Source organism: Thermobia domestica, chromosome 10 (genome assembly GCF_964235325.1).
Source record: "Thermobia domestica chromosome 10, izTheDome1.hap1.1, whole genome shotgun sequence".
NCBI lineage: Eukaryota > Metazoa > Arthropoda > Insecta > Zygentoma > Lepismatidae > Thermobia > Thermobia domestica.
The window spans coordinates 6,012,153-6,156,331 of NC_137463.1; the positions used below are offsets into that span (position 1 = coordinate 6,012,153).

The window sequence follows — 144,179 nt, forward strand, 5'->3', positions numbered from 1 at the left end:
TATGAAATTATTGTATCAAAACGTAAATACCCATTCAATTGCCAACCCTGGCATTCCTTGCCATTCCAACATTATGTGAACAAGGACTGCCAAAAAGAAGGAAAATAAACAATAGAACTGTTTAATAAAATTTGCATTGTAATAACACATTTCTTATCTGACTAATGCAGCTGAATGTAATTAAATCTTTTAAAATACGTAGCGTTATTATGAAAATTGTAATTTATTATTTAGACATATTTAAATACACTCTATACCTCCGTATACGGGGGCTGATGGTGGGAGACGGAACACCAACATTCATCTGTACTTGAGCGTGGTGGGGGAAAACTTTTTTCTATCAGGTTATGTGAAACAGATACTAATTGGACTTATCTCCAGACGCTGACTCTACCATATGTGCAACACGTACACTTGCACACGGCCGCAAAATCGGTTAGTAATTATATTATTTGAAATAAATATTTCTTGTTGGAAACATACTTCATGATGATAGTAGTTAAATTTACTAAGCTGACCTATTTGAACAGTACATTCATAAATCATGTTTAGGTCGCATTAGCTTAAAGTCACATGGACAGTGTTAAAGCAAATGGTGTAAACAAATCCCAGCAAAAATTGCTTGATTGTTGTCAAATAAAGAACTCAGTTTTCGAACAGTAGCGAACACCTGTTCCATTTAGTTAGTTATCAGATTTTTGATATGAAAACTAGTGTTGCCTTTGTCACAAACAAGTTCCTTATCATTGAAGATGGAAACAAGTTTATTTAAAAAAAAAAAAGAAAAGAAAAAAGAAAAAGAAAAGAAAAAAGAAAATTAACATATGTGGAAGGCAAATCAAGAAATAAAGATAAAAGAGCTAGTTGCACTGGAATTGCAAACTAATATATTGAGATTGAAGCTTGATATTGAATTCTATAAAAAGGATTACCATCTTTCCTCTGCAGGCGAGTTTGCTTTATCTTTCACTAACATAATAGATTATTATTTAAAGAAACAAGAGATACAACGAGGTTGTATTTGTAGTGTTTTAACCTTTCTGAGTGGGAGAGCCCTTTCCCTCTCCTTCGTTGTTCATGATGGCATACTTAAAATTGTGCCCTTTAAGATTTGTTCTTTCAGGAGAAAGGGGGCGCCAAATGTCATTGCATGTGGCGGCAAATTACCTAGTCCGGCCCTACTTTTTGGGAAGGAAACATAATGCAAACTTCCAATTGTTGTCACTAGATGACTCTGGACGAAAAGTTAAAGCGCATTAGGGTGCTGAGTTATTATGTCCTAGAAGGTAAGATAATAGGTAGCAGAATAATGACACTAAAGTAGTGACACCTATAGTTTGAAATATAGAACGCTACTTACTGTGACCATATGGTAACGCTGGTACATAGCGGGTTAAGATTTCGATTTTAAGTGGCGATCGAAAGTCAAATCCACAAATCGTACTGCTTGAACAAATATTACTGCGATACAAGTCCGGATTAATAGAGCAAGTGCGTTGGCTGATGAAGTATACACACGCTGAGTTTTGTCCTAAAACCCGACCACAAAACAAGACGATTTAATGTAAGTTGAAGGTGTCGAGTAATATTGTAAAGGTATCTGGAACGGCAATAAATAACTTGATCATCAACATACAGAGACCACAAACAGAAGTCTGGATGTGAGATAGAACACTATTAACAGCGACAGCAAACGGAGTGACACAAAGGATGCTGCCTTGAAGAACATGGCTTTCCTGCAGAAATCACTCTAAGAGATTAGAACCCACACGCACCCTGATATATCGTTCGTAAAAAAAAAATTAGAACCCACAAGATTTTTAGTTTGGACCCGGGTTTAAACCCGTTCGTCTTACGTTAAAGCAGCTATGTGCAACAGTTGGCCCGCGGGCCACACCCGGCCCGCCTAACCCTGTCTTGTGGCCCGCTGGTAAGTTATTGAAAACGATAATTGTGGTTCTATATATTTTTTCTTTTTTACAAAATCTGTTAAAAGTAACCTAAAACTTTTCCATCGACCACGCCAGGGGCGGATCCAGGACTGACTTCTGGGGAAGACGGTGGGTTGTCATACTGCCACTTTTAAGGGCTCCAAACTTTGGGATGGGTTTTATATATATATATATATATATATATATATATATATATATATATATATATATATATATATATATATATATATATATATATATATATATATATATAAAATAAGAAAGTTTCTTCTTCTGAGGGGGCGATTGCCCCGATCGCCCCCCTGGATCACGCAGTAAAAAAACGTGGTAATGCCGTGAAGACGAGCATTTGATAATTGCGGGTAGTTGAACGAAAATTTCCCTCGTTATAAAGACTGCTAGATATAGCGACAAAGTTGTGGGTTGACAACACCGACCTCGAGTTCGGCTCACTAGAAAGATAGTGAGACAGTGCTAAATGACTGTAGGGACAATGTGAAATGACTGTAAATAAAGGAAGAAGTTCGGTAGTTGAAAGGAAAATTGATATCAGCTAATTACTTGTGTTTTTTCCATTGTATTTTATACCAGGGGAATCTTTGAATCAAAACGTTGAAATTTGCTCATGTTATGAATACAGTGGTTTTTTGTGTGACCTATAAGTCGAAAGGCCTCAATCACCACCAATTTAAAGCCTTTCTAGACGAACTAGAAACGGAGGATGAAGATCTGACCAACTATTATCTACTGATCAATCTGATCTAATACGTTGGTTGAACAAGGAAAAGATGCTGCAGCGTTTTTATAATCTGATTAAACAGGTGAGACTTTTCTTGAACATGAAAGGAAAACATATGTCCCCGTTAAACGATGAAAACTAGATGTCTGACCTTGCATTCTGTGTGGATATACCTGTCACTTAGCTCATGAACTGCACGGGAATGTCAAATACTTTAAAGGGAAGCTAAAACTGTGTTAAAATCAAATAAGGAATGCGGGTAAAATGGTGTCCCTGTTACAGCGTGTTAAATCATTCTGAACTTCCCTTCCTACGTAAACTCATTGGGAGATTTGTTTGAAGAATTTAATGTCCGATTTAGAGACTTCAGTAAGAAGGAAGTTAAATTCAGTATTTTCTCATCACCATTAAGCGTTAATAATACTCTTAACAATTTGTAGATGTAACTCACTGAATTTCGGGAGGATGTTTTGAAAAGGATATTTCAGGACACCTGCTTGCAAGATTTTTATGAGAAATACTTTCCATACCAAACTTAGCACTTTTCATCATGAGGACCATATCATTGTTTGGAAGCATATTATCTATGTGAGCAACTCTTCTCGCACATGAAGCAGGTCAAATCCAAGGCAAGGTCAAGGGTAACAGAAATCCACTTTGAAAACTGCCTCCAAGTCGGAACATCTAATGTATCCCGGAAGGTTGAGAGACTGTTTTAGGACATAAGGAGTCAAGTTTCCCACTAAAATTGTTGTAAGTAAACACACTATTCTGCTTCTCTTTAGTAAGTAAATATTTTGATTATAACAAGTTTTTTTTTTTCGTTATTTGTGATGCAAATTACGATGAACATGTTCCTTATTGAATACAATACTATTAAATTGTCGTTAAAATGATATACCAACAGTGTGGCCCGCGATGCCAATTAGTGCTCTGTGATTGGTCCCCAACTGTTCCAAGTTGCACACCCCTGCGTTAAAGTCAACCGTGATACCGACTCAGCTACGGTAGCCCCAACTTATCCTTATACTACCGGTATATTTTACTTTATCACAGCACAGTCTTTTATGACAGTATTCGTAAAAAATTTTAACTAAAAATAAATGAATCAAATATCGATACTTTCCTGAAAACATGTAGGCTAACACGTTTCACCACTGATATGCACCCACATAAATTTTGGAAAGTCGGCACCGTTGATAGTAACAATGTGATCATGATGGAGAGAGGCTTCTTGAATTTGGTTGAATATTAGAATATTGTCAGTAGCAGAACGAAAGAGAGAACGCCACACCAAAATTGCTGAAGACAGCGTTTGACTCCAAATACCACAGTAGTCGCTTGTTCACCGTACGTTCAAATAGGTTATAGACACAACTCGTGAGAACAAAACGTTGCTGCTTTGTCTCGTTTTAACATTGGATGAACCAGAGCCTTGTGTTATTGACATGCAAAGCCTGCTCTTTTTTCGTCAGATACAATTGAACAGATGTAATAATCGCGTGAGACATCGCGCAATATGATTTATCGTAAAATATACGATCAATCCCTGGAGCAGTGTTTGATCACTCACGTTAGGTAGAGTCGAATTCAAGAGCCGTGAAAGGTACGTACATTGTATTGGTGCTACGGTAATTTAAATAGTTCCTCTCGGTACAAGAACGGAACGAGCCACTTGGTGTAACAGTCCATCTTGAGGTCCTGAGCCGCTCCAATGCCATCTGTCAGCATCTGGCTGAACTACCCCTATGCCGTAAGCTCCAGTGGACCACCGATGGGCAACTATCGACTTGTCGCTAAAAAAATTGGCGGCCCCGTAGGGAAGATCCGCGGTGGCCCCAGTTCCGTTTTGATAATTATAGCACCGACGGCCCATGAGCGGCAGAGACGAGACGAAACGCCAATGAACCACAAAATTACTCCCACAAAATATATTAAATCGCCTATATGCGTGATTTTTTTTTTTTTTTTTTTTTACATTAAGCTGAGTCCTAAAAACCCTTTTAAAAAGTAAAGAAAAACTACCCCGGGCAGGCGCGAACTACCAACCTGATGATTACTAGGCGCGTGTTCTACCGATCTCGCCACAGAGGCGAGAAGGAGAAAGTCACTTGTAGAGGGATAAGTCATTGGGTCTTTTTAATTTGGCTAATGAGAGTGCTTCTTTAACGGTGTATATTTGACGATAACCGTTTGGGATCAGATAAAATGTGTTCGCCTTGTAATTTTATAATAAAATGACGTGTGTCTATTTACTTTATTTCATAGTTTTTCTATATTCACTTCCTAATGATCGGCGACAGTTGCCATCTAAATTCATACAATTATACGCACTCATCTCAAGATTTTTCACTTCATGATGTAGAGGTAAGGGTTACTCTTGACCTCTGGAGCTCACTTTAAGAAAAATTCGTCAGGAAAATAATATATAATAATAACCGCATGTACTCCCATGCGCAAAAAATATTGCGCGTATACTGTAACTCACAATTTTTCGCAATTATTCCATTTTCCATATGTTTATTGGTAAAATTCAGTTATTAGTACGTGGAGATAATAGAAAGCAATCCATCTAAGGAGATATTTCCAAAAAATATAATAAAATAATAAAAATATAAGCAAAAAACAAAATTATGTTCGGTTTTGTGTATACTGGCAATAATGTTTTCGAGGGAATTTTTGGAGTAGCACAGCACGATTGCAGAGGGAATAACAAGATTAGTAGGAGAACAGCTGAATCAAGGAACTAGAAATTGGAGCAAAATATTGCATTTATTGGCTTAAATCTAGGGTGTAAATTGTCTGCCAAATATAAATTAGCTTCTGTAAGCAAGATGTTATACGGAAAATATAAACAAAGAGAAAAACTGTTGTCTTAAGTTTGGAAGTGACATGCTCTATAGCCATGAGCATTTATTTCTTAAGAAAAAGATAGGCAACAAAAGAAAATCTGTGTGGGCCAGTGAGTAGAGTGACGGACTAGTAATTCTTATACTGTTTTGACACCAGATCGAATCCCATCCGGTCCGGTTCATTTTTTTTTCTTTACAAAACATTGTAGAAAGTGTATAATTTTTATGTTAATAAGAAACGAAATAATATAATAATGAAATAACTTTTTGTTTTTCTGATGACGTATTTATTCAGAATTAGCTTACTATTTATTACTAATAGCGATTGTTTTTAGTTTATGGTATGGTATGCTTAACCGTTCCCTCTCCGTTTTTACACAGCTTCAACTCACTGCGAGTGTCTGTGAGTCAGGAACAGGAAAAAACAAAACAAGAGCAACCTGCAGCTTTACACACAGCGTGAGGAACACAGTCACAGCGATAGCTCGTTGTGATGAAGAAAAAAACTGTTCTAGTGTTTCTGTGTGTGTGTTTCTTTTTAAAGTATTGACTCTCTCTCTCTCTCTCCTTTTGTTTCATATCCACAAGTGCAACAAATGCAAGTCTGGGTGAAAAAAAAATCAAGAGTGCTTTCTTTAAACAAAACTAAATTTTACAGCTCTCTTTGTGAGGAACGCGAATGCTTCCAAAAGATGCCATGAATATTAACTATAATCGTACCGAATTATACAGTAGCGTAAAAAACTGATAATAAAATGATGTAACATGCATAAGCTTTTTTTTTAGAGTAACCACACATTAAACATAACAAATTAAATTTTTGGGATTACAAATTATCACATTACGTGTCGGTATAGGCCTATTCGTTTTCACATTCGAGCGACGAAAAAAGAAAGTGTGGTGATAGTTATAAAAACCGAATACCAGATTTCAATAAATTCAAGTTACATGGCTCCTACATAGCGAAAAAAATGATTTTTCGATGTCTGTCCATCTATTTGTCTCTCGGTTCGTCACGCTTTTACACGCACTCAAATAGAGGCCATACTGTTCAACGTATCTGCACCGAATTCTAGACATAACGTTTTAGTAACATAATATCTTTCGAATATTATGTCCTTCGACACCTAAAAGCAAGGGTAATTTACTGAAGGATTAAAATTTAAAATAATTCAATTTTCTCAAATAAAAAAAAGCTGTGACGATTTTATTTACTTTTGATAAATATATATTTTATTAACAAATCTCCACCACATATGAATAATTTTTCTGAAAAAATATATATGGTGTAATTTACTGTATGGTATGCGTTCTTTTTGCACAATTTTCTCAACCACATTTCATAAATAAACGTATCATTAATTACCTAACAATATGTCAACTCGTTGGAAGGAGTAGCTTAATCTTAGGGTGAGCTTTCCCCCGATGGTTTTTCCATTAACGCCTCAGGCAATTTTGTTCATATTTCGTAAAAAAATATTTCATTAATAAACTAACATAGAGCATAAATTGTTTATTCCGATAACATACAGAAGAAGTGGTTTTCTCAAGGGTTGATTTTTTTTTGGACAATTGTCTCAGTTATTACTGAAATTTCTATTTTTACTGAAATTTGTTCTAATTTCAGTAAAAATATTTTCTGTAATAATCTTACAATATGGTATAACTCGCTTGTTCCGAAAAGAAAAATCCAAAAGAGATAGTTTACTTTGACAGTGAAATTTTTCCCGACGATTTGCTTAAAAATTACTCGATATACTGTCAAAATTACAGATAGAAGAGTTTACCTTTGGGGGTAAGCTTTTGCCGATGACCTTCCTAAAAACAACTCAGGAAATGTTTGTTGTTCATATTTTATAAATACGTATTACATAAATAACCTAGCTATATGGTATAATTCCCTCATCCGGAAAATCTAGAAATGGTATATTACTTTTGACAGTAAGTTTTACCCTGCGATTTTCTCAAGAACGACTCAGGCGATTGTGTTCGTATTTCATAAATAAATGTTTTATGAAAACACTAACAATATAGCATAGCTCGTTTATACTGAAAAGATCCACAAGGGATAATTTATTCTTGGAGGTGACTTTTTGCATAATTTTCTCAGAAATTACTCAGACGCTTTTGCTTATAGTTCACATACAATTATATCCTTTATAATTCTAATATATGGATCAAGTTATTTCTAACGGAAATATGACCAATGGGTACTTTACTTTTGGGCCTGAAGTTTCTTCTAGCAAAGTTTTCCAAAACATTATTTTATTCGCAATTTCCCAAATAAATGTATCAATAACAGTTGCAGCCTAACATAAGTCAGTGTAAAATATTCGAGCGAGAAAGTACAGTGCGTTTACTCCGTACCCTTTCTTAAATATATTTTTAAATGTTACACCTAATCACAATTTTCCGAACAAAATCGAAACTTCTTTTTAAATGTGCCTTGTTGTGGTCAAATGGTTCAAGTGCATTGGTTCTGGATTAGATTTCCAGTGAGAGCTAGTGTATCTTCATCCAAGAGATGTGACACGTCGGTGCAAACAAGAAAGTGTTTAAATAAGCCTAACCAAGCTAATCAACAAAAGAAATAATACAATGTTACGAAATTATCGTAGAAACGTTGTTAATATTAGGTAGGTTCGACTGGAATGTCCAAACAATTGTCAATTCCAAAGGTCTTTGTTTTCGTCCGGCGGGAGCTCATGTGGTTCGGATTTCACGTTAATCAGTAGGTCCACGTCTCATATAGCCTCGCTGCTGAAAGGGACGATAAACTCAAAATCACATCACACATCTTTGTTTTCGTCTTTGTTTTAGCTCATAAATGTCTCTGTTCATAAGCTCCTTAGTGGTTAGCGTACGCGCCTTTGGCGTGGAAGACCCGGCTTCGATTCCCGGCGAGAGCTCACGTGGTTCGGAGTCCACGTTAATCAGTAGGCCGACGTCTCATATAACTTCGTTGCTGAACGAGACGTTAAACTCAAACTCAATGTCTTTATTCATAAATGTCTTTGTGTATGGTTTTTCATATACGTGGCATGGACATTAAATTTTGATTTCTACGCCATATGTATCTAATTACATACACACCTATAGAACGAACACAACAAACTTGGAATATCTACATTGTTTGCGTATGGAAAATAATCACGCTCTACTGTACAGGACAGCCGTGTGTATGGAATTCCATACACATGGCAATCAACGTATTAAGAAATGTATAATAATAAGAATTATTATTATTATTACTATTATTATTATTATTATTATTATTATTATTATTATTAATAATAATAATAATAATAATAATAATAATAATAATAATAATAATAATAATAAACAGAAAACGATACGATCACTTACATAATTTACAAATATAAGTTAACATTTAATAAGCATATAACTGCAATGGAATTAAGTTGTTTCTCTCTCTCCCTGAACGCTACAGCCCTTATTGTTCTAAGGCGTAGAAGAGAACTTGTGGCACCCACGATTTGGGGCGGTGTGTGGTCACAACTTGGTATCCCTTTGTTGTTAGTCCTAGCTTTCTAGACGGATGCAGTTATTACCGGTAGAATATACAAGCAAATTGACTTTTGTATTACTATTAAAGTAAATAATTACACTCATTCCTTCAATGTGATACTTGTGGTTGCTTAACCGTATACAGACAGCTGATCCATGGAAAAATCGTTAATAATAATAATAATAATAATAATAATAATAATAATAATAATAATAATAAATAATAATAATAATAATAATAATAATAATAATAATAATAATAATAATAATAATAATAAATAACAGGAACTCGACAAATATTCTTGCAAATAATAGGAAAAAGTTTGCGTCACACTGTTCACTTTGCTGGACACACCAGTGTGGCGCGTTATACCGATTGTAGCACACTGGAATATAGGGTATGTTTTTTTTTAATTTTTTTTCAACTATTTCAACTGCTTCAATTGAAATGGATCTATAATAATAAGAGAATGAATTTAGTCTTCTTACCCTTCAATTTAGAAATAAGGGCCCTGGGCTCCATTGGCTCCGCCCTTAATCCGCTAATGCCTATAGATTATAAATTAAAGGGGACGGGCCGGGTCCGTTCTAAAAATTCCGGCCCGTGCAGACCTCTAGCTCCTGTGTATATGCTATCTGAAAACGCAGTAGAGTTTCGCTTATCCGACATAAAACAGGCAGGCAGAACGCCGGATAATATGGATGTGTTAAGGAAAGACCTATAAAAAGTCAAACTATGATATAATTTTACACATTACGCATCTAATTATCATCTTTGCAAGAAACAAATATAATGCATTGACTCAGTGACGTATCCAGCGTGAGGTCCTGGAAGCTGTCCCTTACCAAACCTCAAGCACTTTTTAATAAACCTACTTTTTCCCTTTTGAGTTTTTTTTTTATTTATGTCAGATTACTTTGAGTCAGTGTCCAAACTGTGGACAATGCGTTGTTGTTATAATTCTAACAAGTAACACTTCCCAAGTGTAACACTCCGATTTTGATAAAATTTGGCAAGTAGATACTATACATAAAATAAACAAATAAGTGGTTTTTTATTTTTTTTTTGCTGAAAAACGGTTTTAGGGGGCAAAAGCCCTCACCCAAAATTTGAAAGTTGACGCTCGAAAGGCAAAAACAAGTGGACCAAAGTGAACGAAATTGTGAACAGATATTGCGGACATAAAATTAGAGAATACGTGTTTTGTATTTTCCTGGAAAAAACGGTTAGGTGGGGCACAGATCCCTCCAAACCTTTGATCATGAAATATCAAAAGTGCTAATAACAGTATGTCAGAAGTGCCTAAATTTACATGAAGAATTGGAACAAAACTTTCTGTTAGGACAATAAGCAAAAAATAAACAAATTCGGCTTTTTTTATTTCCTGCGAAAAAACGGTTTTAGAGGACAAAAGGTCCCCCGCATGAATTTTGAAATTTGACGCAAGAAAGGCAAGAAAAAATGTACCGAACTGAATGAAATTGTTCACAAATGTTGTAGAGGTAAGATGAGGAAATACGTGCTTCGTATTTTCCTGAAAAGAGAAAAAAACCTTTTGAGTGGACCGAGGCGTTGAGTGTCGGAAGGATTGGACCGAAGGGAATGAAATTGTCTGTAGATATTGGATATGAAAAATAAAGCCTCTCGTGTTTCACAAGTGTCTCCATCAGATTTCTTCAAATTTGGCAGATCAACATCAAGCACAAACAGTATAGCGTATTTTGTAGTATTTCACGAGGCAACTTTAACCCTTACAATGTTTTTCCGCATAAACAAAAACACGTGCCGATTAATTTCCTGTTTGCTGTTGATGTGCCAAAATTGATAGGGACATCTTTAAAACACGAAAGTCCTTATTTTACATACAGTCTATACAATATCTACACACAATTTCATTTGCTTCGGTCCACTCCTTCCTGCACTTTTACGGTAATATTAACTTTTTTTTTGGGAGGGGCTCTAGGCCCCAACACTGTTTTTTCATACAAATTAAAATGCATTTCATTTATTGTTTTGCAAATTGTCCCTATACGAAGTTTCGTTGCAATTCTCCATACTCTTTAGGAACTTCTGACGTATACATACTTATTTGCACTTTTGATATTTCCTAATCAACAGCTTAGAAGGCCCGTGCCCCACTCAATCGCTTTTTTTCAGGAAAATACGAAACACAATTAGGGGAAGGGAGGGTAAGTTGACGATAGTAAGCTTCTATGCATGTTTAGTCAGCCTTGTGTTGATGAAATGTTTCGATTTTATGTTCACGGCAATTATTAGACTTTCGTTTTACTCTTTTAATTGTTTGGTGGTTTTAAATTCAAAAGTTACGATGATATTTCACTTTTATTGACCCCATATCATTTTCGTCATCTTACCCTCCTATGCGGGTAAGATGACTTCCATAGGTGGGTAAGATGACGAGACAAAAAGCGAGAACAGAACTGGACTGATTATTGTATTTCAAACGCAGTATTTTGCAGAATACACAAATAATAACATGAATAGAAGAATATGAACACAAGCGCAATGTGATTTCAAGGACAAAAGTCACAGATGTATGCTTTGAATTTTGCTTCTGCTACAGACAATTCAGTACAAGCAACATGGGCCCAATTCTGACACATATTACAAGTGAACCACGTTTCACTTTTACCATATTCATTACATAACACACACACTTCTTCCCCCAAAACATCGGAATCGTCGTCTTCGTCCATGTAAGTCACTGATATAGAAGAGTCAGAGGAGTCGACTGAATGCATGTCTTCTTTGTATACTACGGAGATTTGTCTTTTCGTTTCCGTGTTCCTTTTTTCTGGGTACGCGTATCTTCTTTTGTCTTCTTTTTCGCTTATTTCCCGGCTTTCCTTTCTTCCAGAGTTCTTTTGACAGGACTGCTGGTGATAAGCAACGAAGGCAGCTTCTTTCGCTGTTTCCCTCCTTTGTTAACTGCTTTAGGAAGAAGGGGTAGACCATTGTATGATTTCGCATTTGAGGGTCCAAGGTCTGCATGAGATGGCCCGGGTTCAAAAATGGAAGAATCGGGTTTTGCAAGTGTTGATGCAGGTTCAGAGTGTATTTGGTTAGATTGCGAAAAGGAAGGAAAAATTTTGGAATAGAAGGTTTAGGTACTGATACAGATGATGCAGATGCTGAATTAAACATTATAGTTGTTGAATGTTTCGTGGCATTTATATCAGTTGCTGCGCTCGCTGTAACTTCAGGAACATATTGGTTTTCGGTTGTCAATGATGGCTCGAAATCAGAATCACTGAAAATCTGAAAATTTAATGGCACTAACTCTGTAGCACGGAAACCCTTTACTGCGTGACTGATCGTGGCCACCCTACTATATGCCACGCCACATTGAATGGCAGCAACATTCTTTATGCTGATTCTCTCACCTGGAGGAGCCATCAAGTAGTCATCACAAGCACGGTTATATGCAGTTTTCAATGAACCATACAGAGCAACATCCAAAGGCTGCATCCGGTGGCTTGTGTGCGGAGGAAATCCTAAGAGGCTAATATGATTTTCTCTGCACACGTAAACTGCCAGTAAGGTAATATGGGATGGGACTCATTCCAGATACCAGCAGAGCCAGAAGGAGCATTGTTCAAAAAGTGTTCCTGCATACGCACCTTGGGGAAAATAAAGAATGGTGAGACGTAGTTGCCAACAGCACTAAAACGACAACCTACACTTACATTCACACCTCTTTCAGCAGAAGAAACTTTAATTACTCTTCGATTTCCTTTTGAACTTAATACGTTTGGGGTTTTCGTGGGTACAGTTGAACAGCCCGTTTCATCCATGTTAAAAATCTGATGAGATTCAAAGTGTTTCTCATTTAAAACATCTTTATAGACATTAAAGAATGATTCAACATTTGTTTTATTGAAAGCAGTTAGCCTCCCTGCAGATGTAGTTCCGCTTTTCGCAGAGAGTAATGAAATTTATTCATAAAGGTCTTGATGAAGTCCTTGCTGGCCTTCTTTTCTTGGTTGAATCGGTAAGGAATCTTCATAGTCTCAACATAGTCATAAATTATTCTTCCAAATTGCTCCCTTGTTAGGCTCACGCAGCTCGGGCAAGATGACGAATTCGCCATCTTGTCCGCCTATTTGATTCGTCATCTTACACGAAACAGCCATTTTTTATTGCAAAAGAGACAAATCTGTCATCAAGTTATTTCTGAGTTACATTGAGCTATTGATGTAATTAATATACTACATTGTTTCGAAAAAACAGAAATCATGTCCTGGGGACTTACCACAATAGCTTCAGACGTTATTTTCTGTCACCGGAATCTTAGAACGAACCGACGTGCAAACAGTCAAACCACTCCTGGTCAACTGGAACACGGCCGATTGGAATAGTTTCTATCTCCCAACACATGTGGCACTAGTGCCTTCCGAACCGCATGAAGGCTGTGTTGCCATATCACTTCAGGATTCTGAAATTGACAATTCGTCATCTTAAACACTTCGTCAACTTACCCTCCTTTCCCCTACCTCAATTATGTCTAGAATATCTGTGCACGATTTCAAAATTTTGGGTGGGGAATTCTGCCCCCTAAAACCAATTTTTCACAGAAAAAAAACCTTTTTTTTTGCGTATTGTCCCTACACAATGTGTCGTTCCAATTCTTCATGTCCTTTAAGCACTTCTGACATACTGTTATTAGCACTTTTGATATTTCACGATCAAAGTTTTGGAGGGGTCTGTGTCCCCCCGAAACGTTTTTTTTTTTTCAGGAAAATACGGAACCCATATTCCCTCATTTTTTGTCTACAATATCTGTGCACAATTTCATTCATTTCGGTTCACTTCTTCTTGCCTTTCGGGCGTCAACTTTCATCATTTTGGATGGGGGATTTTGTCCCCTAAAACAGGCATTCGTTTAGTTTTTGCGTATTGTCCATACACAAAGTGTCATCGGAATTCTTCGTCCTTTACACACATCAGACATATTGTTACTAGCACTTTTGATATTTCATAATCAAAGGTTTGGAGGGGTCTGCGTCCCACCTAACCGTTTTTTCCAGGAAAATACAAAACACGTACTCCTTCATTTTACGTCTGCCATATCTGTGCACAATTTCATACACTTTGGTCCACTTGTTTTTGTCTTTCGGGCGTCAACTTTCAAAATTTTGGGTGAGTGCTTTTGCCCCGTAAAACAGTTTTTCCGCAGAAAATAAAAAACATGTATTCGTTTATTTTATGTGTAGTATCTGCCTGTCAAATTTTATCAAAATCGGAGTGTTACACTTGGGAAGTGTTACTTGTAAGAATATACCGTAATGCCATTGATACCAGGTGGAATTAAAGAACACTTTTAAATGGGATTACAATTTCGTTTCCGGTCTGTTTATAATATTACTGTATTAGAACGATACACTCATTGCCATTTGCTATTTTTGTTATGTGATATACGTAGCAGACAGTTTTCCTTACATGTCTCTAGAAAATATTTTTTGATTTCGTGTGAGTTAGAATTAAGTTTGACCGGTTCATAAATGACAAGTAAGAAACGTTTAAGAGAAATACAGAACTGTTGCATTATTATTATTATTATTATTATTATTATTATTATTATTATTATTATTATTATTATTATTATTATTATTATTATTATTATTATTATTGATATTTTTGAAACATTAGAATTACGTGCTTACGAGGATTCGTGTTGGGTCCCCTCCGAAAAGAAAAGCTGGATATGTGCCTGCACTGAATGATAGACGTATGAGTCAAGGTATAGACGAGCGTGCTAGGCGATCGAGTCCGGAGCAGCAGAAACAGACTAAGAGCACAACTTGCAGTTCTTCTTGCCGATTGATGCTGCTTTTTACCTGCTATGATATGTCGGATAATAATGTGAAATAAACGAAGGTCAAGACCATGGCGTATTGGTGTTTCATGCACCTAAACCTGTAAAATATTTGTGCCTAAAACATCTTTCACTCACTAGCTAAATTTGAGGGTATGATCGCCCATCTTGCCTTATAAAGTATAGTCTTATAAAGAATATATATATATATATATATATATATATATATATATATATATATATATATATATATATATATATATATATATATATATATATATGGCCTATGGAACTCGGAGGTTCAGTGCCGCGTTCACAAAAGCTCTCCACTGACTTCTATCCTTAGCTAATTGCATAATTGCATCCAGTTTCTACTTTGTATTCCTATCTCTGCGAGATCCATCTTAATATTATCCTCCCATCTGCGCCTAGGTCTTCCTAATGGTCGTTTTCCTATGGGTCTACCAGTCAAGACTTTGAAAGCGTTTCTACTTTCTCCCATTCTAGTTACATGACCTGCCCACCTAAGCCTCCTAGACTTGACGACCCTAACAATGTTGGGTAAACCGTATAAACTATGTAGTTCCTCGTTATGGAGCTTCCGCCATTCCCCATTCTCGTTCCTCTTGGGTCCGAATATTCTTCTCAGGATCCTGTTCTCAAATACTTTCAGTCTATGTTCTTCCCTCAGAGTAAGCGACCATGTTTCGCAGCCATACAGAACAACAGGCATGATTATCGTTTTATATATTTTAAGCTTCAAATTCCTCGACAGAATTCGCGACGACAAGAGATTTTGAACCGAGTAGTAACACGAATTCCCTGTTTTTAGTCGACATTTAATTTCTTCGTGAATATGATTTTCGTCTGTTAACATTGATCCTAAATATTTGAAAGTATCCACTTTATCAAAAGCATTATTTAATATTTTAACGCCTCCACAATTTGCCGTATTACGGTCCCGACGCACTTCCATGTATTTAGTTTTCTCTGCATTTACTTCTAAACCCATGTCCCTGCAAGCGTTTAATAAGATCTCTGCATTTATTCCTACTGTTCTCCTATCCTCCCCTATTAAATTTACATCATCAATATATATAGCATAATAAAAACCTTAAGACCAAATTCAATGATTTTCTAAAGTTTTATTTTTTAATAACGGGAAACTTGTCATCATCCTTGCCTTGATAAATCATGTTTGATACTAAGATGTCTGTTTCTGACTATATATATTTTTCATACTTTATTGGACACACTTTATTTTTTCAAGAAAAGAGGATGATAAAGGAAGCTATACAACACCATAAACTGAAAGCAATCGGTATTACTAATAGTACACTCATTCTAAATAAATACGTCATCAGAGGAAACAAAAAGTTATTTCATTATTATATTATTTCGTTTCTTATTAACATAAAAATTATACACTTTCTACAATGTTTTGTAAAGAAAAAAAAATGAACCGGACCGGATGGGATTCGATCTGGTGTCAAAACAGTATAAGAATTACTAGTCCGTCACTCTACTCACTGGCCCACACAGATTTTCTTTTGTTGCCTATCTTTTTCTTAAGAAATAAATGCTCATGGCTATAGAGCATGTCACTTCCAAACTTAAGACAACAGTTTTTCTCTTTGTTTATATTTTCCGTATAACATCTTGCTTACAGAAGCTAATTTATATTTGGCAGACAATTTACACCCTAGATTTAAGCCAATAAATGCAATATTTTGCTCCAATTTCTAGTTCCTTGATTCAGCTGTTCTCCTACTAATCTTGTTATTCCCTCTGCAATCGTGCTGTGCTACTCCAAAAATTCCCTCGAAAACATTATTGCCAGTATACACAAAACCGAACATAATTTTGTTTTTTGCTTATATTTTTATTATTTTATTATATTTTTTGGAAATATCTCCTTAGATGGATTGCTTTCTATTATCTCCACGTACTAATAACTGAATTTTACCAATAAACATATGGAAAATGGAATAATTGCGAAAAATTGTGAGTTACAGTATACGCGCAGTATTTTTTGCGCATGGGAGTACATGACTGGCGATAGTTCGCGATTCTCCGCGACGAATCGAAGAAGCGCGTACCAAAATCAAGTCCTCGCTGCTACGCGGTGGTAACTTCAATACCCCTATTCTAGATATCTCTTTCGACTCGACGAAACCCTGCCACCAGTGACACACTAGCGGCAATCCTTCGATGAGTGGCTATGTCGACGATTGACATTTACCGGCAAGTGGGCCACTAGGTGTTAGCGACGTTTACGGTATGGGAACGTCCAGCCAGTGACGAGGATTTGATCTGCGCACTGCGTCGCCCCGTCACTAACCGGGGAGTGATGCCCGTCACATCTTTTATTCACGTGACTCCCCACTTTGCCTTACAACGCTGGATCCACGCCGAAAATTGGGAAGGACCGGACGGGAATCGAGCCCAGGACCACGTAGACATGAGTCCAACGCTCTAAGCGTAGTCTTGCCCCGTACGTGTAGTCGTCTCCAGAACAATTCGAGACGAGACATGCTTTGCACGACACGAGACGAGACAGACTGAAGTCTTGTCTCGTGGCAACACTAATATATATATGTATAAAGATAGATAGATAGATAGATAGATAGATAGATAGATAGATAGATAGATAGATAGATAGATAGATAGATAGATAGATAGATAGATAGATAGACAGGGTGACCCACCAGGAAAGGGCCATGTTTTGAGAAATGACTGTGGGTCATGACAAGTAATCGTTCGAGATATCGATAAAAATACCGATATTTCGTACACATTGCGTCGACGACACATATCTCCGGAACTGATGAAGATATCGGAATCATACAAAAACAAATAGGTAGCACACGTAATAGGCATTATATACGAATCACATTCATTACACTCACAGGTCCCAGTATTCCCGACAAAATTAAGGAAATCGTATTCAAATTTCTGTCTGCTCATTGAATTGAAACAATTCAAAGTTGCTTTTACAACAATGCAAACAAGCGAGAAAATAAAGAAGTGTTTTCAAAAATTTGTTTGGTTTCTTTCTTTCACTCTTGGCTAGGTCTTGCGCGCGCGTGTGTGTGTGTGTTTATGTCTGGGTATAACAAACGGTCCTGCGAACTCGAAATATTTTAACAACCGGTTTTCGCGAACCGGTGCGAACCGGCTGAATAGCACCACTGTCCATACCAGTGTGACCACCCAGCAAAAATATTTCGTACTAACCTATACAGAAAAAAAAGTAGGTACTACGTCTGGGGGAAAAGTATTCAAATTTTATCTGCTCCCGTTTTACCCTATTTATGACGTTTTATGTATTAATATCTTATTTAGAAGCTTTCCGGCAGTTCCTCCTCCCATCTGAGTCGGGAAGTGATCCCCCACATTCGTGAAAGAACCCACAAATTTAAATTTTTTTACAGTGTCAAAATTCGATACAAACCGTGCAAACCATTTACAACCTCCCAACATAGACTTTACATGCTACATGGTTCATTTTCTTCCCCCACCCTAACATTTGCCCCAAAAACATTTGCCGCGATTCTCAAAGAAGCACAGGTCCATTATCCCGTTTCCTGAGTCCTAAGAAATATCAAGCGAGGAACAACTACCCACTGTCAGAAATCCTTCTCGTTGGAGGAGGTGACCGGACGGCACCTGTGTCCCACTTCCGCCCTTGTAAATACCACTATTTGAAAAAAAAAAAACAGGCAGAAAAAGTTACCAGAAACAGTGAAATTTACGTACGTTACCAAATGTTCATGAGATTCCTTTTTCTCTTCCAAATGTATTTATGAGAAAAGAAGAGGAGGAGAAAAGTACGAGATTTGTTGGTGAACGTACTAGAACACTAAAATATTATAAAAGCTACTAGATCTAGTACGAAAGTACTAGCGGTGGTTACACTGGTCCATACCAGATTGAGGGAGTAAATTTACCGGGGGATTCTTGACTGAGTTTGATCCCAAACACAGAGGATTGCAGAAAAGAGTAAAACAAACTATCAAATCCAAATTGTTATGTAAGTTATTGTTAAACTTTAAAAATTCGAGGGGGAACACCACTACTTTATTCTTACCTAATTTCAGTTCCATGCACCGTGAATGATTGTGAAACCTTAAAGAAAATTTGCAGAATATTGCACGAAAACCGAGCAATTGTAATGGAAATGATAGAAAATGTATTGCTTAAAATTGGGGATGATGTAATCAATCCCACATGAGGTGGCCGAATTTGCCGCTCGTTCCTGGCTAATTTTAATCCCCTAACACTGGGTATTACGGCAAAAAGTCAAAGAAAATGCACTTTATATTGTATCAAGATCGACTGAATTTTAGAAAATTTATCGGAGAACTCTAAAAGAAATCTGTGTAAGAGTGTAGAGTAAATCCCCTACCTAATACTTGGAGTGTAAATCCCCTACCTTATACTTTACTGATTTTAACTCCCTACAGATAGGATGACTGGAAAGCCTTAAAGAATACGATATATTACGTCAAAATCAAATATTTATTTATTTATTTATTTTTACGAAATTTATCGTGACAAATAGTTTTGAAATTGAAGGGAGTGGGGTGAATTGACACTCATTCTTGGCAGAGTTTAACCAAAAAATATGGGAAAATTCCCATTGCTTTAATGAAAACACACGTTAACTTTTGTCGTAATCGAAAAAATAATTAACTTACGTAGTTTAAATCGGAAAGTTGTCTTGCTTGTATATGTGTAAACTTGCGAAATGGGGTGTATTTTACCCCTTTTGGTCCTCTTATACTTGATAGATTGCGACCCCACATAAAAGGTTTATTTCTGCAAGTGGAAGGAAGGTACATACCAAGTATCATTAAAATCGGATAAGTTTTACGAGAGTTACCGTAGAACGGACGGACGGACAGTCACACAGATGTCAATCGAGTCAAATAGTAGAAATTTCACTAATACTTATTCATAATTATTCACACTTCAATAATTATTCTTAATCTGTCTTTAGGATTGTGAGCGGGAGCTGGTAATTTAATTTCCAGAGTTGGCAACACTAACATGCGGACAAACGAACAGACAGACACACAAGTTCAAATCGAGTCCAATGGTAGAACCTTCGGTAACGCTTACTTCAATTATTGAAAACGAATGACATTCTTTTTGGCGCCATAAAACAATTTCTCATTTTTCTTGAAAGTACGCACAAGGATTTGGATGTAATTAAATTTACATTGAAGTTGCACCATCCGGTCGTGACGTAGTGTCACGTGGTAATTAGTCCATTTTACACACAAATTTTATTGATAAAAAAGTGATTTACTTATGTTACGAAACATAGCTGAGCGAGTGACAGCGAGCGAAGGGGGTTAGAACTCCCACAGGGCTCGTTTCATTCCACCTTTGCCCTTCTCTCATGAAATAACACGTGACATTACTTTAATGTAACTCTAACCTCACCCTAAGGGATTTACATTCACTCACAGTGATATATTCTGATACAATATCCCATGTTTATTTATACACGTATTTGGTTAATAAAAAAAGTAACAAACTTTTTCTTCTAATAAGAATTAGTAATAGTATCTGGCACCATTGTGCAACCAGTAAAAGCAAATGTTTCAATTCTATAGCTCTTAACAATAAATAAATGACAATCATAAAGGCTTATCTTTTAAAGGCTTCGTTTGATTGGTCACCCTGCGAATCAAATTACATTATGGGTTAGGTAATGCATGTCCGTCTCATTCTTTCGTATAATTATCACAGTTGTAGCTTCAGGACCAGAAGATAATAAGCCGAAGAAAATGGGGGCGGATCCAATGTCGTTTTTGAAAGATTTTATAGCTGGTGGAGTGGCCGCTGCCATCTCTAAAACAGCTGTAGCTCCTATTGAGCGTGTAAAATTATTGTTACAGGTTCAACACATATCTACACAAATTCCTGAAGATCAGCGTTATAAAGGTAAGCGTGATTTATTGTCTTTAAATATTAGCTTCAAATTTTCATTAAATATTGTGGAAAGGGTGTTGTTAAATGTGGCACGTGATGCAAACATTGTATTGGTGTAAGACAATTGTAATATATCATACATTATCTTATAGCCTATTCTATAATTTAAAAAAATATGAATTTTGTAAACAATAGATTTGCGTGTAAGTTTATTCAGTACTCGAAAGTAATATAGTTGTCTTATATACATGTATATTTATGTTAAAACTCACTATTAATATGGTTCACATCCATTGTAGCTGAGTTCATTAATTAGCATATTACCGGTATATCTCGATCATATTATCAACTAAGTTGAGTCAAATGTAACAATAATTGCACTTCCTTATATTCTCAAAACTATATTGCTTCGATTGTTTATGTTTAAGGAATTACGTAGGCCTAATTACTTTGCTATCTCAACTACTTATACACTTCAAGTTTTACGTCGAACAGATGTACGAGCAGTCTTGGGTTCGATTTCCAGTAGGGATATTCGGTGAGAAAAGTGTAAGTAAGCTTTCTTTCATTCACATAAGGCAAATGGCGGGATGGTACCTAACATAAAGATACCAGACTGCTTTCTCTCTTCCCCACTCACTTAATCGGGTAGTGTAATTGCAGAGGGACGTCATCCCTCATGTGTGACGGGTTAAAGTGTATATAGAGCCCGAAAGCCCAACTGTTCCTGGCGTCCAACAGATATGCCTACACCTGTAAATTAAAGGAGACAGATAATTAATGGATGTGAATGAACACGAAATTCTTGTGGAATAAGAATGGAAGGAAACGGAGGAATCTCGAATAAGCTACACACACGAAGTTGTCTACCACAAACTCATAACCTGGGATCGAACCACGGACCATTCTATTTCTAAACATATCTTAAAAGTATAAAACATAATTTGAACTTTATTGAAGAGACTGCAGCGTATTGCTAGGGAAGGATTGAACCTAATCTGAAAAGCACGGGGAGTCAGTGGTAGAGCGTTCCTCTGGGGAAAAGTTTCGACCCTATCAAGCAATATGAGTTTGTGGTGGTGGCATACTTCGTAGCAGTGGATTTTTCTGTTATAATCGTAAGATCTCATTATTGAACTGAATCTACCATTTCAATATGAGTGCACACGTGATAAAACTTTTTCCTAGTTTTATAGCGCTGTATGTAGCAAAGTTTATCTTTTATATATTGAATCTAATGATTAGAATCCTTCAGAAGGTAGCCCTTCCAGTCGGTCTACTGTGTAGCGCGTGTGGCTTTGGTGCACATAGTCTCGGGTTCAATCTTCGAGCGGTGGGAAAGTACAAAAATTTAATTTCACAATAATTCATTTTCATGAATCATCTGATTCAGTGGTTCTCAACCGATGTGTCGCAACACTGGTGTGTAACGCAGTCCTGTCGCGAAATTTTAGAATTTAAAAATCATGCAGAATTTAATAGTTAAAATCGAGACAGGCTGTACCGCACAACAACTCCAGCGGTAGCAATAATGCTCATTGTTACATAGAGTTATTATAAAAACTAATTGGTTTCACTATTATAATAGATATTATTATTATTATTATAATTAAAATATCAAACAAATGTGTTGGGATGTCCTGCACCTTCAGTAGTGTCGTCAGTCAGAAAAGGTTGAGAACCGCTGCTCTAGTCTAAGGGCATAAACATGGGACGTTAGGCTAAACTTTCATTACACGGGTGTATAAATGTGTGTTCACCATTTTTGTAAATGGTTAATTAGGTCTAATTCAAGTTGTAGTGAATATAATGCAAAAGTTAACGCATGTGGTACCCATCGCTCAAAAATTATTCAGAAAACACGATTCAGGAGCTATAAAACAACATACCATCTACGTTCAAGTCTATGTCTTTAATTAAAAAAAAAAAAAAAAAGATTAAGTGTAGAAGAGAGGAGCCAGAAAATAATGGATGGAAATTTACCTCTACCTTACCTTACTTTTTTATGTATCATACATTTGATCCCCCTTCTGCCCCATACTAGCCCCAAAAAATTGATAGTTAATATACTGTAAATAGATCCTCAATATTACTAGACGAAATCATTTAGGGGAAGTGGCTAAGTTACTGAAAATGGAAATAAGGCGGGTTTAGCAAACGTCCTGTGTGTATATATACAGGATTATTCTGTATTGTACAATCTTCTTTCTTGTTTTGTATGAAGGATGTACAGTCAGCGATAAACGTTCCTTCCGTTTCATGAAATTAGTTTTGTAAATAACTTCAGAATGGAATGCCAATTTGAGTACAGTTTTCAATAAATCAAAAAGAACCGAATGCAATTTCCTGTAAGTTCCAATCTTGAAACTTGGTGAAATGGTGTTACGTTCCACCGTTATTCCCGAAATAAATTTTACCAAACGCAAAGAACTTTTGTCACTGACTGTACAAAATGCACATTTGTCGTGTATTTGCTTTCTACTCGTAGTATGCCGAAGAGGGTAGTCTCACTAACGTAGATTATTGTTAAATATTAGTGTTAGAAAGGGCCTTATGAAGTTCATGATGTACCTATTTATTACTCAAAATATTCAAATAATTAAGTGTACTGTTAGAAAGAAACTGAAATGAAATCTTTCAGTGTTACGTCCCACGGTTATGCCGATTAGGCTAAAGGAGACGGTGATTATGAGAAATGAATGAAATGGTGGAATGAAGAAAGTGGGAGGAAACGGGAGAACCCCGAGAAAACCCACGAGCACTGTGTTTGTCCATCACAAAGTCCATACGGCGCGAGCTAGCATCGAACCAGGGACCCCAGCACCGGAGGTGAACGCTCAACCAGTGAGCCAACCACGTCCCCAGTGTTCTGTTGGAGGGTTAGGGTTTAGATTTGTGGGCTTTCGGCATCTAACGCCATTTAGCCCGTCATGATTTGAGGGATGACGTCTCTCGGCGAGCACACAATCCGGGGAAAGGGAAGGAAGAAAGGATTGAGGAAGGAAGGAAGCGGCCTGGGACCTATAAGTTAGGTACCACCCCGGCATTTGCCTGGTGTGAATGAGGAAAACCCAGGAAAACCTCATTCAGAGTGGCTAGCCTGAAAAGCGTGTTACATTTTTTCGACCGAGTGCCCCCACCGGGAATCGAACCCGGGACCAGTGTTCTATTAGAAAAGTGAAGTTAATATATATTTGTTTTAGTGACAAAACATTTTCGACTGCAAGTTTGTTTAGAAATCTGATTTCAATGTTTTATTTGTTTATTGAAAATGCGCGTTCTGTATTTACAATGGAGAAATATGATGACCATAAAATAAGGGAGGGTGGGTTGAAAAGCAATTTATTTTAATCGGCAGCGGATTTAGACACTTTGTTGCCTTAAACAATTTTTAGCCAAGACGCCAAACGCCCTTACGACAATAAATCCGTAACAGTCTTTCGGAGTCAAAACCAAGGGAGTTATCGACAACAATGCTTACTTGTTACCTAACAATTAAATCTGGCAAGATAAATAAAGAAAAAGAAAAAGATAACAATTGAGTTTCTCTCTTGGTAAGAATTTTGAAAGAAAAATAGTTGTTTGAGCACTCTAATGCTTTCTAAATAACATGCAATAGATACGTAATTAAGGAAAGGGCTTAAGTTTAGAGTTGCCCCTCCAGTCTGAAGGTGCCCTTGGACTTTGCAACATACAAAAAACAGTACTTAAAGTGTTAAAAATTGTTACATTTCACAACTTCAGTACTCCGTGGGCTTCACAAAAATTTAAAAGGTTTTCTTCATTATTTTTGCGCATTTGTTACACCTGTTCGCCATATTCGCCATATTTTACAACTACCATGCTGCTGAAACCTTCCGCGAATGCATCCGCATCCGGCAAATAGTACTAACTTCCACATATCTTTCCTCGTATTAAACATAACTCTCCTGCCGAACTTACATTCCTAAACGTCAAATAAAAACTTCAAATTATCATTTCTTACCTCATTTCTCCTGTAAATTTCCCTGATTTTTATAAAAAGCGGAGGGGTAACTCTAAACTTAACCCAAGGAAAGTAAATACTATACACTAAAACGGTTTCCACTGACCTGGAAAACCTGGACAGCCTGGAAAAGTCAGAGGATTCTGCTTACTCGTAAAAAGTCCTGGAAAATTCAGGAAATTTTATGAAATTCGCAAAAACCTGGAAAAATCAGATCTTTAAGTACGGATTTTTACTTTTCAGAATCCATTCATTCTTTTCCCTTACTCAGTTATTTGGTAAAGAATATTTTATAAAACAATTAGCTAGTTGGTTTTGCAAAGTTTCTCTAACCTACAGACACATAATATATTACACAAGGGTGTCTATCGGTCACGAAAGTCGCGAATGTCACGAAAAAGTCACGAAATCAGAAAACGGTCATGAAAGTCACGAAAATGTCACAAAATTTGGCTTTGGGGTCACGTTTTTTTTAAAACTACAAATGTAGGTACAGATTGGAAGATTTTGTTCTATAAAACGTCAAAATTCACCACCAAAAATGTACATGGTTGGGTTTAGACGCTACCAAATCGCAAGCAAAGTATGTTTCTGTCGCATGGATGAAAATTCGGCCTAATTCGCACCCAAATTTGCTCTTGAAAATGTTAGGAAATTTTATGATTTGGTAAAAAAAAAAAAAAAAAAAAGTCACGAAATTTCATTTTGGACCCTGTACACGTACAGTCAGCGACAAAAGTTCCTTCCGTTTGTTGAAATTAGTTTCGTAAATAACTTTAAAACGGAAGAACAATTTTAGTACAGTTTTCAGTGAATTAAAAAGAACGTAATTTTCTGTACGTTCCAGCCTTGAAATTCGGTGAAACTGTGTATGTTCTACCGTTATTACTAAAATAAATTTTACTAAATGGAAATAACTTTTGTCGCTCATTGTACATGCATAGTGGATAAGGAACTTTCTAGTCGGGAAAAATATAGTTGCTTGTATATATAGACCTGGAAATTTGTAAATCGTGATCTGGAAAACGTGGAAAAGCCAATGAATTCGTGCTTGCCACATAAATGGGAACCTTGTAAAAGAACATTCGATTTCAATAGACATTATTTAAAATTTAGTTTAGGAAAAATGTTCTGGTTGGTGTCTAGCTTCCCTTTCAGCAACAAGGCTATATGACACGCAGGGGCGGATTCAGGACGGACTTGTGGGGGGGGGCGGTAGGTAGAGCTACTTTTAAAAGCTCCAAACTCTGGGATGGGTTTTATTTATATATAAAATAAGAAAGTTTCCTCTTCTGAAGGGGCGATCGCCACCCCTGGTTCCGCCCCTGATGACACGTAGATCTATCGGTTTCCGGTATAACGTGGTTTCCGAACCACATGAGTTCCCACAAGGAATTGAACCCGATTCTCTTGCGTCAAAGCAGGGACGTCATTTAGGGGGCAGGAGTTGGCAATTGCCTCCCAAGAGTTTGAGGAATACATACAATATACTTTAATCGATTATCTGCTAATATACTAGTACAAAACATGGAAGTCTTATGTCTGTAGTGATCTTGCCCCCTCCCCCCTTCAAACAAAGTCAGAAATGACACCCCTGCGTCAAAGGCGTGTACGTTAACCATACATCCACGAAGGAGCTTTGTAAAAATGTTTTGTACAAGAACACGATTATGACACTGAAACATTGATGGGGTCAACCTCTTGAATGGCATGACAGTATTGGGAATCTTAAGGAGTCGGAGCTTTCAGGTTCCGGAGCCTAGGGCCCTATTTTTTCTATGCAGGCCCGTAGACGGAACATTACTGAAGACAATGGGACGATAGTTTTTTGCGGGAGACGAATTTGAATTCACCACACATTCTTGACTTTTTTTTTGAGCATATATTCATATGAACAAATAACCAAAAGTTTCAGGAGGGCTTAAGAGGGACGCGAAGTTGCTGAGCATTTGGCGTAACCAGGTTATTTTGCAAGCGGCGGCTATCACCTCCTACTTCTGGCCATTCCACAGTTTCAGTCTGTGGTCCAACTATATTCTACGAGGTGGAAGCCAACAGTCAGTAGGTACGGCCCCCTCAAGTTACGTCTAAGGTACTAAACCCAGTCTGGCCACCTGTAGCTATGAACCTGTTCCTAAGGCCCCTAGCGCTTAAAAAAAAAAAAAAAATCCTATTGAGATGTCTGCCTCAAAAGCAGTGCCACTTTTAATCTTACTCAATATTTCTGATTTTGTGCATTTGGTGCACGAGTTCCCCTGTTCGATTCCTGGTTGGAGAGCTCCGGATGAAGTACAGTGATTCATATTCCGCTGTAAACTGTAGCTCTCGTCCAATACAGAGCACCTGTGCAAATTAATCTACTAATTTAATATTCCCCCTTCCGGGGCTGCTCTTAATTAAAGCAACGTCTATAGGCCTACATGTTTCAAGCAACTTTTTCGTGACCACCATGAAATCCGTCGTGGGACTCCTTGTGTCAGTATGGTATGGCCATAAGCAGGGCCAGCCTTAGGTGGTGCGGGACCCGATTGGGAACATTTTGCGGGGCCCCGGTTTACAGAACTTGCACCAAGGTCTGTAGAACCAATATATATTGATCTCTCCCTGCGGGTCTAGTGGTTATACCCATTTCCCTTTATAACGTTTTTTCATCTGCAAAACGTTCTAGTGAAAACTCTCACTCTGTTCATTGCTTATAGCAGCTAATTTTCCAGAGAAATAACTCAAATGGAAATCCAGACAATGAATGAATTTTAAAATATATATTTTACCCTTGTGCCTCGCATTTTTTTAAAACAAGATTCTGTACTAGTATTTCATAGTTTTCTTCTCTTATTTCGACATAGACTACCTATCGAAGTCAAAATCTAGTTTCTTAACCAAATTTGGTAGAGAACTGTGGAATATCAATAAACGAACGTAAGCAAAATTTAAAAAGCTTCCGTCCATAAAGACGGCCGCAGTGGCCAAAAGTCTGATTAATCTGAATAAGCGATAACAATGTATTTCAAAATTGAAAATTTCATTTTATTTGTAAAACAGGTAAAGGGATTTTAAAAAAACTACATTTACCTACCTACATTTCCTACCTACATCGGGAGGAAGTACACATCTAGTTGAGGTATGCTTGGCATGGTCATCGCCTTGAAGTCGGCCATCTTGTATCTTGCTCGATATTTTTTTTAATAGGAAGGGGGTCATGTAATATATCAAATTGGGTTAGAATTTTACGAGAGATACAATGGTGAATTCTATATTTCCATAAGTTTGGATTTGTAAGACATAATGAAATGCACATTGATATGAATTCCTTGGCTCAAAGATTTCTTAATAGCTGTATCTTTTAGAAAATAATTCAAGTCAGGAAAAACTAAAGTACGCTAGTGAGAACATCGTAGGTAGCTACTTATGAAAGGTATAATCAGTTTTAAATGGTTATCGACTGGAGACAAACCTTCCATTGGATGACACATTTTCCATTGGATTATTTGAGTTAGAAGACAAACCTTCATAAGCAACCACCTATTCAGTACGCACTAGCATACATTCCGTTTTCCTGACTTTATTTAAAAAGAAAAATAATATCTAAGGGATATTTTGCAGGGAAGGACAAAGTTTGTCGTTAAATATAGCTATAATAAGTGAAAGAATATGCAAGAACTCGCACTGAGGCTGTTTTATTTGAAATTATCTCGGTATTCACGGTAGTTTCACATGACATAATCAGTAAGAACGCCAGGAACTTTTACTTATTCAAAATAAAAGGGGGTGTGCACCCAGACATTTTTACACAAAGTCAAAGGAAATAATATTTTTACGCGCAGGAATGTGTTCAGAACACTCCCTGGACAAAATATCTATTTTTCCAACAGAAGTTATAAACATAAATAAATAAACAAAGAAAGAAAAAAAAACTACTGCAGCATTAAATTCAGGAAATATTTACTTACGCCCGGAAACTTACAATAGAAATTATTCATTGTTAGGAAGAGGCCATACGCTCGCTTGTGGAATCCATGGACCTGCATTGCAATATGTTGTTTGTATTTGACAACTGAGAGTAGCAGAACCACCTTCACGGTACCATAGCCACTTGGTTGGGGGGCCCTCAAGCATTGGGGGCCTCGCGAATAGAATTGCATGTATTAATTACATGTATTAGGAGCAAAATTTAGTCATAGGGACCACAAGACACTTGTTTGCTCTGGGGCCTAATATGCTCTTAAAACGGCACTGGAGAGTAGATTAGACTGGAGACTGGACAATAGAGTAGACAGCACTAGCGCGCGACCCCTTTAGATGCGGGGCCCGATTGGGAGCAATCGTTCCAATCGGCTTAAGGTCGGCCCTGGCCACAAGAAAGGGAAAGGATTCAGAAGTCAGATCCGAATGTCGCACCCAAAAATAAAATCCAAAGTAGATTTGTCTAGAAAAATACAAAAGTACCTATTAAAAAGACTTAATAAATACTTAAAATAACACTTTTGTTGAGTCAATTTAGCGCGTTTTCTTTTCTTTTAAAATAAATTGTTTTGTTTACTTTCCTGGATCCTTGTACGGATTTGAAATTGGCCCTGCAAATGGATTTTTTTTTTTAATTTAACGTCGTATCTATAAGCTGAAAGAGACTTATGCTTAACTCTTTAAATTAATGGGTATCTGGCGAAAATAGGGTATTTTTGCTTAGACAAGTCCCATCACACGATATCTACAAGCCCACCACACGATATCACGAACAAAATTTATAAATGTGAATCTAAAACACAAGTGGATCCAACTTCCTACTTTGAAAATAATCACTATAATTGGTATTTTTGGTAACAATTGTATACCTGGCAACACTGTACACAACAATGATGTCGAATTACACATACATACACACACACAAAAAAAAAACGTGTTGCTACAAACCTTCTGGATGAAAATAAACTAATAAAATGTGTGTACAACAATCAGAACAGGCAGAATAAATTGTAAGGTCTATGACAATTGTTGTCAAATTAATTTTAAGGGTTAATGAATGAATGATTATTAAAGAATTAGTAGAATGAGAAAGTAGGAAGAAAGAAAAAAAACACGAATACAATGTTGTTTACTATAAATTCAAATGGACTGTAATCGAAGGAGGGACTCCTCGCAATAGAAGTGAGGATTCTATCACTCAGCCACCATATCTCCCATTACTTTTTACGACTTAATGTAGAATGCTTAAAAGGATTTTCTGTATTTTTTTCATTTTTAAACTTGCTTGTTGTCCTAAATTCTTGTGATGAAATGTTGAATATAAACCCGTTGTAAATAACTTAAAACAACGAGCTTTTGCATAGCCGATCTTGCAACCAATTAAGTGCATTATAGTGTTGAAATGAAATGAAATGTCTAGTTTTACGTCCCACGAATATGTCCATTTGTAGTGTTGTCAGATGTTCTCTTGTAGTCATACATGTTCTTTTTCTCGGAATCTAAAAATGGTCCGGGCAAGCATTTAGGAAAATGGGGAAATGTGCCGCTCCTGCTTCAACGCGTTGCCGCATAGAGGCAAGAAAGTACTTTAAAGTTCCAGGAGTACTCCGGATTGTCTGGAAAATGCATCCATATGAATACGGAAAGTTCTCACTGTATCCACACCAGATTCGTAGACTCAAGTTTTTAAATACCCCCACAGATAGTGGTTTAGAGAATTTAGATCTGATGAGCGCGGAGGCCAAGCAACCAGTCCTCTACGCCCAATTCATTGAGCAGGAATCACTGCGTTTAGATACTCGAGCGCTGTAACACTGAAATGAGGGGGCGCCCCGTCATGCATGAAATGTAACTTTGGAGGCACTGCCAAGCGCAAGTTGCCCATTGCATCTGGAATGTGGGTATCTCGATAGTTGTTTTCCGTAAGTCTCTGCGAGAGTATATACGGGCCTAGTGTACAGGAACAACATGAAGTTGGAGCTGAAGATCGTTACTTAAGTAGTCCTGAAAGTCTTTTTTTGGCGATGAGCACGAACTGTGAATATTAATGTCCGCTGTGATGAGAATATTTCCAAAGTTAGTAGCTATGTATAAGAAGTTTTCTAATGGTATAGGTTGATGTGGTTTGATATATATTGTACTGAAATTGATTATGATCGATGGAAAGCACATGGTGACTAATAGGTATTCTGGGAGGTTACCGAAAGCTTGCGGGGAATTGGGTATTTTAGAAAATAGCCTATTGAAACTCCGCTTTGTGCCTATTGAAACTCCGCCTATTTTGATCTTGAAAGTCGCAGCGTTGTAGTTGATACCCAGGAATACGAGCGAAATGTTCGGTTTTAAGACTGTTTCATTCAGATCAAAAACACTTATATGTTCCTCTAATAATAAAGTGTCAAGTAACAGTTTACGTTGCGAAAAGGATCGAATATTGACAAATAGAAAATTAATTCCCATTGTGAAGAAAACGGTGTAGATGGTTTTAAACTGCAGTTTTCAACGATCCAATGGGAAAATGAACATAGTTATTAGAATAAGTTGCATGAAGATTAATGTGAAAACTTCCTTTGGCGACAGAAATGACATGTTGAATAATATGAGCTCGCTGGAAAGGAAATATTTGTAATACCAGATTAACATAGCGTAGCGGTATGAGATCTTCGACTGTTAGCGAGGATAATATTGATTGAGTCGGTGCAGTAGTTTTGTCTGTTGTTTTTAATGGGACAGTTAATTTTGGGTGCTCAGACGTGGGTGCTAGTTTAGCCTTACAGCGATAGCTATTTGAATTGTGAAACTACTGGCACATGTGTTGCATGTAGCTGGGTTTTGTTAGCTCGGCCACGTTTTGATGTCATGAAGCTCGTGAGCAGTAACCACATTTACGTTTATTACGACAGTTTGTCATAGTGTGCTCATAGTATAACCGACACTTTTCGCAATGAATTAGTAGAAGGTCCTGAGTTGTTGATGGTTTGACGCGATGGATTTTCTTAAAGATGGGTGCACAAATCTGAGAAGATAGTCAATAGTGTCTTACCTCTGCGATAGAATTTGGACCATATGTATAAGACCACTATTATTGTGAATGTCAATGCATTTATCCACTGAAATTTCTTCTTGTGTTAATACTTCTTGAATTTCCGCATCGATTATATCGGAGGACATACCTCTAATGACAGCCAATACAAACGGTGATTGTCTAGGAGCTGGCTGTTGTCTCACAATCAGTCTCTTGCCGTGACTTTTGTAAATTAGCGTTCTTGCCAAGAATTTCATAAGAAACTTTATTACGGACTGTTACCAAAATTTGGATAGTTAGATTTCAGGATATAGCCATTTTATCTTTAAACGATTTGAAGTAGCGTGCCCCACACCCGAGGTACATACTTATCAATTTGTAGAAAAATCATTTTAGTATTTGCGTACTTAGCGTCAAAATCAGTAAGAATGAAATGAAAAAGAGGAGCTTGAGGCACGTGAGGTGAGGAAATGGAGGCACCGCATAAGATTCACCTGTGTTTTGTCGTTGATCGACCTCGATATCCACTGATACTATTGGTGACCGATGCCGGATTAGTTTCGCGGATTACGTAGATTTGTTTGATGAGTATATATTGATTGATTCGTGTTCCCAAGAAAAGTGCCGAGTGCGAGTGAATTTCCGACGAGTGCAGGTTGTGCTACTCAAGCGCTGGGAATTGAAGGATCCACAACTGGTAAGCCAGGATGTCTGCCAAGATTCATTTGCCCATTTCTATTGCCAGAGTTTGCCATAGCAATGATATAGCCTAGAGCCGAAGTCCAAACGAAGATGAAAGTGAAAGAAAAGCCAGGTTCAAATCGCAAGTTACCCTTTTGAAAGAGAAAACTTCGGTCAACCCTCGTTAGTGCGAAAAACTCGTGCCCCCACATATAGGATATATTATAGTTGTGGTGACAAAATAAAACCTTGAGGAACTCCGGCCTGTGGGATGAAAACCTGGGATTGTGCCTGATTTATTTGTATGAAAGATGATCGATTATGAAGATATTCACTATAAGTCGAATTAGCTAAAAGTCGAACGTACGATAATGGTAGAGTGTGGAGTGATTTGAGAAGTACTTTGTGCCATACTATGTCAAATGTGCGCTCAATATCGAAGGAAATAAGGACAGGTGACAGCCGTTTATTGAAATGGTTAACAAGATATTTTAACAGTTGGTCCGTAGTTATAAATGATGATCTAAAGCCTGCTTGTGTTGAAGGTAAAGTAGAGTTAGAAAGGAGTCTCTTTGCTCCGATGTTTTGCAGAATACATCGATAAGACTAATGACCGATAGGATCTTTATGAAATTTTAAGAACACTACGATTTTGGCCAACTTCAGAAAGTAGGAATAAAGCCAGTAGTGAGTATAGTCGTCTCGTATATAACTTAGCGAGGATAACATGAAAAGTTGTAGGTGCCTGGCGAAGTTGGTTATAACTAATAGTATCGGCCCCAGGAACTGCATTCCAGCAATTACAGTGAGCGTCGACGATATCAGTACAGATAATTGGAGTAGTCATTGGTTGGGTCGGATCAAGATGATGATCTATAGATACTGTGAATAATAGTTGTTCAATATTGCCAAATGTGTCGATGTTAATGTGTCTCTGTTAATGTGTCGATAAGATAAATGTGTAAATAGTAGAGTAGAATGGGAGGTGAGGATATCCTCATAATGATTAGCAAAAACTGTTTTCTTTCTCTATATCGGGGTAGGTACGCTGCCTTCAACATGACTTGGATAGTGTGAACCGCGCTTCCGATGAGTAAGGCACTTGAATAAATTCCAGAATTTTGTAGAGTTTGTCTGATTGTGTAACTGTCTGCAAGAAATTCCCCAATCCAACTGTTTCCGTGTGATGATGTAATGCTTGTTCATGCGCTGAAATTGATGATGAAGCAGTAAAAAGTGCTGATCGTGCGTCCTCCTGTATTCTAGATATTTGTGAGAGCGGTGAAGTGTGATAGCGTGGTGAGGTAAACTAGGACGGGTAGAGTGCAAGTTTCCTTAGATTCGGTAGCATCGATGACTATGTTACTTAAAGATGTAGAGACACTGTTTATGTCATCGAAGGATGTGATAGTAGTGTTACTAGATTGAAGCTGCTCGAAGATGTAGAGACTATGTTGTTCCAGTCGACTTTAGCGAAATTATATTTCATGCTAGAAACTTGTAGTTCTGTTGTATGAGTACCAGACGGAATGATTGTAAGAAGGATAGGCAAGTGATCACTGCCCACAGAGCCGAGTACCTCTACGTTAGTTTTAATTAGTAGATTATTACTGATTATAACATGAAATGTGGTATTACTCTCAGCTCGAGTGTGATTTGGGAGAGGTATGCAAGAGCTTGGAGTGGTTTGTAGAAAGTCCTGGAAACGCTGTTGCTGTGCCGGTGTTCGAGAGCAGTAGTTTATGTCGGCTAGGATAATGCAAGCTTTAACTTGAGATCGAGGTACGTGAGAAAATTATAAAGTAAAAAGGTTGAGTGAAGCGAATATAAATTATTGCCAAAGTCAGAGTAAGTGGTGGAAAATAAACTGTTGCGATGATGTGTTAAGAGTATTGATCAAAATACAGTGGTATGATGTGACGACGAGGTAATGAGTGTTTGATATAAATAGCGGCTCCACCACGAGCAATATTTTGAGGAAGATAACGAAACAAATCTTAATATGGAAACAAAAAACGTTCTGATCTTTTTAAGAAATCGACGTTGTGCAATGATGCCATCCATGGTTTCGAGCAGAACTCTATTAGTTTGAAACGAACGAATATTAGCAAAGAGCAGTTTGATTGCTTTTCCATTCATGTTCCTGTAAATTCTATTCATGATTGTAGTAAGTCCTGGAAACGCTGTTACTGTGCCGCTGTTCGAGAGTGATAGTTTATGTCGGCGCAATAACGGTGCCTCCCATATGAAGATGAAAAATGTTGAATGCAGTTTTTGAGGTGTGCGCAAGAAAGCATCACACTGAAATGGAAGCACATCTTGTAACACTAGTGTGATAAGTTGTAAGGTATTTTCCACAGTTGGAGGATGTAAAAGCGAGATTTGAGTTCCTGTTGAGACATTGGTAGATGTGGATGACGTGTGAAGACGCAGTGGAACAACGGTCTCGGGTTCGTCAGGTAAAATTTAGGCTTGCTTTGACATTGATAGGAATAAGTAGGATAATTGCCATTACAAGTATTACAGATAGAAGGCTGATTTAGTAATGTGCAGTTTTTAACGTTTTAGATCCTTTTCAATGAGAACAAACTGATAGAAAAGTGCATTTGTTGTTAGATGAGAGTTATATTACAAGCTGTTTTCGCAGCGTAAAGAGAGAGATAGTGGCATACGAGAAGCCTTAACTCTGTGATGACAGCGAGAAATGAAATCCTCATTTTGAAGCAGAACATCGATGAGATCTTTAAGTCGGTGAGTAAACGAACCATGTATGTTGGATCTGAGGCATTTTTAATACAAATTCCACGAGTAGGATGAATTTCATTGGCCTTGAGTTCCTCTAAAATTTCTTGTTCTGTGATCGCGGGATCAACACTAAGGATCACTACAGAAAGCAGTGGAGTACGCTGAGATGCCGGTGGTGTTTTGTGACTCGAAGTGTATAATAACTGGATCTTTGCGTTGGTGCCAAACATGGCTAGACCCACCTTATAAATTAGGTGTTGGTAGAGATTCGAATTAGTCGTTTTAAGGATGATGCCGTTCTGAGTTTTGATTAAGTTGATATAAATGCAGGCGAGTGCAATATCGTACCAGACTAAAATAGAAAGATTTGACCTAATTTAAATTAGGCTCTAGTTGAGTAAAGAGGATGGAGATCATAGAAAGGTTGAAGAAATTCCTTCCATATGAGTAACAACAGGTGTGCCGACTGCGAAAGTAGACGCTCATAAGCCGGGTGTAATCTTTGGGAGACTCCATAAAACCTCGGTATAGGTAAGACAAGCAGGTAATCGGAAGCGTTCTCGATTTCTAGGAGGTGAAACGTGAGAGTTTTGAGAAGAACCTGATGTTTTTGTGTTTCGAGAATGATTTTTTTCCCACCGAGGTTCTCGTGGTGTTCGTATAACCGTTGGTAGGAGACGTTGGTGTTTCCCTTTACTGGATGATGAGAAGTCCGGTGTGCGAGGCATGGGTCATCATTAATGACTTTAGAAAGGCGAAGCTTTTTGCCTGTCGATCCAAAATATATAAAGTGGCAAAAACCCATAAAATGCGTAAAATATCTTTTTGCCAATCCTCTGGAGAGTGCATTTACATTGTTCTCGGAAGTACGTATGCTATACTTCGTCACCCTTAATACAATAACAACTCTGAGAGAGACTAGGCTCTACTCAGAAAAAGATGCTCGTCTTCTTCTACTATGCAGATGTGATTACAATAGTTTTGCGTCCTTAATAGCTTCTTAGTAGTGATATCTCATCTACAAATTTCACATGCCGTTTGTCAGATGCTATGTTTAAATTGTATTTAATTTAAGCACAGGGCGCTGTGACTCGTACTCTTGTGGCAATCACGTTGCTTCCCATAACTTTCAGAACATCTTGCGTTCAATATTTCTCTATTTCCTTCACTGGTTGTATTTCCTGCACGATGTTTCTAAAATTATTTCCGGTTATGCTTGATAATATCATTGTGTTCGTGAGTGACCTAGCTGGTTGTGGTATAAGTAGTGTATTTGCCTGCTAAGCTGTTTGGTAGGTTGAGCGTGGGCATAAACCCTGCTCCATCCTGACTGAGTTTTCCATTCGTTTTCCTCAGTCGCAGCAGACGAATGCCGCAATGGTACCTTATGTAAGGCCAGGTCCGTTGTCTTTCCACATCCTTGTCCGTTTCCTATCCCAGACTGAATCTTAGTCTTTAAGACCATAAATAAGTGCAAATTGAAATTTTGGGGGCCGCGGTGGCTCAGTGTTAGAGCGTTCACCTCTGGTGCTTGGGGTCCCGGGTTCGATCCCAGCACCCGCCAAGTGAACTTTGTGGTGGACAATCACCGTGTGCGTGGGTTTTCCCGGGGTTCCTCCCACTTTCTTCATTCCATCATTTCATTCATTACTCATCATCACCGTCTCCTGTAGCCAAATCTGCATATGCGTGGGACGTAAAACTCAAAGATTTCATTTCATTTTTTTTTCAAATTGAAATTTATGAATGCGATTTTGTCACTGTACGATTGATAGCAGTGTTGACACTTTACACTAAGAAAATAATCGTACACATTTTTATCATGATTTTTTAAGTTTCTGTGGCCCATGTTCTTAAACAGATTTGTCACTCATAGCCCCCTGCTCGTTATCGGGAAAATAGTGGTGACTGTTACACTCGTCAATTCCCTGCCCAATGTCATTGTTGTAACTTCGTAACCATACATTTCCGGATAATGGTGATATGAACGTTTTTTTACTTGTTCCCCCATACAGATTTCCACCCTGTATAATGTTCGGTTGTGCGTATTTGTTACACCCTGTATAATGTATTGATCTCTACAATAAAATATTTACTAAATTAACAATATACACTCTCTTCCAGGCATGATAGATTGCTTCATACGAATCCCAAAAGAGCAAGGCTTTGCAAGTTTCTGGCGTGGTAATCTTGCCAATATTATAAGATATTTTCCAACTCAAGCCCTGAATTTTGCTTTCAAAGATAAATACAAGCAAATTTTTCTGGGCGGGATCAACAAGAAGGAGCAATTTTGGCGTTGGTTCGTTGGAAATTTAGCATCCGGTGGAGCAGCTGGAGCAACTTCCCTGTGTTTCGTTTATCCTTTGGATTATGCAAGAACAAGGTGGGTGCTTAGAGATCTATCTGAATAGAGAATAACTAAAAACATACTCAAAATCGTACTTATAGAACTTAGTATTAAACATGAAATTAGTACAGTGTCTTGATCATAGATAAACTCTTTTTCCCTCTTTGAAACTTACGCATTACCACACACATATGCTATAAATTATACCCAAATAGTCCAGTCCCTGGGCATAAGATCCATAGGAATTTCGAGGTAGACTTTTATTTATCCAAGTAAGGCATGTCTAAGCGATGGGAAAAATCTTGGGTAGACATCTGGGAAGTCGGGAATAACTTGGCAAGTTTGAAATTCAATATGGTATCCATGCAAAATACCTTATTTTTCTGAAACGGGAATATTTCATCAGGTAATGGAACCAGAAACTTTGTGTGTGTGTGCTAAATTAAAGAGCATGAATAAAGTAAGTAGGAAAAGTTGGTGAGGTTCTTACATGGTGCCGCCATTTTTAAATATGGCGGCCATTTTTTGACATTTCAGTTTTCGAAGTACTTTTTTTTTTTTGTAATTTCATAGAAAATAGCTGTGATTCTATCATTGATATCGAAAACAAACGCAAAATAAAAGTTATAAAAGATAATCAGAGCTTTCCAGAGCTACTGACATCTTTTATTTAAATTTGACGAAGCTAGTGACATTTTAGTAGTTCATGGTTTCGTTTCGGATTAGATTAAGGAAAATGAAATCAACCTGCCCATGATTTTCACCACATGTCTTACTCAGAGATACTAATCGTGAGATCTATATGTCACAGTGAAAATGGAGCTTATGGATAAATGAATAATAATAATAAAAATAATAATAATAATACGAGGAGCAGTCAAAGAGTTCTCGGGATGTTCTTATAGTCTCAGTGTTTATGGTGCAATCACAATGAATCTTACACAGTACATTTCTTAGATTGCCTAATTATGAAATTGACAAGTATAAACACGTTATAACAGGCAGTGTACGAGTAATGTAGCTGAACTGAAGAGTGTGTGGTAATCAGTTGGCCCAATTTCACACAACTCGAGCAACGCGCGAACATCAACTTCATGCGCAAATTGCGGAAAATCTGCTTCAGAGACTTTGATAGCCGTAAAAAAAAAAAAAAAAAAAAAAAAAAAAAAGTTTTGTATCATCGGATGTTTGGCTCTTTTCATAGCTAAAAATGGGCCTTTTCCATTTCGCCAAAGCAGAAGAGATCAAGGCGACGCATCAACTTCGTCAGATACCAAAAGAAGACTTTTGTCCAAGGATCTTATAAAATAGAGGATCTGCCCTTACAACAAAATCTTGAAGCCATACGTCACAGTTTCGCCACCCCTACTCTGCCCACTCCGCCCAATAGGATCGCAATGTTTTGAGCCAACAATCATGGCGGAAACGAAAGTAGCCAATCAGACGATGGCAGAAACGAGAGTAGCCAATCAGACGTGCCGATGCTCGGTTGTTTTTTGGCTTCATCGATTTAATAGGATGAAGATACGTATGGGCAGATCCTCTATTTATAACATCCTTGCTTTTGTCGGTGTTTCCAGCAATCACAGGATCGCTGAAACAAGTATGTGTTTGTTCCAGAGGTGCCTACTTTGAAAGCAATTAAGTAAATGTGTACTTATATTGTATCAATTAAGAGTTTCCGACAAAATTCCGGAAACTTTTTGACTGACACTCGTAAGTTAATACTAATAATTTGTAAAATATCATAACAAAAATATAAATATTGAATATGTTGTTATTGAAAGTAGTAAACTAGTAAAAATAATAACAGCAGCACGTTGATAATAATGAGAGAAATTATGAAAACAATCTTCTATAGCATATACATCATAATTTGCGCATAATTACATACTTGTTTAATGTTATCAAAATCTACAGTCTCTGTAAAGCATTATCAAAAATTACTTCCTTTTTTGGATGTCTTATAATCCTGTAAGCTGAAATATTTTTTCGAGCTTGGTGAGACACTAATTAAAGGGTGTGATAAAGTTCGGTTACATATTTTTCTTATGCATGGATTGATGAAAATGAGTGAAATGAAGTTTTAGTATTCAGGGTTCCCGCTCGTCCTGGAAATCCTGGAAAAAATGAAAATGTCCTTGAATTGATTTTGCCCTGGAAACATGCTGGAAATGTCCTTGAAAATGCATTTCTATCCTTAAAATTTACAGAAATATTGAATGTTAGATTTTTCATAATTGTAATGAAGATCTTAATTGATTGCTATTTTTGTTTGCTATTCCTGTTTTTGTGCTGAATTATAATTTGTCATGATCCTGCATCTGTGGATGGTTGGCTGGGAGAACTTCCCTCTTCTTTCATCCACTAGTCTTTCAACCCATTCTTGGATGCTGTCTTCACTAGCACTATCCTCCAGAAACTGTGCTTTGTACCAGTATCAATCCTGTATTAATACTATATTTGCATTAATATTCATTGCGTAAGCTACTGTATTTCTCATTTCACTGATGTGAGTTTTGAACTTACAGTTGCAACCCTGTTATACTTTCCCGTGTTTAACTCCTGGAAAATTGATGCTTTGTCCTGGAAACGTCCTGGAAATGACCTGGACATTTTTTTCTGAAAGAGAGCGGGAACCCTGAGTGTTGTATTTATTACGTTCCGTGTACTATGTATAAATCACACCTTGGTATAGAACATGTTAGAAAACATTAATACATATAGTTAATTGATTACAACATACGAAAGTACTATTTACATGAATGACATGAAGTAAAACAATGATAATTACTATAGTTACTCTCGAATTTTTGTTCATGTCCATCATTTAGAAACTCATTGATGAGATAAAATGCATCATTGAATATTTTTTTCTTACTGCTGTCTTAAACTTATTAACATAGCCTATATAACCGATTTAACAGTTTCAAGTAATGATTGAACAATTTAATGGTGTCCAGAAGAAACATTTTCTACACGTTTCCAATGCACATGCAGGAACATGTATATTTTCTTCACCTCTTTTATTATTACTATTATATTACATTTTTGCATACTTCCTAATTTTGTTCTATGTGCAGTCTGTCAGGAAAGTAAATGTACACCTGTTTTTTGAGTCTGGCATTCCTGCGATCCAGCCATGGAGAATATGAGAATTAAATCAATCAAATGTTTACTGAGGGGCAAGATGAAAAGTCTAATCTGAATAAGACTGCAGAGGGGAACAAGCTGGGAATACAACTAGTGCATAGTGTAAATAAAGAACGACACCGAAAGAGAAAGCCGGAAACAGCTGCTAAGCGAAGAAAAAAGAGTAAAAATCGTCGAAGTGGGAAAATAAAATACAAATACAAGCAAATACGCCGACAACTAAACGTTTAACAAACTATGATCTTGGTGTAGTGGTTAAGGTGCTGGCTTACAAATACAAAGGACGTCAGTTCGAATCCCTTGCAAGGATATTTTTAAAATTTTTTGTTAATAATGGATACAGCTCATGAGAGATGGTAAAAGAGGTCGTATTTAGTCTTTCGTAGCAATTATTATTGGTAATGTTTAGTACTGATAATATTTTTGTCTTTGCGTATTGTTTTTATTTTCGTCTTCATTTCGAAAGAGGAGAATATCCGAACAAATGCCACCAAAATTTCTCTTATTTTGAATGTAAACGCCATTTGCAATTAGTGAAGAATAAAAATTGAACGTTCCGACGTAGTTGCAAAAAGTAAAAGATGGAAGTGGAAGGGTTCGAACCCATACTCATGGTCATTAAAAATATAATCACTATGCCTTAAACCTCTCGGCTACAATTTCTACGTTGAGTACTGGGAGAATTATGATTAGGTTAGGCTGGTCAATACGTTTTGCAAAGAGGCCCGGTTTATCTCTGACGCAGCACGGGTGCGAGAAGAAAGAAGGGTGCGAGGCACTTTCGAAGACCATCACCCTCAGACATAAACCACTTTAAGTTCGAAAGTTCCTCTGTGTGTGTTTCTCTGTCTATCTATCTGTCTGTATATATATAACGCTTTTTGTTAATGTCATAACCACCGTAATTTTCAGCGGATTGAGACCAAACTTGGCACAAACATTAATTGTTGAAATATCTTGAATGAGTTCGTTAGCCACAATAATCACATGAAAATGTTCAAAATGGCGGCCCTTCAAACTCTAATACTGTTTGTACACCGTCAAAGAAAGCTTGAAGAAGACCATTCAATACCTCAAATTTACACGTTTAAATGAATATTGTTCAAGACACTTGAACAAGAGTCTCGAATGAACTTGAAACGACGTTTACACGATCATAGAGGTATACCTATTGATAAGTGTCAGTCCAAAACAATTGACTGAAACTATGAAAACAAATGAACGAAACTGCGCACTGATCTACTTTAGACCTGTACATGAATAACTATATTAGCATTTCTTTCCTAACTTTCTCCAGGCATTCGGAATTTAATAGATATATTAAATCGTTTAGAAAACAGATCAGAATAGATACTGATAACATAATTCAGAATAGATACTGTATTGTTTACTTCACTAAACGAAGAAAGGGGTATAGAAAGCAAAGATGTCGCATCAACGAGATCGATCAGAGGTGGCAGACGCGAAAGCAGATGTGTAGTAATACAACAACTTTGGTTAAATTGATAATTCGTTCTGTATCCTGTAATAGATCGTATCACAACTTTACGCGACTGCAGAGGAAGACGGAAGAGATCGTATCACAACTTTACGGAAGAGATCATGTAGAAAGCTTTCCTAACCCTATCATTTAAAAAGCTTTACTAACCCGATCATATAGACACAAATGGATGTAACTGTGAGTACTACAACTTGGATTTAACGAAAGCCGTTTAGACATTCAATGGTTTGCAGGGTTGTATATTCACTAAAAGGTAAGACACAATACAATTCTTCATACCTCAGGTTCCAGTAGCTAGATACATGCAATTTCTGGTTAGATAATGAAACTGCTGTCGGATTTTAATACATGACGTATTGCAGGATACAAAATGCTTTGCATTACTTGTTTGTATGTAGACAGCTATTAGTTTAGTGTTCTGAAAGGTTGTGTGTAAACTAGGGATGGCTAATTCCTTAATTTTTACTTTCCGGACTCCCGAAAGTAAAACCTGACAAATTCCGAAATTCGGAAAAAATCCGGAATTTAGAAATTTCTGATTTCGTAAACATTCCGTAATTTTTCCAAATTCCGGATTTTTAAATTCCGGATTCTTTTCGAATTCCAAAATTTTTCGGAATTTTACCGAATTCCATAATTTTAAAAATCCGAAAAGTGAAATTTGAGCTTCCGAAAAATAAATTTCTCTCGGTTAATATGTATTGTGGCGGACGTAAGTTTTTGTCCAGGCGACTGCTTTGAAAGAAATGCAGAGTATGATAATTAAATCTGTCATATCTGTAGTTTCGTGTGGAGAAGAAACAAACTTGTGAACCAAAGGTTTAAGAACAACTCAAGTTATTAATATAAACTTTGCCGAAGATTATTCACTTGTATCATAAAGGAAATACGAAAGATGTTTTGAATCGACGAAATATAGCATACAACTTTGCAAGTGAAGGCAGAGAAACCTAACGTAACCAGACTAAAGACGAATCGTTTACCGCGCAGTGATCGCGGTTCAGTAATCAAGGCGTTTGACCAGTAATCCGGAGATTCTTGATTCGAATCCACGTCCGGAAGCTTTTCTTTTACTTTAGGGTTTTTGATGGCGATTGATCGGCGATGACATACGTTTTATTATATTCAGATTTTTGAATAGTTTCAATATTTGAACTATCAAATCTACAGGAATAATAATAGTAATAATAATAATTACTATTATCTCGTAAAAGGTTAAAAGTAAAGAGCTAATTATCGCTCGGGCCATACCATGACAAGCAGAAACGTGATATATGGAAATTGTTTAATGTTGCCCACGAGAAGAAGAATTTCTCATCTCGTTTCTAAAACAAGCAAAATAACATGAGAATTAACATTTTACATTCGAGACGAGACGAAAAGTATCGTAAACATTTCTCATCTTGTCTCGATTCTCGAAATAGTGTATGTGCATTTTTTTAAGTAACAATTGCTCTGTAGATTAAATCTTATAAGCTATTTTGTTACTTTGTATTTTAGAGCTCATTGAATTATGGTCTGTGTAGGTATTTTTGTATTTATAATTATTTATATATATTTATAATTATTTCTGTATATCCTAAAAATTAGTTTATTATATGCCTTACTGTTGCGTGATATTCAGTTATTTTTATTACAGTTATTTTCCTTAAAACATATAGTAGAATACTTTCTACATGAAACTTTAGTGGAACGCTTTAGTTTTAAATTTGGGTAGTTGCATAGGTGTGTCTTGAAGGTACGGAACCCCTTCCCCGAAATCTTTACTTTTAAGTAAGTTTTGTCAAATTTTAGAACAACTTTAAAATTTAAAATACCATTATTATTATTATTATTGTTATTATTATTATTATTATTATTATTATTATTATTATTATTATTATTATTATTATTATTATTATTATTATTATTATTATTATTATTACTGAAATGTTGTGAATTGAATGGTTCCACCCAGTTCCTGCCTAGTAGCCATTGTGCTGGACAAACACCGTGTGTGTAGGTTTTCTCCGGATTTCGCTTCTTCCCAGTTTCTTTATTACAAAATTTCTTTCATTCTCATCATCGACGTCTTCTGTAGCTTAGCCGGAATAATTATTACTTAAAAACAAATTCTCTTAGGGCTCTGAGTTCAATAGCGCTACTTTCTACATGAAATTTGCCTGGAAACATTCCGTTTAACAATTAGGTAGTTGTAGGGACGTATACAGAGGGTACGTCCTAATGATCAAGACACTTCTCTCCAATCTCGAAAATTTTGTAACCTTTCCATAACGCTAGGGGTGATTTTATAGATATTAATCAAATCTGTCCTCATACGGAATTTATCTTCTATATTATTATATTATTATTATTATTATTATTATTATTATTATTATTATTATTATTATTATTATTATTATTATTATTATTATTATTATTATTAGTGAATATTTGATACCTTACAAGTAAACATTACGTTTGGGTGAATCGAGTTGCTGACTGAGACACATATGAGAAAGTAGTACTAAATGTGGTCAGTATTTCAGTGAAGTTGTAGGTACGAAGCTCCAGGGGTTTAGGAGATACAGCTACCAGAACATCACATGGAAATACAGAATAGTCTTCATACAGTTGGAGGTAAAAGCCCTGTAAGAGCTCTTGTAATGACAAAAGGTGAATAACAAATATATGGGTACATATTAGGACTAGGGGGAAGTCATATAGTAAGGGTATATCTGACGGCGGCCATCTTGAAATCCGCCATTTTCAATTACGGTTAAGTTTTTAAAATAGGAATAGGGTCATGTGATACATGATTTAAGGCGCAAATTTAATCAGAAGAACAATGGTGACGTTAATTTTGATTTACGCGCAATTGGTAAAAAGTTACAGGGAAATTAAATATTGTTGCAGCATATGTATTAGTCCTTTATATAGCTATTAATAAGGTGTCACTGTTATGTGTTTTATTTAAAACTTTTGTCTGATCCAAAATGGCGGATTTGAACATGGCCGTCATCAAGGCAACTCTTACCATAGACCTAATATTTATCCACGTGCTTTTTATTTAATTATTATCATTAACACAAAATTTACAAGGTGGGGTAAAGGACTAATACATATGCTGCAACAATATTTAATTTCCCTGTAACTTTTTACCAATTGCGCGTAAGTCAAAATTAACGTCACCATTGTTTTTCTGATTAAATTTGCGCCTTAAATCATGTATCATATGACCCTATTCCTATTTTAAAAGCTTAACCTTAATTCAAAATGGCGGATTTCAAGATGGCCGCCGTCAGGTATACCCTTACTATATGACTTCCCCCTAGTCCATATATCTGTTATTCACCTTTTGTCGTTACAAGAGGTCTTACGGAGCTTTTACCCCCAACTGTATGAAGACTATTCTGTACTTTCATGTGGTGTTCTGGTAGCTGTATCTCCTAAACCCCTGGAGCTTCGCACCTACAACTTCACTGAAATACTGACCACATTTAGTACTACTTTCTCATATGTGTCTCAGTCAGCAACTCGATTCACCCAAACGTAAGGTTTACTTGTCAGTATTACGTCCTATTAAAGTGCAAATAAGCATACTGAAGTTAAGAAAAATGAAAAGAAATTTTTGGACCCTCAATTAGGGTGAATTGCCTTATAAGAAAGACTTTGGAAGGAAAAGAAAGGGAGAAAGGTGTCAGCTCCTGGACAATATGACAATCGAACCTTCGGATGCCTTAACAGAAACTAAGTAGACTTTGTCTTCATCACGATACATAGTATTGCCCTTTCTTTGGGTAAAAGACTTTGGATTATGTATGCATCATATTGATATTTTAACAAAATATGCATACAAATATAAAAAAGAATAGTTCCTATTTACAAATTTTGGTTGAACAGACATACGGAACGTGTTGGAAATTGCAAACGAAAATATTATTATTATTTCTAGCAAGAGTGGAAGAACTTAAAAACAATTCCACAATGAAACAATAATGTTTCAGACACACTTATGACTCATACTTTAGGTATTCATGAATTGTTAGCTAAACACGCTAAGTTTTCAGAGTACGAATCGAGATTGTAGACTGTGACGTCATGTTGTCAGTATTTCCCCTGTGAAGGAAGTCGTTTCAACTCTAACTTGTAAGATCGAGAGAAATTGACTATTTTTCATGTCAATATACGTCAGAAATATCAACATTGTAAATTATATTTTTTTCTTAATTTCCTCACAGGGAATCAATCCGCGGACCCCTATGTTATGAAACGAATGCTCAAGCCACTACCCTAAGACTGCTGTGTTAAGTAAGAGTCAAGAAACACTCGTCTATGTAGCAAATTGCACACGTTTAGGATTCCAATATTTTATTAACGATGAAACACTGATTTCGGTCATGATAAAATACTATAGTCCAGAGAATTCAAATTTAAATTAAAAAAAAAAGACTTATAAACACGCAAGAACATGAAGGAGAAAATGGTCTTAAGAGTTATTCGAATCCTTAACCTGGAGCCTCAGACCAGTCTTTTTTATTTATTTATTTATTCACCGAAAGTACAGGGGATGAACAAATAATTCTAAAACGTTTGCAAGAGTGTGAAAATCATACGTAGTATGGTGTAGGGCCTCCTGCTGCGTTCAAAACAGCTTGGATCCGACGTGGAATGGACATATATACCTCCTGAATCGTGGTGTGTAGAATGTTGTACCATTGTTCCTTCAAAACATGCTCCATTTCCTTAAGGGGCAATGGCTCAATTATGTTCAGGTCTGGTGATTGTGGGACCCAGGGGAGGTGCGATAGCTCCTTGTCATGCTCCTCAAACCATGATTTCACCGTTTTTGCACCGTGACAGAGTGCTAAATCATCTTTGTAGATCACTCACTATCAGGGAACAATATTTGGGCCATGGGTACAACCTGGTCGCCCAAAATGGCATCATAAGCCTTAGAATTCATCATTCCATGCAGGGCTATGATGGGAGCTGCAGAAAACCACTGTCCATACTGCAACAGAACCATCCCAATGCTTTACAGTTGGAAGCAGACAGTTTGTATCATAGGCCTGCGACGGTGTTCTCCATTCTTAAATACGACCGGTTGTTGGAAACAAGGTGATGGTCGATTCATCGGACCACATTACGTGTTTCCACTGCTCATGAGTCCACGCCTTGTGATCCTTGCACCACTGGATACGCCTATTCACATTTACTGCTGTGACCAGAGGTTTGGCGATAGCGGCCCTGTCATCAATTTTCATTTTATGAAGTTCCAGTCGCACTGTTTCGATGAGTTCATTCGCCGGAATTGAGTTCAGACGTAACTTTCATTGCAGTGGTCTTCTTTTTAGCTGCTACAATCCGCGTTAATGCCCTCCGGTCCCTATCTGGCAAAATTGTCTTTCGACCACTGTTGTCCTTTGCAGACGTCGTTTGCCCATGAATTGTGTATGCCCTTGTGACATTGGACACAGTGCATTTCGATAACCCCACAATGTTCGCCACTTTGCCACTGAAGCTCCAACCAGACGGGCACCAACAATCACGCCACTTTGGCAGTCTGTCAGGTCGCCCATTTTGCCGTACTACTTTCACACCACGACACTTACAGGTGAACTTGTTACTGCTAACGGAAGAGGAAGGTCCACATGACACATTGAAAACAAAAAATCGATCGGCAACCACAACACGTGCTGTACAGAGGAGGGCCAAACTTACGTGTCTTGTATGAAGGGTTTTTAGATTTTTTGTTTACTCCGTGTATCTTCGTAACTTACCTCTATTCGGTTATTCTCGTTTTACAGTTATTTCCAGTAACGAAAGGGACACGAACAGATACATCGAGGACATTTAATATTTCAAAGGTCCTCCCACCGGGAATCGAAACTGAGACCCCACCTACTAAACTATCTAATGGGTGGGGTACCTGGTTCGTTTCCAAGGCAAGTAAGCTTGAGACGGAAAACGTGCTCGTGGGTTTTCTCGGGACACTCTTACTTTCTCATTCCACCAATTCGTACATCAGAATTCACTTGGTTTAATCACAGTCTTCCTTAACCTAACAGACATAATCGTGGGACATTAACCGTAAAGATTACTTTTTCAAGCTGTTAACCCAAACCAATCCGAACCGAAAAACAGTTGTATTTTCTATTGCTCATTAACGTGTTTTCACAAAAAATATATAGAGAAAAACATGGGGAATCGTAATTCCATTCAAAAGTGAAACAGCAGACTCATAATACCTTAACCTAAAACGAAACCATTACATATCGTTTGGAACTTTTCCAAAATATGTACGCATATTCTGAAAAGTGGCAATATAGTATCGTTTTGAAACAAAACTGAGCCATATTACGGTTCTTTTTCTGAAATAAACGAACACATTCTGTTTCAAGCTTAAACCAAACTCATACCAGTTAACCGAGTCGTGGGTCAATGAAATCGACCCACGACCCACTGTGACCCACGACTGACAACCACCACCCACTGTGACCCACTCTGACCCATGACCCACCATAAGTCATCACCCACCATGAACCACTCTGACCATGACCCTCCACCCATCTTGACCCACTCACCCACCACCCACCATGAACCACTCTAACTTACCACCCACCATGAACCAGTAACCCACCAAAACACATTGTCATCAACTCTGACACTTGATCCACGGCCTCTTCTCTACCGACTAAAGAGTGTACACTTATAATAAAACAAGGTTATGAAATTCTAGCTAATCTGAGTTTGAATTTCTAAGGGTCAATCGCTCAAGCACCGCTCTGTTACAATAACGTTGGATATGACCTTTACGATATAAAATGGTAAAGTGTTTTCTATGGGTAAAATTATGATGAATTTCAATTAAATTACCATGGTCTAATTATTTCCTTGTTGAATTATCGATACTATTCAGTGGGAAAACGGATGAAATTTTTAAAATCCGAAATTAAGGTAAGAAAGTTCGTTCCCAAGTCAAGTAAGCTTGAGATGGACAACATCGTGCTCGTGGGTTTTCTTGGGACACCCCCGTAAATGTGTCTGAAACGTGTTCCATAGTTTTGGAGCTATGGGCCTTTTAAACGTTGATATTTTTTGGCAGCCTATAACTCCGAAAGGAAGCATTTGTGCACCCAGATTGGTCTATACTTTTTGTGTTATATTGGTGTCAGGAATCACCCCCAAATTTTCTTCGTTGTTTTGAAATACCCTATATATATAGACCGATGGGCGAAAAGTACAGTTTCAGAGCTAGGGTTGTTCAAAATTGCGAAAAAGCTAAATTTCAGGCCTTATTTCGAATTCCAGAAACTGTTGATGGTGGTCCTTATCAGCGTAAAGGTAGTTACGCATGCACAATCCAAAAATGCATATTACCTCACTTTTCAATGATTGTACAGAGTATTCCGCGCAGGGCGTGATCCTCAAGTATTCGCTCAATAGAGTTTTCAAATATACTTTGATTTCAAGGAGGGTCCAAAGTAGACAGGAGGTAAGCCTTGACAACAATCGACATCCAGTGCTTCGGAGCGAAATCGGAAGTGTTAAGAACCTGCAGCTCCATGTTTTTTTGTGTTCGGAATAATGTGTGATGTGATGTATTTCGTCACGGAATAATTCACGTTTTCTTCACTTATAAGCGTGAAAGAAAAAAATCGCAGCATTCTTTTTTTTTTTTTCGAGTACGAGAGACCGTGATGTTGACGATTCTTTTCACTTCGGACTTCGCGCCAAAGGATTCCGTGTTACGGCTGCCAAGGCATATCGTTTGCCTACTTTGGACCAATCATAAATTCAGAGCAGTCAGAGCATGACTCAAAATTGGTTGATGGCATTTCTGGGAATTTCACCCTGCAGAAAATATTCATCATACCCATTGAAAATTAATGAAGTATGCATTTTGTATTATGTAGGCATGACTTCCTTTACACTAAGAACGGCCACTTCACGATTTCTATAATTCGAAATAGGGCCTCTTAATTTTTTTCGCGATTTTGGGCAGATATAGCTCTGAAACTATGTATTTTTCCCATAGGTTGATAGGAACTTTTTGACTTATTTTGATGTGAGGAATCACCTTTTACAGTTTGTCGGTCTAGTTAATTAACACCCTATATATATATATGGGCGGAAAGAGCGGCCTATAGGGGTTTTATCTCCAAATTTGAACTACATAATGGCAGTTGATTTCGCGAGACAATAGTAACATTAACTACAATCTAGGTACTAGACGGATTCCACCATAGTTGGAGTGGGTCAAGTGGGTCGTGGGTTAACAGCATGTGACCTACTGTTGACCCACCTCGACCCACCACCCACCATGGCCCACTACGACCCACCACCCACCATGTTATACTCTGACTCACCGACCAACACTGCTCACTGCATTGTAGGCAGCATCTTCTGAACAGCATATTTTTCTTCACCCTCGACACTAGCCATAGAAACTAAATACACGTTTCTGATTGGTTGCAGTTTGCGATTGTCCAAACCTTCTGGTGTATATATTGTGTATTATAGTAGCAATAGAAGAAAATTGTCACTTTTTTGGAATTGAAGAACATTGAAGAAGCAGTTGAGGTTAAATTTATATCATGGCAGTCAAGGTGGAACAAATCGACCCCGCGGGGCTTCTAACCCATTCCTACTACTACTGCTACTCCTACTACTCTTACTACTACTACTACTACTACTACTACTACTACTACTACTACTACTACTACTACTACTACTACTACTACTACTACTACTACTACTACTACTACTACTACTTATACAGTGGAATCGTATAACAAAACTGCACACGTAAGGTAAGTAAATAACATTTTTGAGTATTATTTTTTTATAAAAATAAAAAATCCTTGACCCGGGCTTGAACCCACATCAAAAACTATCGTAATTACTAGCTCATTGCGCTAGTACACTCGCCCACGAAGACCACCAGTAACAGCCATTTCATTTCTGCTACATTCATGGTACGTGGCGAGAGACTGATAACTCCAACTAACCTGAACCGCGTGTTTAGCTCCTATGAGTAGGGTCGAGGGGGATTTAAAAATATTCTCCTGAACACTGGTGAATTTGTCTAAGTTTTAGTTCAAGGCATCCATATGCCTTTTCATTTCTATGTTTACTTACCTGAGATGAGTATCTCTAAGTGAAAAAATAAAACTTGAGGCATTTTGGATATTGATATTTGTAATTGTAATAATAGGAATAGGACTTACACTATTACTTGGCTTTCGAGACACAGCCGGTGAGTTTTTAGATTAGCTAACTACTGGAAAAAATACATTTTTGAATCACTATAATATATAAATTATAATATAAAAAACTCAATGTAACTATGTGTGAATAATGATAATGGCCAAATGACAGTAAAATGAAATGAAGTTTGGTATGTAGTTAGGTCTTAATTCAAACTGGGATGTTACTATATTGGTTTCATTATAATAATTCCCTAAGGGATATTGGGGATACAAATTTTTGCGAAAAAAAAATGAGTATCTCACAATCAGTACAACTTACTGAGCTGGAATTTAGTATATTAACTCTTTATTGAAAATGAACAGAACGTCTAGCATGTTTTAAACTTCTCCTTTATGAGGAGGAGCGGCACTTTCTACATATGGTAAATTGATAGTGGGTTAGTTTGTAAAAATAATCGAAAACGATCGATATTACTCGTAGTTGAGAAACAAACAATACACTGCTTCGTATCATATATCCATATATGCTTACCATGCGCTTTCTACTATAATAATGCTGAAGCTTGTTTATTATATGAAGCCCTTTGAGCACATGGCAATTAACCCATAAAGTTATGAGAAAAATAGACAAAATTTGTAATGTAAGCTTCTGTACATTGGTCTACTTACCTTCATTTAGAACTTCATCTGTTTTTTCACTGAAAAGTATCGATAATTCAACAAGGAAATAATTAGACCATGATAATTGAAATTAATCGAATTTTACCTATGAAAAACACTTTATCATTTTATATCGTAAAGGTCATATCCATCGTTATTGTAACAGAGCGGTGCTTGAGCGATTGACCGTAGAAATTCAAACTCCGATTAGCTAGAATTTCACAACCTGGTTTTATTATAAGTGTAAACTCTTTAGTCAGTAGAGAAGAGGCCGTGGATCATGTGTCAGAGATGATGACGATGTGTTTTGGTGGGTCAGTGGTTCATAGCAGGTGGTGGGTCCGAGTGAGTCATGGTGGGTGGTGGGTCAGAGTAGGTCACGGTGGGTGGTGGGTCAGAGTAGGTCACGGTGAGTGGTGGCTCATGGTGGGTCGTAGGATAGATTGAATCATGATGGGTGGTGGGTCAGTGCCACTTGGGTTACGTTTTCATTGACTCACGACTCGGTTAATGTTTTGTTACGGTTTAATCTTGAACCAGAATGTATTCGTTTATTTCAGGAAAAAGAACCGTAATTTGGTTCAGTTTTATCTGAAAACAGACACTATATTGCCACTTTTCAGAATATCCGTATATATTTTGGAAAAGTTCCAAACGATATGTAATGGTTTCGTTTTAGGTTAAGGTATTATGAGTCTGCTGTTTCACTTTTGAATGGAATTACGATTCCCCATGTTTTTCTCTATATATTTTTTGTGAAAACACGTTAATGAGCAATAGAAAATACAACTGTTTTTCGGTTCGGATTGGTTTGGCTTAACAGCTTGAAAAAGTAATCTTTACGTTTAATGTCCCACGATTATGCCTGTTAGGTTGAGGAAGACTGCGATTAAACCAAGTGAATTCTGATGTACGAATTGGTGGAATGAGAAAGTAAGAGTGTCCCGAGAAAACCCACAAGCACGATGTTTTCCATCTCAAGCTTACTTGCCTTGGAAACGAACCAGGTACCGCACCCATTAGATAGTTTAGTAGGCGGGGTCTCAGTTTCGATTCCCGGTGGGAGAGCCTTTGAAATATTAAATGTCCTAATTGTAACTGTGTTCGTGTCCCTGTCGTTCAAGGTTACTGGAAATAACTGTAAAACGAGAATAACCGAATATAATACAGATAAGTTACGGAGATACTTTCGGTGAATCAGAAAAAAAAAGTGGTCTGAGGCTCCAGGTTAAGGATTCGAATAACTCTTAAGACCATTTTCTCCTTCATGTTCTTGTGTGTTTATAAGTCTTTTTTTTTAATTTAAATTTGAATTCTCTGGACTATAGTATTTTATCATGACCGAAATCAGTGTTTTATTGTTAATAAAATATTGGAATTCTAAACGTGTGCAATTTGCCACATAGACGAGTGTTTCTTGACTCTTACTTAACACAGCAGTTTTAGGGTAGTGGCTTGGGTCCGTGGATCGATTCCCTGTAAGGAAATTTAAAAAATGATCATTTACAATGTTGATACATCTGACGTATATTAATAGAAAAATAGTCAATTTCTCTCGTTCTTACAAGTTAGAGTTGAAACGACTTCCTTCACAGGGGAAATACTGACAACATAACGTCACAGTCTACAATCTCGATTCGTACTCTGAAAACTTAGCGTGTTTAGCTAACAATTCATGAATACCTAAAGTATGAGTCATAAGTGTGTCTGAAACATTATTGTTTCATTGTGTAATTGTTTCTAAGTTCTTCCACTCTTGCTAGAAATAATAATAATATTTTCGTTTGCAATTTCCAACACGTTCCGTATGTCTGTTCAACCAAAATTTGTAAATAGGAACTATTCTTTTTTATATTTGTATGCATATTTTGTTAAAATATCAATATGATGCATACATAATCCAAAGTCTTTTACCCAAAGAAAGGGCGTTACTATGTATCGTGATGAAGACAAATTCTACTTAGTTTCTGTTAAGGCATCCGAAGGTTCGATTGTCATATTGTCCAGGAGCTGACACCTTTCTCCCCTTCTTTTCCTTCCAAAGTATCTCTTATAAGGCAATTCATTCTTATTAAGGGTCCAAAAATTTCTTTTCATTTTTCTTAACTTCAGTATGCTTATTTGCACTTTAATAGAACGGAATAGTGAGGTATCAAATATTCAGTAATAATAATAATAATAATAATAATAATAATAATAATAATAATAATAATAATAATAATAATAATAATAATAATAATAATATAGAAGATAAATTCCGTATGAGGACAGATTGTATTAAAACCTATAAAATCACCTCTAGCGTTAGGGAAAGGTTACAAAATTTTCGAGATTGGAGAGAAGTGTCTTGATCATCAGGACATACCCTCTGCATACATCCCCAGCTAATTGTTAAATGGAATGTTTCCAGGAATTTCATGTAGAAAGTAGGGCTACTGAACTCACTAGAGCCCTAAGAAAATTTGTTTTGTTTTTAAGTAATAGTTATGCCAACTAAGCTAGAGAAGACGTCGATGTTGAGAATGAAAGAAATTTTGTAATAAAGAAAGTGAGAGAAAGTGGAACCCGGAGAAAACCTTCACACACGGTGTTTATCCAGCACAATACCTACTAGGCAGGAACTGGGTGGAACAGGGTGAACCATTCATTCACAACATTTCAGTAATAATAATAATAATAATAATAATAATAATAATAATAATAATAATAATAATAATAATAATAATAATGGTATTTTAAATTTTAAAGTTGTCCTAAAATTTGACAAAACTTACTTAAAAGTAAAGATTTCGGGGAAGGGGTTCAGTACCTTCAAGACACACCTCTGCCACTACCCAAATTTTAAACTAAAGCGTTCCACTAAAGTTCCATGTAGAAAGTATTCTACTGTATGTTTTAAGGAAAATAAGTGTAATAAAAATAACTGAATATCACGCAACAGTAAGGCATATAATAAAATAATTATTAGGATATGCAGAGGTAATTGTAAGAGTTTTGCTACAAAAATACCTACACAGACCATAATTCAATGAGCTCTGAAATACAAAGTAACAAAATAGCCTATAAGATTTAATCTACAGAGCAATTGTTACTTAAAAAATGCACATACACTATTTCCAGAATCGAGACAAGATGAGAAATGTTTACGATACTTTTCGTTTCGTCTCGATTCTCATCTCCAAAACGAGTCGGTAATTTGAGTTTGTCTTGTCCCGTCTCGAATGTAAAATGTTAATTCTCATGTTATTTTGTTTGTTTTAGAAACGAGATGAGAAATTCCTCTTCTGGTGGGCAACATTAAACAAAACCGAAATATTCTATCCAAATATCACGTTTCTGCTTGTAATGGTATAACCTGAGCGATAATTAGCTCCTAGTTTTTAATCTAGGAGATAATAGTAATTATTATTATTACTATTATTACTCCTGTAGATTTGATAGTTGAAGTATTGAAACATCCGAGTATTCAAATATCTGAATATAATAAAACATATGTCATCGCCGATCAATCGCCATCAAAAATCCTAAAATAAAAGAAAAAATTGCCCGACATGGATTCGAATCAAGAACCTTCAGATTACTAGTCAAGCGCCTTGAGCACATTTTTTAAGAACTTTATTGACATTGAAATACAGAGAAAGTTACAAGGATATGTACAATTCACAGCCTCACTGAAAGTGTAACACATTATTCAAGAAAAGCTCACTTGTTTAGTTCATTTTTATTTGTTGGTTACGTCATAAGAAAGTGTCGGGACTATTGCGGATAAGTAGTTGGCAAAATACTTTCGTTTACATACAGGAGAGAGCTTCAAAGCCTGGTATGTTAAATACATTTCATACATTTGAATATACAATGATCGTGCTGTTACAAGAATAAACATGATAGTTTGTACTCATGTCGACTAGTGTCATTGTCGACTTCCAGCAAAGAAGGAACACGTGATCATTGTATACAACCCACGGAAGTGATAGCTGTTAATACAGTGGTTGTAATCCTTAACGACACAGTGGGTGAGTGGACAAAGCACTGGCTTTTCGCGCCGGCCACCCGAGTTCGAATCTGTCTTGGCTCGATTTTTTATCCATTTGAGAGAAAGTATTGTTTCTTTTCGCTACTAGTCACTCTTTTCGTATTTTTCGTCGTCCTTCACAGTTAAAGTAACTGTCTATTCTTATTCTTTCTGCGAATGATGGATCTTCTCTTTGGTTTCACGTCAAACATGCACACGTAATGCAAAGACGCTGTTGATAATAACAATAATATTTTTAAATGTTACTAGCTAATTCGTGCGTATATTTCGCACAATATAATTTTATATTATCATGTGGAAATAAGTAAGGCTCGCTTTCGCCCCATTTTTTTTCGATGCGCCTTCTCTCGATAAAGTTGACATTTTGTCTAAAGAGGGTTTTGTTGTGGCCCCATGACTTCCCATGACAATGCCTCTTCGTTCGTTTTGCATTGAAATCGCTTATTATTCTGAGTACTATGAGCGCATACTGTCCAACGTTGTTCCCATCACTCTACCATTTCCCGTTCTCTCGACATAAATTGTTAATATTTTGCCTGTAAGGAAGATATGGCGTTTATTTTATTTACCACTAATGTTGCCTACCACTATTTGCAATGCAATGTGTTACTAAATAGCAAGTCAAATAAGACTCCTCATCATTCATACTCCTGAACTCGAAATACATGATTTACAGTTCTCTGTGTTAGGGGAAAGCACATTTATTATATTATTCTTTCAAATAATACGTTTCACAAGTTACTTCACTTGCAATGTGTAACTTCGTATCATCTCTAACAATCGTGTTATTCCGATAGGAAAATATCCCCCCTGCAAAAAAAAAAAAGCCTGACCGTAGCTAAAAGGGCGCGAGCCTTCTTTAGGTGATTAATCGGATCCAATATTTCAATAAAAGAGGATAAGTCCCTGCACACAAATATTTCAGTAAAAGAGGAAAAGTCACTCAAACATCGTGAATACCCATTTATGGTCGAAATTTGGTTCCCTTGGAATTTTTTAAGAGTTTGAAGGACCGCCATTTTGAAAATTTTCATCTGATTATTTTGGCTAACAAACTCATTCAAGATATTTCAGCCTAATCTAACCTAAACACAAGCCTCCCAGTACTTAACGTAGCAATCGTAGTCGAGAGGTTTCAGGCATGTAGTGATTGTATTTTAATGACCATGAGTTTGGGTTCGAACCTCTCCACTTCCTTTTTTTTTTTTTTTTTACTTTTTGCAGCAACGTCGGAACGTTCAATTTTTATTCTTTACTAATTGCAAATGGCGTTTACATTGAAAATAAGAGGAATTTTGGGGGCATTTGTTCGGATATTCTCTTTCGAAATGAAGGCAAGAATAAAAGCAATACACAAAGACAATTATCAGTACTAAACATTACAAATAATAATTGCTACGAAAGACTAAATACGACCTCTTTTACCATCTCAGGTGGCAAGGGATTCGAACTGACGTCCTTTGTATTTGTAAGCCACCACCTTAACCACTACACCAAGATCATAGTTTGGTGAACGTTTAGTTGTCGGCGTATTTGCTTGTATTTGTATTTTATGTTCCCACTTCTACAATTTTCACTCTTTTTTTCTCCATTTAGCAGCTGTTTCTGGCTTTCTCTTTCGGTGTCGTCCTTTATTTACATTATGCACTATTCGTATTCACAGCTTGTGCCCCTCTGCAATGTCTTATTCAGATTAGACATTTCATCTTGCCCCTAAGTAAACATTTGATTAATTTAATTCTCATATTCGCCATTTCTGGAGCGCAGGAATGCCAGTCTCAAAAAACAGGTGTACATTTAATTTCCTGACAGACTGTACATTACACAGTCTCGTATGTAAAGAAATGATAGAGTTAGCACATTTAATTTTCTAAATAATGGTTTGCAGTGAATTCTTTGATTATTTCGTTTGATAGCTTTGATAATTTTCTTTTGTGCTTTGAAATCTTCGTGTGGTCTTATAATATCACCCATAACATAATTCTGTGTCTTATATGAGATTCCACACCCGCATAATGTGATGTTATGATTGTATGTACTGACATCTTATCGATTAATGAGCGAATTGCACAGCACATCGTGCTCAATTTTTTGCACAGTTGTTTTATATGATCAAATTTGAGATCCTGGTCTAATATTATACCTAAAAACTTAGTTGTGGTATCTCTATGTAGGATTTCAGTTCCTAGACTTACGTTTGTTTCGTTTATTCTTTTCTCATTCGATGGTTGAAAAACTAGATACGATGCTTTATTTTTGACTCATTCAGCACGAGTCCTATTTCCTCAAGCCACTCTTGGAGATCATTTAGAGATTTGTTTACATTTTGTTAATATATTCACACCTTTTCGAGTGTTAGTAAGGGTGTATCATCTGCACAAAAGTGCCATATGAGCAGTCTCGACGGAATTTGGAAAGTCATTTATATAGTTAAAAAACACTGTCCCTAGCACACTTCCTTGTGGGACTCCTAAATTTATTTCTTTTATATCTGATTTGTAGTCACTTATATTGCCTTATCACAATAAAACATCTGTACAGCTTGTTGTTTTTTGCACAAATATGCTTCAAACAACTTGAGGGCAACTCCTCTAATGCAGAGGCGGATCCAGGACGGACCTCTGGGGGGTGGTTTGGTATAATGCTACTTAGGGCTACTTTTAAGAGCTTCAAACTCTGGGATGCGTTTTATTTATATATAAAGTTTCCTCTCCTGCGGGGGCAATCGTCCCCCCCCGGATCCGCCCCTGCTCTATTGCCCTATTTAAATAACTTTCGTAGAAGTATATTATGATCAACAGTTTCAAACGCTCTAATTAAGTCACAGAATAAAACCTCAAGAGTAGTTTTTATTTTCAAAGGAGATTGAACATAGTCTCGTAGTGCAGTAAATAAATTTTTATTCTTCAGAAAACCATGTTGTGAAGAGTTTGTTATTTCAAATTTTCTACAGAAATTTATTATCCGTTTAGCCATTTCAGATATTTTGGAAACAGATGATAAAAGTGATACAGTGAAACCTCTCCCTCTCTAAAGCGGACAGCCGTAGGAAATCAAAAATTGTCCGCTATAGAGAGGTGTCCGCCTTAGAGAGGTTTCAATGTCTTCTTACGTAAATTAGTACACGCTATTGTGCAATTAGAAAAAATATGTTTGCATGAATCATGTATTTAAGAATATTAGCAAAATGTTACTCTACCTGCATTATCTTGCGCCATCCAGTACTCTATGTTCGAGGCGCAACATGGAAATAAGATGTTATAGTTTTCTGCAGTTTACACTTATCGCTACTTACTACGTTTTCGGTGTGTTGCTTTAATTTGTGAATTAATTGCAGTCCAGTAATGACTTTTGAGACAATATGCGTACCCGCGGGGAGAAAATACCAGACTTGTCTTATGCTTGGTTAGATTCCAGCGGAACAGTAGAATGACTTGTCATCCCAAACGGCGGGTAACTGTCAATCACTTTTGTGTCTAAAACAGGTTGGGTGAGAGTAGGATACAAGCAAAGGATATGAGGGTGTTGTTAAACGGAGACCTTTCCTCTCGGTTGCTGAGCAGACACTTGAGGAGGCAAAATGTTGTCACACCCTCATGTGCTTCCTTTCTGACACACGCATGAATCACAAAAAAATGTATTTTCACTGTACTTTTCAACTTGTTTCTAGAGAAAGTGTCCGTAATACGGAGGTAAATAATACCTATAAAGGACAGGAAAGACTGTCCGTGTCCGTACTAGAGAGTGTCCGCTTTAGAGAGGTTTGCCAATATGCTTTTTCCTGTTGTCCGTTACGGGAGGTGTCCGCTTTATAGAGGTGTCCGTTAGTAGAGGTTTCACTGTATTGGCATATAATTAGATATGTTATCTTTCTCATTTCGTTTGCATATGAGTATTACTTTTGCTAGTTTTAATTTACGCGGGAAGATGCCAGTTTTTAGAGAAAGAATAATTAAATAATAAGACGGAGTGGATATTTTATCGACACAGTTTTTGAAAATATAATCTGGTATAATCTCGTCTGGCTCCATGAGTCTTTTAACCAGTATGCCATGAGTCTAATATATGTCAAACAGAATATATGGAGGCATATTTCTTGTCTTGGGCGCCAACCTTACAGCTGAAATTCGTGTCACTTCTTTACAAGAGGAATCAATTGTCGTTTTTGCGATTTGACAGTCACCCCTCCACAGATATAACAAAAAGAATTAGGACTATTTACAAAGGTACGAGGCATTTCTACTTCTGAATGAACAATATACTATCGGAAAACATGAATATGAATATAAAAGTCTTGCCTCCACACAGCAAAACCTGAAATGACGCTATTGTAAACAGTACATCATCTGAAGTGGACTTAACAGCAACAATGTACTGGGTGAATGTATGCCGTAGACCACTGGTTCTCAACCCAATTCCTATCACGACCCCCATTTTAGCCATCCTTTAGCCAGTAACTCCCTTATAATTTCTGGGTTGTAATAAGCTTGTGTGGGATTTTTAATGTACCTATTGCGGAGATCTCACGATATCCATCTATTTCTATAATAGTAGAATTCATTTCTTGTATATAGTGGATATAGTAACTTCAATAAAAGCGAATGAATTAAAACTAAATGTGGTCAGTTCATTCATATTACAAATATCGAATCCAATCTATCGTACTATTTCAAAGTGGAGGTCATTTAAAAATTTTAAAACATCATAACTCCCGTAATTTTGGGTGATATGATAAAAAAAAATAAGTGCTTCCTAATTTGGTTAAAGAAACGTGGACAGTTGTCAAAAAAGTTATTGAGAATTTTAAATGTCTTGATAATGTGCGTCACGAAGATTGAACCGAACACTGCCGCGCTAGTGAAATCACACCATGTTCAGGTATCCCATTAGGTTTCAATTTTAACTATATTTCAATATACATATTTTGTTGCATTTGTAGTTTTTTCTGATATGCAGTTCTCATTAGTTTTGTATTCTACGTCTTTCACTTAAATCGATTTTTAAACAAGTCTGCACCTGTTGAAAATGTTTAGATCTATTTTTTGTTGTTCTTAACAGTATATATAAAAATAAAAATATGCCTATCAGAATAAAATTCAAAATAATATTTTAAAATATTTCCGGTATTAGATTTTAATTATATTTATCTCTTCCACTTATCTTCGTGACCCCCAGGTTGAGCAACCCTGCTATGGGCTACCTTGTAGAGGAAGCAGCTTTATGTAACTGTTGGAAAACATCCATCTAGAGGCTGTTACATGGTTTTTATCTAATGCTGGTCTCTTCGGACATATAGAGCTTCATTATTAATTAATTGGTATAACCACCTAAAAGAAATTTACGTTCCGATAAACTTGAAACCGACATGAAAGACAGAAAATGGGTAGGATTGCTTATTTTTCCTAAATGGACAGATGCATTGAATAAGATTTATACACAATATGGTTTTCAAACAGCTTTAAAACCCTCCAAAACTTTAAAAAAGAGCATTATCCAATTTAGGAGTTATTGCACAGATCTCAACAAAAATTCGGGTATTTACGAAATAAAATGCAGTTGAAAGTTACATAGGCAAAACGAAAAGAAATTTAGCAGTCTGAGTAAAGAAACACATTAGAGATTCAAAAGCGGAAAATCCAGTGTCAAGTTTATCGAAACATTTAAAAGAAACACAGCACAAGGTAGACGATTCAAACCTTTTATTGAGTACTAGAAATGAAGTGGAGAGACATGTTTTTTGAAAATGGATTTATTCATTTAAAAAAAGAAAACAAATTAAATTTTGACAAGGGATGTTTAAGTGATGAATGGGACGCAGTGATCGCAAAATTGTTACAGCAGTGGCATTAAAAACAAAAATAATAACACAAACTGGCAAATTTTCCCAACAAAAAAGAGTGCACAAATAGATTCCAGTATATTGCAGATTGCATTACCACCATTTGAAGATTACCTGCGTTGACAACGTGATATCCAGCATAGCTCTTCCCTTGGTAAGTCTGTTCTATTTTATTCCTTCATGTTTTTCTTCTTCTTCTTCTTCTTGTTTTTAACTTCCGTGACCAAGACTCCAGGAGGGAGTCGAAAGTTCGGAAGTATAAAGAATATTCAGGAATTACAGAAATCTGTATGTAGAATAATATTTTTATAGTCCATTGTATTCTCGAAAAAAAGAAAGCATATACGAGAATGGGTATATGCTATATTTTTGAAACCGAACGAGCGTATACCTTCCAAAAATTTCAGCATTGCATTACTTGTTTCCACCCATTGACAATCGTCTCCACAGCCAGGAAATGATACTGCTGAAGATATTAGCTCCCTATCTACTTGTCGCTGCCTACATTATGGTATCCAAACCGCCACAGTGACATCTCTTAAATCTCTGAAATATCTTCAAAATTCTTTTTTAAATCGATAATGAAAGAGAAGGATCAAGCAAATAAGCAGAAATAAACGTTGTGGTCTATGGATTGACGTTGTAGCCTATCAGAAAGTTCCCGACCATCACTTCTCACATAAGATCAAATTATGCACAGTAGTTTGTGGGATTATGCAAGGACTAATTAGAGATTTTACGGTATGGCGGGCCACATATCTCTTCCTATATACGTGTATACAAGGTGGACATAAAGTCTCTCTCATAACAAACATTAATAACAAGAGAACTAAGAATGATAAAACCATGCGGTTTGCAGCAAATAATAGGAAAACTCAAAAAGTTTCTTTTCATTCCACCTGATTTAGAGAATTTCCACATGTCCTTCATTAGTTGCCCATCCGATGTCATATGCGAAACTTGCGCGTCGGGGACGGTATTCTTGTATTAACATATGCACAATCTGCACCTTATATGCGTAAAACTTCAAGCGTTTGAGTTAAATTTTTAACACAGTTGACTTCGGGATGTCCAGTTCACGTGATGCGCAACGCAAGGATTTCCGTGGGCTTCGGTTTAAAGCAACACAAACAGCTTTCACACGTTCCTCACTAAAACTCGGTCTACCGCCTTCCTATATCATTCCTTTATGCTCTTAACATCTGGTGGCTGCTGTCTATACTCTCTCCTGAATGTTCACTGAACTATGACGGAAGATTTTGTTACATAATACCACAACACACACTTCACTTTCTGCTGTGCTGATGCCATTTATAAACAAATGACTGTTGCACTGCATCAGCTGCAGTAGATGGCACAGGGTGTCTATCGGTCACGAAAGTCACGAAAAGTCATGAAAAAGTCACGAAATCAGAAAACGGTCATGAAAGTCAAGAATTTTAGCTTTTGGGTCACGATTTTTTAAAATCTGTACAAATATAAGTATGTACTGAAAAATTTTGTTCTATAAGAGGTCAAAATTCACCTCCAAAAATGTCTATGGTCGGCTTTAGGAGCTACCAAATCGCAAAACAAAACACGCTTCTATCGCATGCATGAGAAAAAAAATGAAATGAAATCTTTGAGTTTTACGTCCCACGATTATGCCGGTTAGGCTAAAGGAGACGGTGATGATGAGTAATGAATAAAATGGTGGAATGAAGAAAGTGGGAGGAAACGGGAGAACCTCGAGAAAACCCACGCACACGGTGTTTGTGCACCACAAAGTTCACTTGGTGGGGGCTGGGATCGAATCCGGGACCCCAAGCACCAGAGGTGAACGCTCTACCACTGAGCCTACGCGGCCCCTTGCACGCATGAGAATTTGACCCAATTCGCATCCAAATTCCCTCTTAAAATGTTACTAAATTTTATGGTTTGAGAAAGAAACGGTCACAAAAAAGTCACGAAATTTAATTTTGGAATTTTAGTAGATACCCTGTGGCAGCACAGGCTGTGGCAAAATATTGAAGTATCACACAAGCGATGTTTTTAGACCGCATGCTTCTATTCTTTGTTTTCTTATTATTAATGTTTGTTATCAGGAAGATGCTTTATGTCCATCCTGTACTTCCTTTGTCTCTAATGAAACGGTACATGAATAAAATAGTGATCTCACAAAATATATTAAATTTTCTCGAAACATTTGTGGCAAGTTTGATTAACTCCTTCGCGTCATACAAAACTAAACTTTACTTACTGCTGTACGCAATTAAACTAGGGGGCGCGGTGGCTCAGTGGTAGAGCGTTCACCTCAGGTGCTTTGGGTCCCTGGTTCGATCCCAGCTCGCGCCGTGTGGGCTTTGTGGTGGACAAACACCGTGCTCGTGGGTTTTCTCGGGATTCTCCCGTTTCCTCCCACTTTATTCATTCCACCATTTCACTCATTTCTCATTATCACCGTCTCCTTTAGCCTAACCGGCATAACCGTAGAACGAATTCATTTCATTTATTTGCTATTAAACTAATCTTTTAAATGGCTCAATTGAATTAAATTTAGTTTTGCGTCTAGTATAGTATGTTTAATTAATAAGTCATTCTTTATACATGATAATTTTATTTCTTTATGATTAGACTGGCCGCAGATGTAGGAAAAGCAGGCGGTGAACGACAATTCACTGGCTTAGGAGATTGTTTGGTTAAAACATTCAAAGCGGATGGTCTCATAGGATTGTATCGAGGATTTAATGTATCAGTACAAGGAATTATTTTCTATAGAGGTGCATATTTTGGACTCTTTGACACAGCTAAAGGATTTTTACCAGAGAAGAATGCGTCATTCCTTGTGAATTTCCTTATTGCTGAGGTAGGTATTGTTTTCCATTTACGTTTTTTTTTTTTTTAACATTTTTTTCTGTCAATATGTACGACAATGCGTTAAGAGCATATTCATGGTGTAAAATGAGTTCTTAACATAAGATTTATCTTTTTTTTAATTCATGAAAAAGTCGCCACCTTCATCCCCTTGGAAAACTAAAAAAATTCTAAATTTAATGGCTAAACGTGATTCCTCTTATAGATAATACACAAAGTCTCGTAAAGATAATCCAATACAGGCCAAGGACTGCTTTAAAAGATATAAAATCTTAAGAAATAGATGTACTCACTTAATTAGAAAAGCCAAAATAAAATTTGCCTCAAACCTAGCGAACAGCATTGGTAACTCGAAAATGTTGTGGAAAAAATTAAATATATTAGGGATCAAGAACAGTAGGAAACAGAACACGGCTAACAATAAATTCACTGCAGATGATCTTAATAACCATTTTTGTGACATTAAGCTTTTAAGTAATACACATCCTAAAACAATAAATAATGGGGGAGTCCAGAATGTACAGGAAACATATTTTACTTTGAATGTGTCAGTCCTCTAATTGTTATGAATACCATTAATAGAATAAAACCAAATGCTACTGATACTGACCAGATTAGTATTCAATTTATTAAGAAAATTTTACCTTTTATACTAAATCCCATTACTAATATTTTCAACTGTTCCCTTATGAGCGGCACTTTTCTATCTGCTTGGAAAACCGTTGAAGTCTTAGCATTCCCCAAAACAAGTAATAACATAAGTACAGTATTAATGATTTCCGGCCGAATTAGTATTTTACCTTCTCTTTCAAAGGCATTAGAATATATTGTTAATGATCAAATTCGAACCCATCTACTGAAATACACATTTTTCGATCCGTTTTAATCAGGCTTCAGAAAGTACCACAGTACTGCTACAGCTCTTAAGATGTTACTGATGACATTAGACTAGCAATGGATAGAAAGCAGTTAACTGTTCTTACTCTATTAGATTTCTCTAAAGCTTTTCAATCAACCATACATAAGATCCTCCTCCATAAATTGGCGACGAAATTTAACTTCTCCGACGGTGCTGTGAAATGGGTTCAATATTATCTACAGGGACGGCAGCAATTTGTAACAGTATCCAATACTTCCTCTTCACTGCGGAATCTCACTCACGGTGTCCCTCAAGGAAGCGTCCTTGGCCCTCTCCTGTTCTGTCTATACATAATGACCTACCTCCTATTTACAATATTGTAAGTATCACCTATACGCGGATGATTTTCAAATCTACATCTCAGGTCAACAAGGAAACTTAAACGGTTCAATCCAACTAATGAATGAGGATTTGCACCGCATTTCCTTGTGGTCAAAAGAAAATGGGTTAACCATTAATCAACTTAAATCTAAATGAATTTGTGTCTCCTCTAAACGACTTATACAAATGCACCGTTCGAATATACTAACAGTATAAATAAATGGAACAAGTATTCCGTTTTCTGAAACTATTACAAATCTCGGGATAATAATAGATCAATTTCTAGAGTGGATACTAGGGTGCAGCGTTTTACCACTTTTTTCTCGGAATGAAATGTAATACCTGGCAAAAGTGGCCAATCCACATGGACATTTCAGGTATAGATTTTTTTTCAAATCAGATAATATCTTCTGTGAGAACTATTGCCTCAAAGTTTCAAAATTTACCTGAAAATTACAAAAAATACCAAAGTTGTTCATTAATTTTAGTTATGTTAAAGGAAACATATTTTTGGTTAAATACATGTCAGTTGCTATGAAAACTGACATTCAAGTATAAAAATGCCAGTTATATGCCCTTGGGGGGAATAGGGGTGCCTCCTCTGGGGCCAGAAAAGGGGGCAAATTCAGTACAGTTAAGCGGTTGTGCAGCTCCTCGCTCACCTGGCAATATAGCTTGGCCAAGTGACCCAGAGCCCACCATGTAGAGGTGTCTGCAACTAGGGCTCCTCTGCTAGGCCTATCCAATCAACCAACCATATGTTGGGCCGGATGAACTGATCCGATTAGTCACTGTCAGGAAAAATTGTCACAAATTGGGACTTTGATTGAAATTTAAACGCAGATTGCCTAGAAAGTAAGGTTGACCTGATTATTCCGCCTCTAGCATCACTGGCACATACTCGGGAGGCTTCTTCAGTGACTAATTTCACTATCCGTTCTACTGCCACCGTGTGGCACGGATGGACGGTGAAGGACCATTCTGGCACAGTGTTGTCAGGAAGTGAAAGTTTGACCATGAGCTGTTTGTTTGGTACCGTCCATAGAACTTACTGGTAGTACAGTTATTGAAACATCAGTGCTTTCCCAAAAGATCATTGCAGTGTAATCGTTTGCCTCAGAATTCAGTCTGGGAATGATTTTATATCTAATGGAGTTATGGAGATTCCTTGCTTCGTATTCTCGAGCACTAAGAATCTTATGTAATGCATCTTGTCGGGCAGCAAGTCGACCATCAGTCATCATGGCGAGAAGAATTTTTCTGGGAGTGCAAAGAATGCATTCGTCTGAATGGATGAATGGATTACAGCCTGGTATTCCCTTGGTAAGTATCTAGACATTGAATGACCTCAAAAACGTGAGAGGACCATCAGCAATGGAAGACCGTGTTCTGATACGGCATTGCATAACCACACAGACTCTAAGTATGAATATCGCAATTTCTATTAATTTCTTGGTAGGTTTTTTGTTGCAATATACAATGTTAAAATTCTTTTTGCACTAGTCAATCAGCTAGCTTCGTTTAGTTTGCCAGGGAACATAGAAACAAGCTCTTCCGGGCATGCTCTGGAATCAATGGCTTGAGATATCTGGAACAAGCATCTCAGGTCCTTACTGAGTTTTCTGTGCTCTTCTGGACTATGATGAGGTAAGTCACATTTTATTGGTTTGAATAGCAACACTGAAAGCTTTTTCACAGTTAGATAGTTTTGAAACTATGAGACGTGTGTAAGAATAGGGGCTTGAATAAGCGCCGTTAATATGCGTGAAAAGAGCTCGGAACAGCAGTTCATTAAAATGCAAGAGACAAATGGCCCATTGCATTTGTTTTCCTGTTAGTTCCTCTAATTTTCGAAGAACAACTCCATTCCAAGCATGTATGTTCCATCACACCCAAGAACCTCAACTTTATCAAAGCCAACTCTGAGTTGGTTCATGATGTATTCGAAAATAGCTCTGGTCTCGTCATGTGCAGAGCCAGAGGATGGTGTCACGTGACCTACGTATTGAGAGTTACGTTCAGCCACAAGTGATAAGTGCTCTTCTCTAACGATGCCTGTGTGTGTTTCAGTGTCATCCCTTCTATCATTAAAGTATAGGATTTTAATGGGATCATCATTTCTAGAAGCAAGTTTAAGTTTCGCACGCCTTATTTTGTTCCTGTCTACAGTTAAAGCAGATGTTATGTCGCTAGATTTTTTAGAAGTTATAATTCCAGCCTTTGAAGCTGCCTGAAGCACAGCTGTTATATGTGCCGCAGCCCTTTCGCTTACATTGTATCTCTGAGCAATCATAACAGTTTCAGTCAAATCTACGAAAGTCGTTCCCAAAGTAATGCATATTTTTTTATGGAAACTAATGGAGCTAACTAATACTAATATTGTAGCTGGTTCATATTTTTATAATTAACAACAGCACAGCTAAACAGAGCAATATCTCAGCTACAGACTCATTTTTCCACATAGTTCTCACCATTTGTTATGCACTTTTGCCAATGATGAACCAGAGCCTGCATGTCGCGCTTGTAAAAATCGGCATTCCATGGATTGTCTTCTGGATTCCGGCTCGTAGTGATAACACCAGTATCATCTCCAGTGACGATGCTATCCAAAAAATTGTCACGTTCATCTTCATATTGGTCCAGCAGGTCCCAAAAGAAAAGGCAAGGACGAAAAAAGCTGTAGAAACGCTTAATTGTACTGAATTTGCCCCCTTTTCTGGCCCCAGAGGAGGCACCCCTATTCCTCCCAAGGGCATATAACTGGCATTTTTATACTTGAATGTCAGTTTTCATAGCAACTGACATGTATTTAACCAAAAATACGTTTATTTTAACATAACTAAAATTAATGAACAACTTTGGTATTTTTTGTAATTTTCAGGTAAATTTTGAAAATTTGATGCAATAGTTCTCACAGAAGATATTATCTGATTTTAAAAAAAATCTACACCTGAAATGTCCATGTGGATTGGCCACTTTTGCCAGGTATTACATTTCGTTCCGAAGAAAAAGTGGCAAAACGACCCACCCTAGTGGATACCTCACATCAATGCCGTATGTAAGAAAGTGTCCTGGTCTTTGCATTCACTCACTAGACTAAAGAAAATTCTACGCATTGACACTAAATTACTTCTTGTAAAGTCTCCAATATTTCGTCACCTTAAACATTCTGAGGTAGCTCTGTCAGACTTAAATGAGGAATTAGTGTACCGGTTACAACGTATCCGTAATGCCTGCATACGGTTTGCTTATAATCTAAAACGCTCAAATGATTTAACTCCATACTACAGAAAGCTGGGCCTTCTGAAACTTGCCGATAGACGTCATCTGCATCGACTCACACTTCTCTTTAAAACTTTGCGATTTCAACAACCCTCCCACTTATTTCAACGATTGCAACCATTAAATGCTCATCACAATCACGATACAAGATCAGATGTAAATAAACTCCTTTCTCTTCCCCGACAATCGTCGAAATATTACTCGAAATCGTTCTTTGCATCCACTATCTGTACATGGAACGATCTTCCACCGAACATACGACAATCTCAGTCAATTAATTTATTCAAGAACCGAACAACGGTTGAGCGAACCATTCATGAATCTGTCGAAACTTTCCGATATCGGCCAAAAATACTGGTTTTTATTCTTTTTACCTTTTATTTGTTTCTCGTATTCTCTAAATGTGTCTGAATATATTGTGTTTATTATTAATAATGTGTGTGTGTGTGTAATTGTAAGTGTGATTTTTGTCATTTCAATGTGTGTGTGTTTCTTTTTCAATTATTACTCTATAAATACTTAATATTATCATATTAATCTTGATCTTGATGCAGGGTCAAGTGGGAGACAAGGTAGGATTAGCCTTCACTTTGCCATGTAAAATAAGACTAACTAACTAAATAAATAAATAAATAAATAAATAAATAAATAATAAATAATAAATAAATAAATAAATAAATAAAAGAAGTATTATATGTGTACTTCATTCCAATAGGGTTACGAATTCGTTTATTTGCCAAACTTCAAGGAATATCAAAAAAGGGTATTTTGCACTGAAACCTTTGCTGATCAATTCTAGGGAATTATATTCAATACAGGGTGTTTCAAAATAAATATTGGAACTTTAAGGCTTTGTAGTATTTATTACAATTAGCTTACAATTATAAAATCAATGAAATCTCTCTCATCAAATGAAAGAGAAACTGAAACAGTTTTGTATGCATGCATGCGCATGTACTGTCTCCTCTGTCTGCCGTTAGAAAACGCTAGTAGCAAAGAAGGCTTTTTGTGCTGTACATTTTGCAAATACTGAATCTGTAGTTACAACCGTCTATGTGGAGAATTTCAAGGAGACACTTACAACTACGTCCTTATCGTTTGCAGTTGCTACAAGCTCTAAAACCTACAGACTATGGTTTACGTGTCAACTTTGCAAATGAAATGTTGCTGCATGACGATGAAGATTTTCTGGATTGTGTCGTCTTCAGTGATGAATCCACATTTCATCTAAGTAGCGATGTAAACACTGATAATGTTCGCATCTGGAGCTCAGCAAATCCTGACGAGATGGTACAGTTGCAACAAGACTCCTCTAAATTGAATGTGTTTATGGGCCTTTGTCACCTACCGACTCGATATGTGCCGTGTGACAAATAATGCTCACATTGAACATTTGTAGCAAAAACTGTTTGAGTTGCTCTTTCATTTGAGGTATTATTTATAATTGTAAGTTAAATGTAATAAATACTACAAAGACTTAAGGTTTCGATATTAATTTTGAAACGCTCTGTATTTAAAGATATGAAGACATTTTACCTAACATCCTTATGTTAATTCACGACAAACGGTTTCAAAACTTTTATGGTACCATCCTAAGTGAGAAATATTCCATTCTGCTGCTAAAGTAATGAAATGATTTTTTCGCTCTTGAAAGCCTCATAACACGAATACAATGAAAAACCACTCAGGAAAACAAACATTATCTAACACTTTTTTTTTTTTTTTTTTTTTTTTTACCGTAACGCTTTTTCAAGAAGAACACTTCATAATATTGTCCTACTTAACTTAGAAGTGAGGATCGTAATGGTGTAGTTTTTCATCTTGCTATGTTTAAAGAGAACACATAATGCTGTCTTCAAACATCATAAACGCTGGCCCTAGCATCAGTGCCGGACTGGCCACGTTGGCTACTTGGCAATCGCCAAGGGCCCGAGGCCTAAGGGGTCCCGCAGGGTCCACGAGACGCAGGACCTGTAGGCCTTGATCAAATTTTCGCTATCGCAAATGCTTTCTTTAGTCTTCCTACCAAAAAGGTTGCGGAAGCCTAAGTTCGTCCTTCCGAAAGAAGTCTTCTCGGGCCCCCCTTGCTCATATCAGTACGGCCCTGTGAGCCAGTAAAGCTTGTTAGTCAATATGTTAGTTTCCAAATGACGTAGAGAGAGTATTACAGACCAAACCCAGAACCTAATGAAAACCAGAGTGATAGCAAATTTAAGTCTAAAAGCGGAAATGAATCCGACAGACGAACTGTGTGAGAAAAGAAAATGAAAATGTGAACAATCAAAAAATGCTTTAAATGTCTATCATGTACATTTTCTCTTCTGTTTCAGCTTTCGCAACAGAGTGATTTGTTTAGTAATTAGTACACTGATTACACTGATTTTTCAAATTTGTTCTTACCTTCCCATGTACTCAAGTCACATGTGAGAGCGCATTTTGTAAATTGAAAATGGTTAAAACTAGACTAAGATCTACGATAAGTCAAAACCATTTGTTTCCTTTACTTTTTATGTTTACAGAAAAAGATTTATTCGAGAATGTAGACAAAGAAGAACTAATTTATTTGTTTGCCTCATCAACTGAAGAACTGTTTAAAAAAAAACTGTCAAAGTAACTGAAGTAACCTCACGATTACGTTTGATTGTCTCTGTATTATTGTAACTTTTTTTTTGCGATCTGTTTTGCACAACATATTTATTCAATACAAAGAATATAATTTTGTCAGTTATTATGTTTTGCAACTGACGTGCTAATTTTTATATATACAGTATGGCGCTAAATTCGTTGTACAAAAGCAGAGGAGTGATTCCTGAGAGTAAAACAAACAAAAAAGTTCCAATAAACATAGGGCGAAAACCCCATCGTTTACGTGTTGTGTTGAGGTGATTCCACAACAATTTTTATAGAGGGAGTTTGACTACGGGCCTATGATATAAAGTACTCTCCAACTACCTCCATAAAAATTGTTGCGTGAGTACCTTAGGATTCTAAAACATGTATTTTTGGATAGAGCACCTACTGGTTCCTAAGTGAAGTCTTGACCCGACTACAGTAGATCCCATAGTTTTGGAGCTATGGACCTTTAGAATTCATTTTTTCATGTTTTCGGCAGCCTATAACACGTAAACGATGGGGTTTTCGCCCTATGTTTATTGGAACTTTTTTGTTTGTTTTACTCTCAGGAATCACTCCTCTGCTTCTGTACAACGAATTTAGCGCCATACTGTATATATGGGGGCCTTTAAGGATCCGCGCCAAGGGCCCTTAACTTGGCCAGTCCGACACTTCCTAGTATAATATAAAACGTACTTACCACGTGCATATTTTTCACTAATTTTCAGTCTTATGCGTAGACGTATTTGATGTGACACAAATTGTGCAAAGAAAGGGAATTTAGATTATAGGAACGGACACAATTTTATTATAAGCATAAGCATTAATTCAATCGATATTCCTAATCTAAAACTGAGGCTTCTCTTAATCCAACACAACACAACAGAACACGCTTTGTTGTAGTTGATGAGTTGCTTTGCCTTTCTTTGTAAAAAGACTTATGCATTGGATCAAGAATTAATAAACAGTCAGGGTGTCTATTGGTCACGAAAGTCACGAAATCAGAAAATGGTCATGAAAATCACGAAAAAGTCACGAAATTTAGCTTTTGAGTCACGATTTTTTTAACTGTTCAAATGTAAGTGCAGATTGGAAAATTTTGTTCTATAAAACGTCAAAGTTCACCACCAAAAATGTCTATGCTCGGCTTTAGACACTACCAAATCGCAAGCAAAGTATGTTTTAATCGCATGGGTGAAAATTCGGCCTAATTCGCACCCAAATTCGCTCTTGAAAATTTTAGGAAATTTTATGATTTGGTACAGAAAAGGTCACGAAAAAGTCACGAAATTTCATTTTGGAATTTTAGTAGACACCCTGACAGTGGAGCACGAATACTGGAATTCATTCATTTCACATTAACTTTTACTAACTTATACATAGAATTAAAATACATAGTCCTAAAACCTCCCCATTCATTCAGTGCCGACGTTAGGCAATAGGGAAGGCAATAAAAATTTGGGGGAGGCGAGGCAACCACACTTGTTTTGCCTTTATTATTATTATTATTATTATTATTATTATTATTATTATTATTATTATTATTATTATTATTATTATTATTATTTAATTCTGAGCTTCTACCAATCCAATTTATTTCTGACTGCACAGCTTTATGTTTGTGGATAGCAAATGAACATCGGCAGGTTTCTGGACACACTTTAATGTAAGCACAACACAAGACTGTAAAATCTTTAACGTAAAACATGGAAACATGGAAATAATCAGTGGTTAGCCATACTCAGAAGAGCTTAGTTAATAAGGGATCAGAACCAGCATTAAAGAATGGGTTAATGAACAAAGGTATCTTCTATATCTCTGAGCATGTCAATGAACAAGAAAGATTTCAATGTCATAGATTTCAGTGGGAAATTCCTACAGCAGCAGTTCGTGATCATGAGTTCATCGGTTGTACATAGAAAAATGGAGGGAGGGGGCGAGAAAAAATATTGCGATGGCAGTCGCCCCTCCTCACCCCCCTGTAGTGCCACCACTGAATTCATTCGATGTTTATATTTTTCTTTCCGAGACTGACTTTTAGTTGCCACTAGCTGAAATGACCTTTCTTCTCAGGTGGAAAATAGGTTATTGAGCCTCCCGCGTCCGTTTTCGATACACATTTCAATAAAGTTTTAATAATAATAATAATAATAATAATAATAATAATAATAATAATAATAATAATAATAAACAAGATATTCTATTTGGGGATAAATTTTGAACCCTTGTGTTCCTTTAGAATGCACCCTTTAGTCATTGACATGATTAAAATCCAGCTTCAGGAAGCCACTGTTCCAAAAATAAATTCCAAACGGTACAACCATTTTTCTGTGATGCGATCATAAATAACGTCGATTTAAAGCTTATGTCTTTCATTTTCTTGAAGTTATTATAAATCTGGTAAAATTCTATACAGCACAGTGTTGCAACAGTGAAAAACTCCATCAACAAAATTCTTATGTTAAATGCTTGAAAAATGAATTATAAGCATTTAAACTGTAAAAATATTATGTAGAAGGCATGCCACTAATAACGGTAGAAATTTTTTTCGATGTTAAAACACATTTGTTCTTCCAACGAAATTAAATATACTATCTACAATGTTTGTGCAAAAATAACTAAAAGGAATTTCTTTGTGAAAATTTTTAATATACAGGGTGTTTCAAAACAACAACGTTTGGGAGCTGATTCCTGACACCAAGGTAAGACAAAATAGTTTAGACCAAATGGATGGAGAAATTCATCATTTCGGAGTTACAAGCTGCCGAAAACACGAAAAAATGAACTTTGAAAGTCCATAGCTCCAATACTATGATACTACAGTAGTCCAGTCAAGACTTCACTTAGGAATTAGTATGTGCTCTATCCAAATACCCATGTTTCAAAATCCTGCGGTACTTCCGAAACAATTTTTATAGAGGGAGTTGGTGAGTACTTGAAATTATATGCCCGTAGCCAAACTCCCTCCATCAAAATTGTTGCGTAGGTACCGCAGGATTCTGAAACATGTATTTTTGGATAGCACACATTTTAGTTACTAAGTGAAGTCTTGACTCGACTACGGTACGTCCCATAGTATTGGAGCTATTGAACTTTTTAAAGTTCACTTTCTCATGTCTTCGGCAGCCTATAATTCCAAAATGACAGATTTCTGCACCCAGGTTGGTCTATACTTTTTGTCTCATCTTAGTGTCAGGAATCACCTCTCAGACGTTGTCAGTGTTGTTTCGAAACACCCAGTATAGAATCCTTTGTTAATTAATGGGAAATTAAACGCTTCCACGCTCTATAGCAAAATCACCCATTGTAAAAATGCATAATCTAGAAGAGAGCTAAATAATTTAATATAGGTATAATAATTTTTTTTGGATATAAGGTTATTACTTAACTTTAATATAGAAAATGTATCCTATCGCGTGCATTAGTAAGTACTCATTCGTTTTGTTTAACTATGAATTGATCCTTGAGTTTGCATTGTAGTGTGTGACAACTGTAGCCGGCGTGGTGTCGTATCCCTTTGATACGGTGAGACGGCGAATGATGATGCAGTCAGGATTGCCCATGGAGAAACGACAGTACAAAAGCACGCCTGACTGCTGGGCGAAACTCATGAAGACTGAAGGACCAGGAGCCTTTTTCAAAGGTGCTTTCTCGAACATTCTGAGAGGAACAGGTGGCGCCCTTGTGTTGGTATTGTATGATGAAATTAAAGCTCTCATATTTGGGTAAGTAGCTCCAGAGAACACTGGAATTGTAAAAGAACTTTCCATTTCAATTTTTGTTTTCAGAAGTCTCTGTATATTGTTTAAATGTGTCGGTGTGTTTACAGTGTCCGGCCTAATGATGTGTTAATAGAGAACAGGTCCCATTGTGTAAATACAAAAAGTGTTAAAGAGTATAAATATGTATGTATCACGTGTGGACAATTGTGAAAATGTCTCTGTTAATTAGGAAAAATAAAGAGGAAAACAGTGTGTTTTTTGAACAATTACTTCTATTTTAAAGAGTTCTCTTCATAATTTGTAGTTAGTGTTTAATTCAAATTTAAGGGAGTGAATAATTTGTGTTAATATAGATACATCACTTAGATGGTGATATTCGTATATATAACGGATGAATACAAAACGCCGCACATGGAGCATCCTTAACTATATATAAAACTGCATAAACTAACATAAAATAACGGGGAAACCTTTCGGTTGACGTGGAAGGTTGAAATTTGGCATGATTGTAGCTTTCCGGGACTAACCTACAGGAAAATACCAAAAAGTTAATGTTTTTAATTTTTAGGGAGCCTAAAGGGGGAGATGAAGAAATTTCCCACGTTGTTTAAATGGGCTTCTTTCTTTTCCCTATAATCTCATATTTTAGGTACTTGGAATTGCAACAAAAACTTGAAATTCGGTATGCTTGTACGTTTTCGTTAGCGTTACCTAAATAAATCACTAAAAATAAAAGTTTCCAACTTTAAAGTGGTTTTGTGAGGAACTGAAAAATCTTCCTTATGGGACACTTTTTACACTCCAAAATTATTGGGCACTTCCTGTGGAACTACAGTGATTAAATTTGACACAATTGTAGCTTTTCGGTACTAACCGATAGAGAAAAATTGACAAAAGTGAATATTTTTAATTTTTAAGAGATCTAAAGGGGCGATGAAGAAATTCTCCATGTTATTTAAATTAGGCTTTTTTAAAATCTATAATCTCATATTTTAGGTACTTGAAATTGGAATAAAGACTTGAAATTCGGTATGATTGTACGTTTTCGTTATCATTACCTATGTAAATTACCAATAATAAAAATTTCCAACTATAGAGTGATTTTGTGGGAAACTGAAAAATCTTTCCCGTGTTATTTATATGGGAAATTTTCTATACCCCAAAATGTTTAGGTACTTCTGGCAGGATTAGAATGATGAAATTTGGCATGATTGTAGCCTTCCGGGAGTGCGGACCAATGTCACTATCAAGATGGCAATATTTCTGCCATTGGCAAGGTTTTTATAAGGTGGTATGGCGATAATTCTATGCCAATGACTGGACTGGCCTGCTCAGAGTCACGATCTCAACCCATCCTAACATTTGTGGATGCATTGGAACGCCATTTGAGTTTCTGTCAAATTGGTCCAATTCACTAGTAACTCTGGGTGCCGCCTTGAAAGAGGAATGGGTGGCCATAACGCCTTATGTTGATCAAAAATTGGTATAAAGACTTTCCAGCAAAGTACGCTGTAACTCAGAAAACGGGAACCGGACATCGTATTAGATAAGTCGTCAACTGTCTTGCTTTGTCGGATACGAGGTGTCCGATGTCTTGGGATGTAGTGCATTCAACAACTATTACACCATTGTAATGTGGGACGGATTCATGTGTTTCCCTTTCAATTTTAGTTTTAAGTTTATTTTCCACATTCTGATATTTCAAAAATTTGGTAATCAATCTCTTGTAGATTCAAAACGTAGGTGGGTACACAAAGACACGATTGCTAAGTAGAAGGATATTTTCATTGATTACGAAATGCCATTTTCGCATGACGTATTAAAAACCAGTTCAAATATTGGAAGGAGGGAAGGGAGAAAAAGAAAATGAGGATGTTCCTTACAAGTTAAAAGCATTCCGAAATGCATATATTAACCACTAGTTGTGCTTTTCCGAAATTTCGGTCGATACTTCGACACACTTTGGAACTTGGTACAGCAGAGTTCAGCGATGAGTATATTCATTTTTTTGTAAAGTACATGTAATTATCTCCACACAACTTGACAAACTGGAAGCAATCAATTTATAACAATCATTGACGTTTTCCCATTATAGGATCACTCAGAAGGAAGAGACGAAAAGTTCAGGTGGCAAAACTCGCATTACATCCACGAGCGCAACCCAATCTGCAATGGACATTAAGCCAACTTAACCGTTTTACTTCCCTCGAACTACAAATAGGAGAAAAAAGAAATAATTTCATTTCCATTTTTATAGTGTTCACTACATGTTTAGTTTATCAGCATTTTCACTGAGCCATGTTTTGATTTGGTTAATAAAGACTTCACTTTCACTAAAATTTGAAGTTCTTAACATTTCACATAGTCCTTCCATTCCCTACCTCTTCCAAAATCCTACCCGTTATAATTATTAAATGCAGCTGTATTCATTATCAAAGTGTAGTGTTCAAACACTTAGATGAATTAATAAATCATCTATTTTCCCGTTTTAATGGATTACCTAGCTTTAATTTTGTATAAAGTGCTCGGAAAATGTCCTAGTTATTTGGACAAAATAACAGAAAGAGCTTTATTTTCCCATTCTTTCCACTTTGAAACCTTTAAAGGACAGTTCTGTTGGAAAGCAGAATTTTAAGTTAACTGTTTTGGTGGTTAAACACTACAGTAAAGGATGTGAGGTATGAAAAATCAGCTTGTTTTGAGAGAGAATGCGCAAAGTGTCGTCTGTTACTATAGCTTCTGGACAAATTTTCTTGGTGTCTGGACGACACTGTACTCTTTGTATAATGTTTAGGAACGCCTTCTGCAACATAAAACCGATTGACAATCTGGACTCTTGACGTCTTAGTTAAGTTTTTAATGCTTCACTCTGTATGTTCAACCCGTTGAAACAGCTTGAAATTGCCATTACGTTGAAAGGACTCTGCACAATCCTTATGAAAATTGGATTTCGGTTAAATTGCTTGAAACCGTGATATGTTGTAGATATTGTGATCCTGAGAAAAACCCTAAATGGGCACAACCACCAATCACTGACAGTTTGGCCTCTACAGGATCACTTTTTGAAAATACCAGAAGTTAACGCTATTACGGATTTCGGTGGACTTATTTGAAACCGCGATATGTTGTAGATGATGTGATCCTGAGGAAAAATCTCATTGGGCACAACCACCAATCACTGACCGTTTGGCCTCTACAGGGTCACTTTTTGAAAACAGCCGAAGTTAACAGTATTATGGATTTCGGTGGAATTGCTTGAAATCATATGTTGTACATATTGTAATCCTGAGAAAAAGTCTCAATAGGCACAATCACCAGTCACTAACAGAATGGCCATTGAGGTTTTTATATCAGGATCACAATATCTATAAACGTATCATGGTTTCAAGCAATTCCACTGAAATCCAATTTCCATAAGGATTGTGCGGGGTAATTCATAAAAAAGAGTGGAAAAACTGGTACAACCTGCTGGAGACACTGGGCATTTGTACATTAATGTACAGGGTTATATATATATATATATATATATATATATATATATATATATAAGCTGTGTTCGCTTGCATATTTTCATGGTACAGTTGGACAGAAAACATCGTTAACGAAGCTCATACTCACCGTAAGAACCCGACTGGGAAAATCTTGACCGAGACATTTCAACAATAACTTGTTGCTTTCATTAGTACAGGTTCTTTTAAGAAATAAACATTTTAAGAAATACATTATTGGAGCTTCCCCTTACTGTAGAAACCATTTTAAACTGAGACTTTTCTTTTTCTTAACTCCGAATGTACTTCTTTATCGTTGAAGTCACAATCCTTGATTGGATAACGAAATAGTCGTACTGTTCTAGGTTTTCTTCTTTTTACATTGTGTATACCTTCTCATTATGTATTCAAATTTGGTTATGGAAAACCGATATACGTATATATTTATATCTGCGCCCCCCGGAAAAAAAAAAAAAAAAAATGCTTACCAGAATATTTAATCTAGAATAGTGATTACTAGAGCATAGTCGCTAGATTTCTTCTTACTTAAATGATCTCTTTACTTTCAATGCTGAATAAAAGTAACAAGTAGCTACTGGAACAACTGTGATCAAAGTTTGTCAGTTGGGTGCCCATGGTGAGTCTCGTGGCTATGTGGATTGAAGCGGTAGACCCGGTTCGATTCCCGGCAGAAGCTCATGTACGGATTCCACGTTAAGCAGTAGCTTACACGTCTCATATAGTTATATAGAGACGGCTCATATACAACTTGCTAATGATTGTGAATACCTGTGAATTTTTCATGAACATTCAGTGTTCTCACTCGTCCTGGAAATGTCTGAATTGATTTTGTCCTGGAAACATCCTGGAAATGTTCTTGAATATGCATTTCTGTCCTTGAAATTTACAGAAATACTGACTCTGGAACTTACTAATAGAATAATTAACACTTTTGACCAGATTATATACACTTATTTATTAAAAACTAGAATACAGTGTAGCGGTTTCGACAACTTAACGTTATCTTCATCAGACACGAACTCTCTGATGAAGATAACGTTAAGTTGTCGAAACCGTTACACTGTATTCTAATTTTTAATAAGTGTATATACTCTGGTCAGAAGTGTTATTTATTCTAGAAATACTGAATGTCAGATTTTTCATAATTATAATGAAGATTTTAATTGATTGCTATTTTTCTTTGCTATTCCTGCTTTTGTCTTGAATAATAATTTGTCATGATCCTGCATGTGTGGGTGGTTGGTGGGCCTTTTTTCTTCGAACAGGGTGGTTGGCTGGGAGAACTCTCTTCTTCTTTCATTCACTAGGCTGTCAACCCATTCTTGGATAATGGGTGATGTGTGTAAAAGTGAAATCTTACTCTTGGCTCAAGTTTTTGAGATGAATCTCTAGATTGTATGCATAAAAAGCGAGACAACATGACGCCATTTAAGTTTAATATTAGGCACCTGAGTAAATGCTCGGAACTTATGAATCAAACTGTGATTTCTCACTTTTCGTATGCATAAAGTTGAGTATAATCTCAACTAACTGAAATCAATCTACAAATTTTTTGAACCACCTCAGTACCAGTCTCACTTGTCTCACAGTGTGTGAGAGTGGACCAAAATGGCTGAATTTATGGATGTTGGAGACAAGAAGGTTTGAGAGACTCTGATGCGTATGACTATAAAGGTCTATATAGATTTGAAGAACAAAATTTACAATTGGTGGCACAGCATTTTCTTGGGATTTACTGGCTCTGAATAATGAGTTGTAAGTACTGTACAACGTTTGTTGCAGATAATGGAAGAGGGAACAACTGGAGAAACAGCTACAATGGCAAAACCTGTCACATTGCACTCTCAATGATAAATAAATTTAATAAATAAAAAAATAAATAAAAAATAAATATAATAAATAATAAATGATGATGTAGGGAGGAACCACTTATTGTTCTTTAGCAATTCATAATGGACACTGTCTTAGGGTCACCGGTGCCCCGTCCACTTCCAATTTTAGCATGTGCGCTCTAGTATACTCTCTCTGTGTGATTAGACGTAACTTTTTATAAGGAACAAGATTGCATTTGATCATTTTCTCTATTTCTTATAATTTTGGAGGTACTCAATTTTTTTCTGCTTATTTTAAAACTTTGACTCCCGTTCTTTAATGTCTTCTGTGTTTTCGGAAAACAAAGACAGCCAATTTTTTAATACCCGGAACCCCCTAACACCGTTCCATGAGCTAGCACTTCTGTTTTGTTTCCCCATCACAAATGCAAAAGTGTTCCTTTTTTTATCTTTATATACAGTATATAAAATTAAAAGATACTATTGCTCTTAATATCTTGAACCAACCGACCGATCTCGATCAAATTTCCAACATAGACGAGGTTCGGGCCTGGGATATATATTTTTTTTCTTTCTTTGACGGTGCAACTTAGGATTGGGGAAGGGTCAGGTATTTAAAAATAATCCAAAATGGCCGATATTAGTGCCGAATCTAGTTTTAGAAGACGATGAGAACAGTGACACTTCCGACACTGCTTAAATCCAAATTCAGCCCAACAACTTGGGGAAATATATAAAAATGAACGACAATGAACAATATCAGTGTCAAACCCATAGTTTTTCGGGTTGCTGAGTTGAACAGTGACACTTCCGTTCCTGTTTAAGTCCAAATTCAGCCCCATAACTTGGGAGAGGAGGAGGGAGGAGATGTATAAAAATGATCAAAAATGACCAATATCAGTGTCGAATCCATAGTTTTCGGGGTCGCTGAGATAAATAGTGACACTTTCGATGCCATGCCTCGCAACATGGAGGAGGAGGAGGAGGTGGATATATAAGATCATCGAAAATGACCGATATTAGTACCAAATCCATAGTTTTCGGGGTCACTGAAATGAACAGTGATACTTCCTATGCCAAGTAAATCCAAATTCAGCCCTGCAACTTGGGGAAGAGGAGGCGAGAGAAATATAAAAATGATCGAAAATGACTGATATCAAAGAGCGCTTTAGTAATAGTAAAAAGTGACTGACTAACGAAACATATTACTAATTTTTATTATTTTAATCCAGCAAAGCGGATAATTGACGATAGTCCAATACTAATTGGTTCCTCAAACTTGAAGCAGAGTTGTGGCTGTATAGTGCTGAGAAGTTGGTTGTCACTGTTTTATATTGCTGGAATATTCAAACAAAAGTAGCCGTACTTTCATCTCTATTTCAACAGAAAACAAAAATCGTGATTTTGTGCGGGTAAATGACGCTACTGATTCTAATTTTATAGCGTGTTTTCACTCGCTGCATACCTGTGAATTCTTGATTTAAAGAAGGAAAGGAAATACACATCATCGGCTTCATTACGTCATTTCTGTATGAAACGTCACCAAAGTAACGTTGACATGAGACTAAACTGATGTCACAGTGAGAACAATGCGTTCTTTTTATGCATACGAATTACGACTACGAACTCACTTGTAGATTAATCTCATTCAAGAGGTGAGATTATACTCACTAGTACTTACTCATCTTTATGCATATCACCCATTGTCTTCACTTGCACTATCCTCCAGAAACTGTGCTCAAAGAGAAAGTTAAGTGCACAGCAAGAGGAAAGAGGTAAGTGAAAATGTACACCAGCTGCAGAGAAAGAAAAGGAAATTGATGGGAAGAACAAATGAAGCTTTGGAGACTGAAACAAACCAGTTTGCACATGAACCAGAGCAGAAGTCTTGCTTTACTTTACTGGCAAAGTCAAATGCTATCCGTAGAGGAGCTTCGCTAAAGAAGGAAGAGATTATGTCTATAGATGAGGAAATCATACAACTCCATACTCAGTTGAAAAACTTGTAATATAAAAATGTCATTTCACCACCAAAAATGTCCTTTTTTTTTCCATCTATCACACTGTCACGCAATGAAGATGCCATGTACGAAAAATAGATTTTTGTTGTTTGTAAATTTGTTCTGTGTACGATTAAAATGTCATATAGAAAGAATGAATGAAAATACATGTGCTGGATGTGAGTGGATCGAGTGACTACAAGGGAAGTTGGAAAACTGAAAAAAAAAAAAAAAAAAAAACTATTTTGCGTATTTAATTATTGTGTATTAGGACTGTACTTGCATTAATATTCACTGCATAAGCTACTATACTTTTCATTTCACTGTTGTGAGTTTTAAACCTACAGTTGCAATTCTGTTATGCCTTTCTGTGTCGAAGTCCTGGAAAATTGGTGATTTGTTCTGGAAATTTTGGGGAGAGTGGGAACCCTGACAATGTTTTTTAAAAAAGCAATTCATCCGTGATCTGAACGCTTCCATAAAATACAGCGATGGTCCGATGAGAAAGTTGAATAAAAATGACAAATTCCACGAATATAAATTTATTCAAAATCAGGGTGTCCATCGGTCACGAAAGTCATGAAAGAGTCACGAAATCAGAAAACAGTCATGAAAGTCAAGAAATTTAGCTTTTGGGTTACGATTTTTTTAAAAAATCTATACAAATATAAGTGCAGACCGGAAAATTTTGTTCTATAAAATGTCAAAATTCACCACCAAAAATGTCTATGGTCGGCTTTAGACGCTACCAAATCGTATGCAAAGCACGCTTCTATCACATGCATGAAAATTCTGCCTAATTCGCACCCAAATTCGCTCTTGAGAATATTACAAAATTTTATAATTTGATAAAGGAAAAATCACGAAATTTAATTTTGGAATTTTAGTAGACACCCTGGAAAAAAAAAATAAGAAGAAGAAGAAGAAGCATCGTTCACGTCACTCAGCCTTTTCTGTCGTGATATAAGCTGAAAAACCAGCATACAATGTTTTGTAATTGGTTTCCTCCAGCAAAATATGTCGTGTTCCAGATGGATGCACAGAGCCCTGAACAACTAGTAACATCCGTAGTCAAAACTTTTGGCAAATACAGCTGTCTGCCCAAAATGCATAATATCGTCCTTAGTTATACATAACTACGAGCACATGCAGTATGATCTTCAACAACATAAAGTATGATCAAAATTATGATTAACTAATTTTTGTTTATGATTTTAATTTTTGTTTTCTTACAATATTATGCAAAGATGACATATCCAGAGATTCACGTTCGGGAATAAAAGAAGACATTTTTTCATTATATACATTTTGAAGCGACATTCTTACACTACTTTTCGCCATAGTCACCCTACAGGTTTAGGCGATGAACAATTTTACGAAATCCATTGTTATAAAAAGTTGCCGCCTGTGACTTAAACCATTCCTACACGCATCCTAAGGGTCTGCATCATCATCAAAGCGCTGCGTTACTAGCCAGGTCCTCATGTGGGAAACAAGTGGTAGTCACTTGGGTGAGACTCTAGACATCTGGCAGATTGTCGAGAGCCTCCGAATGAAAGGCCTGTCAAGAGTTCGTGGGTTCGCTTGGCCGAGTGTGCGTAGGCGTTGTCATGAAATAGCAGGACTTTGCACTATTTTCCTTGGTGTTTATTTTCAATTGATTTTCGCAACTTCTGTATTATTTTACAATATGTTTCAGCGGTAACGTATTGTTGTAGCAATCTTCCCTACACCAAAACGCAGTAGCCATTTATTGTAGATTTTTTTTTTTTTTTTTTTTATGTGCGTGAACTGGTGTGTCCCCACTCCATGGATTGTTTTTTGTTTCACAATTAACGTGCTTAACCCAAGTCTTGTCCCTAGTAACGATATGATCAATAAGAGAATCGCCGTCTTTGTTATAGGCCTCAAGAAATTTCAAGGCGGCTGCTATCCGGTGAGTTTTCTGTTAATCTGTGAAAGTTTCCGGAACCCATCTTGCACAAAACATGGGAGCCTAACTTTTGGGTTACAACTTCTTGCAATAGTAAACTCGACGATTTTCACGAATCGTGTCACTGATTTTTTACGATCAGTTCATCACAATCGCCCACTTGGATCTTCATTGTGAACATTTGTGCAGCTATCTTTAGGCATGAGGCACCAACGTCTCACTCCAGTTTCGCACATCACATCTTTACCATGAACTTCACACAGTTGTCGATGAATGTAAATCGGTTAAGTGTTTTCAGCAAACAAAAATCGCATTGTCGACATTACTTCACAACTGAGGAGATTTTCAATCGGACAACTTATGTTAGTGCATTATGAGCAGAGCAGAAGCAACACGAACTTAATACGCCAACAGCTAAATGCGGACTGAACGGACGAAAGTCTCTGCACAAAACGGCGGTGCTCTCCCCGCACATAGTAGCATCCCACCAAAACGCGACTAACTTGGTAAATAGGCTTCGCATATAAACCAATAGTTCACTTTGAGCTGAGCAAAATAAATACTTGAGAGTAAATTAATCTGGGATGCTGCTTACCCTACTCATTTAAAATTTAAAACCTTTGATGATTTAGCAAAATAATATTGTAAGAATATGTTTAAAAAAAGAATTTGACAGTAGACTAAATAGATTCTATGACCAATTTTCAGTATTACCACTTTCAAAATTATATTTCCAGAAGGTATTAATATATGTTAAAAAGAATAGAAACAACTGGGGCGAAAAAAGAATAGAAACAACTGGGGCGAAATAAAGCATATGTAAATAATCAGAAATGTGACACACAAAAATTTAGAAATTAAAGCAACGAGTAAATCTAGAACTAAATATCAAACATATTACAGAGCTCCGGAGATCTATAATGAACTCCCACTCCGAATCAAACAGGAAAGTAATTTCAAAGTATATAAAAGGTTAATTTTACAGTGGTTAAAAGAATCAAAGTATTTTAAAAAAAACTACTGTTAACTAAAAGTAAGAATTATAAATCTTATATATTACAGTAAGAAAACCAAAAACAAACAAATTAACGAGAATCAGGCTCACACACAAGCATTTGCTTATATGAGCTATTTTCTATCTTTTCTTTATTCTTTGCATAAGAAATACAAATACAAAAGAAATGTCAAAAATGGAGAAGTACCGGCCGGGAATGGAACCCGTGAGTTCAACGCTCTAATCGGTAGAGTCCCTTTAGTTATATACCGTATACGAAAATATATACATTATCAATATCTATCGTTATTTGTTGGGTTCCTGTCACCACGGCATGGTGCGTCCTCAGGTTGTGGATCGACGAGAAGGCCTCTAGATATAGAGGTTAGCTGCGAATATGCTGAATAAGCAGTCGCGGACAGCCGACTAGGAGTGGTCCTCCAGCTTGGGGGTTTGGGTAGGGCTAACAACCTCATCCTGTATTTAAAAAAAAAAAAAAAAGCACTTGTTCAGAAATATTCACGAAAGCCTCGGACAAGGACTGATAACTTGGCACGAACTCAGCAAAAGAAACTGGACATGAGATTTGGAACATGGAATATTAGGAGTCTTTATAGGGCAGGCACGTTAAAATCCGTAACGAGTGAATTAAAGAAATACAGGATGGACGTAGTAGGAGTTCAGGAAGTTAGGTAGGAAGGAAATGGATCTGTGAATTCCGGAAATTTTACGTTCTTTTACGGGGAAGGAAATAAAAATCACCAGTTAGGAACAGGGCTTTTCGTTCATAAACGTATATTACCAGCAATTAAACGGGTTGAATTTGTTACTGACAGACTTTCTTTTATTACTCTTAAGGGACGGTGGTGTGATATTATCGTTTTAAATGTACATGCATATAAGGATGACGATATAAAAGACAGTTTTTACGAAGAAGTGGAACGGATATTTGACCAAGTACCGCGATACCATATGAAAATTCTATTAGGGGATTTCAATGCGAAGGTAGGACGAGAGGATATTTTCAAATCGATTATAGGGAACGAAAGTCTGCATAAGGAAAGTAATGACAACGGTGTTAGACTCGTGAACTTTGCAACATCCAAAAACCTAATCGTAAAGAATTCAAAATTCCCACATCGCGACGTTCATAAATACATTTGGACATCACCAGACGGAAAAATACATAATCAAATTGATCACGTTTTAATAGATAGAAGAAGGCAATCTAGCATAATTGATGTCCGGTCGTTTAGAGGGGCTGATTGTGACACTGATCACTACCTGGTAGCAGCGATAATACGACAGAGGTTATCGTTCAATAAAGGTAATATTCATTGTCCGAAAACGGAGAGATTCAATTTAAAGAAATTAGAAGAGAGCCAGGTAAGAGAGAAATATCAGATTGAAGTTTCGAATAGATTCTCGACTTTAGAAGATTCGGAGTGCACTAGTGTTGAGGATACCTGGATTGAAATTAGAGATAGCATTAAAATTTCAGCAAAAGAAAAATTAGGACACGCGGAAATACGTAGGAACAAACCATGGTTTGACCAGGAATGCATAAAACTAGTAGAGAAGAGAAAACAAGCAAAATTACGCTGGCTACGAAATCCGAATGAAATAACTACACAAAATTTCGCAGCTATCAGACGGGAAACCTCCAAAACTTTTAGAACGGAGAAACGCAATTTTCTGAAAGCTAAAATTAAGGAACTTGAAGATAATAGTAAAAATAAAAACATCCGGGACATGTATAAGGGAGATACGGACAAAATCTCGCGGCCCAAACATCGCCGCCTAAAACCTCGCGGGACAAAATCTCGCCGGACCAAAACCTCGCCACCCAAAATCATCGCGTGGCCGAAACCTCGCCGCCAAAACCTCGTGGGCCAAAATCTCTCCTACAGCTTAATAAAAATTCAGTGTAATATAACAATATCTGCTGCTTTCCTTATAAGTAAAAAGAAACAAAGGATGGAAGAGCTTGTTGTAGTGAGAGTAGGGGCGTCGAAATCTCTAGCTACGGCTCTGTATATATATATATATATATATATATATATATATATATATATATATCCCATTCCCTTTTGTTGTGCCGACAAAGTGAAATTATAAAAGACATCCTAGGCTCGAACCTCATCTATGTTGAAAATTTGATTGAGATCGGTAGGATGGCTCAAGAGGTATAATGTAACAAACATAGTCATTTAATTTATATATATATAGATTTCCAAAGCATGCATTAGAATTTTTCGTGTCATTATTTTAATGTAATTATGTGTTATTACTAAATATATACATATAGTGATATATAGAACATTCTACATTGAAGAAATCGTCGTGAAGAGGTTTTATCCTGACGACATTTCTTCCCAGGCGACACTACGTCTCGCTTAATTTAGACCAGGCGAGATTCTGTGTCGCGAGATCATTACAACGAGGTTTTGGTCAGGCGAGATTTTGGGTATGGCGATATTTTGGGGCGCGAGCTTTTGGCCAGGCGAGATTTTGTCCCGTGAGGTTTTGGGCGGCAAGGTTTCGGCCCAGCGAGATTTTGGTCCGCGAGGTTTTGTACCCAAACCGTATAAGGGAATCAACGAATTTAAGGAAGGCTATCAACCTCGTGCTTATAAAAAAAAATCTGACGGTACAATTCTCACTGATACGGATAGCATCTTAAATAGATGGAAAGATTTCTTTGACGATTTGCTTAACACGCAACCAAAAACTAGTGTGCGTGGAGAAAAGGAGATACACATCGCAGAACCGTATATTCCGGGACCCAACCGAATAGAAGTAGAAACCGCTATAAAGAAATTAAAGAAACACAAATCTCCGGGTGTAGATGAAATTCCGGATGAGTTAATTTTAGCTGGAGGCGAAAAGTTGTGGAACAAGATACACAAACTCATTCTCCTTATCTGGAACAAGGAAGAATTGCCACAAGAGTGGAAAGAATCAATCATTGTTCCAATTCACAAGAAAGGTGACAAAACTGACTGTAATAATTATCGAGGCATTTCTCTTCTGTCAACATCCTATAAAATCCTTTCAAATATTCTATTAGCAAGACTGTCCCTATACGCAGATGAAATTATTGGAGATTATCTGTGCAGATTTCGATGGAATCGATCAACTATCGACCAAATATTTACCATTCGCCAAATACTCGAAAAAAAGTGGGAATACAATACCCCGGTACATCAACTATTTATTGATTTTAGGAGGGCCTACGACTCGGTTAGGGGAGAAACATTATACAACGTTCTTACAGAACTTGGGATACCGAGAAAGCTAATTAGATTAATTAAGATATGTTTAAACGAATCCCAAAGTAAAGTGCGGGTAGGAAAATTTTTGTCCACGAACTTTCACGTCGAAAATGGCCTGAAACAAGGAGATGCGTTGTCGCCATTATTATTTAACTTCGTTCTGGAATACACTATAAGGAAAATCAAAGATAGCAACCAGGGCCTAGAGTTGAACGGTATTCACCAGGTTATGGCATATGCTGATGATGTAAATTTAATAGGGGATGATAGGAGAACAATGGAAAGAAATGCAAAGATCTTATTAAACGCTTGCAGGAACATGGGCTTAGAAGTAAATGCAGAGAAAACTAAATACATGGAAGTGCGTCGGGACCGGAATACAGCAAATTATGGACGCGTTAAAATATTAAATAATACTTTTGATAAAGTGGATAGTTTCAAATATCTAGGATCAATATTAACAGAGGAAAATCATATTCACGGAGAAATTAAATGTCGACTAAAACCAGGGAATTCGTGTTACTATTCGGTTCAAAATCTCTTATCGTCGCGAATTCTGTCGAGGAATTTGAAGCTTAAACGATAATCATGCGCATGGCTGCGATACATAATCGCATGGTTGCGAAACATGGTCACTTAATCTGAGGGAAAAACATAGACTAAAAGTATTTGAGAACAAGATCCTGAGACGAATATTCGGACCCAAGAGGAACGGGAATGGGGAATGGCGGAAACTTCATAACGAGGGACTACATAAGCTATATGGTTTACTCAACATTGTTAGGGTCGTCAAGTCTAGGAGGCTTAGGTGGGCGGGTCATGTAGCTAGAATGGAAGAAAGCAGAAACGCTTTCAAAGTCTTGACTGGAAGACCAATCGGAAAACGACCATTAGGAAGACCTAGGCGCAGATGGGAGGACAATATTAAGATGGATCTCGCTGAGATTGGAATACAAAGTAGAAACTGGATGCAGTTGGCTGGGGATTGCAACGTCCAAGCACATGGTCAACTGAACCTACGTTAATTGTGGTGGAAAACGAAAATGCAACAATTACAGCCAAGCAACACGTTCACGTCACACATGTGTGACATATATTAGAGTTAGATCAGAAGTATTCTAGAAAAATAAAGGATTATGAACTCACCAATCAAATTAGCCAATTCTTTCACACGACGATTCATAGCGCTTTGGGCTCTTCGGCGGATGTAAGGATTAAACGGGAAGAACAAAATAAAAAAAAAAAAAAAAAAACACGAGGATAAGCCTTAAATCCGTTAGAACTTAATGCCGAGCCGCGTATACATATCAGTACAGCTACTGTGCTTAATTATTGAACCTACATAATATCTTCCTATTTTTTTCTGTCATCTTTCTTTTCAATCCTTATTTCTGCCTAAGGAAGCAAAAGCATTTTGAAACACCGTTGTGGAAGATTTGACTGGGCATATTCGCAACCTTCTATTTTCACTGTGATCACCATTTCAGCGATATATCTTTAATATGTTCATGCGCTGCTTCAAGATATTACGTGTCCTTATTAAACACTACTTCAGTATAAAATAAGTATTAAAAATAAGCATATCAGTTTGTACAGCGTGGTCCGGAAGTGGGCGTACCCCTAATCGGTTTTCTGACAGTTTTAGGTTTTACCCACATTTGTTTGGTAACATTGCTTGGCATTGTCTGGCAACATTGCTATCCGTGTTCAATTGTTTTCTGCTGTTTTCTGTTTGGTAACAGTTATTTGCAGTGAAGTTGGAGTAATCAACAATGTGTGATCAAAGTCCATATAGCGTTGAACAAAGATTAAGGTGTTGCGGTTTGGCTTCACGAAAGGCGTTACGCAGGTGACACCATGGAAAGTGTTAAAGCGAAATTTACAGATCGCTTTGGCATTAATCCACCAAGAAAAGCAACAATGTTGGGATGAGAAAAAAGTGGATTTGCTACGGGCAGTGTGAAAGACCTTCCCCGAGGCGGTCAACTAATAAAACGGAGGAAAACGTGCCGTGAAGTGGAAACATCAGTGTAGCAGTCGCCTTCAAAATCAACACGTAAAAGGTCTTCGGAGTAATGTGGTGTAAGGAAAACCCTCTGTTTTACAAAGAGATGGAGAGAAACCCACCACGCGTGATGGTGTGGGCTGGAATGAGTGCAACACACATTTTTGGGCCTTACTTCTTCGAAGACAACGTTAATGGATATCTTCATCTGAAGATGCTTAATGAGTGGTTGGTACCTCAACTGGAAGAAAATAGTATCAAAGACTGTTATACAGCAGGATGGAGCACCAGCGCACTTCGCGATTCACGTGCGCAATTACCTGAAGACGTTTCCTGGGGGCTGGATTGGAAGAGGTTGTGCATCTTCACCAGCTCCCTGTGCGTGGCCTTCAAGAAGTCCCGATCTGACGACACTAGACAATGCTCAAGTAAGAAACACTCGATATCACACAACGCAGGAATTACGAGCAGCCGTGGAATACGCCTTCACCCTCGTGACTCCGGAGTATCACCGCAAAACATCTGCAAGAACTTGGCGCAGAATTCAGCTGTGTTACGACATGGATGGTGATCATACCGAAGTTTATGACTCTTAAGACTTCAAGGTAACTGTATACAGACATTCTACCATAACTAACACTATACTGTTGAAACTAAGGGGGGGGGGGGTTCGCCCACTTCCGGACCACCTTATAAGTGTTAATAATATCGTTAATTGCATTCTCAAAGTGTAAGATGCGGTTTTTCATATTTGTGGTATCCAAAAACCTAGAAAAATAAAAGTGAATAAAAGTAATCTGTTAAAATTAACATTAATATACTTAATGAAGCTATACAATGCATACTGAATATTAATATGATTGAACTCAGCCAAACACTTACTTTAATCTTGTTCATATACATTTCAACAATGGCTTGTCATCATCTTTAGTATGAATCATTTTAAGGTATTATTTAAGTAATCATCAAAAGTACGTATAGCTTTCCTATAACTCCCACAGGTTTCAACTTTCAAGTTATATGTTTCTGTCAGTTATATATTTCGACAAAATTCCCATTTCTACACGACACTGAAATTTTTGTATCTCACTATCAAAAGTGGCTTGAGAAGCCTTTTTGTGGGGGGCATGCTTTAGACCTTCGACAATGTTACATCTCGACTGTAAAGTAAACGATTCATTCGACAGAATAAATCCTTTACTTTTCAAAAGGTACAGAAGTCATTGAAGGATAGTTCTTACGAGCAGAATAAATGAGGGCCCACTTCGATGTTTTCTTATCCTGTAAAAATACTTCTTAAACCGATCATGACAATTTCAAGTGATTGTCAAAATTCTTTCCACGATGCAATGCGAGAGTTAAGTTGATTTTGAGTTTAACGTCCCGTTCAGCAGCGAGGCTATATGAGACGTGGACCTACTGATTAACGTGGAATCCAAACCACATGAGTTCCCGCCGGGAATCGAACCCGGGGATGCAATGCGAGAATCCAATGAGGTTACAGATGTCATCAACGGTTAGCCTTTTGTTCTCCGTGACTAGGACCTCAACAGGAGCATGCTTCTTGAGGTGGTTGCACAAATCGTGCTTTCAGACCTTGGCAAATCTTCAGTGGATTCCCGTACTCACTCCCGCACAGTAGTTAGAAAAGCAGTTTTCCCACAAACATCCTTGAACTGGATATGAATTTCGATGCCTTTTTCGCAACATGTAGACAAAAACTTTATTAGGCACTTCTATGATGAAATCCGTCGTCTAGTTAGTACAAGAAAAGAAAAGAAAGAAAAAAAAGCTTTCTTTCACAGGTGAACATTTTAGAAACTTGATATTTTGCACAGTCAAATTTTAAAATAAAATGAAATCTTCTAAGTTTTACGTCCCACGATTATGCCGGCTAGACTAAAGAAGACGGTGATGATGAGAAATGAATGAGATGATGAAATGAAGACAGTGGGAGGAAATAGGAGAACCCCGAGAAAACCCACGAACACGGTGTTTGACCCCCGCAAAGTTCACTTGGCGCGAGCTGAGATCGAACCAAGGAACCCACGCACCAGAAGTGGACGATCTACCACTGAGCCACCGCAGCCCCGGTTAAACTTTAAAGTTAATTTAGGTGTAATTATATTAACCTCTAGCCTTATTAACTTTTCAACTATGGCAAAACGGCATGCACTTCCGATACGCGCCTTGTACACTACAAGTAACATTCCTGAACTGCTGCAAAATTATTATTACGTATATTTTTCTTTCACGATCTGCACGCTATGTTACTTTGTCTACCTTTGGTTCAAATTCGGGGATTAAAAGCCTGCTTTTGAGGAATCTGCGGCCAAAAATCTAAAGACTTATCTGTACTTGATTTCGGAAAAATATTAAATTAGAACTCAGTTTCTGTTGTATTTCTTCTGATTTTTAGGGTCTACAAGGAATCGTCGCCCCGAGTTTCAAGCAAAGGTGAAAAGGGAAACAACACAATGTGGAGATCACGAAGTATGAACTATAATAATTTTTCTACAATCCAGGGATGTTACTGCTAATGTAAGTCTACAAAGCAACGTAATAAATCCTTAAAGGATTCGTACTGAAGATGATGATAAACCAAACCGTCGTCGAAACGTGTATGGACAAGAATAAACAAATACGGATGAGTTCAATTTTATTAATATATCATGAACATACAGTAATTACTTCACCGAAAATAATCCAGAAGCAATATTATTTGCTACTTGCTATAGGAGCACAAAAATAATACAATAAATTAGGAAAAAAATATTTCTTGATAAATCAAATATATACAATTTACAACACAGGGACAGTGAGTTTTAGACAATATTTACAACAAAATAATAATAACAGAAGTACGATCAAATGCCCTTGTAACAAATAAAATTCACAGTGTTTCTGTACATTTTTGTCTTACATTAATAAATATACTTATTCTTCATCTTTCTTTGGCTCATTTTGTGGTTTAAAAAATTCTGACGTATTAAATATTGGTGGCGCCTCATACGTAGGAGACTTCAATTTCTTCCCACCGGAGGCTGGATCTTGTTTCTTCTGTAAGAAGCAACAGAAACATCCATCCATGAGAAAAGTAGACGAACCACACACGACACAGAGGCAACAAAACAGCTACTTGTAATTTAATACCCCATTAATTTATACTATAAGGGATGTATAGAGTGATTCAAAAAAAAAAAAAAAAAAACGGAAAATTTTGAAAATAAAACAATTTCATGAAAACAAATGTTTAAAAATAAATTATTCATCTCATTTAATAGTAAAAAATAATGCCAATTTAGAGTACATAGAGAACAACTTATTTTTTGAAGATGACATTTTGCAGGGGGGATCCTTCTCTACGAAAACATTTCTGCAGTCTCTTCGTTACATTGTTCATGATTTGACGTAACATCTCAACTGGAATTTCAGCAATTGCTTCTCGGATTTTTGGCTTTCAATACTTCCATTGTAGCAGGTCGACTAAGGGACACTTTGGTTTTAAGATGACTCGCCAAAAAGAAATCACAAACTGGCAAATCAAGGGATCTGGGAGGCCATTGAATGTCACACTCTTTCAAAATTACACGTTTCCCAAACAATTGGCGTACAGCAGCCATCGATATTCGTGCTGTGTGGGACGTTGATCCATCTTATTGCAACCAGGCTGTGTTAATAATGAATGGAAATCTCTGTAGTTGTTGCACAACAAAGGTTTCAAGCATGGCGACGTGACGATTCGATATGACTGTAATCGTATGGCCATTCTCGTCCTCAAAAAAATAAGGGCCCATCACACCATATGATGACATAGCATACCACACAGTAACTTCGTTGCTGTGCAATGGACGCTGGTGTAGCTCCATAGGATTGTCTTGCGCCCAATATCTAAAACTTTAATCGCGTTTTGATCGCAAAAGCACCACTCCAAGCATTCATAATAACTAAATGGCAGGGTGTCGTTGGCAGGCTGGCGTACGTTATTCAGTGTTACCAAACGCCCATTATTGCCAACACAACTTTCAAAATTTCCCATTTCTTTGAATCACCCTGTATTTGAGAGAACAGGTAAGACTTACAATCTTGTACTTAGATAATACGTGTACTTTGCATATCAAAACTAAAAAGAGGAAAAAATGGAGCAGAGTTCTCTCTTTCACATTACAGTAAAACATGACCCTACGAAGAGAACTACTAGCCAGCCCATTAGGTACCGTCGTCGCTATGCCTGGCTCACTTACCAGAAGAAATATTAAGAAAAAGATTAGAATAACGAAAATCATAATGGAGTTTATGATGAAAATACTATTCAGTTTGGCTGATATCACAATTTAAACACACACATATATAGGCCTATACATAAAATGGTATTGACCTGCAATAGATATGTAAATAGATATGACATCTATCTCCCAAAGTAAGAATTAACAATATCATGGGTTATCATTCTTAACACGTTCTACAGCTGCTACTCTAACTTTCGAGACCAATTGCAGCTTTTACTTTTTAATTTTTTTTTTATTTTTTTTTTTTTAATTTCTTTTACCATTCTTTTGTACTTACAATTAGTATAGGGAATTCAAACATTTTAAAGCCTTACAGAAATTAATATATCGATTTCTTGTCCGTATAACCCTGATCTAAAAGTGATGCGTCGTATTTGCTATTAGTTCTTCACTGCTCTGAGAACAGGTACCTTTGATCGAATAATTTAATTTGAAGAAAACCCAAATATCACATGGAGGACAGGAAGGTTAACAGACCCATAAATTTGCCAGAGCCATGACAGGCAGACGGCCGGTTTGATGTAATATACTGCGCGAAGTTCCCAAAACTATTGAGTGATTGTTTAATCACCGGAGCATATTCGTGCTGGACCATATCCCGTTGGTCAAAGAGACTACCACTTTCAATGATATTGACTTCTTAGATCATATCCGTATACCCACTATCGTCACAAATAATACATCGATTTCAACAATTTGAGGTTAGAATTTAAATATTACAGCAAATCTTAGGCAACTTCCGAGTCACTGACCCTCCGTCAGCATAGTCACCTGCGTGCACTGATACTTGCTGCAAGAGATGGTTTGATAATGATTCTCGTAAACTGCTATGTCCGACCTTGTAAGGAGACAGAGGAGAAAAAGGTTGGATATATTTTGATCATGGTTGTAATTAAAAAAAAAAAGTAGAAAGACTAATTTTGAGTTTAGCTTCCCGTTCAGCACCGAGGCTACATGAGACGTGGACTTAATTTAACGTGGGATCCAAACTACATGAGCTCCGCCGGGAATCGAACCTAGGTCTCCCACGACAAAGGCGCGTACGCTATCCTCAAGGAGCATATTGATTTAAATTGCCCAGGTGAAATTGCAAAAGGGTGATAAAGCAAAGGAAACACCTAAGAAAATGCAACTTGCTAATTGATGCAGCGTGGGACCACAGTTACCCTGCAGAAGATATATTGTAAATACCTCATGTAGTGTAGCACTTCGTTCCTTCAGCGAGGATGGGAGAGGATACCTGTTGAGAGTTTGAGGTTCAGAACTGACCATAAGTGTTTAACAAGATAGGTGTCTGGAAATTGGCTGCCCAGGGGAAGCGTTGTAGTTAATCTCGGAGTTCTTAAATTAACGCCTCAACAGTTTCAGCGCTGTGAACTGCGTCATTGACTGGAAAGATCATCTAGACAATAATATGCGTGTAGTCACCTACAGTGTCCATAATGGCAGAAATGTGTCCTGCGAGCATTATCACAGGATCCACAGAACACTAAAAATTGCGACCCACAAAACCGGCGCCATATTTCACAGTATGAAGAAGATAGTTCGGAGCATAAACTTCTTTCGGCATCTACCACACATAAACATGGTCTGTTGGTAGAAACAAGATGAAAGAGATCTCATTGAATCATATTGTGCCTTTCAAATCATCGGTAGTTCACTTCGGATGTTTTCAGCATCACTTTCTTAACGTGATGCTGAAAATGCTGAAAACACAAAGTGATGCTGAGCGTTTTCAGCATCACGCAGGGTACGTCGAGCATTGATTGTCGCAATAGGTTATTCTAGATGCTGATTGAGTTTCGCAGCCACTTTCGCTGCAATCGCTCTATGATTCTTGGAGAAAATCTTCTTCAATGATTGGTGATCTCTGTCATTGAGGCTCCTCTCCCATCTACTTTTTCTCTTCGCCGATACTGTTTTGCCATAAGTACTGTAAACCATCATTTTCCTGGAGATTGTTCATCGAAACACGCCTAACAACTGGCCATTTCAAATACACTTGCATCAACTAACTGCACATCCACAACCTACTCTCTCTCTCTCAAACCCACACAGGTTTCCCATTTTGCATGACCACCCTTCGCCCGCTTCAAAACATGTTCCCGTTTACCCCGTCTGACGTACTATTTACTATCAATTAACTCATATTAAAAATGGCCAAGTGCTCCACACGCATCCTCTGTGTTATTACCTGTTGCAAACTACATCTGCAGCTGTTTCCATTATTTTGAAATGAAATCATTGTTTAACGTCCCACGATTATACCCTTTGGGCTAAGGGAGATGGATGATGATGGAAGAATTGGTGGAATGAGGATGTGGAAGGAAACGAGAGTATCCCGAGAAAACCCACAAATATGATGTTGTCCGCCACAAACTTACTTGACCGGTGATCAAACCACGGGCCCCAGGCACCAGAGGTAAGCACTCTATCAGTGAGCCGCCATGCCCTCCTCCATTATTTCAATAACAATCTCCGTATGAAGAGATTCAGAATAAGTGAGGAGAAGGAAAATTTATTGTAGATTAACAAGAAAGTCATTACAAAGCTTACAAACTGTTGTGGAAAACACGAAACAGGAGTGTTTTCAAATTTTCTTAACATCATCTTATTTTATACTGGTGCACAGTGACTACTCACACATATTTGACTGAAGAACGTTCAAATGGACCTATCCTTCGAACATCTCTGTCTTTACACCGAGGCAGAGGAAGATATGCTGAACAGTATCGCTACAGGAGGTGTCTAACATGATGTATCATTACCAGCCTGAAATGAAGTGTCTATCAATGCAGTGGAAACACTTGTTTCCACCCCAGTGAAAACGTTAAAAGGTTACATCCCTCCGTTGAGGAAGTTATGCTTCTCAGATCAACAGGGTGTGTATATTTTCCAGAAGGCAGAAGAAACTGTGGCACATTCATCGTACTGTGATATTTCGTTGCAACTTGGGACTGCCATTTCTCGAAACGTACGGGACTGCCGAATCGAGGCCTGTTGTTCCATCATGATAATACCAAACCTAATGTGACTCAAAACAAGCCAGAAGCATCTTGTGGAGTTCGGATAACACGTCGTTCAACAGGTCAGACTTCGCCCAAAGTGACTTTAATCTGTTTGGTTCCCTGAATCTTACGTTTCACGATTGATGTAGACGTGTCACAGCTGGATGCGACAACCTGTAGACTTTTACATAATAAGTATTGGAGCGCTCATATATCGATTGATGAACGTACAGATTAACAATATTCCTCTGAAGACCATACAATGAGCCTCCATTCTATGACGAATCAGAGTTGTTCTGCATGCTAACGATGATCCCACGACGTATCAATAAGGTAAGTTGTATTCACTTCAGGTGTTCCCATTATTTTGTGTATATACTTCTTTATTTATTACTTTTTGCTAATTTCACCATTCATTTTCATTTGCAATCCTTTCGTATGATACAGTGAAACCTGTCAACTTGGCCACCTCTCTAAGTTAGCCACCTGCTTATCTTGGCCTGGTTAGTCTTGAACCTGCATTTTCCCATAAGACGTTCGTTACTTACTACTCTATAAGTTGGCCACCTGTCTATCTTGGAAGTTGGCCACACTGAAGCAATGTTTACCCTATGATGATAATGATAAATTTACCTGCGTATCTTGGCCACGAAAAATATAGTTTTGTTATTTTTCTTAACTCTTTCGAATTCCCATATGAGAAGCAGATGTTCTGTATTTGTGACTGGACATAAAGAAGCATAGATTCGCAAGATTTGTTCTTGGAGGTCAATGGCCAGAACACTACCCTCATAAAAGGGTGGTGAAGGAAGGTGTGAATAAGAAAAAGCACGTACAGGAATTCAGGAAATGGTTGTACGTATTTGTTTATCCTTTCTGTTTTTGGTAAAACCATTAGCTATATCGGCTCCTTTCATCAGTGGGAAGCTTTAGTAATTCCGGAAAATCAAGGTTAAAGCTCAATTGTCATTTATTGGCACCTGACTGCATGTCAAAAGATAGCGGAGGTTTTGAGATATGAATTCCCTCAAGATTTTCTCAAAACATTTTTTGCTCCGAGGGAAACACTTCTAGCTCATTAACAGGAGGTAGTTAACTACAATATTTGAATGTGCATATCTGCTATAACGACTCTATAGAAAAGCGTCGTCAACCTGGTTCGTCTTGTAAAATATCAGTTACGAAGCGATAATTACTTTTCTTTATGCAAAAATCAACTCAGATATTCAAAGATTATTAGTCTCACCTTTATTGCTTGATATGTCTTAAATATTCTTTTTAAGACCGTAAAATACATAAATTCACTTGACTAGGTCAACACATAACATGTACATAGTCACAACTATCCCATAATAATCTCCTACATATATTAAAAACCATTCTTCTTTTCTGTTAATTTAAAACGAACATTCTACTAAGTATATTACATATTTATGAGCACTTTTTGCCCACGGTACAGGTAAATATTATACAAACTAAAGTATTTCGTTATAGAAAATGTCGCCCGACAGAGGGACTGAATATAAAAGTCATGAGTGGGCTTGGCTTTTATATTCAAGAACCACTGGTCTGATTACATTAATGTTTGTACATTGCATATGTTTTTTTTTTTTTTTTTTTATATTTTGATCACACCTCGTACATATCTTCATTACATTTTGGTTAACCCTCATATATATATAAAATATTAGTTATTATCATTCTCATAAATACATTCACAATAAATCTTTGATTTCATTAATATTTCTCTTTTATTACATTATTATTTATTCTTTATCATTAAAAACATCGTCGCTTAGAAATATAATTAACGAGGGTGAAACACAAACTATGAAGATTAATAGTTTCGATCATCATTACAAACGATGATGTGACAAATAATATTTGTTCTTTTCGGGCGCATTGTATAACAAATAAGTTAGATGTTGCAATTGCAATGTATACATAGTAGCACTAAGATGTCCAAAATAAAAAAGAATTTCACTCAAGGTAGTCATTGAATAATTGATTTTATAGAATGGATCTTATTCTTAACATAATCTTTGATAATTAAACACAAATCAATCTAATATAAATAATTTTTGCCTTTAACTAATTATAAATTGAATTATGATTCTTCATATTAATAAGAAAGAATAAAAATTAAACATAACCTACGTTTGAATAATCAAATGGAAGTAAATAAATTTATTTTACAGAAACAAAAGACACCTTTTTGTTATTAAATAAACACATTTTTCATTACTATTGTTATTTTTCATTCTTATTTATTTGATCAAGAATGTTGGTTGCTACTAACTCTTTAACTAGATGCATTTCAAATATTTATAACCATCGTTTTCATTATTAATATTAACACAAACTTTAAAACGAAAATTCACAAGAATCTATAATCAACATGGGTTTAACCTAATTTCGTTAACGGTAATCATGTTACATTCGCACTGGCATATGAATCTAATAAAGTGCATTGTACCGCACAATCGTGGTTAGGTTCTACATTAGGTTGTACATGTCTTTCATCGTGATTTGAATTTGGATACGAAGTACCATCTCGTGAACAATGATTATATCTATACATAGGATTGGTAGCATCTCTAGGATTTCGATATGTATTTCTATTAATTTTGTGTCTACTTCGGTTGATTAGGTTAGGCGGATTCCCTACATAACCTTGTCTATTTTGTTCATTTTGATTGCTAGAGTATATTCGTCTTAGGTTCGGTTCAGTATTATTCACACTTCGGATATCCAAATTCCGAACAGGGACCAAATGATCAGAATTATTCTTATTTTTACCCATTCCTGATTGTGTTAGATTCATAGCATGGTATTGAGTTTCGTAGCATTGTACAAGCATTAATAAATGACTGAAACTCATACACTGTGTGGAAAATAAGATCTGCTGTAATTTAAATGGAAGCAAATTGCGAATCGATGCAATTATTCTTGATTCCGATTGCAAGGGATTAACAACCTTTAATTCATTATAGACATTTACAACAAACTCTACAATAGATTTGTGCAATCGAGGATTGAAATGTTGATTTCTAAGAGTGGCATCTCTGTTTGCCAGCAAAAAGTCATTTTCGTAATTCGCGATCAATGCCGCTTTAAATTCCTCATATGTACTAATGTGATCACGTATTGCCTTAAACCATAAGGAACAAGGTGGGAGTAATACATGGGGTATTAATTTCATGTATTGTGATCGGTCGATAGACATTATACTGCATTCGTCTTGGAACTTCTCTAAGAAAGAACTAGCATTTTCATTGCACTTACCACTAAATTTACTCATGACTTTGATTTCGCTCATCTTGACACTTAACTTTACCTTTCTTTTCTCACTCCTTGTTCTTGTGGTGTGATTGTTCCGGTCCGTAGCGTGCTGTGTCATGATACCATTTATATTTCGTTCATCAATGATCTTCGGACAATTTTCCTCTAATATAATATCCTCCTCAGATTCCGGCGAAGGCGTATTAATATCCGGTGATTGGGGAAACTCGAAGCGATCACTGCCCAGATTATTGCGATAAATGGTGTTTCTAGCCTGTAACGTTTTAATTTCTTCCTGCATAGTAGCCAACTGGATCTTTTGATGTTTAACGGAAGATTCTATTAACGTTAAATCCTTTTTTACAGCACAGATTTCATGATTTTGATGATCGTGCTTTTCTTGACACTCATCGGCTAACCTTTTTAACTTCTCTTCAAACTGCGAGGATATGTCGTTCATCACATGGACGATTGTTTGTTTCGTATCGTCTGATTTCAGTTCTATCCGTTCTATTCGTTTACTTAATTCTTCATACTGCTTCGTTAAATTTCAGTTCTATCTTCTTTTCCATGGTCTGGTTAGCTTCATAGAACTTCTGTTCCATGGTTTGGTTAGCTTCATAGAACTTCTGTTCCATGGTCTTGTTAGCTTCATAGAACTTCTGTTCCATGTTTGTGTTAGATTCATTGAGCTTCTGTTCCATGGTTTGTTTTATCTCAGTCGTCATTTGCATAATTTGTCGCTGCACAGCTAACAAAAGTCGATCCTCAGATGACAAACTTGGTGTTGCACTAATTTCACCTGGATTACTGGTATTAGATTCCTGTTGCACTATTTCACTATCCATTTTTCTTTTGATGACCTTACCGCTTCGTAATACGGTTAAGTTCGTATTCATAAATGGTAATATCCAAGTAAATTCAGCCCTACTTTCCTTCTTCGGGAACTGAATTTTCAAAAGTCCCGGGTTTGGTAAACCAAATTTTTATAACGACTCTATAGAAAAGCGTCGTCAACCTGGTTCGTCTTGTAAAATATCAGTTACGAAGCGATAATTACTTTTCTTTATGCAAAAATCAACTCAGATATTCAAAGATTATTAGTCTCACCTTTATTGCTTGATATGTCTTAAATATTCTTTTTAAGACCGTAAAATACATAAATTCACTTGACTAGGTCAACACATAACATGTACATAGTCACAACTATCCCATAATAATCTCCTACATATATTAAAAACCATTCTTCTTTTCTGTTAATTTAAAACGAACATTCTACTAAGTATATTACATATTTATGAGCACTTTTTGCCCACGGTACAGGTAAATATTATACAAACTAAAGTATTTCGTTATACTGCCAAAAAGAATAAAACAAATACGTCTAGAATGAACCACCATTCAGTAACAACTGAAAAGAAGTCATGTAAATTGCATATGAATTTCTCAATTTTTAACTTAGGTTTTTGTTTTCAATCTGAATAACTCAGTGTGCTATAATATCAATTTCAATAAACTGCGTACATACACTTCTATTTCATGGTTGTTTGTGTTATTGTGTTTTCAATCCGAATAATCCAATGTACCAAATTAGTTTTCAGGAAGAGAAAAGTATGCATATATATTAAACATACTATCAAGAGGGGGGGGGGGTCCGAGGGGGCCGGGCCCCCAAAGCTAATGTGGTCCCTATTTTATTTATGAGTATACAATATTTGGTATAATTTGAGTGCAATTTGTCTTAAAATCTTCATATATATATACCTTTTGCATCTGAATGCTCCCCCCCCCAATTTACAGAGAAATCTGCGCTCTTGCATACTATAGTAATATTATCTAGTACTGTATATTTTTATGATTACTCTATATACATTATTTATAAGTAGCTCTCGTGCCACTGCTTATTAAAATTTTACAATCAAGTAATACTAGAAATCCTATTCTAAAAATACACAAATCACACTTGTTTTCTGTAAGTTGGCCACCTGTCTAAGTTGGCCACTTTTCGATGGAACCGATGGTGGCCAACATAGACAGGTTTCACTGTATTTCTCTCTTTATCTATTAGTTTTTTAATCTGCACTCCAACCCAGCTACCCGTTCCATTCCGATCTTCTTTCATTAAACTGCATATACTTACAACCTAGTAGCACTATCGCCCGACTTATACTTTGATATGGTATCTGCTTGTCGGCTTTTTCTTTTTTTTTTTTTTCTCCATGCTTTGTCTACACACATTATCTGATGAACCAGTTCAGCGAAGTATTTGCTAATGTAATTTTTTAGTATTGTAATTATGATTTCATGTGTTCCGGTAAATAATTCATTATATGTCTATATAATGAATACGAGAAATGTTTATATAATTAATGTCTATATAATAATTTATCATATCTATGTGTCTGTGTATACGAGGGAGGATCAGAAACTAAGGTTACCAGGCCGATATTTCTGGAGTTTCGTCTGTTATAGAGAAATGAGGAGTGTGCGGCAATTGCAACACATGGGGTTGGCAATTGTGCAGAATTTCAGCCACCCGGCATCTACGGTGTTAGTTGTAGATAAACACAAACGGCGACTCGTTTGGAAAACTGGTCTCGCGAAGAAGTCCGCTCAGTTATTCGACTTCTGTGGCCGAAACATGTAACGCGGCTGAAATTTACCGCAGCTGGTTTACGGAGAGACTGTAATGTCTCGTCAGCATGTCGCAGAATTGTGTCCAAAGTTTGCAGCTGGTACAGACACCATAACCGACGAGGAGCGCAGTGGCTTGCCCATCATGGCATCAACAGATTTGAATTGCTCGCCTAGAAGGGCTGACTCATGACAACAGGGGGATCACGTTGCGGCATCTGATGGCAGAATTGGGAATGTCGTTCGCAAGCACCACTAGGCCGTCGCTTCGCTTCAGACGGGGAGGTGAAACTCTCGGCGACAACGTGGCTGAAGACGCAAGGACAGGATTTTTACCAGGAGGGATTCTTCAAACTCATCCCACGATGCGACAAGTGGGATGTGGAGACTATGTCGAAAATAACCTAATGTGTGTACTATCTGTTGGCTGTATTGGTTGTATGAAATAATATTATACACGTTTCAGTGAAGGCTCTGTTACCTTACTTTCCGATCATTCCTCGTATATATTGAAAAAAAGAAAGACACTACTTACAAAAAACAGAGGCTTCAGTATATTCTTGAGAGCGCCTTCTGAACCCACGTCTGATTCCGCTGCATCTAAGTGATGTTCCACCATATCAAGGTCATGTCGAACTCTTCCAATGAACGATTCTAAGTGGTCAATTCGATCGAAGAGGTTTTGCAGTTCCTTGTGGCACGCATAGATCATTGGCACTGAGCCTTCTAGACACTGACTACCATCATTACGAACCTGTTGAACAAAAGAAACAATTATAGTAAAAATGGTTACAATTCTCTATGTATTAATTTCCACCACCACTAAGTTGAGATGAAACTTAATTATTGAAATAGTGAATTCGTATCATAAAGCTACTTCTTGCCATCTATACCTGCTTTTGGTCCATGGAGATCAACACTGAAACTGAAAATGGTAGTATATTTCAACACTTCTTCAGTAGGTTTCGGTATACACACATTCTTGGGAAGCTAAAATCTACTTCAAAAACCTTCACGCTATCTATTATCGTTTTTGTCCTAAACTGATCCAATGCTGAAACCGGAAATCGTTCATTTCTACCACTTCCATATAGAACAGAGGATTAAGAGAGGAGATGGAAGCTATCCTTGACCCTGAATCAATATCAAGAAACTGGTTTTGCTCTGATAGCGGTAGACAAACAGACAGAGCCGTTCCATAAGACTTCCCACTACGAGGACTATTTCTTTTCAATCTCCGTTGCGCCATCAGAGAAGAATTACGTGAGATGAAACGGGGACAAGACAAAACTGTTCATGGAACGTCGCCAACCCCTACACTGATAATTATAATCAGACTATGCCGTTTAATCACTGTGGAGCTTTAAATCATAGTTTTCTATTTTTAATCGCCCTCGTCTTAACTGGCTATTTTAAACCTTTTGAGCAGTCGTCCATACAGCCATCACTTTAAAGTTATCACCGTTGTCCTTACTCATTCGGGGATGAATTGCGACTGTATTATGAGAGAGGACCCAAAAGAAACCGGACTTTCGTTCTAAAAAAAATAATTTATTAAATTTTTTACAGTAATTCTTTCAGTCTCCTTCAAAGTACTCTCCATTAAATGCAATTCATTTCTCCTATCTTCTTTCCCACTGTTTGAAGCACCTCTGGAACTCTGGAACTTTTATATCGTCTAATGCGCTCTGCGAAGTTCTCTTTACAGCCTCTACACTATCAAAACATTTTCCTTTTAGATTTTGTTTAATTCTCGGAAAATGTCATCATGTTGGTCAAAAAGTTTGGGTCACTTTCAATCTGATTTTTCAAGTCCTGGCTCAAATTCAGACGAATGATTTCATTCTATGTGAGCAGGCGAGATACAAACTTAGCGGCAACGTGTCTCAATTGCAAAACCTCACGCTGGAACGAGCTCCAACTCACTCCTGCCTGTTTTGAATTATCATCGAACATGAAACGACGATCCTCGCTGATTTTGGGGCACATTTGTTCGATGTTTTCGTCGTTTCGAAATGATGAAGAGCACCCAGAAATCTCACCACACCTAAAGCGCCCAAACCACTCAAAAAATTGCGCTGTTCATAGTATCCTTCTTGAAAGCCTGTTGAACGATTTGGTAAGTTTTCGTTTCTGATTTTCCAAGTAGGAAGCAAACACACTCCTTGTTCTTTTGAATCTGCCATAACGATTTCGCAGGTTGCAAACGAGAACAGTTGAGAAAAACAATAATACGATCAAATGTTAACCTCCTACGCAGACGCCGCTTGGAAGGTCTCTACTAGATCTACCTAGCAGGAGAACGCTCTACTACGCCTAGGAACGGCAGCGCTCTTTCAATCCGGTTTTCTCAGGGTTCCCCCTCTATGTCCCTCTTTTTGGGGCAATCGAGTTACATCATGTAGTTCACACTTGGCGGTTGTTTCGATTGTACTCGATATATTCTCAAGTACGCTACTCTTCAGTGATTGAATGGCAGACCCTACCAATGTGGGGGATGGGTGACGTCCAGTGAACAACTTTGTCTTATTCTCGTTTCAGCCATCATTTATAGCTCCAGCCATAATCCTCAGGCATTCGACGATGAATTGCGACTGTATTTTGCCCTTCTGCCTGAGCAATCGAATTACGTCATGTAGTTCACACTTGGCGGTTGTTTCTATTGTACTCGATATGTTTTAATGATTGAACGAAAGAGTCTGTCTATCCAGTGGGAGGGAGAACTAGATTTCTAGGCTTTCGGTACCTATGCCCAATTCAGCTCGCCACGTATGAGGAATAACGTATCTCGGCGATCACAATATCCGAGGAAAGGGAAGGAAGGAAGCGGCCTGAGACCTATATGTTAGGTGCCATCCAGGTATTTGTTTAGTGTAAATGAGGAAAACCCAGGAAAAACTTCACACAGGACGGCTGGACTTTAAAATTTTTCGACCGAGTGTCTCCACCAGGAATCGAACCCAGGACCAAAGAAGAGAGCGTTAGCGACTACGCTAAGCGAGGCCACTAATGGGAAGGGGGGTGATGTTCAATGAACAGCTTTGTCTTATCCCCAATTGGTCATCTCATTTGATTCTCTGGTAGCTTAAGGAGAAGTTGAAAAAATTGATCTCGTGTATAAGCAACATGGTTTGGAAGTCTAAAAAATAAATAAATAAATAAAATCTTTGAGTTTTACGTCCCACGTTATGCCGGTTAGGCTAAAGGAGACGGTGATGATGAGTAATGAATGAAATGGTGAAATGAAGAAAGTGGGAGGAAACGGGAGAACCCCGAGGAAACCCACGCACATGGTGTTTGTCCATCACAAAGTTTACTTGGCGGGGGCTGGGATCGAACCCGGGACCCCAAGCACCAGATGTGAACGCTCTACCACTGAGCCACCGCGGCCTCGGAAGTCTAAAAATTAGGAAAATAGTACATATATGATAATATTTCCAATTGGATGCTGTGTGACGTCATAGCTTCTCATTCTTAGTGAACTAGGCGAACAAGGTAAACTGGATGCTCTGTGATGTCATAGCTTCTCTCATTCACAGTGAACCAGGCAAACAACAAGATCAACAGTTTTGCAGGCACACACCATTCATAGATAAATAACTATTAATGCACTGCCATTTCTCGCGCCTTAGTTCTACCTGTTAATCTGTCTCGTTGCTCCAAGCATAACGGTAAGCTATGGCGTCATACAATGACCAGTTAAGAATGACTGCTTACATAATTTCTCCCAAAACTAATTAAACCTACGTGCATCTTTCAACAGTAATTCAACAAAAACAATCATTTAACACCCGTACATTAGAGAAAATGTAGAAAATTCAAAATAAATGACATGAAAATATGAAAAACGTACAATGGAAGAAGAATGGAGTATCTACATGCATAATGTTAACCAGCCTATGTATTCCAGAAAATAATATTAAGATCTAAACTGATGCGTGATTACAAGTAATAGCATGACTCACTTTTTTACGGTCGATATGTTTAATTACAGTTTTACAGAAGACCCACAGGAAATATTTTCGCGTTGCTCTGGGCCAATTACGATGTTCATTTGCTCAGACTCCAAATGGAAACTTGAGAATGCCTGACTCATGTGAACATCCTTCTCGATAACTATTTATGAAAAATTACTAACTTTGATTGTCAGGTGATTAGGACTGAGAAAATCAATTATCAACACCCGTACTTTCATATCATAAATGTCTAAACTTCTGACTTCTGTCAAGATTGTGACAATATTAGACATTAAAATTATTTAGAACAATATCCAATAATTATTGGGTCTATCAGGTCTTACGTTCAAAACAGATTTGTTTAAAAATGGAAGTAACCTGCATTTTTCAGTAATTATGTTGTTGATTAACCTCTTCTTCAATAATTTAACCGTCTTCTTAGATATAACGACAGAATTGCTTATATAACAAAAGGGTTCAATGGACAGCTACCAGTCTGCGATTGGTCACCCCTACTTTAGGTTGATCGGAGCTGTAGAGATACCCAACCAAAAGCCTCTAGTTTGCTTCGGAACTCTAGGCCTTCCTTCCTCCTGCTTAGCTTGCTTCGGAGTTCTGTGGCTTTTTAACCCCCCTCTGTGCTTGCTTCGGAGCATTGGGGATTCCTAATCCACTCCATCTAGCTTGCTGTCTGCTCGGGCCTTGGGTCACCTTTCTCTACTTTGTATTCGAGAAACTACATCATTGCAATATTCCTATACAACACTGTTTATACAAAGTTTTCATAATAAAAACCGGTAGTGGGAGTCGATTCCGGACTATAATTTATTCTACCAAAGTTCTACCTACTCCTATACAGGGAGAACTTTACAATATATATTGATGTACAAAACGGCGAGAAGTTATTATCAACACACAATACACACGCTTTCTGGTTACAGTGAACTTGACCACATGGAGGTTCACTTCTAAAACTGTATATGATGAATTAGTGTCTTCGAATACTTGAAATCACGAAATGAAAGCAGTAGCTTAATAATGACACGAACAGGAGAAGGACTAACCCCAACAAGAAGATACCTGAGTGGAAAAGACCGTCTCATGGTGAAGCATTTTAACATAAAAATGAAATGAAATATCTAAGGTTTACGTCCTACGGATACGCCGGTTAGGCTAAAAGAGACGGTGATTATGAGAAATGAATTAAATGGTGGAATGAAGAAAGTGGTAGGAAACGGGAGAACCCCGAGAAAGCCCACGAGCACGGTGTTTGTCCACCAGACAAGCCCACACGGCGCGAGCTGGGATCGAACCAGGAACCCCAAGCACCGGAGGTGAACGCTCTACCACTGAGCCACCGCGACCCCGCATTTTAACATAGTTTTTTTTTTTTTTTTCAGTAGTAGTAATGAGAGACACAAGTAGACAGAAAGCTAAGGTAAGCTAACCAAAGAGCAAAATTTTAACATTTAAAGGTATTTTCCTACTTGTGACTCCAACTAAACGTTTAAGGTCGCAAATTTCGCAAATGAACTACATGCCAAATGGAGTCAGATCAAGAATAGACCTGTATAAATGCAGAAATTTCACTGGTAACATTTGTTACTACACAAAGAAAGAACATGAAAGAAATTAGAGCAATGAAAAAGTCGGGCGCATTATTAGTAGCCTAATAAAAAATAACTGAAATCTTTCAGTTTAACGTTCCACGATTATGCTCTTTAATCTAAGGCAAGTTAATGATAATGGAAGAAAAATCTGTGAGTTTTACGTCCCATGGTTATGCCGGTTAGGCTAAAGGAGACGGTGATGATGAGTAATGAATGAAATGGTGGAATGAAGAAAGTGGAAGGAAACGGGAGAACCCCGAGAAAACCCACGCACACGGTGTTTGTCCACCACAAAGTTCACTTGGCGGGGGCTGGGATCGAACCCGAGACCCCAAGCACCAGAGGTGAACGCTCTACCATTGAGCGGACCCTCCACCGCGGCTCCCAATGATAATGGAAGAATTTGTGGAATGAGAAAGTAGGAGGAAACAGGACTACTCCGAGAAAACCCACTGAAACGATGTTGTACACCACAAACTTATTTGGATAAGGATCGAACCAGGGAAGCGCTCTACCACTGAGCTACCATGCCCCATACCTTAATAATAAAACTATCTGGATAGTGAACGTTCATCGTTTGCTATTTCAGTTATACATTTATAAATTCATGTGTTACGGTATTTGAACAAACCAGTTGTGTGAGGGGTCTGCTGAGAGTTGTTATTTACTATTTTCTTGTTATAATATAATTATTTTCTGTGCATCTTTCCCAATAATAGTTTTAACATACACATTGGGTAACTTAGAGAAAGGTAGACCTTAACTTGTATCCAGGTAAACAAAAACTTTTCCAAACAGTTCACTCATCTCTGCCAACCTTCTCGATAGCTATAACTTCTCTCCTAAATTTGTAATATGTAGAAGTGTTTCCTCACTATTTTACGAATACGTGTAAAATAACAACTCAATACCAAGAAAGTGAAATATCACCAACTTACCACTTTTTTTTTCCCAAGAGCCCATGCTTAATACAATTTTTGAAGGAAGGGTTATATTTATTTATTTCCTTTAAAAGAACTCTACAGAAATGAAGAAACCCTTCTACATGTTACAAGTTTAGCAATGAAGTTATATTCATCGAGAATACTGACCAAGTGAAACAAAAGTGTCTGCTTGAAGGTTTTTTTTCTTTCTTTTTTTTTTAATATAAGGTTACATCTATTTATCTCTAAGTTATTTTCTGTGCAATTAATACGGACAAACAGATACGAGTTCTTGAAATATCTCACAGATATACACAAAGCGGGCGTAATATACCTTCATTATTAAACAAAATAAAATTGAATTGTGCTTAGAACAAACCTTAGAGTCGAGTATTACCTAACCTAACAACAAACACTAAACTATTAGTCTAGAACAGGGTTTCTCAACCTGGAGGTCGCGAAGATAAGTGAAAGAGATACAATCTAATACCAAAAAATATTTTTAAATATTTTGTTCAGATAGACATATTTTTATTTTTATACATACTGTTAAGAACAGCAAAAAAAAAAAAAAAAAAAAAAAAAAAAGTCTACTATACATTTTCAACAGGTGCAGAGTTGTTTAAAAATCAATTTAAATGAAAGAGGTACGATATGAAACTGATAAGAACTGCATATTGAAATACCAGAAAAATACAAATGCAACAAATCCTGCATATCGAAATACAATTGAAATTGAAAGCCAATGTGGAACCTGAGCATGGTGTGATTTCATTAGTGCGACAATGTTGGTTCGATCTTCGTGACGCACATTAGCAAGTCATTTATAATACTCAATAGCTGTTTTAACAACTATCCAAGTTTTTAAACTAAAATTAGAAATCACTTTATTTGTTTTTACCATACGACCCAAAATTAACGGAGTTATGAAGTTTTAAAATTTTTGAACGGCCTCCATTTTGGAATAGTATCAAGGGTTAGACTCGATATTTGTAATATGAATGAACTGACCAATTTTAAATCATTCGCTTTTAGGATATTTACTGTAGCTACTATATACAAAAAAATGTATTGTACAATTATAGAAATAGATGGGTACTGTAAGATCTCCGCAATACCGCAACGAACAGGTATATTAAAAATCCCACACAAGATTATTACAAACCAGGGGTCGTTGGCAAGAGGATATGATAAAACCTCAGGATATAATAAATCAACAACCTGAGAGTATAAAAAAAGAAAAAAAAATCTGTTTACCATATCGACCAAACTCTCGAATTCTTCTAGTCTTGTCAACATATCCTCTATGGTTTCTTCCAGAGTACTTATCTGAAAATGATAAATAATAGTATTAAAACAATAATTACTGCAATGAGAATATTATTTTTGGCATCACATGCATGAGTTAACATTTATAACAATCACCTTCATGTTCCCTTCAGAATAATCATTTGCAAATATTTCCAAACCTAATAAAGAATTTTTCATGACATACAGGATAAGAACTATTTAGCATATTTCAGGGCTCATAGTGGTCTGGTCTCTTGTAAATAGTTGAAAAGTGACCAAAATCTCATCATGCCCCTTTTTCCCTTTGTCAATTTCTCCATCACCTCTCTCTTTGTTTCTTGTTTTGTTTCATCGTTTCTTCTTTACTTCTTCTTTTTGAGCTTCCTCTTTCTTTGGGTTTTCTAAGTATGCTTTGTAGTTACCGTAAGCAAACTTTAGCAGATGTACCGGTAAGAAGCTTCTGAGTAAATGAAATCAGTTCTGGCCTATTTCCGAATTTCTTCATCCCAGACATTATATTTAAATTAGCATTGAGAGTTTTCAAAGCCATGAAATATTCAAATTCATCACCTACTCTTAAGAAGAACATACAAGAAGCATAACAGAAGACGAACATGATGAACCACACAAACACACACACACACAACGTTGAGCGGAGCGTTAACTATTACGAGAGAAAACTAAAAGACTATTATGATAGAAGAAAGAATAGACACAGAAGGGTTCTCAACCCCACCTTGAGAGCTTAAGCATCCACCTACCGTGCTTTAGAAAGAATAAAAGCTGAAGTGAGAATAAAGCTGACTGTTTTACATGTAGCAGCAAGTACTGAAGCTTTCAGAAGTGTAATGAGTAACAAGTTTCTGCCTTTTTCCATTTATTTTTATATTTTTCTTAGAAAACTGCCAATGCAAAACTAAATCACACGAAAAAATCACTTCACCAACCCAAAAAGTAACTTTTAGTGACAAATGTAAAAAAAAAAAAGTGACTCGCCATGAGCCTTGATATTCTTATTCACGGAATCCACTATGTAGATCAATAACATCATTAAAGCGACATGATACATTAAAAAGTGAGACCAATCATATTTTCCACTTAGCTAAAGAAAATGAGTATGATGCTAACATTAGAAATTTTCCCACGAACACATTGTCTTTCATTAGTATCTATATGTAGGGACGTGTTGTTTTCGTTTTAACATCGAAAACTTGAAAAAGGCAAAGTAAAGTATATAGATATACCTAAATATATGATAGAAGGCCATTTTTGGTGTTTTTAAATCGCAAAATAACGCGAATTTGGTACTTCTTTTCAAAATAACACCGAAATACACTGAATAAAGCGACAAAATTCGCGAAATCGCCATGATGGCCGGTAATACTCATAAAATAATACAAGTTTCCTTTGCAACAGCGGTGATTCACAGATCATCATCATTCCTGTTATTTTAGACTGGTTGGTTAGTGAAAGTTTGCCCCTAGGATTTTGCTGCCTGTGCTCTTGAAGCAATATCTATGCCACTTTCCAACATTGATTCTGAAAGATATTTTTCAGAATACAACTGCGTAGTTACGGTAAGAAGGCAAAACCTTAAAGAAAAAAATGTGGAAATTTGACAATACTGTCCTTTGAAAAATAAGAAACATTGAAGAAACTATAAATTCGCCATTAAGTAAAAATATGTGTCCATAATGACATGAATTGCGTTTTAGATAAGTATATATATATATTCAAATAATACATTAAATACATCCAAGTTTAGGAGGGATATTGCGCCATTTCTTTCTCAGATGATAAGCCCGAAGATATAATTTATTCTTTTAAATGTAAGACGTCAAAATTTAAAACTATTCGTTTAATTTTAAAACTATATTTTATTCTAATTAGCTTTCACAGACCACTTTCTCAATGTTTACAATATACTTGCTTTTCAAAACCATTACAGAATAAAGCAAATAACCCCTACTTGCTTGTATTAAATCGCGAAAAATAACACCGATTTCAGGGATAAAATAAAACAAAAACTTCACTTCACGTCCCTATCTATATGTAATCACAACCGTCATAGGTACTCAATATATGAACACAGGAATTGTGCAAGTACAACAAGAGTCTGTGGTATAACCCATGTTTTCCGAGATTAGAGCACCGACCTTAAGAGAGAGTGGTTGCTCTGGGAAGTGGACTAGCTGGCGTAGTGGTTATGAACACATGGCACGGTACGCCAGAGGTCCCGGGTTCGACTCCCGGTCCACTCAGTCACTTTTTCACTCTTTGTACGTTATTGAATTCACATCGATACAGGATACGGTGTGTGAAAAAATCGGTTTCCTTTTTCATTAATATATATAGTCCATACATTTTGTTTTCATTTTTCTATATCATCGATTTCGTGTGATATAAAAAATTGGTTATTTCTAGAAATTTTACAAAGGGATCATTCCAGCAGACGTTGTATCAAATAGAAAATTTATAGGTAATAATACAACATGAAACACGTTTCGTGAAGGAATGAGTGTGTAATTTCTGTCAGGGCACAGCACATTGAAATGAATTTTGAATGTCAAAAGTATTGTAGGTGTACTTACTAAAGCGGAAGGCTGCACAATATAAAAATGCAAAGCAGTAAAACCGTTTTGAAGATAAGAATTATTACCAGAATTTTAGAAGCTCTAACCTAATCTAAAAATGTAAGAAATCTGTAAAAATTTCTCTCGAACATTGCCCCTACAAATATGTGGATCCATACAGTAAATCTGTACCGGTTTTCAGACAGTTCCAGGGGAAACTTAGTCGATAGAACGCTGCACTGATATGCCCTCTTAAAGTAAATCTGCACTATCGTCATATAAAATACCACACAAGTAATTCCCCCCAAAAAGTAGAGCATACCTATCTTCGGTGCAGATTTACAGTACAGATCCACAGAATTGTAAAAGTTAGAGGATAAATTTGTAATATCTTAATAGACTAATGTGTAAATAATCTAAATATGTTGTGTCCTTACCTGTGAGATGCATATCTACGTAAAAAAAATACATTAATGAAAGTCGAACCTGTTATGTACTAACTCACCAATAAGGATGCTAGTAACCACAATATACAAAATGTAGTGAAGTGAAGTATCTGTGGTGACTCATGACGCGCACCTATAGAAGTGTCCAAGAGTTATGGTATTCACATAATTGCAAAATGTACGTTAATACTTTGTTATGTTACTTCGGAACACAAATACGCAAGCAATGAACACATATCGAAATATTATCCATAACGTCTTTTGTAACGTACATATACATAATTCAATACGTAAGGTAAGTAGTTTTACGCCATATACAGTGCTCTGCCCTAGCCTGTTTTACGTATATACCTACCTTCGCTGACATGCCTGCTCCCTTCTGAAACCCCCTCGCTAAAGTTTAGGTCCTCCTGCTGCGCTCTTGTCTGACTTGCTTAGATAGCATTCGGGCTCTTTATTGGTCACTTATCACAAGTTGGTTAGAGTCTTTTGCACAATAGTTCTTATCGTATACGTACACTGAACTCTCGCTCAAGTGAATTTGTACAGAGGAATACAAGTTCACACTTCAAAAATGGTGCTGTTTTACTATACCGATCCATAGATTGTAAAATGTACAAAAAAATATGGGAAAGTCTTTAATTTGCCCAATTTATGTCGAGAACAGAACCCAACCAACCCCTGTGGGGCTTCTAACCCGTTCCTACTAACTACTTGTACTATGGGTCCGTATAGTAAATCTCCACGCCAAAAATAATTGTTTACGATACAAATAATCGGTTTACTGAAAAAAAAAAAACATGCAATGACTTTATATATGGGTGCGTACAGTAAATCTTTACCTTATCTTCTACCGGTACACCTATTCGTAACTTCCACCAAATATTTTATTCTCAATAGCGAACAAGGATTACAAGAGAATTTTAATCAGAAACACTTTTACATGCGTACGATTCTTATTGAAGTTTCCTTGTAATCCTTTGAGAGAAATAAAATACTTACTTCCTTAGAAATGTCCAATTTTAGATACGATGAATAATCATTTGCAAGTTCATTTATCATTGTTACAAATATATTATACTTGAATAGCTTTCACGAAAGTAACAATACTAAGAGTCAATACAGAAAAATATTTTATCTAGCCAATTCCCCACAATAACTTTGCTGAATTCATATGTTTTGATAAAATAAATGGTATTAAACAATTGACGGACTAACTCCGTTCCGCAACACAATACCCAGATGTCACCTGCGCAAATAGTTCCTAGAATTGATTCGGCTTGATCCTTGTTCGTTCCTGAATCATGATGGATGTTGTGGGAGTGGCAGGCTAAATTTGTGCTCTCGCTCTTACAAGGTACATTCGCGAAGTGTTCCCTCGGGATTCGTCTAAAATTGATTTAAATGCAAAGTTCTCCGCAGGCCTAAAGTATATTGTACTAATTTTAGCGGCCCATAGGGGTAATTTGTATATTTATGGGCCTTCATATATCCGGAATTCATACACTACTATAACGCTTGTTGACAAAATTGTTTTTACTTTCTTTAAATGAAACTGAACATGAATGTGGGCATATGCAAAACAAATTGAATCAAGTACTGCTTCTCTGAGATGTTATCCACACCAGGCACCATCTTGGATCCGCCATATTGGATTCGACTTTCGTTTTTCAAATGGGAATAGGTGCATGTGGTACATCAAATTTATACAAAATTTTCTCGGAAATTCATTGGTGTAGTGAGTTTTACGGTAGCTTGTACCATTTGCAAGATATTGCATGTTAAATATGAGGCACTTCACAAATTGCTTTGATTTGTTAACATCAAAAACGTAAGCGTAACTGATATTACTCTGCAATGTGTATTCGCGAACTACCTAGAGGGATTTAACATGCAATATATCGCAAATGGTACAAGCTACCGTAAAACTCACTACACCAATAAATTTCCGAGAAAATTTTATATGAATTTGATGTGTCCCCTGCACCTATTCCCATTTGAAAAACCGAAAGTTGAATCCAATATGGCGGCCGGCGTGGATAAAACATCTCAGACAAGCAGTATCCAGTTTGTTTTGCATATGTCCACATTCATGTTCAGTTACATCTAAAGAAACTAAAAGCAATTTTGTGACCGAGGGTTATAGTAGTGTATGATTGAATTCCGGGTATATGAAGACTCATAAATATGCAAATTACCCATATGGGCCGCTAAAATTAGTAGGGGAGATCGTTGTACCTTGAGCCACTTTTCAAAATAATTAAAATGACGTCGTTCCTAATATCATATATGCAAGTTTTTCGAGGTCAATTAAATCTCCAATCTTTCTTGAATCTATTTACCTTAGAAGTAATCGCAAATCACACCTTACAAAATTTTCATAGCAAAATATAAATTACTCTGCATAATGGATCATGGTACAATATGCTCATGTACCTTGGGACAGCCGTCCTGTACCTTGGGCCACACTAAAAAGAAGGTTCAATGAAAAGAAAATAATGCATTTAACACAATAAGTTTTTATCATATTTTTCAAACAAAGTTTTCTTTGAACATAATTTACCTTAGTTTGATGTACAAAAGTCACAAACATTCTTTATAACCTTGCTGTTGAGAAACGACGTAGATACAAATCAAAAGTCACAAACATAAGTTTCCCACTCACGACCTGTATTTAACGAACTTATATTTAACACATTAATTTATTTATTATATTTTCCAAACGAAGTTTTTTTCTTCGAACATTAAACAAAACAAAGTTTACCTTAGTTTGATGTACAAAAGTCACAAACATAAGTTTGACCACTCACGACATGTATTTAACGAACTTATAGTTAATACATTAATTTATTTATTATATTTTCGAAATGAAGTTTTTCTTTGAACATTAAACAAAACAAAACAAAGTTTACCTTAGTTTGATGTACAAAAGTCACAAACATAAGTTTTCCACTCATGACCTGCTACCCCAACACATAAATAGTGAGTCCACCGTCCACACTTAATGCACCTACACCACTTTTCTCCACTACAATCAGCCTCTTTCGAACTGCAACAATATAGGCATTCTTCCTCTGCACTATCTTCATCATCTGTAGGCACAAGAGAAAATGTAGATTCATCTTCACTCTCAGATGATGTTGATGATGACGATGATAATGATTGTGTCTCCGTTGTTTTTCTTCTCTTCATCGTTCCTTCCGCGCTATGGTGTGTCTTGTGACTAGAGCCCTTCTTGCTAAGTTTGTCAGACTTCGTTTTGAAAATATCCCCTAAATTTCTGGCCACTTTGATAGAGTTTTGATTTTTTTTTTTATATTTTGCTCTTTTCTTCACACGATTCTTCTCTTTTTGCTCCTTTATAGCCTGTTTCTCGGGTGTGTCGGTTGCTATCATAGTTTTTCTTCTCTTCCTTGTAACATTGGCTTTTCTTTCTGGAGCCTTTGGAAACGGCTGGATTTCTTCTGGAGTGACAGTTTTCCTAAGTTCTTTTGTCTTGTTGGTCTCAGGTGTGCCCGATTCAATATTGTAGTCTTGTGTATTTGATGTCCCAGCAGTTGATTCATCCAAATGTTTCGAACTGAAAGCTTTGTGCACAATTTTCTCATTCTCATTCTCCAGGCCAACTGTAACCTCTTCTGATGGCTGCGTTTCTGTGACTTGATCTGTAACGTACGAACTCAGGAAATCGTCGTCGCTGAAAACACCTGTGTCTAGTGGATATATCCCTGACTTACGAAAACCGGATAATATGTTGATTGGTGTAAATGCCCTAGGAAATGCTATTCCCAGCGCCTCTGCAATTGTATATATATCGAATGTTTTCCCTTTATTGTTATACATCCACTCCTCAACAGCCTGATTATAAAATGTCTTCAGTGGTCCATAAACAGAAATATCTAAAGGTTGTAACTTATGAGAAGTGTGTGGTGGGAATGTTACCATCACTACACCAGCAGCTGAAGCCTTATCTAAACATTCTGGAGAAAGATGAGTTTCATGATTGTCTAAAATTAACAAAATACTGTTTTCCTTTGAACAGTTGACGAAGGTAAGAAAATGATCAAAAAACTTCAGAAAGGTTTCTTCATTGGACCATCCTGATACACTGGCGGCTCCAATACTTCCTGGGGGACTGCCAAATAACATTCTGTCCTTGAAGTGTACCCGGGGGAAAATTAACATAGGGGGAATTGAATTTCCAACTGCGTTGACGGCCGTGATCATAGTGACCAGGTTACCTCTTTCTCCTGATGTTGCACAACCGACCTGCTTGACACCTTTAGGGGCAACTATTTTGGACTGTCCCTGGACAGTGCTGAGCCCAGTTTCATCCAAGTTCCAGATCTTCTCGGGAGGAATGGGATCAAATCTATTGTGAACGTCTTTGATGTTGGTAAAAAAAGCATTGAACATTATGGCGATTAAAGCTGGTAGCCCGGCTTAGGCTAGTTGCTTCGGGTTTCCTTATCGAAAGTTGTGTGGAATGTCTTTTAAGAAACGCACGCATCCATTCTTCTCCGGCTATTTGATTTTCTTCCCATGTTGCTGAATACTACTTCTCATTCGCTTTAGCAAATTTATAAGCAAGTACTCTAACACGTTTCTTAGCCCGTATTGCATTTTCGCAATAGTTTGAATATAATTTACAAGACTTTCTTCTTCGGCTTCTGTAAAAACTTTCTTCACTGCATAATTCACTTTATATTTGAATTCATCTCTTTACTGTTTTTAAATTTATGTAAATGTCGGGTAAGAGTAGAGCGGCTTACATTAAACACTTTCGATGCTTCTCTATAGGATATCTTCTTATTTGAATCATTGGAATGGATAGCTTCAAGCGCATTTCGCAAGGCAGTTGGATCCACAGGATCTCTCTTCTTTCCAGATTTGCTACGGGGCATCTTTGTTGCAACAAGTCTTCCTGAAATTAAAAAAAAAAAAAAAGGTATCTTGTAACCTCTTGTACCATGAACCACGATCAATTTGGTCCATGGTACACGACGTAGCTTTGGCCCAAGGTACATGAGCATCTACATTTCAACATAGATGGCTACCCAAATGCTACAATACAGCTAACACTCAGAACTTCACCAATATTTTACTTACCAATGGACGAGGCATTCAATGACAATATTCAAATTAATCCTAGTCTATTAATTCATAGTCGACACTCATTCAACTTAACACTGAAAATTTTACTTTGACCGTAGAAAATTGTTTTTCTCTCCTCACATAAACAACACTTTCTGAAACACATCCAGATTCGCACTGGTGGACAATTGCACATCGATGAAGACTGTACTTCGGTGTTGGACAACAGAAAGCAGCACCTTCCGAGATATTGGAAATGGCTCAAGGTACACTATGCTCTTGGTACAACGATCTCCCCTACAATACACATTGAGCCATGGAGAACTTTGCATTTAAGTCAGCTTTACATGAATCCCGAGGGGACACTTCGCGAATGTACCTCGTCACTGATTTGTAAATTACTGTACAGTACGACACATGTAAATTCCTTTCCGTCAAGGCCGTAGCACAGAGAAAGAAGGGCAATTTTCCTCTTCTGGCTTCTAAATTCGGCTTTCGTAGTCAGGGAACCCGTAAAAGAACTAAATCTTACTGAATAAGCTCTTCGAGCTGGTGATGCACTTATAAAATTCATTGATTTTATGTGTTTATGTTCCAACATACAACCTCTGTTCAGAAAATTCGGTGAATGTGCCTATATTTCGAATGGATTGTTGTCTAACCTGAAGTGGCAGTTATTGTCCTTCGAAGTAATGACATTGATGGTAATGTACTTCTGGAACGACTGTACAAATTCTGAAAACTCCTGGCATACTCGTCTTTAGAGGTGGCCTTCAGCTGGGTTGTAACATTATATTGGATGTCCGAAATGTGCGAAAATCTCTAGCCCTTCAGGACTGATTTCAATTTTGTAAAGAAGAAAAGGTCCGAGAGAGTAAGTCTGGGGAGTAGGGTGAGTGACTACTGCGCAATTCGTAGTGTTGCGCCATCACCTGTGTGCGCACACACTAGCACATCATACTACGGAAATTGGGAGAGTTTTCCTTTTATTTGGTGAAGATTTCACATTTCTATATTCTTTTCTGCTTTGTTTTCCTGTTGCTTAGCTGTGACCGGTCAAAAGTGCACCATGACTTTATGGACACACAATACATCGTTTTTAAAAAGCTACTTACCTGCAACAGTGATTGATTCTGTAGTTTTCCTCTAAAGATATACATTTTTCCTCTTTTTTTAAAAAAATCAAGTTGAGTTTTCATTTTTTGTCCAGTACTCCGTGACCAAGGGACCCCAAAAATTTTAAAAATTACTGAAACCGTTTTCACGATAAAAGTTCAAAAAATATGACATCAGTCATTCCTATATAAAACATGGTTCCTTTTGAACATGCTGAGAGAGGGCTCGTCATAGAAGTTTTTCATGGGGTCCCCTTGTATTTTCCCGCTCCAGGGCCGCTAATGGTCTTAACCTTTAACTTACTGCGTGACACGATTGTACCAAAAGAGTATATTCGTTGGTTACCGTGTGTCACAAATGTGACACACGCGATGGGATCTTGTGTTTCATGGTACATTGCGTTATAACTCTCCTATTTGAGCTTTTTTGTCCGGATTTTTTTTTTTCAAGTCCAGAGGCATTGTAGAAGACGTTACGTATGGTTTTACACCTTCCTGCATCGAGACATAGGAGGTGATGACGTCATAACTTTAAACAATATATTTTCTTTTATTAAGCCCATGTTCATTATTTTTTGGCGGGCTTACTTTTACACGTAGAAGATTGAAATTTTGCACAAACATTCAGTCCATCGAGTAGTATTTAGCAGATTGTTTCAGATTTCTACGTTAGCAGAAAGGGGTCCAGGGGGGGGGGGCAAAAAGGTTAAAAAAAAAAGATATCTTTTACCAAAAACAAAAAATAATCCGTTTTTCACTACTTTTACGCCTCAGATATATGATGGAGACATGTAAATGGTACTGTCTGAAAGGCAGTTCTATTCTGAAGAGAATGATGTGCAAACCATGACCCTAGGGTAATTAGGGATGTCTCAGAGAACTTTTACAAAATATCCTTATGTATATGGGAATATGGGACATTGTCGGTATATTATATTTTGGCGGGCTTACTTTTGCACCTAGAAGATTGAAATTATGCACAAACATTCAGTCCACCTAGTAGTATTTATCAGATTTTTTGCAGATGTCTGCGTTAAAACAGTGGGGGTCCAGAGGGGCTAAAATTTAGAAAAAAGGATATTTTAACCCAAAAATCCCTTTCTTCGGGATTTTCCCGCCTCAGGTACATGATGGAGAAGCGTGAGTCATACCGTCTGAAAGGCAGTTCTATCCTGAAGAGAATGATGTGCGAACCATGATCCTAGGTTAATTAGGGATGTCTCAGGGAATTTTTATTAAAATATCCTTCTGTATAGGGGAATATGGGGTATTGTGGATATATATATTGGAGGGCTTACTTTTGCACCTAGAAGATTGAAATTGTGCACAAACATTCAGTCCACCGAGTAGTATTTAACAGATTTTTCTCAGATCTCTGCGTTAAAACAGGGGAGATGTCCAGAGGAGCAAAAATTTGAAAAAAGAGATATTTTACCAAAAAATCCCTTTCTTCAGGATTTTTCCGCCTGAGATGTCTCAGGAATTTTTTTTTTACCTGAGATCAGGGTCTTTTGCGGTAATTTGGGGCATTGTGGGGATTCTTGATAAAATTTCTCCCGCCCTTACTATTCAAGATAGAAACTTGAAATTTGGCACACACATTCAGTCTACCGAGTAGTATTTCAGATGTTTTTGAGATCTCTACGTTCACACAGGGCCGTTCCAGAGGGGCCCAAAGTGTAAAAAAAAAATGTTTCCCCTCCGAAATTTTCCCTTTGATATCACTTTTTCCCTATCCTGGTATATGGTATGGGGATGTAAGTAGTACCATTTGAAAGCCTGCTCCATTCTGAAGAGAATGAGGTATGAACCATGATCCTAGGATAAATAGTGACGATGCAGTAGCTGCTTGACTTAAAGTCTAAAAATACCCCCTAATACCCAAGATCCTAAAAGGGTATGACCCGTGGCATGGGGGAGATTACAGCTAATTACTTCAATATTAGCAAAAATTATAAAGCAAGATGGGAAATCAGTAACCATTCAAGTGTTGGATTACAAAAAAATGTGAAATGCTCATGGGGCAATAATATTGGTTTGGGATTAGCTGACTGCATTGCAAGTACTCGACGTATTAACGTCTTCCGTTCCGTTACTCCCGTAAGTGCGTGACATGTGCTTTTTTTTGTACATATACCGCTACTTACGATACAGGGCGGAGGGCCCACTAAAAACTTGACCGTCCAGGGCCCAACGGGAAATTTCCCGGTTTCCCGCCTGGCCAGCACGGCACCTGCGCCTCTCGCCAACAATATTTAATATCTATCTAGAAGAGACAGTGAGAAAGGGCCTACAAAATGAAGACGACACTTCAGCAGGAGGTAGAATGATTAGGTATAGGTCTATACGTTTTGCAGATATGGCGCTTGTTGCAGAATCTGAATAGAAAATCAATAACCCTAATAGCATGTTGGTTTGCAGCAAGTCTTTCACTATATTTGATTTTAACTTGCTAGACTTTCCGTGCACTGTCACATGCTGCAGGCGTTTTGAAAGAGTTCCCCCCAAATGTCGTAATTTGATTTTCCCTTGCTAGATTTTACTTGCCTCGGAGGCTTGTTGCAACTTTGTAGCAAGTGTGTCAGTTCTAGTTTCTACCAACAGTGGCACAAAAGTCTAATCTTAGAAATCTCCCCGCCAGGTCGCCATTTGTAGTAGGTGCAAAGTGTGTGAAGCATTAAAACAAGTGGATAATTAAGATAATTACGTAAGTATCCAGTATGTAGAGATAATTTATATTTTAAACGTATATTGTTTGACAAAGTTGTTGAGAAAAATATACTGTGTGATTGTTGTATATAGTAAATGTTCGGTTTGTAAAAGCCATGCAATGCAATGCAAGTATATGCCTACAGAAGACTTACTACATTCACTTGCTGAAGACCTGCTGTAGACTTGCAATGCAAGTATATACTCGCAGAAGACTTACTACAAACTTGCTGTGGACTTGCAGTGCAAGTGGTATCCTTGCAGAGACTTGCGTCAAACCTGCACTAACTTGCTGCCGACTTGTTGTGCACTTGCTGTGCAAGTGGGAACTTGCATTAGACTTGCTTTGCAAACTTACCATACACTTGCACTGCAGGCGTGCTACAAGTTCGAAGAGCGTCAACTAGGAAGTTTGCATTAAATTTGCATCAAACTTGTAGACTTGCTATCTGGGAAGATGCTAGAAAATTTAAGAAAGGACTGAAGAAAATGGGGTGAAAATAAATGTTAAGAAAAACAAATCCATGGTAATTGGAACGAAGCTATCGATGTCAAATATAAAAGTAAAAGGGAAGAAAATAGATCAGGTGACTAGTTTTCGGTATTTGAATAGTATTATTGGTGATGACATTAACTGCGAACCTAAAATAAAAGCAAGGATGGATTGGCGAAAGAAACTTTTAAGAGAAAACGAATACTATTTATTTTCTGTGAACTTGTAAAATTCTTTAAGTTTTACGTAACACGGTTATGCCGGCTAAGCTAAAGCAGACGGTGATGATGAAAAATGAATGAAATGATGCAATGAAAAAAGTGGGAGAACCCCGAGAAAACCCACGCACACAGTGTTTGTCCACCGCAGAGCTTACTTGGAGCAAGCTGAGATCGAACCAACGATCCCATGCACCAGAGGTGAACGCTCTACTACTTAGCTACCGCGGCCCTGTAGGAACTTGAAGAAAGAGTTGAGAAACAGAATGCTTCGTGTGGAGTATTGTACTGTATGGGTCAGAAACATGGACATTACGCAAGAATGATTAAAAACGACTGGAAGGTTTCCAAATGTGAGTGTAGAGGAGAATGGAGAGAATTAGGTGGGTCCAGCGGAAAAAGGAATAAAAGAATGTTAGAAATGGTGGGGGAGAGAAGAACAATTTTATATATTATTTAGAAGCGCAAGAGAAACTAGTTGGGACATTGACTAAGAAGGAACTGTATCATGAGGGACGTGTTAGAGGGTATGGTGGCAGGAAAGAGAGGGAGAGGGCGAAGGAGACTACAATTAATAGACGATTTCAAAATAGAAAAATCGTATGTGAAGACAAAGAGGTTAGCGGAAGACCGTGAAACATGAAAGCTTCTTACTTGCCGCAAATAACTGCCAATAATGGCAGAATAACTATGATGATTATGATATTTCTGGCTGTGAACCGACGTGCTCACCATACCACCAAACTAAAAGGTATCTGATAGGTTATGGATTGTGAACCCACATCTATATGTGTATACATAGAAAGCAGTTACATAATTGTCGAATTCCTGAACTCGTGAACTTTGGAGGCAATAGAACATTATGGTCAGTCGGATTGCCTTTAGTTGGTGATGTGTGGTCAGCACACCCGTTAAATAGCCACTTCTTTATCACCCCCCGGTGCCAGAGCTGGATTAACCCACCTGGAAGCCCGGGGCTAAAAAAAAAAAAATATGTGGCCCCTGTTCACTTCGCCTAATACATTTCTGTGAAAGCACAGTAGGAAAGTTATGTGAATGTTTCATATATTCGGTCATATTTTATCTTATGATGATGATTGTATTTTGTATGATTCATTTTAGACAGCCAGTTGAGATTTTGATGAGAGTGTAGGCCCCCGTTCACTTGAAGGGCTGAGACTAAAGCCCCCCTAATCCCCTCCCTTAATCCGGCCCTGCCCGGCAGAATGAACAGTCAACCTTGGTCAGGGGTCTGTCAGTGTAGTAGGTGAGCTGTGAGAGAGTTTTCGTGATTTCTCGCTGGGCTAAAAATGCCGCCAAAATTGAGTCGTTTTTGGGAGGGCCTTTTTCTGGCGCAAAGTTTGACGTTTCGATGATCAGCAATCAGTGTAAGAGTATTAGCTTGACTTTAACCAAGAATGTGATCGGCAAATATATGGATTGTGTGGTCCCAAAGTTCATATCTCCAACAAAGAGGACAAGAACAAGTTACCACCACCCATGCAAGAGGATCCCCGAACCGAAATACAGATGGCAAATCGTCTGTGTCTTTATGAACTGTCCACATCACATTGCGCCCAGTGTGACCACCCACCAAAAATATTTCATACTAACTTATGCAGAAAAACGTACTAGATCTGGGGGAAAAGTACTAAAATTTTATCTGCTCCCGTTTTACAATATTTATGACATTTTTCGATATTAATATCTTATTAGGTTTCCGGCAGCTCCCCTTTTCAAATATTTTCTGATATTTCCGTACTCCCCATAGAATTTTCTCTCTATGGTACTCCCCCTTTTCTTCCCAGCCCAAGGATAATCTACTGATAATATCTGCCGTGCCGTTTCTTCGTATTGTTGTTGCCGGTGACATCTCGCCTTTCAAAATTGTAAATACTGTTAAATGGTTCATTTTCTTCCCCCACCTTAACACTTGCTCCAAAAGCATTTGCAGCGATTCATAAAGAAGCACTGGGTGTATCATCCCGTTTCCCAAGCCATATGAATTATCAAGCGACGAGCAAGTATAACCACTGCCAGAATTCCCTCTCGTTGGATGAGGCGACCGGACGACACCTATGTCCCACTTCCGCTCTTGTAAATACCACTGTCGAAAAGAAATCAGGCAGAAAAAAAGTTACCAAGAACAGTGAAATTTTCGTACATTGCCAAATTTTCATGAGATTCCTTTTTCTCTCCCAAACGTATTAATGAGAAAAGAAGAGGAGGAGAAAAGTACTAGATTTGTTGGTGAACGTACTAGAACACTAAAATATTATAAAAGGTACTAGATCTACTACGAAAGTACTAGCTGTGGTCACACTGATTACACCAACGACTAAACTTGGAAAATGTTTTCAAGACTGGCGGTAATCATCTTACCTATGTCTAACGACGGAAACGTAAGTGCAACGCTAGGAAGCTGTACGAGCGTCATCTGCCGAACAAAGGTGGTAGTAGGTCGCGCCATTGGATAAGGCCTAGGTGTACCTTTTCTGCTGTGGCAAACCAGAGTCATCATGTACGGAGACAAAGGTGCGAGGCGCCAAGGCAAACTGAAGATCCGTAGGATGAAGTACTTCTGCAAAATCAAGCACTATTACCGATATTCGAGCAGGAGCTACGAGAAATGTACTGAAAACAGACCAACATAGTCCACATCCATCAAGACAAAGCCTCATTACACACCTTAAGATGGTTCTCCGCATTCTACTAGAATATGAACGAGATTACTGGAATCTAGGCTAAACCTTTCAACGAGATACCTGCGAAGTCTCCGGACGCAAGTCCAATAGGCTTCGTAGATTTGGACTGCTTAAAATGGCTATGGGCAAGAGGCGTGTGACTACTGGGGCGCACAGTGCACAATTCAAGTCTACTTTTGGTTATTTTGGATGTATTTTATCTGAAGCTCCTTTCAGAGCTTAAAAGATTCATACCAGAAATTGTAAATACATCTTCATATAAAAAACAGTGTTCACTTTTCCATTTAAACGGAGCGTACAATCTTTATGTCTCGTTATGGACTTGATTCCTTCGTACTCTGAACGCTCCAACTGTGCGTGGACCCTGGAAAAGGAATGGAACAAAATTCACTTCGTAGTTGTTCAACGAATCCTTTTGTAATGGAAACTACTTCGTCGGACTATCTTTCAGAACCAGGGGACACATATAAAACACTGAAGCATCTGCCGCCATGAATTTTCATAACTCTTTTGTAAGTACAATTTGGTCACATATGCGCCGAACACCCTCATATTTGTACTTTTCTAAACAGGGATTCTTCATATCTCAACTCTAGCTCCCCGATTGCCACACGACGCTGGTCAAGACATCCATCTAAAGAACAGTAATTGACTAAAGTACATTTAATCTTTCGTTCCTTCGTTGACTTTCATAACAGTACCTGTAGTGATTCTTCAGTGGCGGGTACAGAAAGAGGCGCACGCCCCCTGCTGAGAAAATATACACAAGTGCGAAAAGTAATAGTATACCTACTTAAAAACGTGTGGATAGTAGTATACCTACTCGAGCGCAGTGAAGTGCAGCAACTCGACAAGGAATCGGTATTCTTCTGGAGAACGTTTAGCCATGCAGTCTCGATTGACGTCCGCAACTCGGGGGTTGTTGCAAGTGGGGGATCTTGAGCAAGAATGGCTATTTGATGATATTCCTCACGTGTGTTCATTGAGGTTCATGTTCATTGATCTAGGGGACCAAATAATGCTTTGGAAGTGGCCAGAATATTCCTCAAACCAGTTGCGAACCATTGCTACCCGGTAACACAGCGCATTGCCATCCTGGAAAGTCTCATTTTTGGCAGAGTATAAGAAGACAATAACGGGCTGGAGCCTCTGCGTGGGAAAATGAAGTATGATTGGACATCGGATTTTTATGCAAATGCATATTTTGTTTGTTTGTATGTATCTGTGTTAAACTTGGTACGGGTTTCTAACAACAATAATACATCTCAAATTTGAAGTTTTATAGTGCATATAAATGCATATTTCAAAGATTAGAGCATGTATTAGTGCTTAGGAGCATATTGAGCATTTCAGATGTATGCGTATAGCATGGAATAAGTCCAGTTCAGTTTGTATTTTGAATGCATTTACATGTCTATACAATAGAATGGCTTTTTGGATAGGAGGATGGAAAAATGCCTAGTTTATGGAAGACCAATAATCTTAGGAACCAATCAGCGGTGCAAAGACGCTTACAATTGCCAAGACATTAAGAGAAATCTGATAATAATAAAATCATTGTAATACCGTGTCGACATCAATTGAGAAACAAGAGACGCAAGGAATGCTGCTCACTGAATGTTTAGCTCTGGTTGAAGTCCGACACGAGCTCCAGTCAATTCTTGGTAAATTCGGATGCTCTGTAGAAAAGAAAATTGACGGATGTTATTATTAGAAACTTCAACTACAAAACAATTGAAGACATATCCTCAAGGGTTAAATTTCAGCTTGCCAGAACATATTGATACTAAACTTGCTCCTCTTTATAATTATTGTTCAGTAACATCTGTTGAAGTTAACAGGTCATTTTCTGGCAACACATGTCACAAACGGAAACGAAAAAATGAAGACAAGCATCTTGTAACATATTGTAAGGCTAATTACAGATATGACTAAATCCTTAAAAAGGAAAACTTTTGTGCAGTGGAAACTGTAGAAAAGTGGAGGTCGTACTATTTCGTATAAAGTCACTCTAAAATATAAATGTGAAGACTCATATCCCTGTTTATTTTAAAAAATGAAAATGAAATGAAATCTTTAGTTTTACGTCCCACGTTTATGCCGGTTAGGCTAAAGGAGACAGTGAAGATGAGAAATAAATGAAATGGTGGAATAAAGAAAATGGGAGGAAACGGGAGAACCCCCAGAAAACCCACGAGCACGGTGTTTGTCCACCACAATGTGTTTATTTTAATCACATAAGTTGTGCGTGTTTTAAAGTCAGGAGAATATAAACTGTAACTGTCATAAAAATAAATTCTAAAGAGAACTCCCTGAAAGATAAAGTACACTTTCGATGTTGTATTTCACCTACAAAATTTTGTCACAACTTTGCTGCATGTTTGAAAATGCTCTGTCTTATTACATTTAACAGCATAGTTGCATCCATATTTAATGAATTTTAAGTGCATAAAAATCCGATGTCTAAGTATGACTAATTGGTTAGCTGGAATGATCTCCAGTGAAGAGATGTGTACCCCTGAAATGGGATTTACTCCGTTTTTCTCTTATTACGTCTCGTCATCCTCGGCACCTAAGGGAATGAACAAAACTTTTTCAGACTGGCCAGACTTTTAATATACAGGGTAGACTAATAAATATCAAATCCTTGTTATACAAGCAAAATATCTCGGTCGTCAGTGACGCTGATTAATAATAGTTCACGGTCAGCTAATGCTTGTCGTTAACTGTGCTGTCACTATCGGCGCCATAACACTACGTCACTGTGGACTCCTACGTGGTGACTGATCCATCAAATTCTGCGACATGTTCAGCTTACATTAAGCCTCTGACAGCATAATATACGTACCGCAAGCGTAGTCCTGCTATATCACAACAGATATAGAAAGTGTTTTCGAAAAGTATTGAATCCTTGGTTGGCAAAAGTACAGTTATTGATGGAAATCCGAAACACTAATCCCTTTCAAGGTAGTCTCCTTGATAATGCACATACTTCTCCGAGCGCTTCCGCCATGTTGGAAACACTTCGGGAACGCAGTTTTTGGAAAAGTGAGCAACTCTGCCATCGCATTCCGCATGATGTCTTCTCTTGACTCAAATCGGGTCCTTTTTAGTAGCATTTTCAATTTGGGAAATAACCAAGTCAGAAGGAGCCATGTCCGGTGAGTAGGAAGCATGACGACACACAGGAATGTTGTGTTTGGCGATGAAAGCCTGAATCAAATTTCACGGATATTTTCCTCATGCCAAAATTTTCGTTCAAAATCGAATGTACCGATCCGATTGAATGGTTTCCGCTCGAATATTACCAAGCTTTTGGCAAAATTTGATGGAATATTGCTGCTCAAGTTTTTCTGCCATTTTAGAACTGAAACCCGACGACCGTTCACTACACGTCTTCACTCGTTGGCCGACTGCCAGCGACTGATGTTTTCTGCCGGCGGGCAAAAAATCACATCTGTGCATGAGTGTCACCTCTATATCTACACTGAAGAAAATCTCCTGCGTTTTATTAGTTTACGTGGGAAAAAATAAGGTTCAATACTTTTTGAACTCACCTCCTAAGTATTTAGATACACATCAACCATTCAACATACCATTAACAAAGACTGTTAAAGAATTCATAATTAATGTTGTATTTTATAATATTAACAGCTTACACTGATTCTACAATTGTATGTTAAAAATAAGATCTTTATATCACACACAACTAAACAATCTACTAGTAACTGTGATTGCATTACATCAGGCATACAACTTTCAGTGAAACAACATATATATTCATTATATATAGTTCCATCTTTAAATCTATTACAAGATATTAACGAATAAAAAAAAAATACTAACACTAGAACGTGTAACAATTCACTAGCTTCCCACCAAATGATAAAAACATCAAAAAAATAATTAGAGTAACATTAATAATAATTTGTTTTCATAACTAGAATTTTTCTCAGTTCTTTTTACCCACCTTACATTCATTTAAATTTTATTAATACACATACATGCTTTGGTGAAACTAAGTAGATTCTTAGCTTTAAAAATATGCTTTAGAAATACAAAAGTATTCAATAATTTTTTACTTTTTTTCTTCAGTGTTAAATGTATATTCCTTCACTAGGGTGGTAACTACCTTTGGTATTTCTCAACACTCGAAAATATATCATCGTTAACAAAAGCTTTTAGAAGTATATACAAATATATATTTATGACTATTACAATCAAAAACGAAACTAAATGGGCATTATTATTTTCTTATTAAGATTATCATCAGCCCCTGAATTCTAAGCTTAATACTTTTTCTAAGTGTAAAACATATTATCGCTTATTGTTCAACATTTATACGTAGGCTGATCAATAAAAACTGATCATCAGTGTTTATGAGGCGAATACAACAGCAAGGCACAGGAAACCAAACACGTCTGTACAACGGGAGAAGTGAAGAATAGATCGAGCAAGTTTGAAGGCCATGAGGTAACAAATGCGACCTTGGCAGCCGTTCAAACACACGTAGTTTAAGTTTCACATAAGGCAACATAGAAGTGACACGCGAAGAACAGAACAGAAATTTTTGACTATCTTGCGAAGATCAACGTTCCGTGTGTACCTCATCCCCCATATATCCCTGATTTAGCCCCTTGGGTTTTTTTTCTTTTTTCCAACTTTGAAGAAACCCTTCCGGAGACGGCGTTTCGCATCTTCAGGGGCAGTGGTGAAAGCTGCGGAGGCGATTTTGGAGGTTCTGTCCAAAAATGGCTTTCAGCATGTTTTTAATGACTGGCAAAAACATTGGGACAAGTGCACTGCATGTAATAGGGATTATTTTGAAAAAAAACCATCAATATTTGGAGGATTAGTACAGGTAATTATGTTTTCCTCATTTATGATCATTCTTTATTGGTCAGCCTACTATTTCTAACCAGTAAGTATACTCCTTAAACATCATAACCAGATAAAACATTCAAGATATCAGATGTAAGCATTAAACTTACTAGTTTTCGGTGACTAGTTTTCGATATCTGGTAGTACTGATATGAAGTGTGAACGTGAAATAAAAGCAAGGATAGGAATGGTGAAAGAAGTCTTTACGAGAAAGAAAAGACTATTTTGGGAGAACTTGAACAAAGAGTTACGAAAAAGACTCATAAAACACTTTGTGTGGAGTATTGTTCTGTATGGGTCAGAAATATGGACATTATGCAAAAATGATGAAAAAAGTCTACTAGCTTTCGAAATGTGGGTGTGGAGAAGAATGGAGAGAATTAGGTGGTTCGAGCGGAAAACGAATGAAAGGATGTTAGAAATGGTGGAGAAAAAAAAAGAACAATTTTAGTTATTATTAAGAAGAGGAAGAGAAACTGATTGGTACATTGGATAAAAAGAAACTTTATCATGAGGGACGTGGTGCATGGTATGGTGGCAGGAGAAAGGGAGAGGGCGAAGAATACTACAATTGATGGACGCTATCAAATCAGAGAAATCGTACGTGAAGACGAAGAGGTTAGAGGAAGGCTGTTAAGCTTCCCAGTTGCAGCAAGTGACCTACCAATAATGGAAGAATACCTATGATGAATAAGATGCTGATAATAATAATAATAACAATAATAATAATAATAATAATAATAATAATAATAATAATAATAATAATAATAATAATAATAATAATAAAATAAAACCAATACCATAGTTACGTATGAGTCATTTCAACTTGATTTTTGGTAAAAGAGAACAAACAGACCCTGCAGTTAAATTCAACAAGCTGAGTTGATAATTTACATACGCCAACCTAAAATCATGAAGAAGTTTGGGATGGCAAAGTCATGTTGTTTCGATTCCTGCTCAGACTATTCGCTCCAATTATTACCGTAGGCATTTTCTCCAATTTCATTAAACCCAGATAAATATAAATCGAACCCTGAAAAGGCTTTTTATATTGAAAAAAAAAATATTTCTGTCAATTCTTTATTACTATTCGTATAATCGAATAGTTAAGCGAGCGTGGTCCCGGGTTCATTCTGTGCAGAATTCTCGATGTTCACGCATTACTGCGAGAGAATTTGAGCATGAATTCAGGCCTAGAAAGGAAGACCGTGCGCCATCTGGACAGCCATAACCTTCAATTTACCTAGTTGTTTATTTAGGGTATTCTTCAATTCAGCAAGATTCGGATGTTTTAAAATAGAAAAAAAAAAAAAAAAAAAAAAAAACGACTGTGGTTGCGACTCAGTAACTGTTACTTTACGCATTAAATGACAAGTTCAATTTAACCTACATTCAATGATACAATTGGTCCTAGCAGTGCTTAATTTGTAACAAAATAAGTACAGGAGCTCTAGAGTTCTTATCAACTTAGCAACTAAAAATGAACAGTTACAGCATCCGCTAAATCTACATGACTAGATAAGTATAATTTAGTCTACTATTGGAAAATACTTGAAAAAAAAAAATCCATGTTAATTCAATGTTATTTTCTTCTTGAATGATCACATTGTCATTATTAGAAAGTACTGACGTTCAGGGAAGTACAAAGTGCAAGATAAAAAATGATTCGTTTATGTTGCCAATCTGGTGTGACAAAAATATACGGAGCTAACGTTTACGAAATTTGACGCTGCTGTCAATATCTGACATTATTCGATTATGGGCCATGTTAAGATGGCCATGGCCATGCAATAAAGACTCTATTCCATTTTGTTGAACCATCAATTGACCGGGATCCTTTTAATTCACCCGTATTAAGCGATGGTTCTAAGCTACATAAAGCAGAAGATAGCAGCATGTGGCAAGTACTTATTATTCACGTAACACTCCCATGCAGCAACACTTTTAAAAAAAAAAAAAAAGGAAAAAAGTATATCAAAAAGCCTGGAACAGATGATAATCTTAATTCCCATTTGAACATATTTCACCCGATTTTCATATGACAACATTACAGTTCAATGTGGAAAAAAATCTACCTAAAACAACAACTGTAGTATATGAATAATTCATGTAACGCTCTTAGAATATATAATTTACATTTAAATTATATGCCCACGTTCAATAAACATCTCTTAAAAACAAATTTTATATTTTACAAAAAAATAATATCTATACGATAAATCGATAAAATATTTAAAAATAATATCTATACAATAAATCGATAAAATATTTAATATATATATCATCATTATCATTATATGTATATATGAATATAAATTCTCTGTTGCATAAAGCTTTGTTTTTGTACTTTCATATATAATCTACTCAAAATATAAATCTTCCTACTACTACTGAATAGGCACTCAGTATAATAAATAACTTAAAAGTGCAATATTATGCAACATTGTACTATGGCAAAAACGGCCTAACGGCGTGATCTGTAGTAACTCTTTGCATTATCGAGTGTAAACTTGACCAAAGCTACGGGTACTATAAACTATCTGATACAAGAACAAATCTGCTCTTTTACAGTAACGAAAATTTGTCTATACGACTACAGAAATTTCTCTGTATAAAGAACGTAAGGAAAGAAAAGAAAAGAAAGAAAAAAAAAAAAAAAACGGGAAAGTAATCCAGAAACATACAGTCAGCTGCGATTATACTATGATCTTCTGTTGAAATCACTTGTTGGAGCAGGAGGGTAGCGTTATATTATTGTTGTCAGTTTAAAACGTAAGTTTCTATTCGTTAACATTTACATACTAATATAAAGTACGGGACAAAAATAAACGACCAAAAACGCCATTAGAACTAATGACGATTTTGGTCGTTTATTTTTGTTCTGTACTTTAAAAGATCATTAATTATATTGATTGAGAAAAAAAAATACATCTTTCGCCTAGTGATTGCGCCTTAGAGGATAATATCTGCCATATAAACTAGAAGCGACAATCGATACATGCAAGTAGATGATAATAAAAACTGATGAAATGAAGCAAATTGTAGGGAAGGATTAAACCATTGGACAGGTTGTTGACCATCACAAGCAGACATGAGGTAAAACGGAAACAGACATTAAGAGATCAACACTCTTTCACCGAACTCAATCATAACTCATTAAGGATGACTCCAACCTTCTGTTCATGCAGGATTTATCCCACAATATTAAAAAATTATTTACAATGTGCTGTTGACTATGAAATGCTCTACGCAGGATAAACTATGCGTCTCCTACGGCCTTCACTCTGACATTCTTTCGTCTACAATTCTTACGTAATTCTTTAAAACATTTACGAACAGAAAGTTTGCTCTGACAATTCAATAGCAAGTTGCTATCCAGTTAAAATTCCATTAAACTTACTCCTCAAGAGAAGAACAACTGTCCCTTTGCCCAAGGATTATATAAAAGTATTGTTTGAACTTATTCAGTGATTTTTCCACGTTACTATTTGCATTATTGTGTAGCGTTTCTATATCTAGGTACCCCATTGCAGAAGCGGTATGTCAGACTGACTGCAGTCTCTGGTTACCATCTGGGATTTCACTTCGCAGTACTTTACCACCACAAAAGAATACCTCACCATAAAAAGGTAACGATTACAATACAACTTTCTGCAAATTCTTGCCATGTAATAGGTCTATCCAATAAATAACTTTCTAAAAATAATATCTACTTTTAAATATTTAACCAAAAAATTCTTAAAACTCTTTTACGTGGGTTCCTATTCACAGACCACGATAAACGATATCTACTTTCTAAAGCAAATATATATACAAATCATTTTTAAAAACGAGATTCAATGCCACGAACGTGTAAGTACTTGATTACATCGTAGCACTTGGACTCCTAACAGAACATTAACTTTTTTACAGGTGCAGATAAATATATATCTCTACAGTTAATGTTTTGTACTATTCAAGTCTATTTTTTGTACTATTATAACAATAACAATCAAATCAAGAAATAAAAACGTGAAATAAAATGCATAATTTACTATTAAGCTTCTTCCTCGTATGAATTTCATATATATATATATATATATATATATATATATAAGCACATAAAATAAAGTTTCAAAAAGTAATATTTTCGCTATTAATATATAATATAAATATGATTGTTTCCTTAAATTTCTCCTTCATTAATAGAGCCTTAGAAATAAAAAGAACCTCAAGAGAATTCTTGTAATCTCGTGTCCATACGTGGATCACAAAAACATTGAATCACTTGTCTCATAGTACTTTGTACGTAGTAGATCGGCCTAAACGAGAACTTAAGATAATGCTTTCTAATTTTCTGCTATTTGGGGGGGGGGGGGGGATTAACATATTTCACTGCCAATTCTACTCCCAATTTCCGAAGTTTTCAGAAATATAGAAAAATGTTACAGGCACAATCTTAATCCAAAGTTTCCTAGCAATTGCAAAATATTATGAATTACGATCATCAAGTGTTTCCTAAGTATTGTGTATTGTTGAGAAATTTGTTGTCTAATCCAATGGTTCTCAACCTTTTTATAACTGATGACACTATTAACCGTATGCCTACGATATCGCGACACACTTGTGTGATTTTTAAAATAAAATTATAATAGTCAGTGGCGTACGCAAAGTTTTATCAAGGGGGGGTTCAAGCACTTAATCTCATATCCTTTCAGGACATACATGATTTTTGTATCATATATCTTTAACATAATCTTATAATACTTCCTTTACAGGTATTAAAACCCCCAGCCCCTCTTCATGTACGCCACTTGTAATAGTATAAGATTAAAAGTTTCGGTAAAATAAATGATTCTAGGTAATACTGGGCATCTTTGTTGCCGCTGGAAGTATTAACTGGTATAACCTATCTCAAAATTGATTCTAACTGATTGGTCTATTAAGTTCTAAAATTTGGTGACACAACTTATGAGATTGCGCGATATACCAGTGCTTCACAACACAGCGGTTGAGAACCACTGGTCTACTCTCTGTGTCATAATAACAGTTTTTTAGTGGCTGATGAATTTGTACGTAATATTTTGGATGTATCAATCACAATAGTCGATAATATTTTGCAACTATTAAACAGCTACACAATCATAAACTCGTATAATATTTTCGAATTTGTTACAAAGTATAGGTAGGATTCATAAAGGAATTTTAACATGTTTTTCTACAAACAAGACGGGGAATCAGGAGAACATGTGAAACAGTTATGTTAGTAAAGAGGATCACTTCTTTGTCTTTTTGTGCCGTGTCGCTAAAACTTCACTGCATCCAGAACAGTTCCGACAGTACCCGGAAGGCTTATGGTTGCCTGCTGTACCACCTCCGATTAATCTCTTTTGAGCTCTTGTTTGGATAATGCTTCTTCTTCCATTAAGAATACTTAAACTAGGCAATCTTTGAGTCGCCTCAAGTGGCTTTAAAATATTATTTTCCTCACCATTCAGAACGGAATCGCACTCCTTACCAAGGATTGTTTCTTCTTCTTCTTTTGAAATGTCGTTATCTTCTTTATTTCCACAAGAGGAATTGTCTTTGGATTGGTCATCATTTCTCTTCTTTCTGTAAAAGTAAAACATAAATTATTATAGAGCAACCACCCTGTGTTTTATTTATATATAATTATGCCTTATCTTTTTATGAAGTTATCTTTTCTATACTTTATTTTAAACTTGTTTTCAATGGAATGCAAATATCATTCTAAATATTATTCTTTGTCTATTTATTAAAACAGGAGGTGGACAAAAATATGTAAACACCTGGTATATAAGAGGTAGCCATTTCAAACACGATTTGCATCTGAATGGTAGGTGTCGCTGTGGTACTGACACATCCTGTGAGGTATACAACCTGGCCAACCGAACAGATAGGCCAGTTACAGTTTAGCGACCAGTCTGTGAAGGTTATTTTGCATCATCTCTGAGCTGACAGAGTTTCAAAAGGGCAAATTGTGGGTGCGCGTATGGTAGGAGCTTCCGTGACGAAAGTGGCGGAAATATTTGGTGTCAAGAGGCACAGTCTTGAAGATCATGACTGCTTGGACGCAAGTGTGTGTATTGTGTGACAAAGACAGATGCATATTGGGAAGGATTGCGACCAAGCAGATGATCACGCGCTGGAAGTCACAGCTGAGCTGAATACAGTGCTTACAAACCCTGTTAGCGTCAAAACAGTCAGAAGAGAACTCCACAAGCAGGGTATTTCTGGCAGATTTGCAATTCCCACACCACTCGTGACTGCTGACCATGCTGCTATAGGGAGACAGTAGTGGAACGCCCATAAAAACTGGACACTGGAGCATGGAAGACTATCATCTGGTCGGATAAGTCTTTCTTTACATTATTTCTAACTATTGGCCAAGTTTACACGTGGAGAACGCCAGCAGAAGCTTACGATACAGACTGTCTGTTATCAAGAGTGAAGCATAGCGGTAGTTCAGTGATGATTTAGGGAGCAGTCATATCCTGGTATGCTGCCGGACCCATCATCTCCCTGCATGGACATGTCACTGTCAAGAATTACGTAATTATTTTGAGTGACCAATTGCATCCCATGGTGCGAACTTTGTTCCTACATGGTAATACCGTGCTTCAAGGTGACAGCGCCCCTGTTCATACAGTTAACATCGTCCAGGACTGGTTTGATGAGCACGAAGATGAAGTATCACATCTGTTATGGCCTCCACAATCGCCAGACCTCAATACCATTGAGCCCTTGTGGTCAGTTTTGGAGACCAAGGTGCGAGCCCATCACCCACCACCGTCGTCTCTGCAACAATCTGCAGTTGCTTTAGCGGAAGAATGGTGCAACATCCCTTTGACAATCATGTGCGATCTCTATTTCTCCATTTCCCGTCGACTGTAGGCCGTTCTGCGTGCCAAAGGTAGTCCTACTCGCTATTAATAAAGGTAATGTGCAAGTTTTCCGATGTTTACATATTTTTATTCATTCCTGTATTTTAAACATCACAATTTCTTTTATATCAATAACATGAAATCAAATGTCTTTTAGCAAGTCTAAAAAGTATTGAGACCTTTTAAGGTCAAACCTGAGAATACATTTATTGTGGTTTGAAAATAACATTACGTAACCTTATAGCCACCACTTTGTTCAACGACATTCTGTAATTTTTCCGGCAACAACATAACCCCGTCGCTATAGAACTTCAGCGATTTTTGGTCCCAAAAAAAGAAAGAAAAAAAAATGTTTTTCACAAGCCCAGGGCTCCTAGTGGTCTGGTCTCTTGTAAATAGTTGAAAAGTGACCAAAAACACACGAAAGAGCGACCAAAAAGTGACCAAAAGCATACGAAAAAGTGACCAAAATCTCAACACGTCCCTTTTTTCATTTGTCAATTTCTGCATCACCTCCCTCTTTGTTTGTTGTTTTGTTTCATTTATCTTCTTTACTTCTTTTTGAGCTTCCTCCTTTCTTAGGTTTTTAAAGTATGCTTTGGAATTACGGTAAGCAGACTTAGCAGATGTAAGAAGCTTCTGAGTAAGTGGAACCAGTTCTGGGCTATTTCCGAATCTCTTCATAACAGACATTATATTTAACTTAGCATTGAATACTAGAAGCATAGCACAAGACGAGCATGATGAACCACACAAACACACACATACACAACGTTGAGTGGAGCGTTAACTATTACGAGAGAAAATTAAAAGACTATTATGATACAAGAAAGAATAGACACAGAAGGGTTCTCAACCCCACCTTGAGAGCTTAAGCATTCACCAACCATCCACTGTGCTTTAGAAAGAATAAAAGCTGAGTGAGAATAAAGCTGACTGTTTCACATGTGGGAGCAAGTACTGAAGCTTTCAGAAGAGTAATGAATAACAAGTTTCTGCCTTTTTCTATTTATTTTTGTATTTTTCTTAGAAAACTGGCAATGCAAAACGCAAATCACACGAAAAAGTCACTTTACCTCCCCAAAAAGTAACTTTTAGTGACAAATTTGAAAAAGAGTAATTTTTAGTGACCAACTTGAAAAAAAAAAAAAAAGTAACTTTTAGTTAAAAAAAAAAAAAAAAGTGACTCGCTATGAGCCTTGCAAGCCTCTTTTGAAACTAACTTAAAACCACTCAAGGAGTTCTGCAAACATCGAAACACGTAAAACCTGGCAGCCACGTTATTTCAATTTCAGACTGATCGTTAAATATGTATGAGAGCCTTTGTTATCACCCTTTCTATCGACCAGTTTAAGCTAATTCTTTTCACTTGCTACATACACCCGCGCAAATGGTCGATAGTACAGGTATGAGTCGGTACCCGGTGGCAGCAGGTTGCAATGTATGATGACCCTCCAATCTCATCAAACAAACAGCATAACCTTCCTACGCGTCAGTGTGGACTTTGCCACAGACTGTGGAGCTTCTTATCTCTTCGTCTACATCTTTTTCGCATATTGTTGTTGTAGGTTATTGCGATCAACTGCTTCAGAAATAGCTCGAGTTCGTTGCGTTTCAGTAGAGAGTCACAGCTAGAAATTTGATCGAATAAATGTTCTTGAGTCAGATTTCCCGTCCAGCTTCTTCTTCTAGCCAGCCTTCCCCAAATGGTTTACCAGCGTCTGATTATGGATATTTAGGTCATGACTGCTTACATGACCGTCTTGATTCACTTTGTCCAGAATATCACCTACTTTTGCTGTGATTTATCGCCCACAGCGAGAAGGATCTTGAAGATCGAAATTTCCAGAATGAAAGCAACTGGACCATCTTTGGCTCGCCAAAATGAAAGGACACTTTGCGGGAAGTACTGCGACAGAAGAGAAGCCAACATTTATGCCATATAGTGGTCCCTGCGTAACATCGACAAAGACTGATGCGCTGACGGTGTAAAACGCCTTTCACACATCTGCCAGAAAATGACATAGACGGGAAGTAATTACATTGACGGAATGTAACAGGTGTGTTGTGCATAAAGCCAGGTATGAATTATAAGAATGTTGCCACTACTTTTTATCCAGCAGTTCTAAATAAATGAATACGTCGGGTGTAGTACCTTTCAATAGACTAAAAATAATAATACATGATGTGGACAGTTTGTTGTATTTGTTCATCCAAATTTATGGTCCTTTTTGAGCACTAAGACTATATCAGACGTGGAACTACAGTTTAAGGTGTAACGCAAAGTACCGTAATAAATTGAATGCTCTTTCATCGGCAATCGAAGCTCGGACCCCGAGCACCAAAAATAGCGCTATCCCCTAGACCTGCAGGGAGGGCTATGATGAAAGCACAGTAAACGTTATTGAAGAAAGAAAGAAAAAAAAAACTCCAAGTCTGAAAGAAGTTTACGAATTATGTAAGAAAAATGAAGGCGGGAAATGAGATTTCTTAACAAGAAGTGGTCCGATATTATTAATATCTTTAATTGTCCCTTCTAAATGAAATAACACATGAATTTAATACTACTGCTCGCCCTCTAAATTCATATAAGAGAAACGAATGAAAACTGAGTATGTACTTCAGCTGAACTATGGTTTGATTTGATTTGGAGTTTAATGTCCCTTTCAGCAGCAAGGCTATGAGATATGTACCTACAGCTCAACGTGGGATCCGAACTACATGAGCTCCCGCCGTCGGCACGTACGCTAACGTTTAGCCACGAGGGAGCTAATATTCTCCTTTCTCATTTTATTCTATCTTTGAGTTTCATTGTCTTGATAATCCCATTCGCTATTCGAAGCAAATTCAATACCAAAGATATATTCATGTAGAGTATCTTAAGCAAATGATAATACACTACATACTCTTTATTGTGATGTGTGTGGTATTGTTAAGAAAAGCATCAAAATGAATATACTTTACTACTCTATTCCCACCTTGAGATGATTTTGTTAAAACTAAAATAAATAAATACATTTTTAAGAGTTGGTTCCAAAAAAAATCTCGAAGCAGAAACAGAAAATAAATGAATTACATGACAATGAGAACATAACTACACACATTGCAAACGTACAATATAACTAAGTAAAATCTTATAAATTTATTATAGTACATAAACCATAATGTAACAGCCTACAAGTAAATTACAAGACTTGTTTATTTTAGTAAAAAGTGTACAATGTGTTACACAAAAGTTTCCGCAATGTATCACCAGATATAACTTCTCTGTATCTGGACGTTATTAACCATATTACCTTTGAAGTAGAATGCCTGGGAGTATACACCGCTGAAAGCGCATTTGTTATGTGTGTATATTCCTTGGAAATCATTCTCGCTGGTGTAATTACAACTGCCTCTGATTCCTACACGGCATAACCATGAGACGTAGAACTGAAAAAAATTCACTTCATTCCATTTCGAACTTTGCTACAAGTTGTTTCATGTTGAGATCATCCGAAAAAAAAATCCCGATAGTAAGTCCTAACGACAGTCCTTTAATGTTACGTGTGGCATATATGGTCCCGCTACGATCTTCCGGAATCTAGCCCGTACAGCAGCGACACTTTATGGTGGCATGATGGTTGATAACTGTGATAAACAATCATCATCAACTGAGGTTTGATTATATTTGAAATGTTTAAAACATTCATACGGTAAATGTGTGTCTGGCTTACCTTAACATTTGATGTGGTTTCGTTCATTTGATGTAGGTCTTCCCAAGTTTTATATATTCATACAGACATGCTGCTATCACATCGACCATCCGAACTCACAATGTAAAGAAGTATAACAACGGAAAAATACTCACTAACAATAAATATGTCCATTTTGTACGAATACGCTTGGCATATCAAATCACTAGAAATGAAGAAAGAGTCCTACAACCTAGTCGCATTTCGTCATACTAGTACTCACTGCTGCATCTGCTACACCATTTGCCTTTCATTCAGTATTGCCGAGCATATATTTCAATAATAAGAGAGTAAAACAAAATAAAAATATTTTCTACAATACATTTTTTCGAAAATATAAAGAGTAGTATTAGGAAAGTTTTGCAATACAACACTACCATGTGTCGCAGGAGTCTGCTTCTTGGTGCATGCTGAAACATGTTCATACTAGCAAAGTAACCGCTGCGCCAAGTCGATAGGCAGACTTATTCATTAGCAGTGATAATCTAAAGTGCTTACTATGGCATCTTTGTCACGAAATGAGATACAGCAGTTTTGTGGTATAACTTCGTGCGTAGTTTAAACGTAGACCAATGCTTAGAAGAAATGACTCTTGCACTGGATGATGTCTGTCCATATCTTACGACTATATTCAGGTGGTACAAAGAATTCCAAAGGGAAAATTTCATTCTGGAGGGCGCTGATAGGACACGAAGGCCACGAATATCAGTTACGGAGGAAAACATTACTGCTGTTAGGAAAATGCTTACAAAGACAGGCCAGTGACCTACCAGCAGATTGAGGATACAAGGCAGCAAATCATTCGATTTTGCATTATCATTTGCACGTGAAGAAACTTTGTTGTCTCTGGGTGCCGCGAAGTCTGACTGAAGAGCAGATGATACGACGAGTGACATGGTGGCGGGAGATGCTGCAAATGTTTAATAAGGGACCATCTCGATATGTGAACAACATCGTGAGAGGTGACGAGACTTGGTTGTACTATGATCTGTCGACCAAGACTCAGAACAAAGTTGAGGTTTCTGATGATAAGTATACACCTGTAGCTTTTAGAAAATTCCGATCAATAAAGAAGAAAATGATAGCTGTATTTTTCA

The 144,179-nt window shown here is 36.9% G+C and overlaps 3 protein-coding genes across 5 annotated transcripts in view; 1 reads left to right on the top strand and 2 right to left on the bottom strand.

The window, feature by feature from the left end:
* The first annotated feature begins 20,543 nt into the window (after positions 1 to 20,543).
* Positions 20,544 to 94,298, top strand: LOC145662259 (ADP/ATP translocase 3-like). Of its 2 annotated transcripts, none has more exons than XM_081727639.1 (5): positions 20,544 to 20,863; positions 37,375 to 37,636; positions 64,594 to 64,825; positions 75,449 to 75,693; positions 93,658 to 94,298. In XM_081727639.1, exons 1-5 carry the CDS (start codon positions 20,635 to 20,637, stop codon positions 93,776 to 93,778), a joined length of 1,089 nt encoding a protein of 362 aa, XP_081583765.1. In that variant the 5' UTR covers positions 20,544 to 20,634; the 3' UTR covers positions 93,779 to 94,298. The 2 variants fall into 2 exon arrangements, with proteins under 2 accessions (XP_081583765.1, XP_081583766.1); XM_081727640.1 differs by lacking the exon at positions 93,658 to 94,298 and adding an exon at positions 77,786 to 78,023 and having other exon boundaries at positions 20,545 to 20,863.
* Blos4 (biogenesis of lysosome-related organelles complex 1 subunit 4) lies at positions 94,000 to 116,503 on the bottom strand. The gene is made up of 4 exons (XM_081727641.1): positions 116,252 to 116,503; positions 112,198 to 112,269; positions 104,987 to 105,205; positions 94,000 to 94,298 (listed from the first exon to the last, which is right to left on the bottom strand). The coding sequence occupies exons 1-4, from the start codon at positions 116,309 to 116,311 to the stop codon at positions 94,176 to 94,178; spliced, it is 474 nt and encodes a 157-aa protein (XP_081583767.1). The 5' UTR covers positions 116,312 to 116,503; the 3' UTR covers positions 94,000 to 94,175.
* A 19,648-nt stretch (positions 116,504 to 136,151) lies between these two features.
* LOC145662261 (uncharacterized) overlaps positions 136,152 to 144,179 on the bottom strand; it is a 13,358-nt gene continuing 5,330 nt past the window's right edge. For both annotated transcript variants that reach the window (XM_081727642.1, XM_081727643.1), the window contains exon 4: positions 136,152 to 138,056. In XM_081727642.1, coding sequence (XP_081583768.1) covers positions 137,720 to 138,056 — 337 coding nt within the window. In that variant the 3' untranslated portion in view covers positions 136,152 to 137,719. The remainder of the gene's footprint in view (positions 138,057 to 144,179) is intronic.

Bases quoted from the DNA above. Each gene is read 5' to 3' on its own strand.
- Blos4 (XM_081727641.1), bottom strand. From the start codon at position 116,311: ATGATAAATGAACTTGCAAATGATTATTCATCGTATCTAAAATTGGAC. The intron at 112,270-116,251 runs GTAAGTATTTTA...TATCATTTTCAG, and splicing joins AATTGGACATTTCTAAGGAA to ATAAGTACTCTGGAAGAAAC. The intron at 94,299-104,986 runs GTAAGTAGTGTC...TGCTTCTTACAG, and splicing joins TACTGAAGCCTCTGTTTTTT to AAGAAACAAGATCCAGCCTC.
- LOC145662259 (XM_081727639.1), top strand. From the start codon at position 20,635: ATGTCCGTCTCATTCTTTCGTATAATTATCACAGTTGTAGCTTCAGGA. The intron at 20,864-37,374 runs GTAAGCGTGATT...ACTCTCTTCCAG, and splicing joins TGAAGATCAGCGTTATAAAG to GCATGATAGATTGCTTCATA. The intron at 75,694-93,657 runs GTAAGTAGCTCC...TCTGATTTTTAG, and splicing joins ATTAAAGCTCTCATATTTGG to GGTCTACAAGGAATCGTCGC.